This window comes from Lactuca sativa, chromosome 4, assembly GCF_002870075.4.
Source record: "Lactuca sativa cultivar Salinas chromosome 4, Lsat_Salinas_v11, whole genome shotgun sequence".
In the NCBI taxonomy this organism is placed as follows: domain Eukaryota; kingdom Viridiplantae; phylum Streptophyta; class Magnoliopsida; order Asterales; family Asteraceae; genus Lactuca; species Lactuca sativa.
Genome location: NC_056626.2, coordinates 128,905,343 through 129,049,521, shown reverse-complemented (window position 1 = coordinate 129,049,521; position 144,179 = coordinate 128,905,343). Strand labels below are relative to the sequence as shown.

Below are 144,179 nucleotides of genomic sequence, written 5' to 3'. Positions count from 1 at the left end.
AGTTTGAAGAACAACTCGGCGAGCTCCAGGAAATCTTCATAGGACTCGTCGAGTTGTTCATCCAATTCGCCGAGTTCCCCTTTGGGACTTGCCGAGTCCCTCGACCCATTTCCCGAGTAGGCCAGATCTGAGACATGCAACACTTCAAAACCACAGATCTATGGTCCTAGGGCATGTTTACCATGTAAAGTTGCAAACTTTACGTGCATGCATGGCCCTATGAGCACAAACATGCAATTCAAAGCTCTTTAAGAGGTCCTACACTCAATAGGGACCTCAATCACCTCAACCACAGAGAATTTATGCTACTAGGATGTCCAAAAGGTCCAAATCCTAAGTCCTTGCAGAACATTAACCATAAACACATAGAGATTTAGGTTCTTAGGGCTTAAAACCACTTTTTAGGGACAAAAAAGGGGATTTAATGAACTAAAGATCAAGGTAGGAACTTTTCTACCTGAATAGAAGCCCTTCACAGAGTAGATTTTGGATGTTCTTCCCTTCTTGCACTCTTCAACCTTCTCCTTCTTCTCCCAAGCTCCAAACCACCTTCACAAAGCTAAAAATCACCCATAAGGACACAAAGGGGCTAGGGTTTCATTCTACAGATCTCTGGGTGTGCTAGGGGAAATGGAGGCTGGGTTAGATCGTTTAAATAGGGTGCAAACACCCGGGTTAGGGTTTTAGTCCAGACAGTGTCTACTTGCCGAGTCCCACGAGCCTACTCGCCGAGTAGACAGAGTAGATCCCGCGTCTAGTCCCGTTTCTACTCGGCGAGTTAGTCCTTCAACTCACCGAGTCCAAGGTTAAAATTCAATATATAAGGAGATTTAATAACCAAGAATACATACCAGGAACCAGGTGCTACAAATCTCCCCCACTTATTTTAGACTTTGTCCTCGAAGTCTGTTGCTTGCTCCAAAAATAGCTCGGGGTAATGCTCCATCATCTCTTCCACCGGCTCCCAAGTCCACTCTGATCCCTTCCGGTGCTGCCATTGCACCTTCACGAGTTCCACTCGCTTGTTCCTCAAATCCTTCGACTTCCGGTCGATGATTGCTACTGTTCTCTCTACATAATTCAGGACGCCATCGACTTGAATGTCCTCTAACGGAACCACTGCGGAGTCGTCTACCAGGCACTTCCGCAGCTGAGAAAAATGGAAAGTGTTGTGTATCTAACTGAGCTCGGCTGGCAAATCCAGCCTATACGCCACCTTGCCCACCCGAGCTACAACCCTGAATGGCCCAATATACCTCGGGCCCAACTTGCCTCGCTTCCTGAATCGAATGACGCCCTTCCAAGGCGACAACTTCACGAGAACCATATCCCCAACCTGGAACTCCAGGTCGGATCGCCGCTTGTCGGCGTAACTTTTCTGCCGACTCTGCGCGGTCTGAAGCCTGCTCCGAACCTGGCGAATCCTCTCGGTAGTCTTGAGCACCAGTTCGGTGCTCCCCATGACCCTCTGACCAACCTCTCCCCAGCATATCGTGGTCCTACACCTCCGTCCGTACAACATCTCGAATAGAGGGCGGTTGATACTCGCGTGGTAACTGTTGTTGTACGAGAACTCAAGCAAGGGAAGATAAGTATCCCAGCTACCACCGAAGTCTAGCACGCACGCCCGCAACATATCCTCCAGAGTTTGGATGGTCCGCTCGCTCTGACCATCTGTCTGCGGGTGAAAGGCGGTGCTAAAATGCGAACGAGTGCCCAACTCGTCATGAAACCTCTTCCAAAACCTGGAAGTAAACGCACATCCTTGTCCGAGATAACCGATACCGGTACCCCGTGCCTCGCCACAATCTCCCTAATATAGATGTCGGCCAATTTCTCGGCCGATATGCTCTCCTGAATCTAAATAAAATGAGCATTCTTGGTCAATCGATCCACGATGACCCAAATCGAATCTACTCCATGCGCGGTCCTGGGAAGCTTCGTGATAAAATCCATCGTGATATCTTCCCATTTCCACAACGGGATGTCCAACGGCTGCATCTTTCCATGCAGTCTCTGATGTTCGGCCTTGACCTTCCTGCAGGTCAAGCACCGTTTGACGTACCAAGCCGCGTCCCGCTTCATTCAGGGCCACCAATAATCTAGACGAAGATCCCTATACATCTTCGTCGCCCCTGGATGAATAGAGAATCGGGATTTATGCGCCTCCTCCATCAAGATCTGGCGCACGCCTCCGTGATACGGCACACACACCCTACGGTGTAGTGTCAATAGTCCTAGGCTATCATAATCGAAGGAGGAGACCTGACCCACCACACGCTCGCTCCTCCGATGCTCCTCCTTGATAGCCTCCTGTTGAGCCTCCGGAATTTGCTCCAATAGGGGAGTCACTACGGTCATCCTCATGCAGATATCCCTGATCGGCGCCGCCTTGCGGCTGAGCGCATCGGCCACCACGTTGGCCTTCCCCGGGTGGTAGAGGATCTCGCAATCATAATCCTTCACCACGTCCAACCACCGACGCTGCCTCATGTTCAAATTCGGCTGATCCATGAGGTACCTCAAACTCTTGTGGTCCGTGTAGATGGTACATCGAACCCCGTAGAGGTAATGCCGCCAACTCTTGAGGGCAAAAACCACCACTCCCAACTCCAAATCATGCGTCGGGTAGTTCGCCTCGTGAGCTGGAGCTGCCTCGAAGCGTAGGCAATGACATGCCCCCTCTGCATTAGTACCGCGCCCAACCCTGAAATGGACACGTCACAGTAAACCACAAAATCCTCTACGACCTCTGGCAAGGCTAAGATTGGCGCCTCGCATAATCTCTGTCTCAGTGTCTCAAACGCAGCCTGCTGCTCGGGCCCCCACCGAAAGACTACAGCTTTCTTCGTCATCCGCGTTAGGGGTACGACTATCTTGGAGAAATCCTGAATGAATCTCCGATAGTAGCCTGCTAATCCCAGGAAGCTCCGAATCTCGGATGGAGACTTAGGAACCTCCCATCTCATCACGGCCTCGACCTTGGCCGGGTCGACTAGAATCCCGTTCTGGTTGACAAAGTGTCTGAGAAATTGCACCTCGCGCAACCAAAACTCGCACTTGGAGAACTTGGCATACAAGCTCTCCCTCCTCAGGGTCTCCAAAACCTCTCTCAGATGCTCCTCATGCTCCTCCCGTGTCTTGGAATAAACCAAGATGTCGTCAATGAAAACTATCACAGACCGATCCAGGATTGGTCTGCATACGTGGTTCATAAGGTCCATGAACGCGGCAGGAGCATTGGTGAGCCCAAACGGCATCACCACGAACTCATAATGGCCATAGCCCGTCCAAAACGCGGTCTTCTGCGCATCCTCCTCTCTGACCCTCATCTGATGATAACCCGAATGCAAATCGATCTTAGAAAACCAAGACGCTCCCTGAAGCTGGTCAAAGAGATCATCAATCCTCGGGAGTGGGTAACGATTCTTCACCGTTACCTTGTTTAGCTCCCGGTAATCTATACATATTCGATGCGACCCGTCCTTCTTTCTCACGAACAGGATCGGGGCTCCCCAGGGCGAACTGCTCGGTCGAATGAATCCCTTGTCTAACAGCTCATGCAGCTGTGTAGACAACTCCTGCATCTCAGGAGGAGCCAACCGATACGGTGCCTTGGCTATCGGAGCCGCACCAGGAACGAGGTCAATCCTGAACTCCACCTGTCACTCCGGCGGTATCCCAGGAAGCTTCTCTGGAAAAACATCTGCGAAATCTCGCACCACCGGAACCTCGCTCACCGTCGCCTTACCCGCCTCCCGGGTATCCATCACGTACGCGACATAACCGGTGCATCCCTGCTGAAGGTATCGTCTACCCTCGCTGCTGAACAGAATGTGGGTCCACACTATGGCCTCTCGCCATGAATCACTAACTCTCCCTGATCTGGGGTCCTGACTCGTACTAGCTGCTGCGCGCAATCTATCACCGCCCCATTAGGGCTCAACCAATCCATGCCTATAATCACCTTGTTCCCACGCAACAGAATGGGAACCAAGTCTACCAGGTAGCACTCCTCAAACAAACGCAATACGCAATCCCAAAACACAATCGATGCTCGCACTGATCGATCATCAGCAATTTCTACCTCTAAAGGGCAATCTAACACGCCCGAAGACTCAGGAAACTTCTTGCTAAGTGCAAGGGAAACAAATGATTGGGAGGAACCCGAGTCGAACAACACCTGAATTGGGATGCCGTTCACATGGAACGATCCTAATGCATACATATACACACAGAGCACAAATCAATATCATAACATCATAAAAATAAAATAGAGGGAAAGAATCATACCTGTCACCACATCGGGTACGGCGCATGCCTCCTCGGTAGTCAGCTGAAATGCCTGACTCCTCACCACTGGAGCCTCTGCCTTGCCCTACCGGCCATCAGTAATCCGCAGGGTCGCTGGTGCTGGCGCCTTCACTGATGTTGTAGCTGTCAATTGGGGACAATTGGCCTTCTTGTCGCCTCTCTGGTTGCAGTGGAAACACAACAACTCCGATGTCTGTAACACAGGTGCAGGGGCAGTACAATCCCTGCTAAAATGCCCCGTCTTGCCGCACTTATAGCAGCCTGACGATCCCAGTCTACATGCCCCCTCATGAGGCCTGCCGCATTTCCTGCAACGGCCCGGTCCTGACTGGCCTTTCAGCCTACCATCTGATCCCTTGGGCTTCTTCCCCGAAGCCCCTCCCGTCTGTCCCTCCTCTGACTTCTGTTTTCGGATATGCTCCAAATCTATCTCCCTCTCCCTCGCCCTGGCAATCATAGAGTCCAAGGTGGGGCAAGCTGAAAAACTAACGTGCTCCCGAATGTCAGCTCGGAGCATGTCATGATAGCGGATCCTCCTCATGTCCTCATCACCCGCGTACTGGGGCACTAACAGTGCCCTCTCCCGGAACTTGGCGGTGATCTCCGCCACAGTCTCCGTCGTCTGTCTCATATCCAAAACCTCCCTGGCCAGCTGCTGAAGCTCGACAGCCGGCGCAAACTCCACCCTGAATTTGGTCACAAAGTCCGACCAGGTCATAGCCTCGACCGCTGAGGCTCCCAACGAGTCACCCACTGACTCCCACCAATCTCGTGCTCGGTCTCGTAAACAACCTGCTGCATACCTCACCTTCGACCCCTCGGGGCAGAAGCTAGTCAACTGTGCAGACTCGATGTCTGCAATCCATCGCCTGGCAGCAATGGGGTCTTTCACCCCATGGAAATCCGGCACACCACTGCCCCTGAAGTCCTTGAAGGACAGCGTGCGAGATCCCGACTGGCCAGATGCCATGTCGCTCCTGAACGCCCTGAGGCGATCCTCCATCAGCTCAACTATCCCTTCCTTGATTGACCCGAAAATGATGGGGGTTGACTCAAGGATACCCTGGTGATCTCTGACACGATGAACCCACGTAGTCCCTCATCTACCAGCTCGGAACCCGATCCCGAACCTGACCCCTCTCCTGAACCGCCATCTATCGGCCTCGATCGAAGTACCACCATTCTGCAATATATAATTAACAATTATTAGTGATACTGCTACTTCTCGAGGGATCACAACTACTACAAGTTCCCCGGTCTTATCTCAGCCTTCCTTAGTTCGGGTACGGATCCTCTGCTTTCAGTAGTACGGGCCCATACTACCTTCCACATCTATCCGTACCTTCTTCAAGTACTGCCTTGACTCCACCGGACCCTTTTCACTATTGTTGTTCATTGCTATACTCATCTTAGGCTTGCCTTAGGGAAATCTCTGACTCTACTCTACCCAGTCCTCAGCTGCTGCAGGCCTCCTTGTAATGCCAATTAGCCATCACCTGAATACCATCACTTGTGATGAGGCTCAGATAATCCTTCGAGTAACAGACTCGTCCCTACCACGGTTGGACTCAAACAAGAGCTGCGAAATAGGATCAAATCCAGCACTCTAAGATTATTCAACCCTGATCACATGTGACGTGACGTATTCACCTAATGGCTAACTCCCATTATTCAGAGTCCCACAAAGCACGAAGGAAGCAGCATTCAGACAAGGGTAACAATCCCAATCAACTCTATCTGCTTACAGGAACTGTACTAGCATACAATGCTAAGTTCATACTATCAGGCATAACCTAATCAGGCTATCCTACTTGCTATATACTCAATACTAGCATGCAATTCTCATACAGCTGAAACATATAAAGCAGGCACATAAGGCATCACTCCTAGATCCTTAGTCATATTCTAGCATGTTGTTCTACAAAAGATAGTAAACATAACATAAACTTGTATGGGTACTTTGGGGAATACTTACTTGAGCTCGGCCGGTCGCGCACATCACACACTTCGTTCTTTCTCAAAACTCTTTTCTCAATTTTTAGAAAACATTTTATTTTTGGAAAATCTTTTAATCCCTCGATTTGAGTTCAGACACCCCCGAAGGTGTGTCCGAATCCCTCAAACCAGGGCTCTGATACCAACTTGCAACGACCCAACTTTCACGTCCAAAAATTTCATTTTTAAAACATTACTTAGAAAACATTAATAATTTAAAACATTGTTTAATTAAACCATTTCACATCGAAAAACAAATTTGAAATCCACAACATTTAAACAACCAAAATATCAGAGTATCAATCCCAGAATAAACTCATAACTGTGGAAACAAGAGTGTGTGTGATATGCCGCTACCGCGCCGGCTCCTTCCCCCTAGCTGAAGAGGTACCTGAAACAACAACTGAAAAACGTAAGCACAAAGCTTAGTGAGTTCCCCCATCGTACCACATACCATACAAACACATATCATACATACTGCCAGGCTATTATGGGGTGCCTGACTACCCGGTACGACCATTCTGTCATGCCGACTTGCCATGCGACCATTCTGGGGTGCCGTCTACTCGTGTCAAGCTATTCTAGGATGCTGACTACTCGTCGGTCTTGACAACCGATCCTCAGGGACTATTTCACCCCTACTGCTACTTACACATATATCATAACATACCAAATTTATCAGACATATCGGGGGTGTCTAAACTACCCTTTGGTCCTAACAATCGAACTCTACTTCTATCACGTATAGCACATCATGCTAGCATATAACATATAGTGTAGTAGCAAACCTAGATGATATCACAAAGACATTCATCTAACGTACAACTCCTACTGATGGGCCGGCATTGTGGCCGTAGACGCACCGCTACTGGAAGGTAACTCACCTCAAAGTAGCTGCTGATCTGATCGGGAACTGACTGTCTACTGCTACTGTTGCTGCTGCTCCGGACGTCCTCCGGCTATAATTCCCACAAAACGATCAGTCAAACACTGCTAGATGTACTTAGGGTAAAATGAACCTTTTACCCTTGACCAAGTCGAAATCCAAGTCAAAGTCAACTTCCAGTTGACTGGACTCGCCGAGTCCGCGAGCAACTCGCCGAGTCCTTCCCTTACTAACCCGGTCCTACTCGCCAAGTCCCTCGCCCCACTCACTGAGTCACCCTTGACTCACCACTCGGGACTATGGGGCCGACTCGAGTCTCGACTCGCCGAGTCCGCGAGCAACTCGCCGAGTTCCTCGAGCGGACCCCCTAATCGCTTCCAAATCCACACCAGAACACCCCATACGAGGGTTTGGCGTTTTGAGACTACGTTACACGGTTAATTCCGCGTGCAGGTACGAAGGGTTGAACCTTCAACGCTAAAACCCCTCTTGCTCTGTGAAAGTTCATATGACTCGCCGAGTTTGAAGAACAACTCGGTGAGCTCCAGGCAATCTTCATAGGACTCGTCGAGTTGTTCATCCAACTCGCAGAGTCTAGGACCATCTTCATAGAACTCACTGAGTTCCCCTTTGGGACTCGCCGAGTCCCTCGACCCATTTCCCAAGTACGCCAGATCTGAGACATGCAACGCTTCAAAACCACAGATCTATGGTCCTAGGGCATGTTTACCACGTAAAGTTGCAAACTTTACGTGCATGCATGGCCCTATGAGCTCAAACATGCAATTCCAAGCTCTTTAAGAGGTCCTACACTCAATAGGGACCTCAATCACCTCAACCACAGAGACTTTATGCTACTAGGATGTCCAAAAGGTCCAAATCCTAAGTCCTTGCAGAACATTAACCATAAACACATAGAGATTTAGGTTCTTAGGGCTTAAAACCACTTTTTAGGGACAAAAAAGGGGATTTAATGAACTAAAGATCAAGGTAGGAACTTTTCTACCTGAATAGAAGCCCTTCACAGAGTATATTCCAGATGTTCTTCCCTTCTTGCACTCTTCAACCTTCTCCTTCTTCTCCCAAGCTCCAAACCACCTTCACAAAGCTAAAAATCACCCATAAGGACACAAAGGGGCTAGGGTTTCATTCTACAGATCTCTGGGTGTGCTAGGGGAAATGGAGACTGGGTTAGATCGTTTAAATAGGGTGCAAACACCCGGGTTAGGGTTTTAGTCCAGACAGTGTCTACTTGCCGAGTCCCACGAGCGTACTCTCCGAGTAGACAGAGTAGATCCCGCGTCTAGTCCCGCTTCTACCCGGCGAGTTAGTTCTTCAACTCGCCGAGTCCAAGGTTAAAATGCTACATATAAGGAGAGTTAATAAACAAGAATACATACCAGGAACTAGATGCTACATGTTTTGAAAAATTTCGGTGTTACAATCATATTTTAATGTACAATAATTTGTAAATCATCAAAACTTAATTAGACAAACATGTATTCTCCCGCAAATATTAAAGCAATAAAAGTGGAGGTGTAGAAACTCACTCTTGAAGCTTTAGTTCCAATCGTCTGAATTCAGTTTCTTTTGAGAAACTCATCTTGAGAAACCGCAAATCCATGTTTCTTGAACCTTGAAATACTTTCGGGACTGATTCATAACGAATTTAAGCTATTAGGGGCTATTTGGTAATTTAATTAACCAAGCTATGATTAATTTGGTTAAAGTAAATAAAGGGAGGGACTGAAGTGGTTGAAATGAAATCAATGTTTGAAAATTAGAGTGATATTGTTAAGAACCTTGCATGGAGGGGCTGTTTTGTTTTAATTAAACCAAACTTTTGGGGAAAAGGGCTCATTTTGGTGGGACATACCAAGGGAGGGACTGATAGGGTCATCCTAAGCAAGTGGAGAGGTAAATCTGTCAAAGACTCGTTAAAAGAGAAAATGGATCGGGCTCTTTGGTTTCCCGTATACAAGCCATTTACACCCCGCTCCCGGGTTCAACTTAAAGAGAGAAAAGAAAGGAAATTTGAGGAAATGAGAGGAAAGCAAGAGAGAATGATGCTCCCGAGTTTCATTAAAGGAAGGAAGTGGATGGAAATGGAAGGAAAACTTTCCCTCCTACCTTTCCTCCCGATTTGGGAGGATTTGAAAAGAAAGAACAAAATGTTTAAATTTTCTTCTATTTCTCTCCAACTCGGGAGCACAAATGACAATTTCTTTTTCCTTTCTTTTCTTTTCTTTTCTCTCCTTACTTTCTTTTCTCTTCTCTTCTTTTCTTTGCTATAACTCGGGAGCGGGGTGTTAGGGCTTTTGTGCCTTCGCTTTTCATCGATCGAACCAGATGAACGAGTCTACGAAGCAGCGAGAGCGCAAAAGCAGGCTAAGGGGGTATCAATGGTGCTTGATCGAGAGGGGAAGGAAGGGTATTGAAGGTGGATCGATGGCAAGAAGGACCACCTCTGGTGCTAGACTCGACCAAAGAAGGGAGGATGACGGAAGCAATGAAGCTTCCATCGACTGTCGCTATTAGGGGCGATACTCCGACGGTTCTAACGGTGGTTGCTCCGTTGTTTGATCACTCGATTGCGAGAAGGAAGCCCTCTCCAGGGTCGACGAGACCGAAGCGATGAAGACGTGAAGAGCAACGAAGTTTCGCTCGTTCCCTCCGGCTGTGAGGTGCGAAGGAGGAAGGGAGGCAGCGAGGCTGCTGTGGCCTCGGTGGTTGCAACGATGGAGTGAGACGCGAGGCAAGCTGATTCAATGGGGCAATCAATCGATGATAGCATCTCCGATTCTTTGCTTGATCGAAGAAGGAAAGACGAAGGCAGTCGGGCATTTAGGTGGTGATTCTTTAACAGGAAATGATCAAATGAACGGAATAACAGGTATGGATTTTGTATGTTTTGACAGAAATCAATAGGTTTAATCCAATGGTTTTAGGTGTGTGTTTGTTTGATGTTTAACAGAATTCAAAGGAGGAACAAAATGGATGTTTGGGTTTGATTTTTCACAGGATTTGTGAAACAACCCAAAAATACGGCCCAAAAATTTTTGTTTTTAATATAATCAAAACTGCAATCAAAGCATCATGTAATAAAACCACACGTGCTGTATTCCAAAACATAGTAAAATACTGTGCGGAAAAACTGTATCATGCTACATCAGATCAACATCTAAATCAATCCCAGGCTAAAGCTGAGGCGGTGGTGTGTGCGATGCCGTCATCCAGAGCTCTTCCCTTTGCTTGCGGAAGTACCTGAAACCAAAACTGAAACTGTAAGCACGAAGCTTAGTGAGCTCCCCCAAACTACCATATACCATACAATAACACATAAACACATATTGGGCCTTGCCCACTGCATCGGGCCGAAGCCCGGAAACTGCATCGGACCGAAGTCCGGAACTGACTGGGACCTTGTCCCCTGCATCGGACCGAAGTCCGGAACTAACTGCATCGGACCGAAGTCCGGAACTGGCTGCATCGGACTGAAGTCCGGAACTGACTACATCGGACCGAAGTCCGGAACTGGCTGGGACCGTGTCCCCTGCATCGGACCGAGGTCCGGGACTGACTGCACATAGGATAGCATATCATAACCATTTATATTGCATACTGCATCGGGCCGGGGCCCGGAACACAAACACATACACATAGCATATAAAACGTGTCTGAACCACGAAGGCATCAAACATACGAACTACTACATCGGGCCGAGGTCCGGAAACTACTATTAACTGGACGGGCCGGCATTGTGGCCTTAGACCCGTTCCTACAGAAAGGAGACTCACCTCGAAAGCTAGCGGATGAGTGTGTGGCTCGGAAAGCTAACGGCTGCTGCTCCTGAATCTCCTCGGCTACAAATCCATAAACACACTCAATCAATCACTAGCACTATACTCAGGGTAAAATGACCCTTTTACCCTTGGTCAAAGTTGACTTACTCAGGGCTGACTCGCCGAGTCGGGATGCCCGACTCGCCGAGTCCTAGATTCCCCGTTCAACTCTTACATGCTGTTACTCGTCGAGTGTGGCATCGACTCGACGGGTACCCTCTGGATCCAAGAACTCAGATGATCTTCATCCGACTCGCCGAGTCAGATGAACAGACTCGACGAGTTGTTCTTAATCCTTAAGGAGATTGCCTTGGACTCGCCGAGTTGTATGAACAACTCGCCGAGTCCCTCCATTACTGAGTCTACTCTTAACTCGCTGAGTCCACTCCCTAACTCACCTAGTCCACTCGACACTGAAGAAACTGGAGAACTCGGGACCCGCGACGTGACTCGTCGAGTCGTTCTTCCGACTCGCCGAGTCGCCGCCATGCAACATATTTTTACTCGATTTCTCTTGAATCCAACACATGCAAAAGATAGATCTAGGTCCATTAAGCTGTTTTACCACGTAAAGTTTCCAACTTTACGTGCACAACTACATGAATGAGGGAAATAAGGCTAAAATATGCACAATAAGGGTAGATCCATGGCTAATAAGCAATGTAACCCCAAAAAGACAGTGGATCTGGACTCTTTAACACCCCAACACTCAGATCCATAGGTGTTTCGGCTTAATAATACAATCAAGCAAGCATAGAGTTTGGAACAAGCATCAAATAGCCCTTAAAAGAGCTCTAAGGGAAGTTTAAGCATGAAACCAGAAGGGGACTCCGAAAATACCTGAATAAGTTCACCCTTGACCTTGGATCTTGGCACTAGAACTCGTTTCCTTGCTTCCTTCTTCTTCTTCTTCTTCACTCCTTCACCAAAATGGAATAAAATCACTATAAGCTCACAAGAGGAAGGTTTAGGGTTTCTCACAGTGCTAACAGGGGAAAGTGACGAGATGGAGGCTATAATGGGGTTTAAATAGTGAGCAAACCCGGGGAGTTAGGGTTTCACCCAGACGGATGGACTCGCCGAGTCCAGGATATGGACTCGTCGAGTCGCCGGCTCCCGCGTGCCCAAGATGCGCGACCCGACTCGGCGAGTCAGGCTAGAACTCGCCGAGTCCCTCTTGAAAACTTAGCCCAAAACAAATTAATTAACATACCGGAAACGGGTCGTTACAATTTGATTAGGGCTGTTGCTGTTTTGACAAGAGAAACAGGAAAACAGATGAGAAAGGGGTGTTTTGGCTGGTATGATCGACGGGAACAAGTGTAGAGTTGCAGTCGATTGAAGAAGAACAATGGAAGATGGAGTGAATACGAAGGAAAACGTATGAGCGTAGAAATGTATAAAAATCTGATTTTGTATAGAATTTAAGAGATTGAAAATGATTTTGTTGTACAAATCATATTCTAAATGATATTAGGATAGGAGTAAATTTTTTAAATTATTCCGATTATTTCTGCTTGTTTTCTCGGGCGTTGTGATTCCAAAAACGTAGTCGGAATTCAATTCCAATATACCAAAATCTGTGAATTAATACTTAAAGTTTCGAGATTAATAGGCTCAGATTTGATAGATTTTATCTGATTTTGATCGAGCTTAAAATATTATAAAAATATAATAAAATAATAGGTCTGAATTTAAAAGTGTATTAAAAAATAGTTTATGAGATTCATAGTTATCCCAAAAAAGTAGTATAGTTTGATTCAAAAATTGTACAGTTTGATTCAAAAAGATCATATAAATACTTATTTTATTTATTTATTAATTTTTTGTAATTTTAAAGAGGCGTAACTTTTTTCAAACGACATCCGTTTTATATGTTCTTTATATGTACTAAATCAGAAGAACATAATCTATTTAAATATCTTATCCACAACTCTCAAATGTATCTGATGCAAAAAAATTTATTTTTAATGCAACAAATAGATTTAATTTTTGTTGGTTTTTTATTCAATGTTCAACGATGAATGGTTTAAGCAGATTGGGATGTTCTAAAGGAAATTATAAATATAATATATTTAATATACATATTAAACATAAAACTACACACAATTGGTCAATAATACATAACGGTTCATGGTGGTTTGACCGCCGAACTCTAACAAATTTTTACTAATTGTTATATTATCCTCCCGTTGAAAGGAATTTCATCCCGAAATTTGACATATAGATAAAATATTATAAAACAATTGGTGGCTTTTCTAATAGGTAGCTTTACTATAAGTCTATACCCAACAAAGAATAGGGGATTAAGATCAAATCAAGTATTTTATGATTATCGTATTATATATATATATATATATATATATATATATATATATATATATATATATATATATATATATATATATATATATATATATATATATATATATATATATATTGTGTTTGCATTTTCATAAACATGAAATTTTAGCACTATTTCTTAATACACTTTATTGAAATATATGACAAGCATGTCATTGGACAGACGCTCTTTGAGATTTGGCGTATGAAAAGCGTCGTGCATGTCGTTTAGTTTTCAAGACAACTTGATATAAATATTAGGACCATTTTTTGTCTAAGAATCTCGAAGGTCCTTTGACCTGCAGGTTTGATCTGCCTTATTTTCTAAGCCGAAATTATTCCTCTAAAATATAAGACTTTTAAAGCTATACAGTCTCCGACTTGGAAGTCAAAGAACTTATGTTTTTCGTTCACATAACTCTCTTATCATTTGTGTACAGTCTGTAATCGTTCTTAGGTTCACATAATCTTTCTATGATCTCTTGTGTGATCCATGCATCAAAATGTGGTGTATCCTTGCATGCTCTTTTGTTCAGTTTCGCATCTTCAATCATTGTTCGACTTATCAACGATCGACACTATCATCCGTACAAAGCCTCAAGTGGTAAGGTCTTTTATGCCGGTGGGATAACTATTATTGTGGGAAATTTTAATTAACCATAGTGGGTACCTTATGAAATATTCAGGTTTATCATACTGTTTGAAAACATATAACTCAAGTAGGGATGGTGTAACGACGTAAATTTTCAAACCAAAATTTTCCATTTTCCAAACACAATAAAACAAATATCACATTTCACCAAAAACCTTAAGCATCAAATATCAGTATATTTTTTAAAATTATTTTTCGCAAATCCAGGATCAAAATAAATATAACTCCAGCTCAGATGTGTGTGTACAATCAATCCGGCGCCTTCCCGCGATCCTCGGAAGTACCTGAAACACATAACACATAACACAATAAGCACGAATCTTACTGAGTTCCCCAGAATACCATGCACAAATAATTAGCCACTCGAGGCTATAGCTCTGCCACACCCTCCGGTCTATGTGTCTCAGTGGGACCCTCCAGTCCCATAGCTCGTTGGACCCTCCGGTCCAGTCTACGTGAGGACCCTCCGGTCTCATAGCTCGTTGGACCCTCCGGTCCGGTCTAAGTATCACAATATATAATATATAGCATGTATTACACAGAAGATCCATAACTTAAGCAAGCACATATGACCCTTTAGTCACACATAATTACCACCGTAGGTAAAGTATAGTGAGAAAACTCACCTCGTAGCTAGCAAGTAATAAACACGAACTCGGAAATCTCGAACTAGCCTCCGCCTAACACATTAGATAATCATCTCTTATCAATACCCCACAAGCTCTCTTATTCTCTTTCTAACCCTTTGGAATGGGTAAAAGACTATTTTACCTCTTCAAGGTCTCAAATGCTCATAATTGACCCATCCTTAAAGTCAACAGAGGTTGATACGAGTCAACAGTCAGAGTTGACCTGTTTTGCCGAGTGCACTCATGTGACTCGCCTAGTCCACTTGTATCCTCAGAGGTCTTGCTAGGGTTTCACTCACCTTTTCGAGTTGACCCCCAACTGGACGAGTTATCACTAGATCAAGAATGCTGGGACAAACCCGATCCGACTCGTCGAGTCATCACATAGACTTGACGAGTTTACCCAGAGGTCTAGCCTCCTAATGTCCAAAAGTCACGTAAAGTTTCGATCTTGATGGCCATGCATGGCATATATTGCTCTATATGCCATCACCACTCCATTAATGCTTCTAAAACGCAAAACTCTTCGGTTGATCAACCATTGCACTGAACTTGTGGACTCTCTGGACCTCACAAGGTCCATATCTGAAGTCTAGACTTGAAAAGGGGCTTGATGCATCCATAGCCCCATCAAGAAGGTGTTACAAGCCCTAAATCTCAAGAGCATGAGATCTAACCATCCTAAAAAGAAAGGTAAAGTTGTTTACCTTGATCTGAGGCCTGAGATGAAGAAGAAGCGGATCTACTGGCCCTCCCTTCTTGCTCTTTGATGAACCTTCCTTCCTCTTCAAGGAAATGAGCCAAAATGATCACAAGATTAGCTATCCTCACCCCTAAAGCTCACAATGGCGTTAGTGTTTCTCTCAAGGGTGCAAGGGTACTGGTGAGACGAAATGGAGGCTATAAGTGTCCTTAAATAGGCAACATGCTCAAGAATTTAGGGTTTACTTCGAAAGCTCTGACTCGGCGAGTCGGCTCACAGACTCGTCAAGTCAGCTCATTAATCCACATCACCAATCGCGACTCAACTCGACGAGTTGAGGCACCAACTCATCGAGTTACTCAGCAGACCTCATAAATAAATAAATAAAATAATATACCTGGGAATCCGGATGTTACAATTCTCCCCCACTAGAATCAGACTTTGCGTTCGAAGTCATGCTCCGCAAATAGCTCTGGATGCTACTCCTGCATCTCTGACTCCGACTCCCAAGTCAAATCGGACCCTCTCCGATGCTGCCACTGAACCTGAACCAGGGGCACTTCCTTGTTTCTTAGAACCTTCACCTTTCAATTCAATATCGCTATCGGCCCCTCAATATAATTCAGGCTTGCATCTACCTGAAAGTCCTCCAATGGTACCACTGCCGTCTCATCGGCTACACACTTCCTCAACTGGGACATGTGGAAAGTGTTATGGATTTGACTCAACTCCGCAAGTAGTTCCAAATGGTATGCTACTCTACCCACTCAAGCGGTCACTCTGAAAGGACCGATGTATCGGGGTCCCAGCTTACCCTGCTTCCTGAATCGGATCACCCCTTTCCATGGGGATACCTTCAGGAGCACAAAATCTCCAACCTGAAATTCTAGCTCGGATCGTCGTCTGTCCACATAACTCTTATAGCGACTTTGTGCCGTCAGTAACCTCTATCTGACTTGCTGAATCTACTAGGTCGTTTTCAACACTATCTCCGTGCCACCCATCACTCTTTGTCCCACTTATCCCTAACAAACGGGGGTCCGACACCTTCTCCCATACAAAAGCTCGAATGATAGTTGTTGTTGTAGGAAACTCATCCAGTGGTATGTAGGTGTCCCAACTTCCTCCAAAGTCCATGACACATGCACGTAACATATCCTCAATCGTCAGAATCGTCCGCTCGCTCTGCCCATTTGTTTGTGGGTGATACGCAGTACTGAAATGCAAGCGCGTGCCCAACTCCTCATGAAACTTCTTCCAAAACCTAGAAGTAAAATGTACGTCTCGATCTGACACTATCGAGACTGGCACTCCATGTCGTGCGACCACTTCTCTCACATAGATCTCGGTCAATCTCTTCGCATAAGAGGTCTTACTAATAGCAAGGAAGTGAGCACTATTCGTCAGTCGGTCCACAATCACCCAAATTGTGTCAACTCCTCGCGCAGTCCTCGACAACTTGGTGATAAATTCCATCGAGATTTGTTCCCACTTCCACTGGGGGATCTCAAGAGCTTGCGATGGACCATGTGGACACTGATTATCTGCCTTGATCCGGAGTCAGGTCAAGCACCTCTCAACTACCCAAGCAACGTCCATCTTCATACAGGGCCACCAATAGTCTCTCTTCAGGTCTAAATACATCTTAGTGGCCCCGGGATGGATCAAGAACCTCGATTTATGCGCCTCCTCCATCAGTATACGCCGAGCTCCACCCATATAGGGTACCCAAATCTGCCCTTGGAAAGTCATAAGTCCTCGGCTATCCGTCACAAACTCGTACACCTGCCCAATCACCCGCTCCCTCTTGCCACTACTAGAAAAACAGCATTTTACGACGCTCATTGCGCGTCGTAAAAGGCTCACACGACGTGCAAATGTGCGTCAAGGAAGACCCTGTCATAAAGAGAGACGACGTGTAATTACGATGCTCATTTACGATGCGCAATTACGACACGCAATGCGTATCAAGGAAAGTCCTGTCATAAAGGAAGACGACACGCATTCGCGTGCCGTAACCTTACAACGCGCATGTTAATGACACGCAATGTCGATCAAGAAAGCCCTTGTCAAGAAAGGCCATGTCATAAATGAAGATGACATGCATTTTTGCGTATCGTAAATTTAAATGTTTAAAAAAATAAATTTATATATTTATTAATTTTTGAATTAAATTTGCATTTAATTTCTCATAATTGAAATAAAATACCATATACAAAAAAAAACAATCCATTGCATAATATAAAATAAAATTTCATACTCAAAAAATAAAATAAATTGCACAAATTATAATGTCATACAAAGAACCATTCAAATGTTAAACAAAAATAATACATTGCTAACATGGGTTATACATTCCTATAAAAATAACAAATAATCATACGACTCTGTTTCTTACTGGAAAGGAATGCCAAACATGATTACAAGTCTCCTTTAATCTTGATTACTCACCTGCTTATGTAGAATGTTGTTGTTGAGAAGGTTACCTAGCAACAGAGAAAAACACAACACCTCTCCCACAATCACAACATCATTTATAGAAAAAGGGTTGTCAATTACTTTCATTAAGACTTTCATTCAATCACAAAAATATTAAATAAAAGGGTGAGAAAAATAACTTACTTTTGATAAGTTGACCTCCCTTAGAGCAAACACAGCTAAGGCATTGAACAAGACCCTAGGGCCTTCTTATAATGTAAACACAATGCTCGTCTGCAAAATTGAGGCGATAAAATAAAATTTGAATATTGTTTGGTTAGTTTATATATGATTTGATAATTTGATTTAAAATACAATAAAATAAATTATCTTTTTTATTACCTTATGGGGCTTGTCAATTCCTGGGATTATAGCTTCTCTTGCTAGTATTAGAAAACGAGTTATGTTATCTAAATCATCCTGAACATTCAATATAACAATTGTAAGACAAAAGGAGAAATGTATATTTAAAAATACTATGAGATATGATTTTTTTAATGTTATCAATCCATAAATTAAGCGCAACAAATAGTTACCTATCTTTTTTAAAACCTTTTACGGGGGTATAATGACCGAAATGCCGGTGTATTTATATACATGTTTACAAATATAACTTTAATAACTAGGTGACACCTGGATTGTTTGTGCTAGAATATCAAACCCAATTTCAGCAGCTCGAGAACTTGCAACTGCTCCAGTGTCTCGTATGGATTCCGAGGCTACAATCTATTAAAAAAAACTCTTAACAAATTTTAAACAAAGAAAAAAACACAATATTAAAAGTTTAAACGCAAGAATTAGCAACTAGTTTCAATTAACTATCCATAGTTTCAGATTATAGTAATCAAAATATAATAATAAAGAAAAAAGTTGAGAAGAACTTACAGCTTCTACCATCAAACAATGAGTCAACACTACCTTCAATTACTTGATATGTTCCAGCAATAATGTCCATAATAAGTGTAGCCATTTGGGACATGAGGACCATAGGGTAAACTCCCAATTCCATCAGTTCTCTGGCTCTTTTCTCAGTTTCAGCTGTGTTTGATGACATTGCTAACTCCAGAAGTTCAAATAAATTCTCATCAGAGACAACTCCTACCTACAATCAACTCCAAAAGAATCAGTAAAAAGTTTGAATAAAAAGTTACAAGGATCAAGAAACCAATAGATTAGATACTTACAAGTTCATTTCCAGCCTCTGAAGCATCTTCATATTTTTCATTACTTTGATTTACATCATCACCATGTGCATTTTCTTCCATCACTATATCAACAGTATGTAGCCCTAGCCCATGCTCCTGTTTATGCTCTGGAGACTCAGTTTCATCATCCATCTTCTCAATATCCATCTCCTTCTCTATCTCGGCTTCAGGTGAAGTGATGATGATCCAATCAAAAGTAGTGGTTGCTACCATAAAACCACAAGAAAAAGAAAGAATTAAAACCTAGTTAACATACTTGAAGGTTGAAGCTGCAAGAAATTTAGAGGAGATGCAAGGCGAACTAACTGCTCTGTTTGATTTTGAAGACTGAGTCTACGGGTTTCATCGACTCCTTTGTGGATAAATGTTGTCTGAAGGGTGCCACGTGGTATTGTAACAGCTTCCCATTTATCTTGAAATGAATATTTTCCCTTCTGTAAGAAATTTAGAGCCCTAACCACCTGTACATGTATAAAGCACATGTATCAATGCATAAGCATGTGAAAAAGACTAAAAAATTGAAGTGGATATAAGGATAAAGGATTATATAGTATAGTTACTTGTTCTAAAGGTAAGAAGAATGCTAAAGCACTTGAAGATTTGCTTCCAGCATTTAAGGCAACAGCTCGTCCTTGCCAATCAACGACTGGGGACCCACTTGAACCACCTTTGGTTCCTGAAGCTGATTGGCGTAACCAAAGAAATTTAAAAAAAAAGAATAAAAATTAATAACAAACCTAAAACATTGATCACGAGTAGCAATGACAACACTTGGAAGGTTTTCATCAACTAAAGCCAAAGGTCCATGTTTCATTTCAACAACATTTGTTATAACTTTAATCAAAATATTTGATAAATTCAGGAACTTGTTTCGTTGGATGGAATAGAATGAAAACTAGATAATAATATAATAATAAACTTGTTGGAATAGTGTCTAAGGCTGCAACTATATTAGGCAAGTATTTGACCCGATTGTGCATGGTCCTTTTGGGTTGCCTTCACCATAGCAACTTGATAGGATGATTTATTATGAGAGAATAAATATTATCAATATATTATGAGAATAATATAAGGAATAATAATATTGTTATTTGATTAATATAAGCCATAGATTAATTAGTATTAATTTGGTGAGTTAAAGAGATTAATTAAATAAGAGGGTATAAAGTGTCAATTGTTTGATAGTTACACTTTGGGCTGTAAATCCTTCTTGGATAGAGGCTGGACGAATTCTAGGGCTTGTGATAGCCTCAAATTCGTCCAAGGCTTATCTATGGAAAGGATTTGGATTGCTTTAAGGAAAGATTATCCAACTAGGGTTTAAGGGTGAAACCCTAGGAGCCTACAAGTATAAATAGACCCTTAGGGCATGTGAAATTGGCATCTCTTCTAAAGAAAAGAAACTCTGGCCGAATATTCCCTCTCCTCTCTCTCTCTCAAATCACCCTCCTTGCTAGTTGGTGTTTGTAAGCCATTAGAGGAGTGACAATTGTGACTCTAGAGCTCCAAGACAACAAGATCAAACAAGAGATTCAAAGGTAAACTTCTAGATCTGATTTTGTATTGTTCTTATACCTAATTAGTCATTAGAAGTCTTGGATTCAAAGCATGTTTAATTAGAGAAACCTAGATCCAAACATTAGGGTTTGCATGTGCACATAGGAATGTTCATATGGCCAAAACCCATCAGTGGTATCAGAGCCTAGATTGGTTTTTATTAAATTGTTGCTTGATTGTTTAAATCTTGCTTGAAAAATTCGTTTTTTATGTTTCTGAGTCATGGACTCGGCATGTCCCATTGTGGACTCGGCGAGTTGGCCTGACTCGGCAAGTCCCTTGGTGCACTCGGCGAGTCCGAGTGTCAGGAAGGGCCAGATTCGGGTTTTTTTTTTTTATATTTATCTTATGGAAACTTACCTTTATCATATTAGATCAAACCTAATTCGATTTTTTGATATATATGACTTTAATCTTGATCTAATTAAATATTTTTATCAACTAATAAAATATTTAATTTCCTTATGTGATAATTAATTAATTATTTTGATTAAATTGGTAATTATCTTGCAAGAAATCATTAAATAAATCAAATATGGATAATTAGGGAATTAATTGTTAATTAAGATTATTTGTTATTTGATCCTCCATGTTTTAAATGTTTAAAACTTGCCCTCAAGTTTTGAAATTTATGTTTTATGATTAAAAGTTTTAATTTAGAAAAATTTAAATTTCAAACCCTAGAATTTTACAAGTTTAAAATACAACCCTATACTAATAAAATATTACAAAATTAATATATATATATATATATATATATATATATATATATATATATATATATATGTATGTATGTATAACTAAAATGCTAGTCTTACCGTTAGTAGGCCTCATTCATGAAGCCGATCTATAAGGTTGGTATAAGGTTGCAGCCTATAAAATGGCGCTTAATGGGTGTACACTCACACCCACTGCTTGCTTGATCGGTGGAGGGTCGTTAGCCGAACGGGTAGGATAGGGCAACCTCATCCTCTCATTAAAAGTATAATATGAAATACAAAGTAACTACATGTTTTTAAAATTTCCCAATCTTAGTTACTTTAGGAAAAGTGAATTGATGCAATCCCATGAAATTACACTTTGCACTCTTGCTAAGAAGTTAGTGGAGCGTGTGTGGTTTACCGGCACACTAATTGGTTCTAAGAAATTGTGGCAAATGGTGATTCATTGTTTATCATAGTTCGATGGAGCGTGTGTGGTTTACTGGCACATCGAATATGTGATCGTTAAAATGAAGGCACCATGTGAATTTGCATGGTAATTCACACCCACTTTGTGATCCTCGGTATCTCAGTCACAAATAAGAGGGGCATATCGAGATTTAAACATGCCATTGAAATGTTTCAATGAATCTCATCTAAACTTAGGAATTCTCAAATTCATTTAGAACTTAAAGTTAGGTTTTCATGGTGGAGAATTAGTGAATCGTCATTCACTTACCTTCAAATTGTTTACATGTTAGATTACGGCATCCCTTTTCTAATATGTAAATATTGTTGTTGGATCCTAGCCCAAATTTTTAATATTGGGTGATAATTAGGGATTCATATTCTAATCTATCATTGTCCTTTCTATTTGTAGATGTCGAACGCAAACAACACTGCTGCTAGTTCTTTCACATTGATGAGCCTTTGTCAAAAGGTCACTTTCGATGGGACGAACTTTAGCGAATGGATAAGATACATTCGCACTATTGCTCGCTATGAGGATAAGGAGTATGTCCTCGATGAGAAGCTCGAGAAAATCAACCCTGAAATCGCTATTCCATCTGAAATGACCGCTTTTGAAACCCATGAGCGTGATACAACGAAGGTACATTACATCATGATAGCCACTATGAACTCCGAATTCCAAAAGTCCTATAAGGACATGCACCCGTACGAGATGCATCAAGACTTATTGGAGAGATACCACCAAAACGCGAGACAAGAGCATTATGAGATTTTCACTAACATGATTTCCGCTAAGATGGGTCATGGAGAGTCTCTTACCGTGCACCTGCAAAAGATGCAAAGGTATGTCGACCGTCTTCGCAAGTTGAATGTTGACTTTGGGGAAGACTTGGCGATCGACATAGTGCTTCACTCTTTGCCTCCAAGCTACAATCAATTTAGGATGACCTACCACATGAACAAAGAGGAGGTCACCCTAAGCAAACTCCAAGGTCTCTTGAGGGTCGTTGAGAGCAACTTCAAGGACAAGTCTGTTGCACCAACTCCCAATCCACCCGCTGCTCATGTCTTGGCTATTGGACAACGAAAGGGAAAGAAGAGGAAGGCTTCGTCTAAGAACTATCACAAGGTTAAAGCCCGAGATGGTGCCTCTTCTAGTGGGACCAAATTTGATCCTGCTAAGCCATGCCCTAACCCAAAGGAGGCAGAGTGCCACCACTGCCACAAGATAGGACATTGGAAGAGAAGCTGCCCAGAGTACCTGCAAGCCATCAAGGAAGGAAAGATCAAGCCGTCTTTCGCAAGTATATACAAAATTAAATCTAACGATTCATCTCATGCTATTTCTTGGGTTCTTGATACCGGTTGTGGTTACCATATTTGTTCTAATGTGCAGGGACTAAGAAGAAATAGGGATGTGGAGGCTGGAAGAATAAATCTAATCATGGGGAACAGAAGATCCTCGCCTGTGACCAAGATTGGAGTGTATTCTTTAGTGCTTAGGAATGGTTTAAGTTTAGATTTGAACAATTGTTGCTATTCGACAGAAATGGCTAGAAACATCATTTCATTTCATGCTTTATATAGACACGGTTTTAGATTCTCTTTTAATAATGAGAATGGTTCTATTTTGGATTATCTAAATGGTGTCTTTTATTTTGAAGCTATACCATGATTGTTGATAACTTAGGAAATGATGTTTTAAACATAGATTCTTCCAATAGTATGGATAGAGCATCCTTGTGGCATTGTCGTCTTGGACATGTCAACAAGAAGCGCATAGCCCAACTCCAAAAGGATGGAGTGTTGGAGTCATTCGACCTTAGGGAAGATGACACGTGCGAGTCTTGTTTACTTGGAAAGATGACTAAGTCACCCTTCACAAGTACGTGTGAAAGGGGTGAGGGTTTATTGGACCTAATACATACCGATGTATGTGGACCGTTTAGATCAACAATGAAGGATGGGAACCGCTTCTACGTGACTTTTATCGATGACTATAGTAGATATGGGTATATCTATTTAATCAAGCAAAAGTCAGAAACTTTTGAAAAGTTCAAAGAATTCAAGAATGAAGTGGAGAATCAGTTGGGCAGGAAAATCAAGATGCTTTGATCCGATCGAGGAGGAGAGTACCTAAGTCTTGAATTCCACGATTATCTCAAGGAGTGTGGAATAGTTTCACAATTGACGCCACCTAGGACACCACAATTGAATGGTGTGGCAGAAAGGCATAATCGAACCTTGTTAGACATGGTTAGCTCTATGATGATTTGTGCTTCACTATCAATCTCTTTTTGGGGGTATGCCTTAGAGACTGCCACCTATATCCTTAACCGAGTCCCTACTAAGAAGGTTGCCAAAACACCTCACGAGATGTGGACAGGGAAAGCTCCCTCGTTAGCACATATCATGGTTTGGGGTTGCGAGGCTTTCGTAAGACGAGATACTCACGACAAGCTCGAACCTCGTAGTGAGCGATGTATTTTCATCGGCTACCCGCAGAAATCCTTTGTATATCTCTTCTATAGACCGAAGGACAATGTTGTCTTTGTTGCGAGGAGAGGAGTTTTCCGAGAGCGAGAAATCACAGGCCAAAGAGACAGTGGGAGGCAAATCGAGCTTGAAGAGATTCAAGAGTCGATAGATGAAGGAACTTCTACCGTTGGCACTCAACCCGAGGAGGAAACTCCAGTTGAACCAATTGACGAGACCTTACCTCTTAGACGTTCTGAAAGAGTTAGAGTTCAACCCCAATTTTATGGTTTTCATATTACTACCGAAGGGGACACGTATATTAGTGATGGTAGACTAATAAACCTTGATGAACCTAATAGCTATAAGGAAGCCATGGCAAGCCCGGAGTCTACGAAATGGAAAGAGGCAATGGATAGCGAGATCTAATCCATGTATGATAACCAAGTTTGGAATTTGGTTGATAATGTGCCCGGACGTAAGACCGTTGGGTGCAAATGGATCTTCAAGAAGAAGACCGACGTGGATGGAAACGTACACACATATAAAGCACGATTGGTTGCGAAGGGCTTTACTCAAACTCCCGGAGTTGACTATGATGAGACCTTCTCACCAGTTGCGAAGATAAAATCTATTAGAGTGATGCTAGCGATTGCCGCATTTCATGATTATGAGATTTGGCAAATGGATGTCAAGACCGCTTTCCTTAACGGGAAGTTGGATGAGGATGTTTACATGGCTCAGCCAGAGGGTTTTGTGGATCCAAAGCATCCGAATAGAGTGTGTAAGCTTGAGAAGTCCATTTATGGACTTAAGCAAGCATCTCGCAGATGGAATCTTTGCTTCGATGAGAAAGTCAAAGAGTTTGGATTTGTACGAAGCGAAGATGAATCATGTGTATATGTCAAAGCCAGTGGGAGCATAGTTAGCTTTCTCGTTTTGTATGTCAATGACATACTACTCATAGGAAACGACATCCCGACTCTGCAGGAAGTTAAGTCCTGGCTCGGGAAGTGCTTCGCTATGAAGGACCTCGGAGAGGCTTTTTACATTTTGGGAATAAGGATAGTAAGAGAGAGAAGTAAGAGACTAATAGGACTTAGTCAGAACACTTACTTAGAGAAGGTACTAAAATGTTTTAGTATGGAAAACTCAAGAAGGGAGAATTACCGATACAAAGTAATGCCAAGTTGAGTAAGACTCAAAGTTCGAGTACCGAAGCTGAAATAGCAGAAATGAGCCGAGTATCATACGCTTCCGCATTTGGCTCAATCATGTACACTATGACTTGTACTCGCCCTGATGTAGCATTTGCTTTGAGCATGGTTAGCAGATATCAAGGGATCCCTGGCAAAGCCCATTGGATTGCGGTGAAGAATATCCTTAATTACCTTCGGAGGACGAAGGAATGGTTCTTAGTCCTCGGAGGGAGTGATGACTTGAAGGTGCGAGGGTATAGTGACGCCAGCTTTCAGACCGACAAGGACAACTACCGTTCGTAGTCGGGCTGGGTCTTTACCCTGAATGGAGGAGCAGTGACTTGGAAAAGTTCCAAACAGGAAACTGTAGCTGATTCAACGTGCGAATCAGAGTACATTGCAGCGAGCGAAGCGTTAAAGGAGGCAATATGGTTGAAGAACTTCATTGGTAATCTTGGAGTTGTACCCGCCATAAAGGAGCCCATGGAGATTTTCTGTGATAATGCAGGAGCGGTTGCCTTGACCAAGGAACCGAGAGATCATGGTAGATCTCGACACATCGACATAAAATATCACTTTATTAGACATCGCGTAGAAGAAGGACAACTCGTAGTGAAGAGGATATCATCAGAAGATAACCCAGCAGATCCGCTTACGAAGGGACTGAGTAGGGTTAAGCACTTGCAGCATGCTAGGAGTATTGGGCTGAAGGATGATATTAGCATAGATCAGATAGTAGTAGAAACGTGTAATAGATAAATGTAATTAACATTTGATGATTAAATAAAAGGAGTATTATTTATGAGTAATGTTACTGTCTTATGTTATTTGTTTAACTATTGTTTCATTTTGCATGTTTTGACTTCCAGAATAATTGAGTTTATTAAGAATAATCGAATTATTCAAATTGTCCACAATCGTTCATATGTTGGAAGTAGATATGAATGAAGATTGTCGTGAATTGGTGCGTAGATTGTCTAAATGGTATTAGACATGGCAAAAGATTGATGCGACGTTCATGAGTGCTTATGAACTGGTTTTGAGCATTGGAACAAACCTGTGCTTGCTGGAATCACCTTATGGAATATGATATAAAAGGGTGATCGCAAGACGATAATATCATATAGTCTTAAAACCTAGATATATGGTTTGTTGTTTGTTAATTGATTGTACATTGATAATGCGAAAACGCATTGGTAACTCGATGTTATAAAACGCATTGTTGTGTATAGTTGATTAATGAACAAGTAAATGCATATAAGTCGAAGTTTATCTGTAACTTTTATCCTAAGAGGGTAAAAGCGATATCTCGGCCACTCAATGATTTGATTTGACTTATGTGCCAGGCCCGGTCAGAACTGAATTGATGTGTTCGATTAAGTTCCATGTCAAATAAATCGGAGATCGAGAAACCTAAATGCTGGACTAATTATTCCATAGAATTGTCAGCATGATATCTAACAGAGGACTGTATGATCCCTTATCTAAAGGACAAGATTGATTAAATCAGAGTTTGGCAGCGTCTTTGAGAGCTACGATTGCGAATCGGATTGTACTTGTGCATATAGTTACTAGACTTATCCAAGTGGGAGACTGTTGGAATAGTGTCTAAGGCTACAACTATATTAGGCAAGTATTTGACCTGATTGTGCATGGTCCTTTTGGGTTGCCTTCACCATAGCAACTTGATAGGATGATTTATTATGAGAGAATAAATATTATTAATATATTATGAGAATAATATAAGGAATAATAATATTGTTATTTGATTAATATAAGTCATAGATTAATTAGTATTAATTTGGTGACTTAAAGAGATTAATTAAATAAGAGGGTATAAAGTGTCAAATGTTTGATAGTTACACTTTGGGCTGTAAATCCTTCTTGGATAGAGGATGGACGAATTCTAGGGTTTGGGATAGCCTCAAATTCATCCAATGCTTATCTATGGAAAGGATTTGGATTGCTTTAAGGAAAGATTATCCAACTAGGGTTTAAGGGTGAAACCCTAGGAGCCTACAAGTATAAATAGACCCTTAGGGCATGTGAAATCGGCATCTCTTCTAAAGAAAAGAAACCCTGGCCGAATCTTCCCTCTCCTCTCTCTCTCTCTCTCAAATCATCCTCCTTGCTAGTTGGTGTTTGTAAGCCATTAGAGGAGTGACAATTGTGACTCTAGAGCTCCAAGACAACAAGATCAAACAAGAGATTCAAAGGTAAACTTCTAGATCTGATTTTTGTATTGTTCTTATACCTAATTAGTCATTAGAAGTCTTGGATTCAAAGCATGTTTAATTAGAGAAACCTAGATCCAAGCATTAGGGTTTGCATGTGCACATAGGAATGTTCATATGGCCAAAACCCATGAATTACTTAAAGTAATTTATATGAGTTAAATCGACATAACTCACTAATTTGAAAGTAGAACCCATAAATCATATGATTTGTTAATATAACATGTGAGCTATTATAACCATGCTAAGACTCAGACGGCCTCATAACACGACGTTCTTCAGGCGTCGCACGTTAATTGACACTTGTCACCTCAGACCTACCGGTCTAGCTGTTGCAAGTAGCTCAGGTGCGTGCTTGTCAGACCCAATATAGATCTATACACAACTATCATGCTCTCCCTACAAGAGACTCTGTGTAACACCCGAAATCATAAAGGTCAAGAAAGGAAAGGAAAAATCCTAAGTTGAAGAGGGTTGACTCGTCGAGTCCAGGGAGGAACTCGGAGAGTCGGAGCAGGATCCGGGTGTAAAGCAAGTGACCGACTCAGCGAGTCAGGTCTGGGTTTGGAAACCCTAATTTCGGGACTTGGTACCCTATTTAAGCATCTTATTCTCTTCCCTAGGGCTCAGTTGCGGACCTATAGTCCAGAACCAGAAACCCTAAGCCTCCATTGTTGCTCATTCAAGCTTTCTTGCCATTTTGGGTGATTTGAAGGAAGAAGGAAGAAGGCACACATTGGGGATTCAAGAATTGGCAGTAGATTCAGAGTTTGTGAGGTCTTCTAGAGCATTTGAAGGTAATGAGTCATGACCTTCCCTCTTTTGCATATAGATCAACCTTTATCATGGGATTTGGGGCTTTTAGGACAAGTTCATGAACCATTTCGAGTTAGAAGCCCAGATCTGAAGTTGCTACTTCAGATCTATGTGTATCCTGGCCTAGAGAATTATAAAGCATCAGTCTATGGGTTGATTGTTGAGCCCCTTTGTCTTAAACCCTAGTTTATGGTGAATGGTGCCTAGATCTCCTTCTCTACACGTAAAGTTTGCAACTTTACGTGGGGAATAGGCTTGAGAAGGGTAGATTTGCAGTATGGAGTCCATGCATGACTCAAAAGTCCTCTGCATGTATGAAGATCTGAATAGACTCGGCGAGTCCTTCGAGTGGACTCGGCGAGTAGCTTGAAGATGAGGAGGAACTCGACGAGTGGGATGAACAGCTCGTCGAGTCGGATGAAGTTAGGCATGAACTCGGCGAGTTGGATGAACAACTCGACGAGTTGGTTGAAGATTGCCTTGTGCTCGGCGAGTCTGTTCTTAGACTCGGTGAGTCAGGTCGCGTAGTCCCAACCCTTCGAGTTGAAACTCGAATCAGTGAGTCGGGTGGAGACTCAGCGAGTTGGACAGGTCAGGACTCGGGAATAGTTGAGTCGGCGAGTCATGGACTGACTCGGCGAGTCGGGTCGCGAATAGAAGGACCCTGAGCATATGAACTCGGCGAGTTATTAGGTGGACTCGGCGAGTAGGGTTGACCTGGAAGGTTGACTTTGACCAGGATTTTGTCCTTGACTAGAGTTGACCTAGTTGACCTAGTTGACCTTTGGAGGTCAGTTGGACTAAGCGTTATCTTGGTATTGGTAGCTCGAGGAGCTAGTGGAGCAGCAGTTCGGAGTCAGAGGTCAAGTAGCAGTCAAAGGATTATCAGCAGAGCTCAGCAGTTCAGGTGAGTTTCCTTCTGGTAGAAATGGGTCTAAGGCCAAAATGCCAGCCCGTTTAGCTAGTAGTAGTTTCCAGATTTGATCTGATGCAGTAGTTAGCATGTTTGATGCCTTCGTGGCTCAGACAGGAGTTATGTGATATGTGATTCAGGCTACGGCCCGATGTAGTATATGTGTGTTCATGCTAGTGGATATGTTTATGCTATGTTTAGTCAGCTTCAGACTTCGGCCCGATGTAGGGGACAAGGTCCCAGTCAACTTTGGACTTCGGTCCGATGTAGGGGACAAGGTCCCAGTCAGCTTCGGACTTCAGTCCGATGTAGGGGACAAGGTCCCAGTCAGCTTCGGACTTTGGTCTGATGTAGGGGACAAGGTCCCAGTCAGCTTCGGACTTCGGTCCGATGTAGGGGGCAAGGCCCCAGTTAGTCCGGACTTCGGTCTGATGCAGTGGGCAAGGCCTAGTATGTGCTTTATATGTTATTGTGTGGTATGTGGTAGATTGGGGGAGCTCACTAAACTTTGTGCTTACGGTTTTCAGTTTTGGTTTCAGGTACTCGGTTTTCAAAAGAGGAGCTCGGGAAGATTGCAGTGCACACACCATAGTCAGTTAGCCTGGGATGTTTGACTCTGATAATGAGATTATGTTTTGAATTAATACTCTAAAAATTATGTTATGACTTATGATACAGTTTTGTAAATACGGTTTTAGTAATGTTTTAAAAGAATTTTTTAGTCGTGATTTTTGGGTCGTTACACTCTGGTTACAATTTACAGGACTTTTGGCTTTGTTACCATGAAGGTAACATGAAAGGAATGACTCGCAAATTTATTCATTAACAGATTTACGTGAACTGAACTGAAAACCTTTGGTAAATAAGTTTGAAATGTAAATGATACATAAACCATATCTATTATAGTTTATCTAAAACGTTTGTAACGTAAAAGAACTCTTTTAGGAAAATACATTAGTGCTATGAATCCATAAACTATGCTTATTATAGCTTATTATATGTGTTCTAAATGAATGAAGAATCTTATCATGAATGACCAAATTTCAGTTTATGATGATAAACTAACAAGAAAACACATTCAATATTTAGAACTTATTGTTATACACTTTACTCAGCATAATACAAAGTGTTATGAAAGTTATAAGTTGTTAACTGGTTTTTAACCTTTCTGCACTGTTTTAGAAAAATCATAGAAAAATCATACGAAGTCGAAAACTGAATCCGTAAATTCTGAGAGTTAAAATGTGTCTAGTTTATTCATAATTTTTATTATGATTTTTTGAAGTCTTTAACCTGTGTTAAAATGTTCGTATTCACAGATTGGTCCGAATTCGTTTATGAAATGATAGGCAGTTTTGTAAAAATCACTATAAATCATAGAAAAATCGTATGGAGATGTGCAAGTAGTCATTTTAAAGGTATGAACCTGAAATATTTTCATATTAAACAGTTTTGAAATATATTAAGTTTACGATAGTCAAAATAGTCCGTGAATAAGACTCAACTTTTCTGAGGAAAGCTGTTGTTTGAGTTTAGTTGTGTTCTTGGTGTTTTAACTTGTATTCCCCCCCCCCCCCCCTAAAATTTGAAGAAAACATGAAAATTTAGGGGTATAAACTCACCATGAGTGATTTCAGTAGATGGATGATGAAGTAAAGAAGTGTTCGACTCAAGAACACTTAGATGATGCTTGAAGACTTCGAAGATCTAACAACAAATATGATGATATTTGTGTAAGGAACTCATGATTTGAGTGAAGAAGTGTAATAATCATATGAAAGATGATGATACTTACCAAATGAAGAAGAAAAGTCTTGGAAAAAGCCTTGGAAAAATCGGAATTGAAAGAGAAAAGTTGAGAGAAAAGTGTTTGCTCTTTGGGTGGAAATGAGAGAATTAAGTGAGAATGAGGAGAGAGGGTGAGTTTTCCAGCTCTTAGAACGTGAGTATGGCTGGGAAATGAGTGGAAAGGACTATGAAGTGACTAGGGATGGTGTGGAGAGGTGTGGGTTGGTCATGGAGTCGGTATGGGTGGTTGCTTGTGTCATAAACTAAAGAGAAGTCAACACTCCACCTCTTGTACTTCACTCACTCTTCTTGGATAAGATTTATCCTCAAAAACATGATTAATTAATAAATATGGGGCCTTATATGTTAAAATAAAGTTTTGGGTGAAAATCACGCGTTAAAATAATTAAAAACGAGCCTAAAATGCAAAACTAGTCGAAAACCGGGAAGAAATGGCCTACCTGCGAGACCTTTCGGTTATGGGCCGAGGTTCGGTCCTAATGCTGTTGGGACCGGAGGCGAAATGGAGCGAAAGGACTAGAAGAGAAATGGAGCGAAAGGGTAAGAAGCGAAGGTCTGTGCGAGGTTCGGGTCCTTGAGGACCTTCGGGTTTGGTGCTCAAGCGAGGTTCGGTCCGAAGGGACCTTCGGGTTCGGTTCAGAAGATTCGGTCCTCAGCAGTTCGGTTTCAGTCCTTCCTTGTTTGGCCCGAGAGGCTTCGCCCCCTTAAGGAAGGTTTCGGTTCTTTAAGGCTATTTTTCAAGAATTCTTCCCGTTTTGCACCGTTTTTCACCAAGTTAAGTGTCGGGATGGCCAAAATGATTATAAAAAGTTAAAGGGACTTTTGAGAGATATTTGGGAGAGATTTTTTAATAGAGATAGTGATAAAGTGAAAACGATTGAGAAAGGTTTTGTTTGTAACATTTTTGAGTGTCCGGCTTCGCAACGCAAGGTTCGTAAACCCCATTAAGCCATGTTTAAGGGTCCTACACACTCCCGATGAGTATGCAACATTGTTTTATCGGTTTGGTTCATTACTTACCACAGTTTTAGGTTAAGGAAATCTAGATACTCGAACTTTTCAATTGATGATTTCTCATTAGAATAACGAGTTGTACAGTAATTACCTAACGTAAACCCTAGTATACAAGGGTTAGTTGAGTTGACCGGTTTGACTTGTTGACTTTATTTGACTTTGACTTGACCAGAATTTGATGGTTGTCACATTCCCAAAACGAAATATGATAAAATAAGATTTACCAAAGCATTTCTTAAAGAAATTTATTTTCATTATATAACAAAACTTGGGATGTCATGTTCCGATACAGACCAAAAGCATAAACGACACATTATGAGCCTTACAACAGTTATTTACAACTACTGGCCTATAATCCAAAATATCTTGATAAGTCATCCAACTTACGCTCTGGCGCCACTACCTGTGATACAAGGAAAACTGAGTGGGTCATGCTTGGGAGCCTGGTGAGCATGTAGGGATTTCAACCCACAATAAATAATTATATTAATTTCATCAACCAACAATAACCCAATTACCCATTCCCGTTATCCTCACTTTATGTCCCTAAAACAACTATCACAAGGGACCTAGCCTAAGGATTTTCATCGGGGCGACAACACATGCTTCGGAGGTTCCTCAACAATATATGTTAAACAAGGCAACCATGTGGGGGATGGATTACAACAAATGAACACTCAAGTTCATTTAACACCTACAGGTGGCAAGCCTACCAGCGTTCCACTAGACTGTCTAGAGAAGTATGTGGTCGTCATCTAAACTCCGCTAGATGACTGAATCAACAACAACATCGAGACCTCTCATCATTTTATCACAAGTCAACTATATACCCATGTTTTACCCAACATTTTAGTAGATAACAATATACTTATACATTCATATACAACTTAAAACCTGTATAAAATATTCATTCAATACTCACTACAAATACATAGATAATACATGTACACATAGCACGTATTCTATAGAAGAAACTTTTTTTTGGAAAGGGAACTTCCCTAACGAGGGTTTCCGGGCCAGCTTACGCGCACCGACTAATCCCCCGCTGCAAACATGAGACTTTGCCTCATGCCCTGGAGTCACTGCAGGCGAACCTCCATGGCCACAAGGGCTGAGTAGTGCTAGGATTTGAACATGGGTCAATAGGTTATCCACCATATCTTCCACATGCCTTACCAAGTCACCACAACCCAAGTGGTTTAGAAGATACTTCATAGCTCTGTGTTAGAAGAAAGGGATTATACACTCTCTCAAAACGTATACTTAATACATTCAAACAAAACTTGTATTAAAAACGTTTTTATGAAAGAGACTATGCACTCACTTGATAAGACGATTGTCGAACAACACTACGGCTCTTTAAGTAGTAATTCTTCGATGAATGCGGGATATCTTCACACACCGGGCTTCTTGCGGGCAGAGCTTCGGCTCGAAAACTATTTTCTTCTCGGGATCTTTGGAGCGTTGGGACTTGCTTTGGGTGTCGGGACAATATAGGGGCTTCGGGGGTATAACTTGCATGTAGAAGGAAAGTTTAGGGGTGAGGGAAATGAAAATTAGCAACAAAATCCGACAGCCCTCGAGTTCTATTTAAAGGGGTTTGAACCCTCGATTTACGTTGGGCGTACATCCTCGTATGCTGGGCGTACTGGCTCGTCGACATGTACGCGGGCGTAAACCTAGTACGTTGGGCATACGAAGTGGATCAGATTGGATACATTAAGGCTTCGGATCCAAGGCAATCAAGTGATGGAGTAGGGCGACGTGGCCCAACTCAGCCCATGAACACGGGTATGCTGGGCGTACTCCGATTTATCAAACTTCAAAAATACATAACTTCGGCATACGAGCTCCATTTTTGACGTTCTTTATATCCACACGTAGGTGAGACTATGCTCTACAACTCTTATTTAGACTCCATCGGCTAATTTTGAATTTATTTTTATTATATTATTTTTAGTAGGCCGGGACAGGAAAACTCCGTTATAAATTCGTAACTTCTTCATCTGACGTCCGTTTTCGTCTGTCTTTTTACCGTTGGACTACTATTGACGAGATTTTCGATTCTCGTTTAGATTGTTTCGGCTAGAAATCACTTGATTTCATATTTGAGATTTGGGCTGCATACCACTAAGTCAAAACTTAGAAAAATCATAACTTCCTCATATGAAGTCAGATTTAGACGTCCTTTTTATGTATGCTCTCGGTTTAACGTATTCTATGACTTTCGGTTAGATTGCTAAGGCTAAAAATCGCTATATCGTAAATTCACTATTTACGTCACACTATGTCGTACCAGTTCTATCGCGAAACTTCGACAGGTCATAACTTCTTTGTTATAACTCGAATTTCGACATTCTTTATATTTTCGGAATCCTTGTCACGACGAATACAACTTCCTTCATAGATATTGGGCTTATCTAATATTTTATTATTACACTCATATTTATCCTTAATTCATTTAAATCACAACAATTAATCATAAAATACATAATACTCAAATAATACATTTTCATTATTTCAAAATGGGTTACAAAGGTTAACCTAGAATACTACATCAACATTAATGTCAAGCCTAGAAACACGGGCGTTATAGTATCCAAGACCGGAGTCATCACTGTCATCCACTTACACACATCTCGAATCGGGGCACTCTCTGATCTACGACTCAGGGCGTCAGCTACCACGTTAGCCTTGCCCGGATGGTACAGGATCTCACAGTCATAGTCTTTCACCACATCCAACCATCTTCTCTATCACATATTCATGTTGGGATGATCCATAAGATACTTCAGGCTCTTGTGGTCTGTGTATATGGTACACTGAACCCCATACAAAGAGCGGCGCCAGATATTGAGGGCGAACACCACCGCCCCCAGCTCTAGATCATGGGTTGGATATTTCATCTCTTGAGGCTTCAACTGTCTCGATGTGTTTGCTATCACGTGCCCTCTCTGCATTAGCACCGCACCCAACCCGTATATAGATGCATCACAAAAAACCACAAAGTACTCCATTCCCTCGGGAAGAGCTAACATCGGGGCTTTGCACAACCTCTGGCGAAGAGTCTCAAATGAGGTCTGCTGCTTGGGACCCCAAGTAAAAGTAACGACCTTCCGGGTCAACTTGGTGAGGGGAACGACAATTTTGGAGAAATCTTAGATAAATCTCCGATAGTAGCCGTCTAATCCTAGAAAGCTCCTGATCTCGGTGGAGGATCTCGGCACCTCCTATCTCATAACCACCTCAATCTAGGCCGGATCAACCAAAATCCCATTCTGATTAATGAGGTATCCTAGGAATTGGACCTCTCGTAACCAGAAATCACACTTGGAGAATTTGGCATAAAGCCTTTCCGATCTCAATACTCTAAGAAGCTCTCTCAAATACTCCCCATGCTACTCTCTAGATCTCGAATACACCAAAATATTATCGATGAACATGATCACCGAACGATCCAGCATAGGCATGCACAACCGGTTCATGAGATCCATGAACGTCGCCGGTGCGTTGGTGAGTCCAAAAGGCATAACCACGAACTCGAAATACCTATAACGAGTCCTAAAGGCCGTCTTCTGGATATCCTCCTCACGAACTCTCATATGATGATATCTAGACCTCAAATCGATCTTGGAAAACCAAGACGCACCCTACAACTGATCGAACAAATCGTCAATACTGGATAACAGTTCTTGACCATCAACTTGTTCAACTCCCAGTAATCAATGCACATCCGGTGTGAACCATCCTTTTTCTTGACAAAAAGGATGGGTGCTCCCCACGGTGAGCTACTCGGTCGGATAAAGCCCTTCCCCAACAGCTCCTAGAGCTTTGAGGATAACTCCTGCATCTCAAGCGACGCAAGGTGATAAGGTGCCTAGGCGATAGGCGCCGCTCTCGGAACCAAATCAATCCGGAACTCCACTTGCCTCTCGGGAGGCACACCTGGTAACTCCTCGAGAAAAACATACGAGAACTCACTCACTATCGGAACCTCAACGATGGAACTTTGTCTCTCAGCAGCAACTCATGTATCCATCACATATGCTACAAAACCCCTGCAACCCTGCTGTAGACTCTGCCTCGCTCTGGCAGCCGAGTAGAATGTTGACCCATATCGGGTACCCTCGCCATACACTGTAAGGACTTCCCCAATAGTGTCTCGTATGGTCACCAAATGATGCTCACAGTCGACCACCGCACCAAATCGACTCAATCAATCCATGCCCACAATGACACAGACATCACCCATCGTGATCGGGACCAGATCTATCGGGAACTCAACACCAAAAATCTCGAGCACGCATCCCCAAATCACATCAGTCGCAAACACCGCATGCTCATCGTGTGACATCCCCAATTTCATGGCCAGAAAAGACCGATTTGTTTATGCTTTGTTTTATAAAATTAGAGTAATCCTTTGATTAAAAGAGTTGCGGAATTTGTTCCCAAAACAAAATATGATAAAATTTATCAAAGCATTTCTTAAAGAAATGTATTTTCATTATATAAGAAAATCTCGGGATGTCATGTTCCGATACAGACCAAAAGCATAAACAAAACTTACATTTATCTATACTAGTGATTTACATCTCCTTTACTCGCTTAGTGTATTTAGCATCGTATCGATACTTATGATATAAATATATTAAGTGGGTAAGGTTGGGAAAACCTGGTGAGCATATAGGGTTTTCAACCCACAATAAAATATTATATTATTTTTAATCGTCAAACAATCAACCCAGTTACCCACCCCCATTATCTCCTTTAATTTCTTAAAGATTTACCCTAAGAATAAACTATTCCTCGTCATTTATTCCTAAGGATTATCCTAAGGAATCGGCACGAAATCCATCGGTGTCAGGGTTTTCTCAACGGACACTAAATCCATAGTTACCAAGGTTTATCTCGTTTATTGACAGTATCGTTTTCGAGACTCCTCTTGTAATACAGGTCAATGGGTTTTTAGAGTACACCGGTGCACATCTAGTCCACAACACCTACAAGTTGCGAGCCTGCTAGTGTTCCACTAGACTGTCTAGAATAATATGTGGTTATCATCCCTGCTCTGCTGAATGACAGGGCCATCGTTTGGGTAAAGGTTTCACTCATTTTTCACCTGTCACCCTCATCTCATGATCTATATCATCTTTCATCTCATCCTCAAACTCATCTTTCCTCACACACCAACTATTTCATCTATCCATGTTCTACCCAACATATTTGTAGACATAAATTACATATATAGTTTAAACCATTTAAAAAGCTATATAAAACATTCATTCAACGTCCATCTCAAGTAAATAAACAATACACACACACACACATATATATATACATATATATATATATATATATAGACACACACATGCACACACATAGCACGTATTTTATAACAAATACTTCATATCTATGTGTAAGGTGAAAGTAACTACACACTCACCTGATAAGAAGATTATCGGACAGCGCTTCGTCTCTTAAAATAATAATCTTCGATGAAACCGGAATATTTTTTGAAAGACCGGGCTTCATGCGGGAAAAGTTTCGGCTCGACAACTCTATTTCTCGGGATCTTCCGGGCTTCGGGACTTGCTTCGAGTGTCGAGATTGATAACGGGGCTCCGGGGGTAATTCTCGCAGAGAAAAAGGAAGAATAAGGGTGAAAGAGAAGAAATTGAGCAACCTTCCCCGACTGGTCTTGCATCCTATTTATAGGGTGAGGTTGGCCTCCGAACGCAGCACGTTCCATGAACGTTGGGCGTTCCTCCGAACGCAACGCGTAGGAGCAGGGGTTTGGTTCTTATCCAATAAGGCCTCTGAGTCAGCAGAGATGTGGCCAATCCGAGGCCGAGCAATACGAACGCGGGCAGTTCCCTTTCAGATAAGCTTCAAATTTTTATTTATTTTTATTTAAAAACTTCAATATCTTTTGCATACGAGCTCCGTTTTTGACGTTCCTTATATCCACGCGTAGGTGAGACTATGCTCTACATCTTTTATTTAGAGTCCATCGGCTAATTTTGACTTTATTTTTATTATATTATTTTTAGTAGGACAGGACAGGAAAACTCCGTTATAAATTCATAACTTCTTCATCTGACGTCTGTTTTTGTCTGTTTTTTCATCGTTGCACTACTATCGACGAGATCTTCGATTCTCGTTTAGATTGTTTCTGCTAAAAATCACTCGATCTCATATTCAAACTTTGGGCTGCATATTACTAAGCTGAAACTTAGAAAAATCATAACTTCCTCATATGAAATCAGATTTAGACGTTCTTTTTATGCACGCTCCCGGTTTAATGTATTCTACGAATTTCGTTTAGATCACTAAGGCTAAAAATCTTTCTATCATAAATTCACTATTTACGTCACGCAGTGTCATACTGGATCTGTCGCGAAACTTCGACAGATCATAACTTCTTCGTTATAACTCGGATTGCGGCATTCTTTATATATCTGGAATCCTCGTCATGACCACTACAACTTGATTAAGATTATTTATTATAAATAATCTTCTATCAAAAAGTCATTTTTGATGTTTATCGTCTCTAGATTGACTAGCATGGATCTACGGGCATTACACATCGGCTATGGAAACTCTCAGAGGTCGACTCAACGCCTCTCGTCGGATACTAATGTGACGACTAAACGCTAACGATACGGAGGACTAACTCACACCCAAGTCAAATAACACCAAAGCAGATACAGAACTCACAAGAAAAGTACCAAAGCATATCACAATGTAAGCACAATATAAATTGAATTAAAATAAGTAAAAGAACACATACCGGCCACGACATCAGGTGCTGCACGGACCTCCTACTTTGTCAGTTGAAAGGCTCTCACGTGAACCCTCGGTACCTTTGCTTTCACTAGCCGGCTCTCTATAGCTCGTATAGCAGCAGGGGCAGATCTATGTGTTGATCGATGTAGCAGTTATGGGTGCTCGGCCTTCTGATGGCCGGTCTGGTTGCAGTGAAAACAGACTGCAAACCCCTTGGGGCAATCCCTCGTGATATGCCCATCCTTGCTACACTTGTAGCAAACACCAGCTCGACACACCCCTTCATGACTCTTTCCGCACTTTCCACAAGTGTGGCCCTTCTGGCCTCTAGATCTTGAATCAGCGGGCTTTGCCCACTTGGCTGCCAGCTGAGACTGTGTCGGTCGCCGATCCCTCCCCTGAGACTCCGCCTCTTCTTTGGCCTGAGTCTCCAGCTCAATCTCCCTCTTTCGAGCATTTTCCTGAAGCTCAGCAAATGTCCGATAGGTCGAGTTTGCCATGAACTCTCGAATATCCCTTCTCAGAATGCTCAAATACCAACTCATATGTGTCTGCTCGGTAGACACGTGCTCAGGGCAGAACATCGCCCTCTCATGGAATATCCTCGTAATCATCGTCACTGACTCTATCCTTTGCTTGAGGGACAAAAACTCCTGGGCCAACCGTTCTCTCTCCACCGGGGGAACATACTAATCTTGAAACATCGCAGTAAACCCCTCCCATGACACTGCAGTGAGCTCTGCAGAAGTGTAGCTGGTTGTCACAAACTTCCACCAGTCCTTCGCCCCCAAGCGAAGTTGGTTCAGCGCGAAACATACCCTCAAAAGTTCCGGACAAGAACAAGTGTAGAAACACCCCTTAATGTCAGATATCCATCTCATCGTGGTAATCAGATCCTGAGTCCCATCAAACTCTGGTGGCTTCGTGTTACTAAGCTCCCGATACAGCAACAAGTTAGCCCCCTGTGGCCTTGCAATAGCGACAGCTGCGGTGGCTGCAGTATTAGCCGCCTCGGTAACCACAGCATAATGCTCATCGAACGTCTCAATCAAGGTGGTCTTAATAGACCCTAACATCTCCGGGATGGCCTCTCGGATAGCTACGGCCACCTCCTCCTGAATAATCCTGCAAATCTCATCATTTCTAACTCCATTGCTCTTAGGGTTGTGGTGCGTACCCACCATGATATATCTGAAACACAACACAAAATAATCAGAGACTTGCTCGAGTATACTCACACTCGATCACTCCCCTACTTGTTCCTAAGCAACCCAAGGATTCTTACTTGGACTGCTCACTAACCCGGTGTTTCCAGTAGTACGGGCCTAATACTACCATCCACAACGCATCTGTAATCACCCCAAGTCCTCCTCCAAGGATTCCAGATCACAAGTACTCTATATCTCTCCGAACGCAGACTACTCACATAAGCTCATTTCTGCTACATACTCGAACTCAAAGCAAATCACAAGTAGTAGTAACTCCTAGGCTAAGGCATCACAAATCAGGCCACTCTAGTCCTAAAATATGAAGTACCTAGCCTACTCTCTAGCATGCATAACATATCTCATAACACGGAAAGTAAGGGTATTTTGGGAAAATCACCATTCAGGCGTTGGCTGATTGTACACACTCCTCTTTCTTATTTTTCTTTTAGAAACTCTTACTCGTTTTAGAAAAATCGTCTTTTTTAAATTTTCTCAAATCCTCAGTTTGAGTCCAGACATACCCGAAGGTGTATCCGAATCCCTCAAACCAAGGCTCTGACACCAACTTGTAACGACGTAAATTTTCAAACCAAAATTTTCCAATTTCCAAACACAATAAAACACATATCACATTTCACTAAAAACCTCAAGTATCAAATATCAGTACATTTTTCAAAATCATTTGTCAAAAATCCAAGATCCAAAATAAATATAACTCTAGCTCAGATGTGTGTGTACAATCAATCTGGCGCCTTCCCGCGATCCTCGAAAGTACCTGAAACACATAACACATAACAAAGTAACCACGAAGCTTAGTGAGTTCCCCAAAATACCATGCATAAATAATTAGCCACTCGAGGCTATAGCTCTGCCAGACCCTCCGGTCTATGTGTCTCAGTGGGACCCTCTAGTCCCATAGCTCGTTGGACCCTCCGGTCCAGTCTAAGTGAGGACCCTCTGACCTCATATCTCGTTGGACCCTCTGGTCCGGTCTAAGTATCACAATATGTAATATATATCACGTATTACACAGAAGATTCATAACTCAAGCAAGCACATATGACCCTCTAGTCACACATAATTACCTCCCTAGGTAAAGTATAGTGAGAAGACTCACCTCGTAGCTATCAAGTAATAGACACGTACTCGGAAATCTCAAACTAGCCTCCGCCTAACACATTAAATAAGCATCTCTAATCAATACACCACAAGTTCTCTTATTCTCTTTCTAACCCTTTGGAATGGGTAAAAGACTATTTTACCCCTTCAAGATCTCAAATGCTCATAATTGACCCAACCTCAAAGTCAACAGAAGTCGATACGAGTCAACAGTCAGAGTTGACCTGACTCGTCGAGTGCACTCACGTGACTCGGCGAGTCCACTTGTATCCTCAGAGGTCTTGCTAGGGTTTCACTCACCTCATCAAGTTGACCCCCAACTGGACGAGTTATCACTAGGTCAAGAACGCTGGGACAAACCTGATCTGACTCGTCAAGTCATTTCATAGACTCAGTGAGTTTACCCAATCGGGTTCCATATTTGGGCACCTGAGATCAGATCCGTAACTCCAACCTCTAGATCTAGCCCCCTAATGTCCAAAAGTCACGTAAAGTTTCGATCTTGATGGCCATGCATGGCATATATTGCTCTATATGTCATCACCACTCCATTAATGCTTCTAAAATGCAAAACTCTTCAGTTGATCAACTATTACACTAAACTTGTGGACTCTCTGGACCTTACAAGGTCGAGATCTGAAGTCTAGACTCGAAAAGGGGCTTCATGCATCCATAGCCCCATCAAGAAGGTGTTACAAGCCCTAAATCTCAAGAGCATGAAATCTAACCATCCTACAAGAAAGGTAAAAGTTGTTTACCTTGATCTGAGGCCTGAGATGAAGAAGAAGCAAATCTACTAGCCCTCCCTTCTTGCTCCTTGATGAACCTTCCTTCCTCTTCAAGGAAATGAGCTAAAATGATCACAAGATTAGCTATCCTCACCACTCAAGCTCACTATGGACGTTAGGGTTTCTTTCAAGGTTCAAGGGTACTGGTGAGATGAAATGGAGGCTATAAGTGTCCTTAAATAGGCGATTTGGGGTTTCCTTCGGCAGCGCTGACTCAGCGAGTCAGCTCACAGACTCTCCGAGTCAGCTCATTAATCCACATCACCAATTGGGAATCTACTTGATGAGTTGAGGCACCAACTCGTCGAGTTACTCAGCAAACCTCACAAATAAATAAATAAAATAATCTACTTAGGAATCCGGATGTTACAATTCTCCCCCACTAGAATTAGACTTCGCCCTCGAATTTATGATCCGAAAATAGCTCTGGATGCTACTCCCGCATCTCTGACTCCGGCTCCCAAGTCAAATCGGACCCTCTCCGATGCTGCCACTGAACCTGAACCAGGGGCACTTCCTTGTTTCTTAGAACCTTCACCTTTCGATCCAATATCGCTATCGGCCTCTCAGTATAATTTAAGCTTGCATCTACCTGAATGTCCTCCAGTGGTACCACTATCGTCTTATCGGCTACACACTTCCTTAACTGGGACACGTGTAAAGTGTTATGGATCTGACTCAACTCCGCAGGTAGCTCCAACTGGTATGCTACTCTACCCACTCTGGCGGCACTCTGAAAGGATTGATGTATCGGGGTCCCAGCTTCGGATCACCCTTTTCCATGGGGATACCTTCAGGAGCACAAAATCTCAGACCTGAAATTTTAGCTCGAATCGTCTCCTGTCTACATAACTCTTCTGGTGACTTTGTGCCGTCAGTTACCTCTGTATGACCTGTTGAATTTGATCGGTCATTTTCAGCACTATCTTCGTGCCACCCATCACTCTCTGTCCCACTTCTACCTAGCAAATGGGGGTCCGACACCTTCTCCCATACAGAAGCTCAAAGGTAGGCGTACCAATACTCGAATGATAGTTGTTGTTGTAGGAAAACTCAGCCAGTGGTATGTAGGTGTCCCAACTTCCTCCGAAGTCCATGACACATGCACGCAACATGTCCTCAAGTGTCTGAATCGTTCGCTCGCTCTGCCAATCTGTCTATGGGTGATACACAGTATTGAAATGTAAGTGCGTGCCCAACTCCTCATGAAACTTCTTCCAAAACCTGGAAGTAAAACGCACGTCTCGATCCGACACTATCGATACTGGTACTCCATGCCTCGCTACAACTTCTCACACATAGATCTCGGCCAATCTCTCCACAGAAGAGCTCTCATTAATAGCAAGGAAGTGAGCACTCTTCGTCAATCGGTCCACAATCACCCAAATTGCGTCAACTCCTCGTGCAGTCCTCAGCAACTTGGTGATAAAGTCCATCGAGATCTGTTCCCACTTCCACTGGGGAATCTCAAGAGGCTGCAATGGACCATGTGGACGCCGGTGCTCTGCCTTGACCCGACGGCAGGTCAAGCACCTCTCAACTAACCAAGCAACATCCCTCTTCATACAGGGCCACCAATAGTCTCTCTTAAGGTCTAAATACATCTAAGTGGCCCCAGGATGGATCGAGAACCTCGATTTATACGCCTCCTCCATCGGTATACACCGAGCTCCACCCGTAGAGGGCACCCAAATCCGCCCTCGGAAAGTCATAAGTCATCGGCTATCCGTCACAAACTCGGACACCTGCCCAATCACCCATTCCCTCTTGTGGTTCTCTGGTTTCACAGCCTCCTCTTGGGCCTCTCAAATAGTATCCAAGCCCGGAGTCCTCACTGTCATCCTCATATACACATCTCAAATCAAGGCACTCTCTGCTCTACGGCTCAGGGCCTCGGCTACTACGTTAGCCTTGCCCAGATGATACAGAATCTCACAGTCATAGTCTTTCACCACATCCAACCATCTTCTTTGTCTCATATTCAGGTTAGGCAGATCCATGAGATACTTCATGATCTTGTGGTCTATGTAGATGGTACACCGAACCCAATACAAAAAGTGGCGCCAGATCTTGAAAGCGAACACCACCACCCCCAACTGCTTTAAGTGTGGCGAAGAGGGACACTTCAAGTAAGATTTCCCTAAGAGAGAAGGGGATACCAAGCCAAATATGCTGCCAAAGCCAAAGGCAAGAGCATTTCAGATGATCCTTGACGAAGCAGACGACAACGCGAGGAATCAAGGATGAGAACTTCATATAAGAAGATCGAGTTATGCAATAGCCATAATATCGTATGATTTAGCCTGTTAGAGGCATAGTCTAGGGTGAACTTGAACACCTATGTAATCATTTCAAGGAATAATATAAAACCTTCATTTTGATATTTGATGTGTTAAGTTGTTATGTGATTTTCTTGTATGGTGACTTGGAAAACTGCGGGACAATACTTGGGACAAGGTATGAGTAGGTGTGAATGGTAGTAGAGGCCTATACTACTGGAAGCACAGGACTCACGCTTGGATCAGGAAAAGTCACAAGGTTACCAAGAAACTACTAATCGATTTCGTTTTATTCAAGTAGGTCGTTACCATCGTTTCGGTAATGATTAAGGAGATTATTGTTATTCCGACCCTAGTGGTCATATCGAATTGAGTCCGACTAAGACAAGTATGTTACATGGTTCAAAGAACCAATTCTAATGTAGCACCTAACTCAAGTCGAAAGAATTAATCAAAACGAACAGTAGAGGTATCGCAATAGTTTCTTGTAGCTAGGAATGCTACCTTTTAAAATTTGATTATATCACATTAGAACATGAAGGAAGGAAAAGTCTGTTTTGGAATTTAACTCTAAAACACCTGAGTCTAAACGTGCATCACATGATGGTAGGCCATAATTTCGGGTCTAACCTAAGATAGAGAGCAGGTGCACGATCGAGTACTGCTAACAGTCAATAAGTCTAAGAGATAGACTTGAAGGAATATAGAAGTTAAAATTATTACCTAGGATGAAGAGATGACGTATGGAGTCACTATACGAGCCCTGTTTCGTTGATGATTCTGGGACGTAATCATCCTAAGGGGGAGATGATTGTAACGTCCGTAGATCCGGGCTAGTCAATTTAGAGGCAATAGGGGTCGAAAACGACTTTTCTACAAAATATTATTTACAATAATAATCTTAACCAAGTTGTATAATATATCACAAGTTTTCCATACATATAAAGAACGCCGAAATCCGTGTTATAACAAAGAAGTTATGATCCGTCGAAGTTTCGCGACGGAACCGACACGGCACCGGGAAGCGTAAACAGTGAATTTACGATAGAGCGAGATTTATCCTTAGCGATCTAAACAAAAGTCGTAGTATACGTTAAACCGAGAGCATCCATAAAAAGAACGCCCAAATCTGACTTCGTATGAGGAAGTTATGATTTTTTGAAGTTTCGGCTTAGCAGTGTACAGCTCGAAATTCGAATATTAGATCGAGCGGTTTTTAGCCGACACAAACTAAACGAAAATCGAAGATTTATTTAACAGTAGCGTAACGATAAAAAGATAGACGAAAACGGACGTCGGATGAAGAAGTTATGAATTTTTAACGGACCAATCGTGTCCCGGCCTGTTAAACAATATAACTTTTAAAATAAATCAAAATTAGCCAACAGAGTCTAAACGAAAGTTGTAGAGTACGTTTTGCCCTTCACGTGGATATAAAGAATGTCAAAAATGGAGCTCATACGCGTACGCAAGCCTTCCCTCGGTCCTCGCTACGCCCAGCATCCAAGCTCGGAGCGCGCCGCATACGCAAGCCTTCCCTCGGTCCAGCTTAAGCCACATCGCACCATCCGGAGCTTGCCACCTGCTGACCTTATCCGAAGTTATGCCCCGCGTAACCTGCTGAACGACCCGTGTAGTGCGAAGCCTCGCACCTATAAAAGGGGTGCGAGGGCAACCGGTTTTTCACACCAAATTTCACTATCTCTCTACAATCTTTCTCTCTCTAACCCATTTTAACCCACCAAAACCCTAGGAAACCCCCCTAACACCCAAAGGAAGCCCCAAGGCTCCCGGCATCCCGAGAAAAAGGGTCTTTCGGTTTCGAAACGCTGCTCCGAGCAAAACCCGGTTTTCTTTAAAATCCATTGTAAGTAAGCTACGCTTACGCAATTTTTAATATAGCTTTTAAATAATTCTAGTAATGTTATTAGGTCCTTAAAATCATTATTTGGGCTATTATTATGAGTTATATAAGTATCGTTTAACGCTTATATAATAGTAATAATATTCAGACTATTAATTTGTCGCGGTTATCGTTAGACTAAACCCTAGTGGTATTGATACTAGGTTTTATCGAAGGAAAATTGTTTTGAGAGTATCAAAGCGTTGTCCGAGTGTTGAGTCACCACCTTTCAGGTGAGTGCATAGTCCCTTTCATGAACATGATTTTAATACAAGTACTTATTGAAGTATAAATTATATGTTTATGTGCGAGTTAATTGATGTTGCCTGAAATACGTGTTAAAGAACATACCTGATTATATATGATAATTTAGGATAAAGAGTAGACCTAAATTAATTATGAGGAATATTGGGTAGTATTTTCTTACAAGTGAGTTATACTCAGTAAATAGAACTTTAGCACATGTCATTTATCCGGGATCATGTATTAGACACAGTCATTGTCCCTACTCCGATAGTATGGATTGGACATAGTCAACTGTCATTAATTCGGGGGTATGGATTAAGACATAGTCAGTTGTCCTTAGTCCGGGAGTATGGATTAAGACATAGACATTTGTCCCTAATCCGAGAGTATGGATTAGGCATAATCATTCATCATTAATCCGAGAGTATAGGTTAGTCATTCGTCCCTAGTCCGAGAGTATGAATTAGGCATAATCATTCGTCATTAATCCGAGAGTATGGGTTAGTCATTCATCCCTAGTCCGAGAGAATGGATTAGGCATAATCATTCTTCATTAATCCGAGAGTATGGATTAGTCATTCGTCCCTATTCCGAGAGTATGGATTAGGCATTACCATTCGCCATTAATCTGAGAGTATGGATTAGGTAAAGCCTTTCATTTCTGATCCGGGAGTATGGATTAGGTAAAATGGTTAATCTTAGGATTGAGAGTAATGATAGTCTCGTTGTGAGGGTCGACGGGGTTGGATAAGAGTTTCTTATACATATAAAGTGAAATTGTATATTTTGTGAGTTCTAAATTATATATATGATATAACATTATGGGATTGAAATCCCTATGTACTCACCAGGTTTCCCAACCTCACCCACTCAGTTTATTTATATCACAGGTGTTGATATGAAGTCACATTACAGTGAGAGATTTAAAAGAGATGTAGATCACTAGTGTAAATGAATGTAAGTTCTGTTTATGCTTATGTTTCTGTATTGACGATGACATCCCAAATGTTTTAAATGTGAATAAAAATATGTTTCTTTACAAATGCTTTGATAATGCGATTATCATGTTTTTCTGGGAACAAATTCCGCAACATTTTTATTAAAAGAGGTACTCTGATTTTGATAAAGCATAAACAAAATCGGCCTTTTCTGGCTGTAAAAATGGGGATGTCACAGTTGGTATCAGAGCATTATTTTAAGCGAACTAGGAATATGGATTTATTTGTAGACTTAAACTTAGAATTCTAAGCAATGATTGTGAGGAGTGTCTTAGGTAATACACCTGAATAGACACAAGCACTAGCTTATTTAGGGAAAATGACTAACATGCTTTTATGTGCTAAATGCTTGTGCATGATATGCTGTTATTTGTTCGGATCTATGGTCTATTGCCAACCGGATCTAGAAACCTTATGTGTTTAGGAATCTAAGCGTTTAACTATGATATTAGAACTAGCATATAAACATTTCGGAGTGATAAGGATGATCTAAACTTCAATCCTAAATAAAGATCTAGATTCACCTTATTCGGTGTATAGATCAAGATGGCAAGGACCCATAGCGGAAACGTGAATGAAAATGGGAACCGAGATCAGCCCCCAGTGATACAGCAAATACCAGTCGTATTAGAAGTAGCATCCAAGCCAATCACGATGGCCGGAGTGCAAACATTGATCCAGATGATGTTGGATCGTCAAATGGAGGAAACAAGGCACTTACTTCAACAAACTCGAGAGGAACTTACGATGCCTATTGAACAGCCCGAGTTGAATGACGGGCAGTCTGAGGAAGGGAACGACAGCAGGACCGTTGGTCAAGCTGGTCCACCGATGATTAGGAGGAATAATTAAGATGACGAAGTCGAGAGGAATGGATGCAAGTACAAAGATTTTCTAACTTGCAAGCCATCGACTTTCACTGGGAAGGAAGATCCGATCGGAGTCATGGATTGGATCTCAGAAATGGAATTAGCCTTCATGACATGTGGTTGCAAAGGCAAGCTACAAACCACTTTTGCCAGTACGTCAATTCAGAAGAGGCATTGTTCGCTGGTGGAACACCCTGGGGAAGACTTTAAGCCCCAATGAGCCACTGCAACTATCATGGGCAGAGTTTTTGGTGCAATTCAAACGTAAGTAATGCTCAGCCCAAAACCTGCTCGAGCTAGAGAACCAATTCCTAACTTTGAAGAAAGAAAGCATGTCCATCGAGTAATACACCAACAACTTCACGTACAAAATGGAGTTTGCTTTGCGCCTTGTCCCAGAAAAGTTGACAAGTACGCAAAGGGACTTCCCTGGGAGTATACGGTGCCAGTACGTCAAGCACCTACTCTGGAGGTAGCTATCTGGGCTGCCAAGTCTGTTGAAGATATGATCAAGGGAAGATCCGCCAGCAAGATGGAGGCTGGCGAGAAGAGAAAGTTTGAAGCATCTTCAAGGTCCAACGAGAAGGGAAAATTAGCGAAGTCTGGTTCAAAGAAGTTCGAAGAAGGAACGCAATGGTGTGAAAAGTGCAGAAAGAAGCACATCGGGAAATGCTCTAAAGAGATGACCTGCTTTAAATGCGGGGAGACCGGTCATTATGCCAGGGAATGCACAACCAAGAGAGAAGTCTACTTTAAGTGTGGCGAAGAGGGACACTTCAAGTAAGACTTCCCAAAGAGAGAAGGGGCTACCAAGCCAAATGTGCCGCCAAAGCCAAAGGCAAGAGCATTTTAGATGATCCTTGACGAAGCAGATGACAACAGGAGGAATCAAGGATGAGAACTTCATATCCGAAGATCGAGTTATGCAGTAGCCATAATATCGTATGATTTAGCCTGTTAGAGGTATAGTCTAGGGTGAACTTGAACACCTATGTAATCATTTCAAGGAATAATATAAAACCTTCGTTTTGATATCTGATGTGTTAAGTTGTTATGTGATTTTCTTGTATGGTGACTTGGAAAACTGCGGGATAATACTTGGGACGAGTATGAGTAGGTGTGAATGGTAGTAGAGGCCTATACTACTGGAAGCACAGGACTCACGCTTGGATCAGGGAAAGTCACAAGATTACCAACAAACTAGTAATCGATTTCGTTTTATTCAAGTAGGTCGTTACCATCGTTTTGGTAATGATTAAGGAGATTATTGTTATTCCGACCCTAGTGGTCATATCTAATTGAGTCTGACTAAGACGAGTATGTTACATAGTTTAGAGAACCAAGTATGATGTAGCACCTGACTCAAGCCGGAAGAATTAATCAAAACGAACAGTAGAGGTATCGCGATAGTTTCTTGTAGCTAGGGATGCTACCTTTTAAAATTTGATTATATCACATTAGAACATGAAGGAAGGCATAGTCTGTTCTGGAATTTAACTCTAAAAGACCTGATTCTAAACGTGCATCACATAATGGTAGGCCATAATTTTGAGTCTAACCTAAGATAGAGAGCAGGTGCATGATCGAGTACTGCTAACAGTCAATAAGTCTAAGAGATAGACTTGAAGGAATACAGAAGTTATAATTATTACCTAGGATGAAGATATGACGTATGGAGTCACTATACGAGCCCTATTTCGTTGATGATTCCGGGACGTAATCATCCTAAGGGGGAGATGATTGTAACGTCCGTAGATCCGGGCTAGTCAATTTAGAGGCAATAGGGGTCGAAAACAACTTTTTTACAAAAGATTATTTAGAATAAATAATCTTAACCAATTTGTAGAATATGTCACAAGGTTTCCATACATATAAAGAACGCCGAAAACCGTGTTATAACGACGAAGTTATGACCTGTCGAAGTTTCGCGACGGAACCGGCACGGCACCAGGAAGTGTAAACAGTGAATTTACGATAGAGCGAGATTTAGCCTTAGTGGTCTAAACGAAAGGTTTAGAATACATTAAACTGAGAGCATCCATAAAAAGAACTCCCAAATCTAACTTGGTATGAGGAAGTTATGATTTTTCGAAGTTTCGGCTTAGCAGTGTACAACCCGAAATTCGAATATTAGATCGAGCGGTTTTTAGCCGACACAACCTAAACGACAATCGAAGATTTCGTTAATAATAGCGTAACGATAAAAAGACAGACGAAAACGGACGTCGGATGAAGAAGTTATGAATTTTTAACGGACCAATCGTGTCCCGGCCTGTTAAACAATATAACTTTTAAAATAAATCAAAATTAGCCAACGGAGTCTAAACGAAAGCTGTAGAGTACGTTCCTGCCTTCACGTGGATTTAAAGAATGTCGAAAACGGAGCTCGTACGCAAAAGTTACGAATTTTTAATGTTTAGACTCGAATTTACGAAATTTGTTGCTCAACTGATGACGTGGCAAGATCCTAGCCGTTGCTTGCTGATCACGCCTCGCTTCGGATGAAGGACACGTCGCCCTTCGCTACGCCCACCATCGAAGCTCAGAGCGCGCCGCGTACGCAAGCCTTCCCTCAGTCCAGCTTAAGCCACGTCGCACCATCCGGAGGTTGCCACCTGCTGACCTTATCCGAAGTTCTGCCCCGCATAACCTGCTGAACGCCCCGTGTAGTGCGAAGCCTCGCACCTATAAAAGGGGTGCAAGGGCAGCCGGTTTTTCACACCAAAATTTCACTCTCTCTTTACAATATTTCTCTCTCTAACCCATTTTAACCCACCAAAACCCTAGGAAACCCCCTAACACCCGAAGGAAGTCCCGAGAAAAAGGGTCTTTCGGTTTCGAAACGTTGCTCCGAGCAAAACCCAGTTTTCTTTAAAATCTGTTGTAAGTAAGCTACGGTTACGCAATTTTTAATATAGCTTTCAAATAATTATAGTAATGTTATTAGGTCTTTAAATCATTATTTGGGCTATTATTTTGAGTTATATAAGTATCGTTTAACGCTTATATAATAGTAATAATAGTCAAACTATTAACTTGTCGCGGTTATCGTTAGACTTTAGTGGTATAAACAAAATCGGTCTTTTTTGGCCGTAAAAATGGGGATGTCACACTCTCTTTGGCGATCTTCATCTTCTTTACCCTCTTGCACTCAAGTTTTTATGAAAGTTCTTCAAACTTTTTCTCAAAATGGTGAAGTCAGGCATTTCAAAGAAGCAATCCAAGGCTTCTGGTTCCACAACCTACTGGTTCAGACTCCGCTACTCGAAACCAATCACCATCCATTGTATCAAGTAATTTCAGAGCTATCTTCGAAGATCACTCATCCTACAATGAGTCCATTCTTCTTATGATCAATTTCATTAAAAATCATCCTTTGGGTGGACCCTTTGACTCTTTCACCGATGTATTACCAATTTCGACCCTATTCAAGTTTTCTTTCTCTGCCTTTCGCCCCCTCAACAACCTGCAAGAAGTTGGTATGAACTTAGATGATCATTCTTTGGTCATCTTGACCAAAGACAAATTTCTGAATGCAATAAATATATTGGTCAATCCCTCTACAAAGTTCTTTACTCCCAGTGTGACGGACATCATCACCTCACTCTACCAGATGGGTTACCAGAAAAAGCTCAAGGGTGTAGGCGAGTTCAAGAAAAATCAACTCCTTGCGGTCTGCCAGTTTTTTTGCCACTTTGTCATCCGCAGTCTCTCAGGAAGGACCGAAGGCACATATAACATGGGCCTCAAACTACTTGAATTAGTGTGGAGCATTTTCACTATCCACGATGTCAACTACGGTCAAATCATATGGGATGACTTCCTTTAGTACATTCCCAAGGAGAATCCGAAATCAAACCCAACAGAGCTCACTTTTGAAAGATTTTGGTCCCTATGCATTTCAGACCTTCACCGCGACACAAAGATCAGCATGGGCGGCGACATCAACTTTTTCGTCACTCGTGATCTCAAAAGTTATCCTCATTCTTAGGATCAATCTATTTTTGGACCTCTAAGACGCTTACCAGTGTTGGAATTGAGACTCAAGAAGTCACCAATCACATTGAGGCTACAAAAGGAATCGACCCATACCTTTATACCCCCGCCTCTTCCTAGTCAGTCTATATTAGCCTCAATAGACCCTCATGGCCAGTAAGCACCGCAGCCCCAACTGCTAACCCTCAATCTTCGAGACTCAAGAAGATTTCTTCTAGAAAAATCTCCCTTAGAAAATATGAGAAAGGTGCAACATCCAAGACTGCAGAACCCTCCACAAAACGCAAACTTAGACATGTTGTATCCTCCGATGAAGATTTTGATGAAGATCAAACCCCTGCAGTCAATGTTGAAGATGAGTTTGATGATGACTCGGTCCCAATTCTTGTTCTTAAGAAACGTAGATCAAACCCTAGTCCTAGCAAAATGCGCAACTGGACCGATACCTTAGCCTCTCAAAAGGCTCCAGTAGTCCTTGGGGTCCCCGCAGGCCCATTTGCAACTACCCTCCTTAGCCGCTCGGGCACAACAAGTGTGCCTGTTTCACCTGTTCGTGGAGACTCACCCCCCCAACTAAATCCCAAGAGGATTTAATTGGTTCTCGACCTAAGGTCTCCAGGGCTTCCCGACTTCATTTCTTTCAAGAACAGGAGTTGCACTCCATACTAGACCTTGTAATCCAATCACTTGATACACCTTCCCAACAGTAGGGCAATTCTTCAACCCATGCCAAAACTGAGTCGAGGCCCAACTTGACTACGGGTCAAGGAGACCGAGGAAGCTCAGGAAATCCTACTCCACTTACCTTACAAGCAGGTGGTTTAGGCACGGTGAGCACCAATGTCCAAGGATCCGTGAGCCCGAGGGACACCTCGATGCGACATCAAGGAATTAACAAATATGACTCTGATGACTCTGGAGTCATTATAAATCATCAACTGAATCCGAAGTCAAAAAGTATGCAGCTTTTGTAGGGCATTTCAAGCAAGGAAGGATCAGCAAACTAAACAACTTCAACGAAAGGAGAAAGAAATACAAGTTGTCTCTAAGTACTGGGCAGACACAATCAATAACGCCAACATAGTAGCCAACATTCTCAAAATCCAAGATTGGAGGACTGCAATGGCTGACACCATACGTAATGCTCAGTCCCTTCCTGATGGATCAGGTTCCTCCAAGCTTCCTCCAACAAAAATAGTTCAAGAATCACAAGAGGACGGAAACGCAATCGAAGTCAGTTCGGGACCTACTTTTGGCTTCGATGACATTAACATGAATGAAGTCAATCAACCCGAGCCATCAGACGACATGATGATGATCTTCGACGAAGAAGATGAATCAAGTGGATCCCAACACTCTACTTCAAAGCCTAAAGAAAAGAAAAGGAAAAAGAAACCTACAGTCTCTATAAAGGAATTTCTAAGTCTCTAAGACAAGGTTGATCAGATTCTGGTTGCAGTGAAGTCTAGCCAATCGCAACCAGAAGATGCACCTAGTTCGCAATCTCTCATTAAAAGAATCGTGTGTCTTGAAGAAAGAGAGAGACTCGTTGCTGAGAGGATCTTTCTAAAGGTCGAAATGGGTATTCGAGCCATCGACACAAACCGCAATGCTGATCACCAACAATTCCTTGTCGCAGCGGAGCGACGAATCATTAAAGTATCTGCAATCAAGACTGAACTTCTATCCACCATTGCGGATCAATCTACTCAGTCAAAGAAGCTTGTCAAGGAAACTCACAATGCTTATGAATCCACCATCTCCATATTGCAATCAACCATCAACAGTCTTCGCCGCTCTTTTTCTTCAAATTTTCATGGCCAGGAGATTTTACAACTTACCAAGGAGATCCACAAACTGCTCTTCAACCCCACAATCCCCAACAATCAACAGCTTGCTGATGCACTCAAGGCCCAATTTAATGATGTTTGTGCAAAAATAGACGATCTTAAACAATGGCTTGAGGAAGTACTAGGTGTTCCTTCCTCAAGAAGGGGAAGTGAAGACTGTGATTTGGATTGCATCTCTCATCATCATTCACATTAACAACAACACTTCCAAACTCCCATCCAATTTGGTCCCATTCATCAGCACAGGTCCCGTAACAAACAGGGGCAAGATGGGCATATGAATAGGGCCCTTTTTTTTGTAGGGGCCCAATTTTTTTTAGTGTTTATTTAGTGTTTATATTGAGAATTAGGCCCAAATACTCTCTTATTGATCAGTCGTAGAAGGCAGAAGAAGGTATAAGCGACCATTCAAGCGGAGGTGATTAATCGATTACAAAAACTCACTCAATAATACGACGATCGATTGCTGTCCTACTAATCAGGTAATCGATTTCAACCTAACATTAATCTTCTTTCTTTTTAATTTTACATTAGTGACGATGAACAGAATGCCACCACGTCTTTCTCTTTGGTCCTTATTTTGATTGAAGAAAAATAAAAATATAAAGAAAATTAATGGCTTAAATCCTGCCAGTGGAAGGTTTTCTGCGTTCAGTATTCCAATAAATTTTAAAATAGAAAAAACATTGGATTTGGGTATGTCGTAATGCTTTTTGGTAGTGTTCTATTGGTGGAATTCACGACAAGATTTCTTTTGATAAGTTCATTGAGTTTTAGTGTTATTCCCATATATGATAATTGTATTGCTGTACAAATTAATAGAAATATGAAAATTATGTTTTAAAATTTAAGTGGTTCAAACTTGCTGAACAACACATGCTACTTAAATGTTGAATACTTTAATGAGTTTTCTGCTTCATGAGGGCGTAATCTTTATGCACTACAAGTGTTTGATGTTTTGCCGCACATAATTGTTTCTATAGGCATAAAATGAATAAATACAATGATATAATAGAATACATAAAATTAACAAAGAAACAGTATATATACCTAGTTTAATTGTCATAACAAATCCTAATCTAACATTTTGTGTATGGATTTGGTAATCAAACTGGAATTATGGCTTGTTGGGTTTAATTCTAACTTTAGTCGGAAGTGGCTATTTGAGTCAAATATTTAGTCTTTTAGTTTTTTTTATTTAATGGTTGAATAAAAAATATTTGACAAAATCATGTAAACATTAGTGTACTTAGTTATAGGAGTGTCTTATTTTCTAGGGGCAGTGGCTAGGTTTTACATTGATTTTGTTTATTCACGTTGGATGTTTTGTAGACTATTTAAAGCCTTTTGTTCTTTGGTTAATAGAAGCAAACTTTTGAAAACAAAGAAACAAGCTTTATCTGTTTGCTCTTTTCTTTTATGTCTTGTACAACAGCAACACTACATACCAATTTTTTTTCTTATTTGTTCACAGTTTGAAGGAGCGCTAAACCAAAATGGCTACTCTAATAAAAAAAACATACTATGCCTTGAAGTTGATTAAAGAAAGACCACTAGTCATTGCCTATTATTTGAGCAAATTTGTCATTTCTTCCATATATATTTGCTAGGTTAGTTGCCAATTTTCAAACCATGTCTTTCTCTTATGGTAGATGTATGGTATGTATGGACCTACCTACTTGGAGAACATTTTTGGGAATTCTATAACTAAATTTTAAATGGATATAAAATGCAAGAAGAGCTTCACGAGTCTTCGGTTAGCTGTTTTGATATGTAATTACTTATTAAAATACTATGATTTTGCTATGTTTATTTCTGTAAAGTTTATTATCGTTCGAAAAAAAAACTTTAGTTTATATAATTAAATCGTTGAATGTTAGGCTAAAGGGCCTTTTTTTTACCAGCTCGTCCTGGGAATTTGAATCCTCAGGACCGGCCCTCCATCAATAACCAATCATTCAGCAAAAAGTCCCTTCTCCACAACCTTCCCCGCAACCATCTCCTAAAAAGAAGACTCTCGTGCCTTCTCCTCAACACAGTCAAATTCACTCCCCTCATCAGTCTCCACCGCAACAAGAAAAAGTCCAAGATGTTCAACATACCTCTTCCCTACATCCGATGACTCCCCCTCACCTCAGAAATCTAGCCCCAAAAATGTCATCTGAAAACTCCTATCACTCTCCCAAAACGAAGCAAAGGAAAGTTGACTAGAAAGCAGCTAGGTTTGCAGAATTGATATGGAGGGAACACGGATTCGACATCACTATGGATGAATCACTCATCAATTCATGGATTAATCCCACCAGAAGATTACTTGATGATGACTACAAACCCTATCTCACATATGTGGAACCCCCATCTGACGGTTATAAAGGACATTACCATCTCTCCTAACGCCCAATTCTTCACCTTCTTTGAATCGTTTGACTGCAATCTCCCCGATGATCAGAGGTTGCCACTAGAATTTGAAAGACTTAACAGATTCCATGCCAAGCATGGATCTGCAATTGAAAATATTTGGTCAAACGACAAGCCTACCGCAGTAAAAAATTTCAAGCCCAGGAAATTCGTGAAAGCATACTTCATTCAGTACACTCTTACGAGAAGAAATTTAGACTATGTCCCCACCCAAGTTGATTTCCCTTGCATCAACCCGGAAGAAATTTTCCTGATTGCTAAGGTATTTCAAAACAAGTGTGACAAGAATCCTAAAATGAAGATTGCGTACGAAACGGCCTGTACGCTTCTAAAAGAAACAGTTTGTGACTTTGCCAACATTGATGTGGAAATCCTCCCTGTTCTTGCTCAGAAGCTCAACCTCTCTCCTCTTGAACCAGCTCTGGTGCTGACCGAAGGCTTTCAAGAAAGATCACTTGGAGCAACTAACTTCCTGGATCTTGGAGTCATTTTTAAACGTAAAAATGATGAAACTAAGTATTTCATCCCAATGACTGCCATGAACCGTTTGAACCGGAAGCAACTAGAGATTACTCAAACTGCAATCAACAAGTCGAAGCACACAACTGTTGAAGTTAAGTTTGAAATCTCCAGGAGAATTTTTTGGCTCAGAGAAGTCAGGAAGTTCTGGTGGATTCTCATCAAATTCCTGAAGCTCGACAAGTGAAAGGAAAGTTGAAGAGGTCACTTAGGGGGAAATTGTTGAAGCATCAAAGTGACCCTCTTAAACTTAACAAATCCGAATCCATCTCCTGATCCGCAGTCAAGATCACAACTGCAATCCAGAACCACATCCGCAGTCGATGTCATCAGTCTTTTTTCTTAGTTTTAGTTTATCTGTTATCTTATGTCATTACATTTCTTTATCCAGTGTGCCTTGCATGGCCACCTTAGACAGATTTAACTTTGTAGTCTTCGAGACTCTATAAATAGAGCTCTTTCTTTCTGAATGAATACACCTCTCTCGGTTATATCTATCTTAAATATCATATTCTCTCTTACTTTCTCATCTTAAAGGATCCTCATAAACTAAAACTGATATATGAAGATTTTAATGTCTCTTCAGAGCAAGTCAGTCTTGACTTAATCACTAAGTCTGATCTCACTTACTAAATTGGTTTGATTGCAATCCTTGTTAAGAATCAACTTAAGTTTCTTCTTGATATAATACTTGTTTTCATTTACATTTCCTTATATTTCTGCACCTAATTATCTAACTATTTAATTCTAACTTATTATTGTTGAGCTTTATGATCCACTGAGTTAAACTTAATTCCGCATTATTACTTGTTCTAACGTTTGTTCAAGTGTGTTACTCAATTTTTCCTCTAAACAAAGTATATCTGACCTCAGCCTCCTCAGGGCAGAAACTCATCGTAAACGTGTTAGGCATATCCACTAACCACCCCTACTAGTAATGAGGTCCTTCTCCCTATAGTATGCAGGAGCTCTGTACGAACGAAACTCAAGGAAAGAAAAAGTGTGAGCTCCAACGATGGCCATACCCTCAACATGGATCGTGCACAAGCACTCATCCAAGATCTCCAAAATCCCTTCCTTGACTGAACTAAAGATCACAGGCGTCTGCACCAAAACACCACGGGTAATCTCCGACGATATGAACTCTCGCATCTGCTCACTAATCGGATCGGTACCTACACCTGAGCCAAAACCAAAACCAAACCCTCCTTACTGGGTGCTCATCACCAAACTGAAATACAACCTTCAAATGATCTGAACATACCCAAGAATCTTCTTCCCATAAGCTTCCTAGATTCTCCAAGACTCTCCCTGATTCGAGTATGGATCATGTGCTTTCAGTAGTACGGGCCCAATACTACCTTCCACACCTATCCATACTTTCCTCTAGAATCATCCTGAATCCTCTAAGTCACCTTCTCAATCTGATGCACCCAAATACTTACTAAACATCGCAAGAAAACCCACCCAAACAATCCCTAGGCTTTTCTAGGTTCCCGACCTCACCCTGCCATCAGTTGCTAAAGAACTATCTATAATGCCAATTACCCACCTCATGAATACATTAATATTCACTTTGTAGCTAACTCCCATTACCTAAGAGTTCCACAAAGCACAAAGCAAGCAGCATTCGAGCAGTAACACTCCAATCCATAGAACGATCATTGAACATTCAGCCCACACCACAACTCATATTAGAGATTTCTACTATTACTGTTGGTTGCCTTATGCATGCAAATTATATAAAAAACAAGATCAAATAGACTGTTGAGTAAAAGACTCTACCTTAGAACTACAACCAGACAAGGAACAGGAAATAAGGCCAAATCAATTATTCTAGGACTATAAGATCCTAACCGTATATAATTTTTAAAACATACACTTAGCAATTACTGATTCCAATAGATATCACCATTCCAGCATAGCATCCAATACTCCCAAGGCTATAAGGCATCGAATATCAGGCCAATCTATCATTGTCTAATCAGCACCACCATGTGAGTCTACCAAATCATACAATAAACATAAAAATGTATATCTCCTAGCATTCTATTATGCAAAAACTGAGCATATTATTAGCCCTAACTAGCATGTGATTCACAGATTCATAAATCAAATCATATCAGATAAAATATATGGGTATTTTGGGAGAAGCTTACTTGAGCTCGGTTGATTGCATGCATCACACCCTTTTCTTATCTTAGGAATTTCCTTTCTAAAAAATACACTTTTTTGAAAACTTCACCAAACCCTCAGTTTGAGTTCAGACACACCCGACAGTATGTCCGAATCCCTCAAACCAAGGCTCTGATACCAACTTGTAACGTCCCGAAAATCATGGCTTAAAATTTTTTGTTTTTAGATTAATAAATCGTTAGTAAAGCTTATTTCCATAAAACTAGGGTAACCACTATTTAGCAACACATCATCAAATCATAGTAATTCACATAATATGGAAACATGTGGATTCCGAGCTCTCCCATTTGAAAACCAAAATACATGAAACATAAACTGAAAACCGTAAGCACAAAGCTTAGTGAGTTCCCCAAAATACCATACAACATACAACCACAGATTAACATGCAACATACATATAGTTACCATGGGCTCCCCCCATGGTCTTTATTTGGAATGTCATGGGCTCCCCCCGTGGTCTTTACCTAGAATGACATGGGCTCCCCCATGGTCTAATATCCAAGTGCCACGGGCTATCCCTGGGGTCTTCCGTGAAAGTATCACAGAAACAACTAGCATACCACATAACTCGCAATAGGCCAGCATTGGTGCCTTTGACCCATGGATATAGTGAGAAGACTCACCTCACAGTCTGAAAGAATAACTACACCGATCACTGCTCTAAAAGTTATATCTACCAGTCACCTATACAATTAACAGGAACCCAAATCTCAACTATAAATCAAACTAACCAAAATTTCCTTAGGTTAAACTTGGTCAACCCTGGTCAAAGTTAAAGTCAACGGTCAAGGTCCAAAAGTCAACATTTCTTCGCAGCGGAGTACGCCCTCCATACCAAGAGAGTACACCCAATGTACTTTGATGTTGACCAAAAGCGGGGTGCTGCCCGCATACGCGCAACATATAACCAGGTATGCCCAACATATGCAGCCCAGTCCCAAAACCCCATTAAGAGCTTATTTCATTAGTTCATACATCCAAAACTCGGATCCAACATCAAAATAATGTCCTAAGTCATAAAGTTTCACCCTTTATGACTTTGCATAGCTATAAAGTGCTTAATGTCCAAAACCTTAAGTTCTTAACCCAATAAGACATCATAACTTTTGCATAGAAGGAATAGAAGGGCCAAGACCACAATTTTATGGTTCATGATAGCTTTATAATGGATAAAGTTTCCAACTTTATCCATTAGAGTGGTCCCAACAAACAAGATCTAGTCTTTAAGTCTCAAAGAGACCCAAAAGTTCATCTTTTTCAACTTAATCCATTAAGTACAAGTCTTCATCCAACCTTCAGATCTAAATCCAAAAGATATTTAGATGCATAAAGTTTCCAACTTTATCTATAACAAGGTGACAAACTTTCAAGATCTAAACTTTATGCACTAAAATAACCAAAAGCTCATAACCTCAAAAACTTGCTAGATCTAAGAAATGCATTATCAAGATTCAAACTTTATACCTCTAGAAGATAGATCAAGGTGAACAAAGTCCATATCCACAAGCTCCAATGCAACCAACACTTCTCCAAGAAGTTCCTTCTTCTCCAAGGTGCACCATGCATACTCAAAAACACCTTATTTTAGCTCACAAGGCTCAACTAGGGTTAAGGTTTCATGGAAGGGGTGTTGGAGGGTGGAGGTTGAGATTGGAGTGGGTTTGAGGGAGTTAAGGAGCTTAAATAGGGATCAAACCATGAAAATAGGGTTTGGGCACTAGCGCATATGCCTAGTGTACTAGGGATGTCCTAGTACGCCCAGCGTACTCAGCTTCACCCAAAACTGACCAAACTTCAAACGGGCATAACGTCTTCGTTCTAACTACAATTTTGACGTTCTTTATATCCACGGAAATGTATTGAAGAGCTCTACAGTATTATCTAACTATTTTGGACTAAAAACTTCTCAAAAAAAAATCCATATTTCATGCAAGAACCCAGTATATGAATTTTCCCGTTTTACCCTTTGACTCCAAAACACAATTCAAAGGTTTAGATCTCATAACCATCATTAGCTCCTTCTAAAAGGTCTAAACATCGCCTCCTTAAGGCCCAAAGCCTTTACACAACCGACTTCCGGCCCACGGCCCTGAATCACAGAATAATCTCGAACATGATGTTACAATATTATTTTCAAAGCATAAAAGAAAAAAAAATAATCTAAACATAATGGATGTCACAGTTAGTATGTAAGAGATCGATGTAAATGCTACGCTAATGTTGAGTTCCATATTAGTAAAGACAAATATTGTATGCAATCAGAATTCATGCTTTTATTGAATGGTGAAGTATTAATTTGGAAGGGTACCAAGTTATGCACCATTGTTGATTTGAGAATAAACATAGAGTATAATGCAACCAATCAAAATGCAAAGGGAACTATGTGACTATTAGAGATTCATTAGTGACATCATTTTTTAAATTCAATCATTGATGGTCATTTTGAAGGTCCTTATGATTGAAAGGGTGAACTTACCTCAAGTATGGATCCCAAAGTCACGCTAGCTCACATGGCGTATACTCAGTAAGTAGCATCACATCTGATAGTTGTTCAAATGTGAAGGCATCATAGTCAATAAAATCATATTAAAAAGAAAAACTTGTTGATGCATTTAGTAAGTCAACAAGTCTGACAGTGAGTCTTGATCATTAAGCATTGATTTTACAAATGATTTGACTAGAGCCCACTTCAAATAGTTTGTTTTAAATTTGATAATTTAAGCAGTATAAAGTCTCAATCTGATTTGGAGACTATAAAGTAAAGATCTTCATATATGATGAAGGCCAGTCATTTCAATTAGTCTATCACTGTGTTCTGCTTTTGCATGTTTTGAACCGATTTCCTGAATAGTAATTTATTCAAAACTCCACAGTTGGTCATACTCTTAGAAATGAGTATACGAATTAATACTTTCACGAGATTGGTGGATTTTCGATAGAGGTTGGACATACAATGGAGATTGCACTAATACATATGTGTACTTGAAATGGAGATTTATGTAACATCCCGGAAATTCAAAAGTAAAGTGGAAGGGCTAAAGGTGTAAATAAGAAGGTCGACTCGGCGAATTGATGGATAGACTCGGCGAGTCGAGTCACGTTCGGGTCGCATGTTAAGTGACCAACTTGGCGAGTCACATAGGTGGACTCGGCGAGTTGGTGCTGTGTGGAGAAAATCCTAATTTCGGGGGTCGAGCCCTATATAAAGAACATGATATCCTCTCCCTAGCCTCTTTACCTTCCCCTTGAGTTCCAGAAGCCCTAGATTTGTGTGAGCTTTCCTTGTGAGAGATTGGAGCCTTTGTGGAGGGAATCTTGGGGAGAAATCGAAGAGCAAGAAGGTTGGAGCAAGGGGCTTTGCAGAGATTTAACTTATTCATCAGTTGGAGCTTTCATTTGAGGTAATAATCTGTTGTTTGAGCTTTTGTGCATCTAGATCTATCATTTGTGGGGTTTTTAGGGCATAAATGAGGTCCATATCAAGTTTGGTGTAAGATCTGAGGTTGCTACCTCAGATCTAGGTTGTTAATAATCCAGAAAGCCAAAAAGTCTATGCTCGAGAGTTGTTGGTGAGGTTCTTTTGTCCCAAACCCTAGCCCTAGAGTATATTATGCTTAGATCTCTTTGGATTCACGTAAAGTTTTCCACTTTACGTGGTGGATGGCTTGTAGAAGAGTAGATCTATGGATTTGAGACCCTGCATAGCTTGGAAAGCCTCTGTATGGGTTAAGAGCTAGTGGTACTCGGCGAGTCACACGGGTGTACTCGGCGAGTTGTATGAAGATAGGTAGAAACTCGACGAGTTGGAAGAACAACTCGGCGAGTTGGTTGAAGATAGCCTTGGAATCGGCGAGTCTGTTCTTGGACTCGGCGAGTCTGGTCGTGAGGTCCTAACCTTTCCTGGTTGAGCTGTGATTCAGTGAATCAAGGGACGACTCGGTGAGTTGAGCAGGAAGTGACTCAGAGTTCGTGGGACTTGGTGAGTCTTAGGGCGACTCGGCGAGTTGGGTCGCGATATAGGAGTTTTCAGAGTTGAGGGACTCGACGAGTCAGCGGGCTGACTCTGCGAGTAGGGTCAGTCAGGAAGTTTGACTTTGACTGAGGACTTTGACTTTGACCAAGAGTTGACTTCCAGGGATAATTTAGTAATTATTGGTATTTATTGAGTTCGGTCTTTTGATACTGTCAGTGGTGGAGTTTGTGTCAAAGGTTGGAGCCACGTGATCTTATCTTTTCAGTCAGTAGTTGCGAGGTGAGTTATCCTCACTATATCAACAGGGTCTAAGGCACCAAGGCCGGCCCTTTATCGGATTGTAATCCGGGTATCGTTGTTATGATTGTTGCTTTGCTATGTTTGCATCTTGGTAGTTAGGATGGTATATGATAAAGACCTAGTCAAGGTCGGTATCCTGGTATATACGATGGTATATGTTAGAGACCTGGTTAAGGTCGGTATCCTGGTAAATAGGATGATGCTATGCTAGTGACCGGTTACGTCGGTATCCTGTTTAGAGTATGTCATGTTATGTGATCTGCTAGATCGGTTTGATTGGATGTGAATTGTTCTATGATTGTATGTTTTTGTGCACATGGTTGTTGGATTGGGGTTGGGTTGAGGCGGGTCCTACTTTGTGCTGTAGGCCAACATACCCAAGGCGGACCGGTTATCCCGAAGGCCCAGCGAGCGGTCTGGATAGGCTGTAGGCCCCATGAGGGCGGACCAGACGTGCCGAGGCTCGGAGAGTGGACCAGGTGGGTTGAAAGCCCGGTGCGGGCAGACCAACCACACTGCAGACTCGATGGATATGGCTAGACTCGGAGGGTGGACCAGGTGGACTGAAGGCCCGGTAGGGCGGACCAGTCACACAGTAGACCCAAAGTGCATGAATGTTCTGTTCGGTTATGATATGTTATGCGTGGTATATGTGGTTGGTATTTTGAGGGTATCTCACTAAGCTTTTGGGCTTACAGTTGTGGTTAATGTTTTTCAAGTACTTCAGGAGACCGTGGCAACACGAAGGCGTGATCGTACCGCTCCTCATGTTTATGTTTTACGATATGGTTCTGGGAAGACTCTAATAATAATTGTATTGAAAACCTTTTTGTAATGACTTAACGAAAATGGGTTGTTTTTGAAAAGTTTAAATTGGCTTGAATTTTTAGAGTGTTACAACTTGGTATCAGAGCCTTGGTTTGATTGAATTGGAGGAACATTCGTGTGAATCCAGTCTCAAATCAAGGAGAGTTTTCAAAAGAGAATTTAAAATGGTTTTCAAAATGAGTAAAAGAGGACGCGGAGGTACGATCAACCGGACCCAGTAAGTAGCCCCAAAATACCATGCAAGTTATTTGTGTTTCGAGATATGATAAGAACAGCATGCTAGTACTAGGCTAGGGATCTTTAGGAATTGCATGATAGAGTTGCCTGATTTATGATGCCTGCTATCCTAGGGTTTCTTTCTGTATGAGATTTCCAGTGTTCCTCTAGGAGTAAGGGTTGAGTGCTTGTTTTGTCTGTTCTTCACTAGGGTGTTGTGGTGATACTTGGTATAAATATGGGTAGGTGTGGAAGATAGTATGGACCCGTACTACTGAAAGCACAAGACCCATACGCATATCAAGGAAGTCACAACCCCTAAGGCGGTGTTGAGAGTCGGTTTCCGGGTTAGTGGGAGCTATCTGACGTTTGCGGTGTTTTTTAGTATGGTGGTTACGAGGCATGCTGGGAGCGGATCCGGATCACGATCGGGAGCAGGAGAGGGTGGTCAGGGTGGGTCAGCACCACCCGCGGTTATCGGTCAGATGAGCACAGACAAGTTGGATGCTAGGATTCGTGAGATCCTGCATGATGAGGTTGTTGCGATGTTCCGAGCTGAGTTGTCGGAACTGTTCGGGTCGATCAAGACCGCTATGGTTGAGTATTTTGATGAGCGTTATGCAGCTCTTACAGAGACGGCTACCGCGGCAACTACAACGGCTGTAGCAGCGGCAGGGGGAGGAGCCGATAGAGGTTTTCAGTATCGGGACTTCGATAATACGAAGCCCCCTACCTTCGATGGAGTTCAGGACCCGATTGTTGCTATGAGATGGTTGTCAGATGTGGAGGGGTGTTTCTTCACATGCTCATGCCCTACTGATCAGAGGGTGAGTTGTGCTCTGAACCTTTTGAGTCTTGGGGCGAAGTATTGGTGGAGATTGACCACGGGATCGTATTCTGATGTGCAGCGAGCTGCGGTTTCTTGGGATCAGTTCAGAGAGATGTTCAGTACTCGCTATGTTCCGCTAGTTAAGAGGGAGAGATTAGTTCAGGAGTTCCTGGAGCTGAAGCAGGATTCGGAGTCGGTGACGGAGATCACCAGGATGTTCACTGATAGGGCGATGTTTTGCCTGGAGTTTGCTTCGGAGCAAGCTTAGATGTCCCGATATCTGAGTATGCTCAAGAGGGATATCAGGCAGTTTGTGTCTACGCAAAGGTGTGAGAACTTGTTGGAGTTGCAGGAGGCCACTCGGCGGCGTGAGGTGGAGATTGAGCTACAGATGAGGGAGCAGAGGCAGGCTCCGGTCCAGTCGCAGTCGGCGCTGAAACGGTCTAAGACCATTAATTTCAGTTTGAGCAGTCAGAGCAGCCGCACTTGTGAGAAGTGCGGGAAGGGTCACGCCGGAGCTTGTAGGTCCGGTGGCGCGTGCCGCAAATGTGGGAGAGAGGGGCACTACGCGAGGGATTGTCGCCAGTCAGCCCCAGCCCAGGATATGAGGATTTGCTATCAGTGTCATCAAGTTGGTCACATGATGGCCAACTGTCCACAGCTGGTTGGGAGGTCGGTGCAGGCTCCAACACCAGCCACGTTGAGGATTACGGGTGGAGGTCAGGGTGGAGCAGAGCCCCCGAGGGCTCAGGGTCGTGCTTTTCAGCTTACAGTAGAGGAGGTCAGGGCAGTGCCGGATGTAGCTGCGGGTATGTTTCCTTTTTGATATTCTGTTATCTTGTGATTATTATGGAGTATTGTATATCTTCTAGTCTCGTTGTGTGATTTTTGGTATTGTATTTGTTGTTCCTTAAGGGTTTTGGGTATTGGGAGTTTCGTTGGTTATCATCCATGGGGATTATTAGTGGGAAATCAGGCTTCTGGTCTGAATGTCGGGTAGCATCTGTGGTCTGAATAATGGTTAGCTGAAGGTCGGACTTCTTTCAAGTCCGAAATGATCAATGTTGGTATGGGATTTTGTGAAGGTTGTTCGTCCTAGTGGGAATCAATTCGCGTGTAAGGAAATGTGTTGTGTAGGGAGGTAAAGGGAGGTCGGTCATGGCGACCAGTGGTTGTTAGTCAGTGCTCTAAGTGGGGAGAATTGGAAAATTCTCCGGAAGATCGACAAGCATGAGAGGTTGATTAGCTGTTTGGGTTTCAACAGCGGTTCTGTCAGCCAAGAGCATAGGCTGGTATGAGCAAGTGACAGGCAAGCGGGGCGGGATGCAGACCAAGGGTTTTGTAAAAAGGGCGATTGATTGTGGAAGGCCTAGGATCAGGCCAGGATTGAGTATATAGGATGGAGTTAGAGTTCGGAACCCCTAGAGGGCTAGAACAGTATGCATGGGAGAGTTTTCCAGGAGGGATAATTCGGGATGATGAATGCTAGTTGAGCGATCCAGATAGACTGAAGGCCGGTGGGCATACCAGTCAGGCCGAAGGCTCGGGGACGGTCTAGACAGGCTGAAGGCCCTGGAGGGCAGTCCAGACATGCTGAAGGTTCTGAGATTGGTCCAGATTGGCTGAAGGCCTGGAAAGGCGGTCCAGTCATGCTGAAGACTCTGCATGTGTTGATAGATCTGTACAAGGAGATGGAATGAGTATGTTGTGATGTGATAGCATCAGAAGGTCTGGCCCCGGGTATCAATCATGATTAGTGGAAGGTAGTGCATGGACTCGAGAGTCCTTGCGAGCAGATTTAGAGCATGTGGGGTGCATGGGACAGCGGTTATGCTATAAGGGAATGGTGTAGTGTTGGGCGAGCACTGTGGCACTTGTCGTAGTGACAAGGCGGCCAAGTAGATTTCCTTGGATAAGGAAAGGGAAAGGTATGTAGCTCTGAGCGGGAGTGTAAGTTCACGGAAGTGAAAGCAGTAGCGCGGAGGTATGATTGAGCAGTGTGTTTGCGCCGGTGGTATGGAATCACATCCGGGTTGGACGTCTGCGGAGGTCTCAGAAGGAGTTCCGAGGGTGTAGAGACAAAGAGGCTTAGAAGGGATTCAAGGATGGAGCCTTGGATTCCCAGTTTGGTGTGAACAAGAAATTATGCACGTAGTGGTAATTCATCCTGGGGGATGTTTAGAGGTGTCGTCAGTGTGTCGGGTTTTCCTAACCCGAGGATGCTAGAGCTAGTTCAGCATGTGTATGTGATTGCAGAGGAGAACTCCTGGGAGTTGCTCTGAAGCTGAAGGATGTGTCATTCTGTCTGTGACATCCCCAAAATCTCGGCCAGAAAAGACCGTTTTCATTTATGCTTTTTAAATATTTTCAGAGTAAATCCTTTTAATTTTAAAAGAGATGCGGAATTTGTTCCCAAAAACAAAACATGATAAAATACATATTTATCAAAACATTTCATAAAGAAATATGATTTCATTTCATAATCAAAAGTCGGGATGTCATGTTCCGATACAGATCATAAAGCATAAACGATAACATTACAAGTCATTCATCAAAAATATATATATATCTATATATATATATATATATATATATATATATATATATATATATATATATATACAAACTTGTAAACAAAAACAACTTGATGATTCGCCCATCTTAAACTCTTGCGCCACTTCCTGTAATAGAAATAAACTGAGTGGGTCCGGCTTGGGAGCCAGGTGACCATATAGGGTTTTCAACCCACAATAATTATATTTAATTTCAACAATCCATAAACCCGATTACCCATTCCCGTTATCCTCAATTTACGTCCCTAAAATAACATCTATTATAAGGAACCTAATTCAGGATTTTCATCGGGACGGAAATTACTGCAGAGGGGCTTCCTCAACAATACGTGTTCTAAAGGCAACCATGTGGGGGATAGAGTACACCGGTGAACACGTCGTTCACAACACCTAGAGGTAATGAGCCTGCTAGTGTTCCACAGGACAGTCTAGAATAGTCCGTGGTCATCATCCGTACTCTGCTGAATGACTAGAATAACACCAATAACACCGAGACCTATCATCTATTTATTACACACCAATTATCTACCCATGTTCTACCCAACATATTAGTAGATAAAAATATACATTTATATACATAGTTTAAAAACCTGTATAGCATGCTTTAATCAACACATATTCCACATAACAGATGAGGCATACACACATAACACGTATTTCATAGAGAATAAATCAGATCTATGAGATAGAAGAGAGTGAATATACATTCACACGTATAACAACAAAATATATACACATAACACGTATTTTATATAGAATACTTCATAATATTGCGTTGGAATGAAAATGACTACACACTCACTTGATCAGAAGTTGATCGGGCAGCACTACGGCTTGCAGAAGTAGTGTCTCTCCGTAAATCTGGAAGATCTTCACAAAAACCGGGCTCCTCGCAGGCAGAGCTTCGGCTCAGGAATAACGCTCTTCGGGATCCTCGGGGCTTCGGATCTTGCTTCGGGGCTTGGGAATATTATCGGGGCTTGGGGGTATAAACGGCACGCAAATCGAGGCAAAAGATGAGAGAAAATGGAAGGGTTTGTAAAAGAAAATCGGCTGTCTTCGCATCCCCTTTTATAGGGCTGAGCCTCGGGGTTACGATGGGCATAACTTCGGCGTTACGCGGGGCGTACTGCCTCGGAAGCCGTCATCCCTTGCGTCATCGGCCCTCTATGTCATCGCTTACGACTCCGGAGCACTCGAGTGGTACGCTGGGCGTACTTCGGATGAGTCTGCTGACTCCTCTTCGGATAATATCGAGATTTAGAATTAAATTTAAATATTAAATATTTAATAAACTTTGAAAATTCATATCTCCCTCATACGAACTCCGTTTTCGACGTTCTTTATATCACGCGTAGGTGAGACTACGCTCTACAACTTTCGTTTAGACTCCGTCGGCTATTTTTGACTTTATTTTTATTATTTATTTTTAGTAGGCCGGGACAGAAAAACTTCGTTATAAATTCATCACTTCTTCGTCCGACGTCCGTTCTCGCCTAACTTTTCATCGTTTCTCTACTAACAACGAGATCTTCGATTCTCGTTTAGATCGTTTCGGCTAAAAAACCGCTCAATCTCAAATCGAGTATTCGGGTTGCATACTGCCCAGTTGAAACTTCAGAAAATCATAACTTCTCATACGAAGTCAGATTTGGGCGTTCTATATATGTTCGGAAACCTCGTTTCAACTACTACAACATTATCCAATGATATCAAGTTTATTTTATACTTAAATTTTGACGCTTATTTTATTCTTAATTAATGACATCACATAATTAAGCAATTAAGCACAAAACAAATAATACTCAAATAATACGTTCTTATTATTTCAAATTGGGGTTACAAAGGCTAACCTAGACTATTACATTGCTAAAAATGGCAAGCCCAGAAACATGGGTGTTACAATTCTCCTCACCTTAGAATGATTCCGTCCCCGGAATCACACATCAACAAACAAATGCGGATAACGACTCATCATGTCACTCTCCGTCTCCCAGGTGAGATTTGGCCCATTCGTGTGTTTCCATCGGACAAGCACTAACTCAACCATCTTACATCGCAACTTCATAGTCTTTCGGTCAACGATTGCCTCCGGCTCCTCAATCAACCTTTTGTTCTCATCGATTCTTAACTCCGAAAGTGGAATTAGGTCGGGAACTTCTCCCGTGAACTTCCTCAAATAACACACATGAAAAGTGTTATGAATTCCATTTAGTTCTTCTGGTAGTTCGAGCTTGTAAGCTTGGTTCCCAATTCTCTGAAGAACTTTAAACGGTCCAATAAACCTTGGACTTAATTTTCCTCTTTTACCAAATCTTATAAGTCCCTTCCATGGCGAGACTTTAAGCAAAACCGAATCTCCAACTTCGAAAGTCATCGGTCTTCGCTTTTTGTCAGCATAGCTCTTTTGACGATCCTGAGTGGCTAACATTCTTTCCCTAATTATTTTCAACTTTTCAGCAGTTTGATGTACTATCTCCGGTCCCATAAACTGCTTTTCCCCAGCCTCAAGCCAACAAGACGGCGTACGACACTTATGTCCATACAATGCTTGATAAGGTGCCATCTTAATGCTCGAGTGGAAACTATTATTGTAGGAAAATTCTACCAAAGGTAAATGTTCATCCCAGTTACCTAGAAATTCCAAGGTACATGCTCTCAGCATATCTTCAAGTGTTTGTATCGTCCGTTCGCTCTGACCATCAGTTTGCAGATGGTAAGCTGTACTTAAACACAACTTGGTACCCAATTCCTCTTGTATACTTTTCCAAAATTGTGAGGTGAAACGGCTATCACGATCTGAAACAATTGTTAACGGAACACCGTGAAGCCTCACAATTTCCTTCTCGTAAGAATTCGTAAGCTTTTCCATAGGCCATTTTTCATTGGCTGCTATGAAATGCGCACTCTTAGTGAATCGATCAACGACCACCCAAATCATGTCGTGACCATTCTTTGTTCTGGGCAGTTTAGTGACAAAATCCATAGCAATGTCTTCCCACTTACCCCATAGGCACAGGCAATGGTTCTAAACTCCCGTATGGTTTCTGATGTTGTGCCTTGACTCTTGCACAGGTCACACACACCGCCACATACTTCGCAATGTCGAGCTTCATCATCAGCCACCAATAATAGGGTTTCAGGTCCCTATACATTTTAGTGCTACCGGGATGAATCGAGTACATGGTTTTGTGAGCTTCTTCCATCAGAAGATCTCTGACCCCTCCTGTCTTAGGTATCCAAATCCGATCTTGGAACACCTTCAGTCCATGACTGTTTACACCGAACACCAACGTTTTGCCCAAACGTTCCTCCTTTCGGTCATTCTTCTCAGAAGCTTCGCCTTGAGCTTTCTTTATACTTTCCAAAATAGTTGAGACAACTTCAATTCTCAACGCTCTTGGCCTTTTCCTTTCAAGATTGACTTTTCGACTGAGAGCATCAGCAACAACATTAGCCTTACCGGGGTGGTAAAGTATCTCACAGTCGTAGTCTTTAAGTAATTCTAGCCAGCGTCGTTGCCTCATATTCAATTCCTTCTGACTAAAGAGATATTGGAGACTCTTATGATCAGTGAAAAGTTTGCACTTTGTGCCATAGAGGTAATGCCTCCATATTTTCAGAGCAAAAACTACCGCTGCCAACTCCAAATCATGAGTCGGGTAGTTCTTTTCATGCTCTTTCAGCTGTCTAGACGCATACGCGATCACCTTATCTCTTTGGGTCAAAACACAACCCAATCCAACACTAGACGGATCGCTATAAACAGCGAAGTCTTCAACTCCATCGGGTAGAGAAAGTATCGGTGCCTCGCATAGTTTCTTCTTTAGCTTCTCGAATGCTTCTTTATGCTTATCATTCCAAGCATAAGTAGCTCCTTTGTGGGTCAAAGATGTCAACGGACTAGCAATCGAAGAAAAGCCTTGGATAAACCTTCGGTAATATCCGGCTAATCCTAAAAAGCTTCGGATCTCTGTGGGACTTTTTGGTTGTTCCCACTTCATTACAGCTTCGATCTTCGCTGTATCAACCATTATCCCTTCTTGGTTGACCACGTGACCCAAGAATTGGACTTCACGAATCCAAAAATCACATTTGGAGAACTTCGCCTACAGCTTCTCCTTCTTCAAGACTTCCAACACTTCTCGCAAGTGTCTGCCATGCTCTTCTTGGCTTTTCGAATAAACCAGAATGTCATCTATGAACACTATCACAGATTTATCAAGGAATGGATTACAAACCCTGTTCATTAAATCCATGAATGTTGTTGGAGTATTGGTTAGTCCAAACGACATAACTAAGAACTCATAGTGTCCATAACGTGTTCTGAATGCAGTCTTCTCAATATCCTGCTCCCTTACTTTCAGCTGATGATATCCTGACCTTAGGTCGATCTTTGAAAAATAACTTGAACCTTGTAGTTGATCGAATAGGTCATCAATCCTCGGAAACAGATATCTATTCTTTATTGTTGCCTTATTCAGCTCTCGGTAATCAATACACATCCTCATGCTTCCATCTTTCTTCTTTACGAATAACATCGGAGCTCCCCAGGGTGATGAACTAGGTCTAATGAAACCTTTGTCCAATAACTCCTGAAGTTGCATCATCAGCTCCTTCATCTCCGTCGTTGCTAATCGATAAGGTGCTTTTGCAATTGGCGTTGTTCCGGGAAACAAGTCGATACAAAATTCTACTTGTCGATCAGGCGGTAATCCAGGAAGATCTTCGGGAAATACTTCCGGATAATCACACACAACAGGAATATTTTGCATCACCTTCTTTTCCTTTTTAGCATCGATCACGAATGCTAAGTATGATGTACACCCCTTGGTCAAACACTTTCTGGCTTTCATTAGGAAAATGATTCTAGAATTTACTCTGCGTTTATCTCCGTACACCATAAACGATTCCTTTCCAGGCGGGTTCACTTTCACTATTTTCTTCATGCATAAAATTCCAGCATCATTGGCGCTAAACCAATCCATTCCCAATATGATGTCGAAACCATTAAGTTCGATAGGCAATAATTCCTCGTGGAACTTATTCCCATTCAGATCAATTAAGATATTTTTCATACAATGGCTAACAGGTACAAACTTGCCACTAGCAACTTTGACTAATAGAGCATCATCTAGTCTAACAACAGGCAAGGCTAGTTTTCTACCAAATTCATGCGATATAAAGGAGTAGTTGGTTCCAGAATCAAATAAAATTTGGGCAGGCAATTTGTTAACGAGAAAGGTACCTGAAGCGACATCAGCTTCATCTTTAGCAGCTTCCAGTGTCATCTGGAATGCTCTCGCCTTTGGCTTTGGCGGAATGTTGGCTTTTGCTGCCTCCTTCTTCTTCGGACAATCCCTTGAGATGTGCCCCTCCTCACCACAACCATAACAAACATTCTTGGTGAGGGTGCAGTCGTTGGCATAATGCCCTGGCTTTCCACATTTGAAGCATGTGGTTTCCCCGCCACACTTCCCATGATGCTTCTTCTTGCACTTTTCGCACCATTTCACCTCTACCTTCCCTCCACTTCCTCTCGAACCAAATTTCGAGAATTTACTTTTCTTGCTAGACCCTGAAAATCCATTGATTTTCCATTTCTCACCAACCTCTGACCTTTCTAGACCTTTTTCCCTGATCTGGGTCTCAACATTTCTAGCAGCCCAAATGGCGGCTTTCAATGTGGTTGCTTGCTTAACCATTGGACCATAGTCTGCCGGTAGTCCAAGGGAAAACTTGTTAACCTTAGAGAGTTCTGTAGGCACCAAATATGGGATAAACTTCATCTTTTCTGTGAAGCTTGCAGCGTATTCCGTAACGCTCAATTTCCCTTTCTTCAAATTCTGAAACTCATTACTAATTTCCAGAAGGTCCTGCTCGGAGCAGTATTGCAGTTTTAGTTGTTCCACGAAGTCTTCCCAAGACATTTTCCTTGCTTCTCCCTTAGGCATAAAGTCGGATAACAGCTTCCACCAACTCAATACCCCAGATTTTAGCAGAGGGATCACAAGAGCGGTCTTCTGCCTGTTGTTGCATTCGCAACTTTCAAACATAGTCTCCATTTCGGAGATCCAGTCCATAACTTGCACCGGCGTCGGGCTTCCGGATAGACATGGTGGTTTGGATGCCATGAAATCCTTATACTTGCACTCACGACCATCATTTCCTCCATACTGGTTATTGCGTCTAACCACTGGTGGGTTGGGTTGACCAATGATCCCACTAAAGTTTTCTCCTTCAGATTGCCCCCCATTCTCCTCGGTCTCTTCTACTTGAATTGACTGTTCTTCATGATTCTGTTGAAGCAAACGTCTTGTTTCTTCCATCTGACGATCCAACATCATTTGAATCATCATTTGTACACCAGCCATTGTTATCGACTCAGGTGCAGCAGCTACAACAGGTACTTGTTGGATTACAGGCGGTTGATTCCTGTTTTCATCATCATTTCCAACTCCGCTTCTTGTTCTCACCATTTTTTATCTATACACCGAATAAGGTGAAATTTAGATCTTCATTCACGATAGATATTCAAATCCTCCTTATTACTCCAAAAGATTACATGCTAGTGCTAATATCGTAAACATACGCTTAGAATCCTAAACACATAAATCTTCAGATCCGGTTGGCAACAAACCGTAGATCCGAACAATTAATATCATATATGGCAACATATAACATTTAGCACATAAAAGCATTTTAGGTAACTTTCCTAAAATAAACTAGTGCTTATGTCTAAAATTTATCAGACACACATCTCACAATCTCCACTTAGCATCTTAAGTTTAAGTCTAGAAATCCTACAAATTCCTAGTTCGCTTAAATTAATGTTCTGATACCAACTGTGACATCCCCAAAATCTCGGCCAGAAAAGACCGTTTTCATTTATGCTTTTTAAACATTTTCAGAGTAAATCCTTTTAATTTTAAAAGAGATGCGGAATTTGTTCCCAAAAACAAAACATGATAAAATAGATATTTATCAAAACATTTCATAAAGAAATATGATTTCATTTCATAATCAAAAGTCGGGATGTCATGTTCCGATACAGATCATAAAGCATAAACGATAACATTACAAGTCATTCATCAAATATATATATATATATATATATATATATATATATATATATATATATATATATATATATATACAGACTTGTAAACAAAAACAACTTGATGATTCGCCCATCTTAAGCACTTGTGCCACTTCCTGTAATACAAATAAACTGAGTGGGTCAGGCTTGGGAAAGCCTGGTGAGCATATAGGGTTTTCAACCCACAATAATTATATTTAATTTCAACAATCCACAATAAACCCGATTACCCATTCCCGTTATCCTCAATTTACGTCCCTAAAATAACATCTATTATAAGGAACCTAATTTAGGATTTTCATCGGGACGGACATTACTGCAGAGGGGCTTCCTCAACAATACATGTCCTAAAGGCAACCATGTGAGGGATAGAGTACACCGGTGAACACGTCGTTCACAACACCTAGAGGTAATGAGCCTGCTAGTGTTCCACAAGACAGTCTAGAATAGTCTGTGGTCGTCATCCATACTCTGCTGAATGACTAGAATAACACCAATAACACCGAGGTCTCTCATCTATTTATTACACACCAATTATCTATCCATGTTCTACCCAACATATTAGTAGATAAAAATATACATTTTTATACATAGTTTAAAAACCTGTATAGCATGCTTTAATCAACACATAGTCCACATAACAGATGAGGCATACACACATAACACGTATTTCATAGAGAATAAATCAGATCTAGGAGATAGAAGAGAGTGAATATACATTCACACATATAACAGCAAAATATATACACATAACACGTATTTTATATAGAATACTTCATAATATTGCGTTGGAATGAAAATGACTACACACTCACTTGATCAGAAGATGATCGGGCAGCACTACGGCTTGCAGAAGTAGTGTCTCTCCGTAAATCTGGAAGATCTTCACAAAAATCGGGCTCCTCGCAGGCAGAGCTTCGGCTCGGGAATAACGCTTTTCGGGATCCTCGGGGCTTCGGATCTTGCTTCGGGGCTCGGGAATATGACTGGGGCTTCGGGGTATAAACGGCAAATCGAGGCAAAAGATGAGAGAAAATGGAAGGGTTTGTAAAAAAAATTGGTTGTCTTCGCATCCCCTTTTATAGGGCTGAGCCTCGGGGTTACGATGGGTGTAACTTCGGGGTTACGCGGGGCGTACTGCCTCGGAAGCCGTCATCCCTTGTGTCATCGGCCCTCTATGTCATCGCTTACGACTCCGGAGAACTCGAGTGGTACGCTGGGCGTACTTCGGATGAGTCTGCTGACTCCTCTTCGGATAATATCGAGATTTAGAATTAAATTTAAATATTAAATATTTAATAAACTTTGAAAATTCATATCTCCCTCATACGAACTCCGTTTTCGACGTTCTTTATATCACGCGTAGGTGAGACTACGCTCTACAACTTTCGTTTAGACTCCGTCGACTAGTTTTGACTTTATTTTTATTATTTATTGACAAAATTGCAAAAATGGTCCCTGTGGTTTGCATTTTTTCAGGAAAAAAGTCCAAACCACGAGTTTTTTGGTTTTGTGGTCCTTTTGGACTGGTTTGTTTGTGAGAATGGTCCCTATACTTAACACCCGTTAAAAAAATCCGTTAACCCCCTCATGTGCCTTGCACGTGAGGGTATTTTTGTCTTTTTACTTACAGTGTCAACACTTCCTTCTACCTTTTATCCCTCATTTACAATCCCAAACACCCGTCAACTCCCCACCTCCCTCCTTCTTCCTTCTGCTCCATTAAACCTGCAAAAAAAAAAGTCGTTATCGAAAGAACCTAATCGAAGCAAAAGGAGACAAGGTCATACTTTAAAGTCGAAATGGTGTACGTAATGTGGCAGATCAGACCAAAAAATGAAGTTGTCGACGTATCATCCTTATATGGTAAGTTGCTCTGTTTTCTTAAACATTCCTATTTTTCATTTTACCCTTGATTTATACTAAAATCCGCCAAATTTTGACTTTGTTATCATGTACAATTTTGACTTGTAGCGGGTGCACCCACATGGTTTAGTATTAAGCTTCATCATGGTGGGAAGTTTACTAAGTTACCTGACATAAAGTATACTGGAGGTGAAGTGCGTTATGTTGATTATGTGGACATAGATGAGTTTTCTGTACATGAACTTGATGCCATAATGCTTGACCTAGGTTACCCAGACCCACGGATGATTGAATTGAGTGTTGAATCCCCAGTGATATACTACCATTTCAGGATACCCAATGGTGACTTTCAATTTGGTCTTAGAGCTTTAGGGAATGATCAGGATGTTATCAATCTTTCTAAATTTATTCAAAATAACAAGTTGATTGAAGTGTACACAGAACATGGGAAGACAAATCTACTCACATACTTCATGTCTCCAAATGCAAAGGGTAAAGTTGTCATTGAGGAATTACCAGAAAATGATGATCAAGGGGCTAAATATGAGGCTGAAGTTCATGTAGAATCTCCATTGAGAAATATGAACCATGTCAATGATGAACCAATTGGTGAGTACATGTCTTTGATTCTTTTTGGGAGTAAAACTGATGCATTCTCTCCAGAGTATAGAAGGGGTAGAGTTGGGAATTCAAAAAGAGAGGAAGGTTCTTGTAGCAAGAGGCTTAATTTAGAGGATATTGATGATTTAAAAGAGAAGGAAAACACTAATGAGGGTGTTAAGGAGGTTCATGAGGCTGCAACTGTTGTTGAAGGATGCTACAATCCATTTACTTCAAATATTGCTAATGTAGGGGATGAGATGATTGGGGTTCATGATAATGACCATATTGATGGATGCTACAACACCCCACCCATTAATGATGATGAACAATATAATGAACTTTTTGACAACCTTATGGAAAATTTAAATGGAAGTGATGAGTATGTTGAAGAGTATGAAGGGGATGTTGAATCTGAAGAGAGTGATGAAGAGTATGAAAAGGATGAAGGTGATGATCATGATGGGAAACAATCAGAAAATGAAGATAAAGTGGATGACATAATGGATGAGGAGAACAATATAGAAGATGTTGATGTGGACATGGCAGACTTCTTTCTAAATGTTGAAAGTGATGTTGAAGGAGCATGTATTAATGATGGTCATGAACCTGAAGATATGGAAGTGATCAACAATGAGGAGTTCGAATCATTGGATGAAGGATCAGACCAAGACAGAGAAAGAAGAGCTCTCATAAGAAATTTGGGAAAAGAAAAAAGGTGCAGCCTTGGGTCAGTACATATACAGTCATTCTCAGTGGGGCAAAAGTTTAAAAGTAAAAAAGAATTAAAGGATTTAATTGATGTGCACGCACTAGAAACAAGAAGGAATCTATTCTTTAAAAAAAATGACAGTCAAAGGCTTAGGGCACAGTGCAGAGGAGTTGTACCTGTCATCAATAAAGGTCAAGTGGGGACTAAACCTACCACTTCAAAAAGCAAGGGCAAAGAAGTAAAGACACAAAAAGAAACATGTGGTTGGTATATACATGCATCTAGGTCAAACCCCGAATCTGATTGGTTTATAAGGACCTTAAACCAAACTCATACATGCTTACAAACAAGAAAACTCAGAGCTTGTACTGCTTCTTTAATCTGCAAGAAAATCATAGATCAAGTTGAGGCAGATCCGAAGATTCCTTTGAGAGCCATACAAGATCACTTTCAAAAGACCTACCAGGTGGGTATTTCAATGGATAAGGTGTTTAGGGCAAAAGATATGGCAAGAAAGCATGTAACTGGGGACTACACAAAACAGTTTGAGTTGTTGAGGGACTATGCTCTTGAACTTCAAGCTACAAACCCAGAGACAACAGTCAAAATAGATGTGTGTCCTAATGGCAACCCTGCATCCCCAACAAGGCAGTTTAGAAGGATTTATGTATGCTTGGGTCCACTGAAAAAAGGTTTCAAAGCATGTCTTAGAGACTTAGTAGGTTTGGATGGTGCCTTCATGAAAGGCCCATTCCCTGGTCAGGTTCTTACAGCAGTTGGTCTAGATTCCAACAATGGAATTTATCCCTTAGCCTATGCAATTGTTGAGTCTGAAAACACAGCTAGCTGGAAGTGGTTTTTAGAAAACCTTGGGGATGACTTGGAGCTTGGGAGCAACTCAAACTATACTTTCATAAGTGACAGGCAAAAGGTAAATTAAAACTCATCAATTGATCATTTAGATTGTGTTTTTTTTACCAAGAAATTAATTCTAATTATTGTATGTTGAGTCATGTAGGGATTACAAATTGCAGTTGATCAATTGTTTCCCAATGCTGAGCATAGGTATTGTATTAGACATATTCATGACAATATGAGAAAGAAGTGGGGGCAAACTGAGTACAGGGACCATTTATGGAGGTGTGCATCAGCAACCACCATTCCTGAGTTTGAACATTTGATGAAAGAGTTTAGTGAGTATGATAAGGAGGCATGTCAATGGTTGAAGCAAATTCCTCCTGTACATTGGGCAAGGAGTCATTTCTCAGGTAATTGTATATGTTTGCATATGGTAAAGATTATGTGTTTCAGTTATTTATCAGCATTAATTGTATGTTATTGTAATGTGCAGGAAGAGCTGTTTCTGATGTGTTGATTTCAAACATGTGTGAAGTGTTTAATGGGAAGATAGAGAAAGGCAGGGACAAACCTGTAATTTCATGTTTAGAGTTCATTAGGGAGTATCTAATGAAGAGGATATGCAATGTCATGAAGGCAATGAAGAAGGCTAAAGGTCCACTAACACCTACAGCAACAGACATCCTAGATGCAAGGAAAAAAGGTGCTTCACAATATATTGCTAGGTGGAATGGGGCAAACAAGTATCAAGTCACTGCAGCATTGCAAGATCAACATGTGGTGGATGTTAGGAACCAAACCTGTACTTGCAGAAAGTGGGAATTAATGGGAATACCTTGCAGGCATGCAATTGCAACTCTGAATGAAATGAGCAAAGACCCTGAGGCTGAGCTTGACATTTACAAGTGGGTACACAAGGTGTATTGGCTAGAGACATGGCAAAAAGCTTATTCATTTAAGGTGGAACCAATTAAAGGGAGACCCATGTGGCCTAAAAGTAATTGTCCAACAAAGCTAATCCCTCCTCCACATCACACTCAGGTGGGAAGGCCTAAGAAAAAAAGAAGACAAAGTGAGGGTGAAAGGTTAAGCAAAAGGCAGAAGGCAAGTGAAGGTGATGGAGTCAATGAGATGCAAGGAGAAAATTCCCAAGGGCCAAGAAATGATGGAGTGCAGAAGCTATCAAGGAAGCATATTAGTGTTACTTGTAGCAAATGCAAGAATAAAGGACACAACTCTAGGACCTGTAAAGGGCAAGGAGGGAATCAATCTAAGAAGTGATTATGGTTATTTGTTGTGGTGCAATGACTATTTAGTTTCTTGTTGTTAAAAACTGTTTGTTTTTGAAAACTTTAGTTATGGTTTGATGATGTGGTTATGTATGGTGCACAGACACTTGTATGCTTAACTTGGTAATGGTTTTTGGTTCCACTCATGTGGTTAATGGAATGTTCATTTTGGTAAATTTATGACATGTATTTTGGTAATGTACTTTTGTTACATTTTGGTTCTATTTATGTGCTTATATCTGACAACTGATACACATTTTGAACACAACTGATACACATTTTGGAATTCATTACAAACATGATGAAGTCAAATTACAACAAAATTATACCATTTTTACCCTGCATCACTTGATCAACAAAAATCCCCACATTTGCCTAACCCTATATATCCCTTACATAGACCAAGTACTAAAGATAACAATCACAAACATAAACCAACTTGCACATAAATACATCTTCAGCTTGAAACCTTCATCCTTCAATGCATCACACCTTGCCTCCAACATGTTGTTCCTGCTCAAAAGTCCATTGCACTGTTCCTGTAACATGTTGATACTTCTTACCAGCCCATTACATCTTTCCTCCAATGTATTTATGTTTCTTAGAAGACCAGGTATGATGGTTTTACTCCTAGCACACATAGGTGGGTCAACCCACCCGATAAACCCACAAACAGAATCCTTAGTAGGGCAAGCATAAAACCTCCTGCCGGGATTCAGTGGTGTCCAAGACGTTTTCACCAAAGCAAGCTTTCCACAAAAACAAACCACCATTGTTCGATTGCAAGTCAAGAAAGGAGAAATGGAAGAGAATAGTCGTTGGGGAAGAACAGTTAAGAACGTTGGGGAAGAAGCTGGGAAAAGAAAACGATATATAAAGGATGTTTTATTTTTCCATATGCAAAAATGGTCCCTATAAGTAAAAGGACAAAAATACCCTCACGTGCAAGGCACATGAGGGGGTTAACGGATTTTTTTTAACGGGTGTTAAGTATAGGGACCATTCTCACAAACAAACCAGTCCAAAAGGACCACAAAACCAAAAAACTCGTGGTTTGGACTTTTTTCCTGAAAAATTGCAAACCACAGGGACCATTTTTGCAATTTTGTCTTATTTATTTTTAGTAGGCCGGGACAGAAAAACTTCGTTATAAATTCATAACTTCTTCGTCCGACGTTCGTTCTCGCCTAACTTTTCATCGTTTCGCTACTAACAACGAGATCTTCGATTCTCGTTTAGATCGTTTCGGCTAAAAAACCGCTCGATCTCAAATCGAGTATTCGGGTTGCATACTGCCCAGTTGAAACTTCAGAAAATCATAACTTCCTCATACGAAGTCAGATTTGGGCGTTCTATATATGTTCGGAAACCTCGTTTCAACTACTACAACATTATCCAATGATATCAAGTTTATTTTACACTTAAATTTTGACGCTTATTTTATTCTTAACTAATCACATCACTTAATTAAGCAATTAAGCACAAAACACATAATACTCAAATAATACGTTCTTATTATTTCAAATTGGGGTTACAAAGGTTAACCTAGACTATTACATTGCTAGAAATGGCAAGTCCGGAAACACGGGCGTTACACTGTCAGCATGGAAGGGATAGAGTTGGACTAAAAAAGGGAGTAGGTTATGTCTTAGCAGTTAATTCGGTGAAGGATATTTCTGACGAGGAAAATGATAGCAGTGCGGTACCGGGTCGGGATCCCGGTGGTTCAAGGTTACATCTAGCTCGTAAGAGTCAAGTGATTTTTGTGATCTGGAACGAGAAAATTACCATGAAGTGGTACTCGGTTGATAAGTGTGGTTATCAGAGGATGAAGCCGGTGGCCAGCTTGTGGCGGTGGTCAGGACACCGCAGGGGAAGAGTTAGGTTTTGGGTTTCGGTGGTAGTGTTTTGAGGAACCTGGTTTGGTTAATGCTAGGTGGTGTATTGCGAGAGTAGTTTCTGGAGTTGTGTTGCCACAGGCATCGAGGACGAAGCCTAATTTAAGTGGGGGAGAATTATAACATCCCGGAAATTCATAAGTAAAGTGGAAGGGCTAAAGGTGAAAATAAGAAGGTCGACTTGGCGAGTCGATGGATAGACTCGGCGAGTCGAGTCGCGTTCGGGTCACATGTTAAGTGACCAACTCGGCGAGTCACATGGGTGGACTCGGCTAGTTGGTGCTGTGTGGAGAAAACCCTAATTTCGGGGGTCGAGCCCTATATAAAGAACATGATATCCTCTCTCCAGCCTCTTTACCTTCCCCTTGAGTTCCAGAAGCCCTAGATTCGTGTGAGCTTTCCTTGTGAGAGATTAGAGCCTTTGTGGATGGAATCTTGGGGAGAAATCGAAGAGCAACAAGGTTGGAGCAAGGGGCTTTGCAGAGATTTAGCTTATTCATCAGTTGGAGCTTTCATTTGAGGTAATAATCTGTTGTTTGAGCTTTTGTGCATCTAGATCTATCATTTATGGGGTTTTGGGGGCATAAATGAGGTATATCTCAAGTTTGGTGTAAGATCTGAGGTTGCTACCTCAGATCTAGGTTGTTAATAATCCAGAAAGCCATAAAGTCTATGCTCAAGAGTTGTTGGTGAGGTTCTTTTGTCCCAAACCCTAGCCCTAGAGTATATTATTCTTAGATCTCTTTGGATTCACGTAAAGTTTGCCACTTTACGTGATGGATTGCCACTTTAGAAGAGTAGATCTATGGATTTGAGACCCTGCATAGCTTGGAAAGCCTCTGTATGGGTTAAGAGCTAGTGGTACTCGGCGAGTCACATGGGTGGACTCGGCGAGTTGTATGAAGATAGGTTGAAACTCGACGAGTGGAAGAACAACTCGGCGAGTTGGTTGAAGATAGCCTTGGACTCGGCGAGTCTGTTCTTGGACTCGGTGAGTCTGTTCGTGAGGTCCTAACCTTTCCTGGTTGAGCTGTGATTCGGTGAATCAAGGGACGACTCGGTGAGTTGAGCAGGAAGTGACTCAGAGTTCGTGGGACTCGGCGAATCTTGGGGCGACTCGGCGAGTTGGGTCGCGATATGGGAGTTTTCAGAGTTGAGGGACTAGACGAGTCAGTGAGCTGACTTGGTGAGTAGGGTCAGTCAGGAAGTTTGACTTTGACTGAGGACTTTGACTTTGACCAAGAGTTGACTTCCAAGGATAATTTGGTAATTATTGGTATTTATTGAGTTCGGTCTTTTGATATTGTCAGTGGTGGAGTTCATGTCAGAGGTTGGAGCCATGTGATCTTATCTTTTCAGTCAGCAGTTGCGAGGTGAGTTATCCTCACTATATCAACAGGGTCTAAGGCACCAAGGCCGGCCCTTTATCGGATTGTAATCCAGGTATCGTTGTTATGATTGTTGCTTTGCTATGTTTGCATCCTGGTAGTTAGGATGGTATATGATAGAGACCTGGTTAAGGTCGGTATCCTGGTATATAGGATGGTATATGTTGGAGACCTGGTTAAGGTCGGTATCCTGGTATATAGGATGATGCTATGCTAGTGACCGGTTAGGTCGGTATCCTGTTTAGAGTATGTCATGTTATGTGATATGCTAGATCGGTTTGATTGGATATGAATTGTTATATGATTGTATGTTTATGTGCACATGGTTGTTGGATTGGGGTTGGGTTGAGGCGGGTCCGGCTTTGTGTTGTAGGCCAACATACCTAGGGCGGACCGGTTATCCCGAAGGCCCAGCGAGCGGTCCGGATAGGCTGTAAGCCCCGCGAGGGCGGACCAGACGTGCCGAGGCTTGGAGAGTGGACCAGGCCGACTGAAGGTCCGGTGCGGGCGGACCAGTCATACTGTAGACTCAGAGAGTGGACCAGGTGGGTTGAAGGCCCGATGCGGGCGGAACAACCACGCTGTAGACTCGATGGATGTGGCTAGACTCGAAGAGTGGACCAGGTGGATTAAAGGCCCGGTAGGGCGGACCAGTCACACAGTAAACCCAAAGTGCATGGTTGTTCTGTTCGGTTATGATATGTTATGTGTGGTATATGTGGTTGGTATTTTGGGGGTATCTCACTAAGCTTTCGGGCTTATAGTTGTGGTTAATGTTTTTCAGGTACTTCAGGAGACCGTGGCAAGGTGAAGGCGTGATCATACTGCTCCTCATGTTTATGTTTTACGATATGGTTCTGGGAAGACTCTAATAATAATTGTATTGAAAATCTTTTTGTAACGACTTAACGAAAATGGGTTGTTTTTGAAAAGTTTAAATTGGCTTGAATTTTTAGAGTGTTACAATTTAAGTATTGGAACAACCCGTACTCAGAGAAATTACTTCATGGATTCTCTCGTAGGTTATTCTGAGATGATAATATATTTTATTCTTTAAACAAAGAGACATTGAGTTCTTTGCATAGAAGTTGGTTGTGCATTGGTCTTGGTCTAATGATGTCTGTAATCGGTGGTTATAATGAGTAAGTCCATGCATGATTTGACAAGCAGACAAAAACTATGTAGTCAAAGTTTATATGTTTGTTCTGCCTAAACAAGAGAAATGATGTCCTTGGGCCACTCAATGATTTCGTATTGATGTCTTATTGGCCTGGCCAATTTTGGACTAAATTGATGTTGGAAAGGCACGCTTTGTTGGTTATTCAAAGATTATTCGACCAATACTATTTGATGAATTTTCCAAGTAAGAGACTGTTGGAAATAGGTGTCCATTGTTATAACTAATTGGTGCAACTTTGGGAATAATAACAAAGTCCCTTTAGGGTTACCCTCAAGAGCTAAAATAGCTAGAAAAGGATTTAACAGAGTGAGATAAATAGTTTATTAATTTATCATAGCTTGATAAATTAATTAAAATCTTGTTTAAATTAATAAGATTAATCAGGAATTATTTAAAGGTATATGGACTAAATATTAATTGTTCAATAGTTCAACAACTAAAATATTCTAGAACCCCTTATGGGATGGATGGTTTTAAGAAGGGTTAGAAATAAATAGGCTACTATTAGCTCGAGTAAGCCGCTATGGTGAAATCGGTAGACACGCTACTCTTAGGAAGCAGTGCTAGAACATCTCGGTTCGAGTCCGAGTGGCGGCATGACATATTCTAAAAGATATCCAATAGATCCTATAATAAAAATAAATTAAATTCCCGATTTCTAATTCTTAATTAATATTAATTTAGGGGATTCCCTCCCTTTTTTCTCATTTTTATGATATTTTCAACTTTAGAGCATATATTCACTCATATTTTCTTTCCGATCGTTTCAATTATAATTATAATTCATTTGATAATCTTATTGGGCAATGAAATCATAAAACCATATGATTCGTCAAAAAAGGGGATGATAGTTACTTTTTTATGTCTAACAGGATTATTAATCACTCGTTGGATTTATTCGGGCCATTTCCCAGTAAGTGATTTATATGAATCATTAATTTTTCTTTCTTCTAGAAATTTTTCATAGGTACTGATAAGGCATGGATTTGAGTTAGGATTTAGTCTAATTATTTAGTTAATTCAAATCTACTTTCTCTGCAAGTTTGTTCAGCTATAAATAAACCCTTTGAACCTTCATAATTTTCATTTCTTTCTCTTAGAATTCTCATGATTCAAGTTTTGTTATCTCTTCTCTCATATCTCTTTGATTTCTAGTGTTTAGACTTTTGGGTGTGATACTTTAAAGGCATTATACTTTGGGTGCTAGCCCTGCCAAAGAGCATCACAGAATTCAAGATCTACAAATGTTCTAGAAGAAAATCTAATTTTGCTTAAAGGTTAGTAATTTTATCCTTCTTGTAGCATTAATATTTTAGTTTTGAAAGTAGGTTGTTATAATAGTAAAACTTAGATCTAAGGTGCATGTACAGTTAGGGTTATTATTAATTGATTTCGTTCTCTAATCTTAGTGTATACATACATATAAAACCAAACACATCTTGGGACTGCCATCGTGCCTATTGTCTTTCTTAATGAATGACTAAAAACTCCAAAAGAATATAAACCAAGTCAAAGGGCACGTGGTCAAACCAGAATAAACGTTGAAGTCTCTCCTAAAAATTGGTTCATGAAAGAATCAAGGAGCGTCCGAGTTTTTAGGATAGCGTGTTATATCTACATTGTATAGAAAGACTAGTTGTTTATCACTCACTTATGTATTCATTTTCACTCTCACTTTCTTTCTGAACATACTTGAGCATAAGAACACTTACTAGACGATTAACTAGCACATGTAACTTGATTTCTACTTAAGTTAAGTTCTGAGGTAGTGTGAGTATGTGACATTGTCACCTCCCGATGTTTTATGTCAGAAATCCTAAAAAAAATTAAGTGTTTTCATCGTACATCTATTTGTCTTTGCGTTTATTTCAATTTATTATTTGATTGTTTTATTCATTTAAGCATTCAAATAAGTTATTTTTTTATATTTGCATCAACATACTTTTCCCAATCTTATTTACAGCAACACATATATTGGGCACACAATATTCATCTTGAATCACAGTATCAAGGTATATACGTTTTGAGCATCTTTAAACACTTTCAAACATTTCTTCATTGTTAAACAACTAAAACACTAACTTTTTCCAATCACATATCTTGGATTTTAAACATTTTATTATTCGAAATCTTCACACCATGGAGTCATAATTAATCACTGATCCAAAGTTCTTGGGCCAAGTCAAGTTCTAAAGCATTTTCAGAATCTTAAATGTTCAATAAAATTTATTTCATAAAAATATTACAACATGCTTACTAATTTGATTACAAAATTAATTTATCAATTGTTGACCAAAATAAATACAAACGAGTTATGGTGAAACTGACAAAATTAATATACATTACCATACTTCTTATGAGATATTTGGCAGAATATTTGCAACCGAGTCCATTTAAAAAACAAGTTATCTATTAGAAATTGATTTAGCCAATAACTAATTAGTGATTTTACATTCATATAATAAAGCCGATGGGAAACGTATGAAATATGTGTAAGAGGGTAGTTTTTCTATGTTTGGTTTAGCCCGTAAATGTAAAAGAGTGTGTCGATTTTAAGTTGTCATACTTGATTTAAAATATTTGTACTTAATGGATTTTCAGCTAATAAAAAACCTCTCGTTGGTTAATAAAATGAGCCGTATGCCTGTATTTGATCTATTTTAAGGCGTATTAGATTTCAGGCTAATAAATTAGCCATACCTAGTAAAATTAGTCATGATTGATAGAAAATTAGCCATCGTATTCACTTTTTCATCCCCGTATTATATATTAGCTTTTTCCTTTTGTTTTTTGAACGATTAAGAATATATTAGCCTTTTCCTAGTAGTATACAAATTAAAGGGTTAGTGGGATGTCAAGTCCACCAAGCAAATTACACCATTTGTAGTATAATGGTAAAAAGGGGTATCGATCCTCGAGGAAATGGTTGTATTCAATCACCAATGCAATCCAAAAGAACTATTGTAAATAAACTAACTAACTACAATTAAACTAAAAGGAAGGGGGGGGGGGGGTGATTGATTACTTGAAAACTAAAAGACTTGAATAACTAAAAACTTGCAATTAAGCAAGATAGTGAGATGCTCAAATATTGGAGAGAGTTGATTAACTAAGGCAATTCAACACAATGAACATTTGTGTGTTTATCATTAGGATTCAACATGAAGCTTATCATTCATCCCAAATTGGTTATAGCAATCATGAAAGATGATATGCCAAGATTCCTCTTAGGTAGTATGGAGGTTAGGGAAGCCCACAACACACCTTCTTAATCAATATCAAGGGTTTAATTAAAGCAATTGAACCCAAGAAGTTGATTAGCCTTAAGAAAGAAGGAATCCCCAATTCCAAGAGGATGTCAATGCTTACACATCCATAAAGGAGCTATGATTCATAAACTATAGATGATTTTTACCATCATAAAGCTCTTGTTCTATGTCAATTCAATGATTCAATACAAAACCAAAGAAATAAACTAACATTAGCTCATTCAAGTGCCAAGCTCATTCAAGTGAAAAGCTTCCTCAAATCCTCGGTTTGAGTTCAGTTACCCCCTAAGGTGCACCCGAATCCCTCAAACCAAGGCTCTGATACCAATTGTAACAACTCAAATTTTTCAAACAAATTTTTCATTTTTAAAACATAGTTGTTTCCATTTAAAGCAAGGCATAAATAGTTTAATTAATCTGTCAATACAATTATTCAAAATCCCAAGATCATAAAGACAATCTTCAGTGTGTATCGATCACGCCGGCGCCTTCCCACGGTCCTCGCTAGTACCTGAAATACATGCACCACAACTGTAAGCATAAATGCTTAGTGAGTTCCCCAATATACACTTACGCACATACGCCTTTCCAGGCCCTGACCTTCCGGTCCTCAATACAACGCCTTCCGGCCCATAATATAATTGCCTTCCGGCCCATAACATATTGCCTTCCGGCCCACATATCATACATAGCACATATAACAATTAACTTACCACATATAGCATACATATCACATAACATATCCGACCTTCCGGTCACACAGTCAAACCCTTCCGGGTACAGTATAGTGAGAAGACTCACCTCGTATATGCTGAAAGCTAGCAACTCCTGAAATGACTCGTGCACAACCGACGAGCTACAACCTCCCTATAACATTACATAACTCATTAATACTTATATCTCCTAAGTGTGACTATCCCTAAGAAGTCAGACTTAGGTCAACTCTGGTCAACGGTCAACGGTCAGCTCGACCGGACTCGGCGAGTACCTTGGCGACTCGGCGAGTCTAGTCGTCCTCCAACTTTCCGAGATTCCTTATCTACTCGTCGAGTACCCTCCTCGACCCGACGAGTTACTCCTGGAAGAATCGCGGGGCCACCCCGACTCCACTCGCCGAGTCTGAAGAACAACTCGGCGAGTCCCAGTAAATCTTCAAGCTACTCGTCGAGTCTGAAGAACAACTCGGCGAGTCCATGCCATGCAGACGAGCAACTGCTTCCTGAATTACGTATGGTCCCAAGATATACAACCATGGGACTCTCTGGACTTCTAAACATCTCATTTCTGTGGGTATAACGTCTGGGTAATAACATAATAACCCATCTAATCACTAAATGGGTTTTCATAAACCCTAGGTTCATAAACACATTAACTAACAGAAGGGAATCCGAAACCTTACCTGGTATATGCCCTCTCTGTGTCTCCAAACCACAGAACTCGAATCCCTTGCTGTTCCTTTAGCCCAAAACCCTTCTCCTCCTTGCCCAACAATTTCTTCAAGCCCTAATATTCTCCAACCTTGCTCTAGATGTCCACAGCCGTTTAGGGTTCCTCTCAGTCGACTAAAAACGGACAATGACGGCCTATGAGAGTATTATATACGATTCAAACTGAACGGTTAGGGTTTCTGCTGAACAGCGTCGACTCGCCGAGTCCATACCTGGACTCGTCGAGTCCAGTCGCGATCCCGCGACCAAGTCTGCGATCCTACTCGGCGAGTCTAGGCTCCAACTCGCCGAGTCCCCTCTTAAACCACCCAAAAACATAATTTAATAATACCTGAGATTTCGGGCTGTTACAACTCTCCCCCACTAGGATTAGACTTCGCCCTCGAAGTCTCATTCTGAAAATAGTTCCGGATGCTGCTCCCGCATCTCACGTTCCGGCTCCCAAGTCATTTCCGATCCCTTACGGTGTTGCCATTGAACCAACACCAGAGGGACCTCCTTGTTCCTCAGAACCTTGATCTTCCGATCCCTGATAGCCACTGGTCTCTCCGCGTAATTCAGGCTCGCATCCACCTGAATATCCTCCAATGGAACCACTGCCGACTCATCGGCTATGCACTTCCTCAGCTGCGACACATGAAAAGTGTCATGGATCTGACCCAACTCCGCTGGCAACTCCAACCGGTAGGCTACCCGACCTATTCTTGCAATCACACGAAATGGCCCAATATACCGGGGCCCCAACTTGCCTCTCTTCCTGAATCGAATCACTCCTTTCCAAGGAGAGACCTTCAGGAGAACGAAGTCGCCGACTTGAAACTCAAGCTCGGATCGGCGCCTGTCTGCATAACTCTTTTGTCGGCTCTGGGCGGTCAATAACCTTTGTCTCACTCGCTGGATCTGCTCTGTCGTCTGGAGCACGACCTCCGTGCTGCCCATCACTCTCTGTCCCACCTCTCCCCAGCAAATGGGGGTCCGACACCTCCTACCATACAACAGCTCGAAGGGTGGCATACCAATGCTCGAATGATGGCTGTTGTTGTAGGAGAACTCTGCCAATGGTAAATACGCATCCCAACTACCCCCGAAGTCTAACACACACGCTCGGAGCATGTCCTCCAGTGTCTGAATCGTCCGCTCGCTCTGACCATCTGTCTGGGGATGGTATGCGGTACTAAAATGCAATTTAGTACCCAGCTCCTCATGGAATTTCTTCCAGAACCTGGAAGTGAAGCGCACATCGCGGTCTGACACAATCGAGATCGGCACCCCGTGCCGAGATACCACCTCTCTCACGTATATCTCCGCTAACTTTTCCGCTGACGAACTCTCATTGATGGCAAGGAAGTGTGCACTCTTCGTCAACCTATCCACAATCACCCAAATTGCGTCAACTCCCCTAGTAGTCCTCGGCAATTTGGTGATAAAATCCATAGTGATTTGTTCCCACTTCCACTCGGGGATCTCCAACGGCTGTAACTTGCCATGCGGTCTCTGGTGTTCGGCCTTAACCCTACGGCAGGTCAAGCACCTCTCAATGAACCATGCTACGTCCCTCTTCATACAGGGCCACCAATATTCCTTCCTTAAATCCAAATACATCTTTGTAGCACCGGGATGGATCGAGAATTTCGATCTATGAGCCTCTTCCATCAACGTAATACGTGTACCGCCCACGAACGGTACCCAAATCCGACCCTGAAACGTCATAAGGCCTCGACTATCCTTGACAAACTCTGAGATTAACCCCACAACCCGCTCTTTCTTCTGCATTTCTGGTCGCACAGCCTCTGCCTGGGCCCCACGAATAGCGTCCAATACTGGAGTCATCACAGTCAGTCTCAAGCATACATCTCGCAATGGAGTGCTCTCCGCCCTGCGGCTCAATGCATCGGCTACCACATTAGCCTTGCCTGGGTGGTACAGGATCTCATAATCATAATCCTTGACCACATCCAACCATCTCCTCTGACGCATATTTAGGTTGGGTTGATCCATCAAATACTTCAAACTCTTATGGTCCGTGTATATCGTACATCGAACCCCATACAAGTAGTGACGCCAAATTTTGAGAGCGAACACTACTGCCCCCAACTCCAAATCATGCGTGGGATATCTCGCCTCATGAGGCTTCAGCTGCCTCGACGCATAAGCTATCACATGACCCCTCTGCATCAACACTGCGCCCAGTCCCGAAATCGACGCGTCGCAATATACCACAAAGTCTTCCATCCCTTCTGGGAGGGCTAATACCGGGGCTTCGCACAATCTCTGGCGAAGTGTCTCAAAGGAGGTCTGCTGCTCGGGCCCCCATGAGAATGCAACACCCTTCCGGGTCAATCTGGTGAGTGGCAATGCGATCTTGGAGAAATCCTTGATAAATCTCCGATAATACCCTGCCAACCCAAGGAAACTTCTGATCTCAGAGGGTGACTTCGGCACCTCCCAACTCATCACTGCCTCAACCTTGGCCGGATCGACCAATATCCCTTTCTGATTAACCACATGTCCTAGAAACTGGACCTCCCGCAACCAGAAGTCACATTTGGAGAACTTTGCATAAAGCTTCTCCGACCTCAATACCTCCAGGACCTCCCTCAAATGCTCCTCATGCTGCTCACTAGTTCTCGAATATACCAGAATGTCGTCAATAAATACAATCACCGACCGATCCAACATCGGCCTGCATATCCTGTTCATGAGATCCATGAACACAGCCGGGGCGTTGGTGAGTCCAAAAGGCATCACCACAAACTCATAATGCCCATATCGCGTCCTAAACGCGGTCTTCTGGACGTCCTCATTCCGTACTCTCACCTGATGGTATCCCGACCTCAGATCGATCTTGGAAAACCAAGATGCTCCCTGCAACTGATCGAATAAATCATCGATCCTCGGCAACGGGTAACGGTTCTTGACCGTTAGCTTGTTCAACTCCCGGTAATCAATGCACATCCGGTGTGAACCATCCTTCTTCTTGACGAACAGAATAGGTGCTCCCCAAGGCGAGCTGCTCGGCCGAATGAACCCCTTTCCCAGCAACTCCTGGAGTTGCGAGGACAACTCTTGCATCTCTGGAGGTGCAAGACGATAGGGCACTTTAGCAATAGGCGCGGCCCCCGGAACCAGATCGATACCAAACTCTACTTGCCTCACAGGAGGTACTCCCGGCAGTTCCTCGGGAAAAACATCTGAAAACTCACGCACCACAGGGACCTCCTTAACTGACTTCGGTCTCTCGGAAACCTCCCGCGTATCCATCACATATGCCACAAAACCCTTACAGCCCTGCTGTAGACACTGCCTCGCCCTAGCGGCCGAACAAAAAGCTGATCCTGAACGGGTACCCTCACCGTACACCGAAAGAACTCCCCCACTATGGTCTCGTATGGTCACCAACTGACGCTCGCAGTCGATGACAGCGCCGAATCGGCTCAACCAGTCCATGCCCACGATAACACAGACATCCCCCATCGCAATAGGAATCAGGTCAATCGGGAATTCAACCCCGAAAATCTCTAGTACACATCCCCGAAGAACCTCCGTAGCACGAATCACTTTCTCGTCAGCTATAGAAACTCTCAAAGGTCGACTCAACGACTCACGACTAACGCCGATCTGCTGACTAAAGGCTAAGGACACAAAGGACCTACTCGCACCCGAGTCAAATAACACTAAGGCAGGCACAGAGTTCACAAGGAAAGTACCTACGCGCATAATAACATAAGCATAACATATCGACATTAAAATAATTACACGAATTACAACATACCTGCCACAACATCGGGCGCAGCGCGGACCTCCTCCGCAGTCAGCTGAAAGGCTCTCCCACGAGCCCTCGGGGCCTCGACCTTCACCGGTCGAGTCTCAGTAGTCCTGGCAACAGGTGCAGATCCCTGACGAAGCTGCGGACACTCGGCCTTCCGATGGCCGGTCTGGTTGCAATGGAAGCAAACCATAAACCCCTTGGGGCACTCCCTAGCAATGTGCCCCTCCTTGCCGCACTTGTAGCAGGCACCGGCTCGACACGCCCCATCGTGACCCTTGCCGCACTTTACGCAAGTGCGGTTCTTCGAACCTCCCGTCCTCGAATTGGCGGACATGATCCGCTTGGCTGCCGGCTGAGACTGAGCCGGCCGCCGGTCTGCCTGCTGAGACTCGGCCTCCTCCTTGGCCTGAGTCTCTAACTCGATCTCACGCTTCCTGGCATTCGCCTGAAGCTCAGTAAAAGTATGGTAAGTGGAGTTTGACACAAACTCCCGGATCTCCCTCCTCAGAACACCCAAGTACCGGCTTATCCGAGCCTGCTCTGTGGCCACCAGCTCGGGGCAAAACATCGCCCTCTCATGGAACTTCCGCGTGACCGCCGCCACCGAATCAGTACCCTGCTTGAGGGTTAAGAACTCCTGAACCAATCGTTCCCGCTCCACCGGGGGAACGTATTCATCCCTGAACATGGTAGTGAACCCCTCCCATGTCACTGCCGCAGTCTCTGCCAAAGTGAAGTTCGCCGTCACGAACTTCCACCAGTCCTTTGCTCCCAGACGGAGCTGGTTCAAAGCGAACCGTACCCTCAGGTGCTCCGGGCATGAACAAGTGTAGAAGCACCCCTCTATATCTGCGATCCACCTCATCGCAGCAATCGGATCCTGCGTCCCATCGAACTCTGGTGGCTTCGTGTTGCTGAACTCTCGGAACAGCAATGAATCGCCCCCCTGTGGCCTAGCAGCGGCCACAACTGCGGTAGCTGCAGCGGTTGCAGCCTCAGTCAATGCGGCGTACCGCTCGTCGAACGTCTCCATCAGGGTGGTCTTGATAGACCCAAACATCTCCGGGATCTCAGCCCGGATCGCCGCCGCCACCTCCTCGTGGATCATCTGACGAATATCCTCGTCACTCACACCGCTCGTACTTGCTCCGTGACGCGGTCTAACCATGATATCTCTGAAATACAACATAAAACTATCAGAGATTCTACCGAGTATAATCGTACTCGACACGCAACCCTACTCAGTCCCAGATATCCAGGGATTCTTACTTGGGCCTCCCACTGACCCGGTGTCCTCGGTAGTACGGGCCCAATACTACCGACCACACCGCATCAATGTTCATCCCAAGTCCTCCTCCCCAAACTCCGGATAGTGAGTACTCTACTTCTGATACGCTCTATCTACCCGCATACTAGCAAAGCATCTCATATAGGCAACTTCCCTAGACTAAGGCATCACAAATCAGGCCACTCTAGTCCTATCATGAATACCTAGTCTTCTAGCATGCATAACAATTCATATCATATAATATTGTAAGGTATTTTGGGGATCTTTACCGTTCGGGCGCTGACTGATCGTACACACTGCTTCTTTCTTGCTTACCACAAAACCATTTACAAAAGTTTATGCCTTTATTTGAAAAGCTTCCTCAAATCCTCGGTTTGAGTTCAGTTACCCCCTAAGGTGCACCCGAATCCCTCAAACCAAGGCTCTGATACCAATTGTAACAACTCAAATTTTTCAAACAAATTTTTCATTTTTAAAACATAGTTGTTTCCATTTAAAGCAAGGCATAAATAGTTTAATTAATCTGTCAATACAATTATTCAAAATCCCAAGATCATAAAGACAATCTTCAGTGTGTATCGATCACGCCGGCGCCTTCCCACGGTCCTCGCTAGTACCTGAAATACATGCACCACAACTGTAAGCATAAATGCTTAGTGAGTTCCCCAATATACACTTACGCACATACGCCTTTCCAGGCCCTGACCTTCCGGTCCTCAATACAACGCCTTCCGGCCCATAATATAATTGCCTTCCGGCCCATAACATATTGCCTTCCGGCCCACATATCATACATAGCACATATAACAATTAACTTACCACATATAGCATACATATCACATAACATATCCGACCTTCCGGTCACACAGTCAAACCCTTCCGGGTACAGTATAGTGAGAAGACTCACCTCGTATATGCTGAAAGCTAGCAACTCCTGAAATGACTCGTGCACAACCGACGAGCTACAACCTCCCTATAACATTACATAACTCATTAATACTTATATCTCCTAAGTGTGACTATCCCTAAGAAGTCAGACTTAGGTCAACTCTGGTCAACGGTCAACGGTCAGCTCGACCGGACTCGGCGAGTACCTTGGCGACTCGGCGAGTCTAGTCGTCCTCCAACTTTCCGAGATTCCTTATCTACTCGTCGAGTACCCTCCTCGACCCGACGAGTTACTCCTGGAAGAATCGCGGGGCCACCCCGACTCCACTCGCCGAGTCTGAAGAACAACTCGGCGAGTCCCAGTAAATCTTCAAGCTACTCGTCGAGTCTGAAGAACAACTCGGCGAGTCCATGCCATGCAGACGAGCAACTGCTTCCTGAATTACGTATGGTCCCAAGATATACAACCATGGGACTCTCTGGACTTCTAAACATCTCATTTCTGTGGGTATAACGTCTGGGTAATAACATAATAACCCATCTAATCACTAAATGGGTTTTCATAAACCCTAGGTTCATAAACACATTAACTAACAGAAGGGAATCCGAAACCTTACCTGGTATATGCCCTCTCTGTGTCTCCAAACCACAGAACTCGAATCCCTTGCTGTTCCTTTAGCCCAAAACCCTTCTCCTCCTTGCCCAACAATTTCTTCAAGCCCTAATATTCTCCAACCTTGCTCTAGATGTCCACAGCCGTTTAGGGTTCCTCTCAGTCGACTAAAAACGGACAATGACGGCCTATGAGAGTATTATATACGATTCAAACTGAACGGTTAGGGTTTCTGCTGAACAGCGTCGACTCGCCGAGTCCATACCTGGACTCGTCGAGTCCAGTCGCGATCCCGCGACCAAGTCTGCGATCCTACTCGGCGAGTCTAGGCTCCAACTCGCCGAGTCCCCTCTTAAACCACCCAAAAACATAATTTAATAATACCTGAGATTTCGGGCTGTTACAATGTGGTTGATAGATCTGATCCCCCCAGGTTATGGTGTGTCAAATGACCAAAATGCCCAAACTAGGCAGTCTCGCGGGTACCCGTGCAACGAAAATTCCACCTGCACAAGTGTTTGCTATAATGCTATTGGCTCCTCATTCCTCCACTTCACCCTTCCACTACCAAAGATTCCTTTGGTCCCCTCCATATCCATGTGATTTAAATCAACCAATCATCATTTAGCTTCAAATATGGATGCTCCAAGCTCAAAATAAAAGTCCAATATCCATCTTGACAAGCCCACTTCATCCAAGCCTTTAGCATTTTAAGCCCAAATCTTCTTTGGTGGATCCGCCAAGCCCAATAATGCATCATAAAGCCCACTAAGCCCAACTCCAGTCAAAGCGCAACCGCAATGAGCTCCAAAACCCTGTAAAATTCCTCATGCAAAATAAAAGTCCCCGAAACGATCCATAATAAAGAAAATAAATAAAATACAATGCAATACTAATTAAAAATAGCTAAAAATCTAAAATAAACTAGTAAAAATAAGGAAATAAAATAAGCTATCAAGGGTGTTGCTAAATTGACATCTCTTAGACACCCTATGAATACTTTTATTAAAAGTCAATCAATAATAAACTATTTATAATTTACTTTTTCAAAAAACAGTACAAATTTAACCAATAAAAAAACCTTAAAATTTTAATAGTATGTCTAAATGAAAAAATAAAGTGTCTTTTTAGCCAACCCCCAAATTAAATGGTTTTTCTATAGTGTGCTAATAAATAAACACCCCCATAAACATCCTTCTTAAAAGTCAAACTTTTATTAGCCATTGAATACCTATTGTTAGCTTTGTATTCCGTGAATCGAAACAAATTATTGATTATATTTTTTAAGCTAAACGTTAATTACAAATTTATTTTTTTCTTTATTATCATATTTTTGTTGCTATTATATATTTCAGCTCTTTTTTGTTGATTATTTTTTTTCTATTTTTATTAGTTTTTATAAATATTTTTTTCTAATTTTGTTTATTAAATAAACTTCAAAACGTAAACATATTCGTGTAAATGAAAATTTTGTGAAATGTGATAAAATTTATAAAAACAAAGATTTTAGATAACAGTTTTTTAATATTATAATATTAGTTTTTTAGCAACAGTATTAATTTTTATTAATAATTCATTTGATGAAAGTGCAGCGCAACTTTTTTTACTTATGATAAATACGTATTATAATCTAAATAAATGCTAAACTAAACCACTAGTTTATTAATTAGACCGAAATAAAAATATTGAGAATTTTTTATAAGAAACTTAGGTGTATAATAATGATAAATTGATGGTATTTTATATTTTGTATTTTTTTTATTAGGGATCCCTTCTTATTATTCATATGGTTACCTTTGAAAAAATAATTTTTATGAACAAAATATTTAGATGTTAAAAAAAATTAGTAAATAGAGGAAACAATTTATATAAAAACACATACTCCTATATTTAAATAATTCTAAAAGATAAAGTAGAAATATTAAAAAGTGTTTTTTTAATCATTACTTAATTATTAATATAATAATGAGTTCTAAAAAGGGGTGTATTTTTAGTAAAGACTGTTTTTTTAGTAAATTAGACCATCCGTTATACCTACCACATACCACATATGTAGTGGGTGTCACATCAGCACCACATTTCACTATCATTAACATGAGATACCTACCACTAACACACCACTCCACATCAGCACCACATTCCGAGTCAAAACTTTTTAAAAATTCTATATGTATTCTGAGATCCATGTGTATGTGTTTTGTGATTTTAGAGAATAGAACGGGGTGTAAATTTTGATATAATAGAAGTGTTATTTATAATTAGTAAATTGTGTTTGAAAAAAAAACGGCCAAAATAGCGGTTCAACGGCCAAAAAATCAAACATCAATCAGCTTTCTCGTTTGAATCCGTCGTCGGGAACACGAAGAACCACGACCACGTCCGACCACGGAACGTCGGGGTGGTGTGCACGATCCGTGCTCGTTGCCACATAGACCACGAGTGCCTTGGTGGTATGTATACCACAAGGCCTTAGGGTGTTAATTTAGCGATTCCTTCTGTGTAATGATTACTGATAAATTTTAAAAAAAATGGAATACCAAACCCTATGGACCCATCTCACATCAATAACTTGGCTCCTACATAGCATAGTTTTAGATAAGACTCAAGAAATTAATATTTTGCTACATCGTAATTAAGTAATTATCATATAATCCTGACAACTTAAGATTCTCTATTGTTAAAAAGCTATCATATCTGTCTATCACATTCTAACTTTTGTTTTTTTTTACACGTTTTATATCAGATTATCAATCTATCACCTTCTAACTATTGTTATTTTTTACACGCCTTATATATATGTGGTTGGAATAGGTCCTAAAAACTTATCTTGACAAAAAGTGTCATGTAGGTGGCCACATCACACATACACAAATTGAATGCAAGCTTTCATAAATATCATTGCAAAATCAATTTATATCAATATATCAATTTATGTGGTAATAATGGATTTGAACCTTTTGTCTAGATTGGTGGTAGATTTGGTCCTTTTTATCTATCGTGGTTACAGATTTGGTCCCTATCAAATTTAACTATTTAAGACTATCTTTCCCTTTTAATTTATCATTCATATTTTGTTGTCATTTTTAAACAATTTTTAAATTTTGATAAAGGAATTATCCCCATCCCGGTCACCCTACCCTTACCCCTACTTCATCTTCTTCATATTTTCCCCACCCACATGTAATAAACATGTTCACCACCAAGATAAAACAACACCAAAAACCATCACCATTTTCCGTTGTAATTATAGCAACAAAGCAAACCTAAAAATATATTTTCGTGGATGAATTCAAACACAGACAAAAACTCAGAGATGAAATTAAATATAGAAATCAGACATAAAAATATGTTTCTCGTTTCCATTGTCAAACCCAAGAACAAATTCTTATCACTAAATCAAAGACAAAAATAGAACAAAACGGATTTTTTGAACTAGTCCATATCTTCCCTGTAACAATGAATAACTTGCAAAACATTGCGTTGTTCATAACTCATATTACCTAAATCTCTAAAGCCCATGAATGATTGAAACCAGGCTTAAATCTTCTTCAAGCATCGAGTATGTTGAGAAAATTGGATTACGATTCTTAGGAAGAAGAAGGGTTGAGACAGTGATAAAAGGGGTGGGGTTTGTGTGTGGCCCCTTTTTTATATTTAATAATAATAAAATAATTGAAGAAAAAAATGAAAAGTCATTTTAGTTTTGGAGGACTAAATCCACAACTAATTAACAAAGAGACAGAATTTACAATTTTGAAACAATACGGACGCAACATAAAATAACAAACGATAAGGACCATGTTTGCAGTTTTTTCTTTTACTTTCATGTTACATATTATACCCTCTTAAGTTCAATTATTTATTTTATATCCTAGCCATTTTCTTTTATTTGTTTAACTAGTTTATAACCCGTGGGAACCACGGTTATAAAATTAATCAAACTTTTATAATAAAAACTTAAAATTATTAATCAGTTATTTTAAATAAATTATTAATTTAAAAGATATTTTTATTAGTTATATGAAATTATAACCGTTGATTCAAATAAATATGTAAAATTGATTTTTAATATATATTAGATATTTTTTATTTGTGAATTAATGAAAACAATAATATAAATTTTAAAATTTAAATTTAAAATAGAGAATAAATACATTGACAAATAGCATCACATTAATGAGAAGGTCTAATAAATTTAAAATAGAGAACTAATAGATTGACAAGTGGCAACACATTAATTAAGAGTCTAATATGGTGACACATGACAAAAACACTACTCTTTTATTAGTATAGGGAAATATATCAAAAAATATAGAGAAAAAAAAAAGTTACATCATTAAAAAGATTTAGTTGATACGATTCAACATAGAATAATATTGAATATCATTAATATTAAATTTATATTGAAATTTAAAATAATTTTTAGAAAAAATTTTAAAATCCTTTTTCTTTTTTGGGTTTTCCTATCCCAAACCATGAATTGTTCGTTGGTTGTAATTTATTTAATACTTCATCTTTAACCTTCTTTTGACATGGTTATAAATAAATAAAATTTGTTATTATGTATCATTATTAATATAAAAATATAAATATAAATAAACTCATAGAAGAGACGAAGACAGCCACTGAGCCACACCACTTCATTTTCTCAAAACGTTGAGTTTCACCAAAAACGAAACAATGGCTCCTTTAATGTATGCTTCCACTTTGATAATGCTAGTGTTCTTTCTCATCAAACTCTACTACTTTACTCGACCTTCAACCAAGAGAAACCTACCACCTTCACCACCAAAACTACCGGTGATCGGTAACCTCCATCAGATCAGCCCACTCCTCCATCGCTCCCTCCATTCGTTATCCCAACTCCACGGTGGTCCACTCATGCTCATCCACATGGGCTGCATCCCAACCCTGGTGGTATCATCAGCCAAAGCAGCCTCGGAGATAATGAAAACCCAAGATCTCATATTTGCCAACAGACCCGACGTGAAAATGTGGCGGAAACTGCTCTGCGACCTGAAAGAAGTCTCGGTAGCACCTTATGGCGAGTACTGGAGGCAAGTCAAGAGCATAATGGTTCTCCATTTTTTGAGCAACAAAAGGGTGGAATCTAGTAGTGAAGTGAGGGATGAAGAGATCGCCTTTGTTGTTAATAAAATCAAGAAATCTGGTAACCAGGTGGTGGATTTGAGTGATATGTTTGTGACGCTCACGAATGATGTCGTGTGTAGGTTGACGTTTGGAAGGAAGTATAGCGAGGGAGAAAGCGGGAGAAAGTTTAAGAATATGCTGAGGGAGTTTTTCGAGATATTGGGAGGTCTTAATTTGGAGGATTTTATTCCTCAACTTGCATGGGTGGATCGATTGAGAGGACTGAATGATAAAGTCGAGAGGGTGGCGAGAGAGGTGGATGAGTTCTTGGACGGTGTGGTGGAGGACCGGCTGAAGAAAGGGTCGGCAGCTGGTGGTGGTGGTGGTGGTGAAGACTTCGTTGATATACTACTTAAGATTCAGAAGGATGATAACATAGGCGTTACTATCGACAGACTAGCAATTAAAGCACTCCTATTGGTAACTCTCTTTCCTCTATCTTGACTTTAATATTTTGATCGATGATATTTGTTCTTTATAAAAAAAAAGATTAAGTATATCCAGTTGACGTGGATCGCCCTCCGTTCAATAAGCAATCGGAGATGGGTCGATTTAAAAGTAAAACATTCATCTAAAAACATACGTGCCCTAAAATTAGTAGTAGATCCAGAAATTTTGTCTATAAGGTATAAATGATTAATTAAATGGTTAAAATAACCGTTCGTTAAAATCGTTACTTTTTCAATTCAATTCAAAGAACAAATCCACGTGGTAAAACAAAAAGATTCATCATACAAAGCTGGTCCTTATATACGACTTAAATAATTTATTTAAGATGGATATAGACGTATAGTTGTTGTATATTTTATAGTTCGTGCATCTCATGGATTTCGTCTTTATCAAGATGTCTCCATGTAGCATGATTCACGGTTTCAGGACTAGTATATATATTTAAATATATATATCCAGTACTGGCCAATACTTAAATCGGTTAGTAATCATATTCATTCAAAAAATAATAAAATATAAGCATTAAATATACAGAATGACTAAGTTACATTTTAATTCATGGTAACAAATTAAGCTTTGATATATCTTATCTAGGATGCATATACCGCTGGAACAGATACAACAGCAACAGTATTAGAATGGACATTTACAGAACTTCTAAAACATCCAAAGATTCTCAAGAAACTTCGGGATGAAGTAAGGATGGTTCTTAAAGGCAAGTCAAAGATAAACCATGATGATATCGACAACATGAAGTACTTAAAAGCCGTGTTTAAAGAAACTCTTCGGCTTCATCCTCCAATCCCAACCTTAATTCCTCGTGTTGCGAGCCAAGATGCGAAAGTCATGGGCTACGATGTCATGAAAGGAACTAGGGTAATCATTAATGCATGGGCCATTGCAAGAGACCCTAAAGTGTGGGATGAACCCGATGAGTTTAAACCTGAGAGATTTTTGGATTGTGCAATTGATTACAAAGGTCTTGACTTTGATTTGATTCCATTTGGTGCTGGAAGGAGGGGGTGTCCTGGGATTGCATTTGCAATGGCGACAAATGAGAATGTGTTGGCCAATCTTTTGCTCAAGTTTGACTGGGAGTTACCCAACGGGAAGGAAGAGGATCTAGATATGACTGAACGACCTGGCCTTACTATTCGTAAGAAGACTCCTCTTTTGGCTGTAGCAACACCTTTCACTTCATGACTTATATATGTCTAGTGTTGCTATGCATTTCTGTTTTAGGTCGAGTAGCTACGGGTTAACTATGTTTATGTATGCGGTCTTGCAGAATGTATGTTTGTATTTACTTATATATCTTCGCTGCATAAGGTAACACAACGATGATTGTATCTAATAATTGTTTATCAGACGATTGTGAGACAGTTTGAATGGTTAATGGTAAAAGTGATAAGCAAAATTAGTCAAATTGCAGCGGCATAATGGTATATGTAATTGGATATCTAGTCTACCAAATAAGGTGACATTAAAACTATGTGAACCATTTATGGACGATTGAGGTGCATAGGTGTTTGCATTGCATGAACTAATGCACCAAAGTTTACGATCGAGGGCATACTAAAATATAATTTTTTTTTGTAAAATAATCATTTTAAAAGGAAGGCGAATGTGATTTCGCCAGTAAAAAAATCACGTAGTTTGACTCATTTGCACCCCTACTTTCAACCCTTTTGCAACATCCGTGTTATAACAACTTTTTTCTCCTCTTTTAGTTTCACATTTTCTATCTACGACATATGAAAAATTATATTTTTCAATCTCTTCTAAACCATTCAAAATTTTACTTTAAAATTAATACAAACTAGTTAAAATCAACAAAATTGATTCACAAAATATTTAAAAGATATAAAATTATTTTGATACAAATCTTTATGCATGTAGTACAACTAAAGATGGTAGAGATGGAAGTGAGATTAAGTGTTCACAGCTTATATAATGCCCCATGTTACCTAAATTGGTGGTACCCCTCCTATATGTCGGTACCTCGATAGGAGGGGATAGTGTTGTCTACATTACAACCACCAACCTCACACCAAAATATTCATGACTATGTTGAGTTTAATCCAGCTAGACATTTCATCACATTCAACTTTTCCATTAAACTACAAATCATAGATTTTTTTGATCGAACTTAAGATATAGCATAAATCCATCCAATGTCGGCATAAATTTATCTAAAATTAAAACATGACACCAAATAAACAAAACTTGAATATTAGTCGATGAATCTAGCAATTCAAAGCTTGTCATGGAAAAAATTTCATGTCATTTCGGATTTATGTCATGTGAAATATTAAACGGGTTGAAAATTTTTGAACCCAACCTTAGTAGTTTATTTTTCATGTTGTGTCATGTCAATTTGTTTACTTAAACAGCTAAAATATTTTACTCAAACTCGTTTATTTCGTGTTGAATTTTTGTCGGTTGGCAGGTTTATAGTTTGGACATTATGAATGTGTATTCTTGGGTCAGCTTGAAAGAGTTTCACATAAACCGTACCCACTTAATTTGTGTGAAGTATTGTTGCAATCAGTTTACCTAAACCCATTTATTTCTTGTAGGTTAGCGTGTCATGTTAGTTTTTGCCAGCTCTACATGGAAGAACCCAATGAATTTCGTCGCACTGGCCAATTCACGACCCAAATATCACTAGTACACAAGTCATTCAATAGTGCGAGTGGTTTCTATTTTTTTAATGCGGTCATTTCTAAAAACCGCATTATTAAATATCTACAAAATCAAAAAATAAGAGAACCATACCATAAAATAGCTTTGTTAGTGCGGTTTCCTAAAATGGCACCATTAAAGCATTTTCTAATGCGGTTTTCCAAAACCGTACCAAAAAATCACATGGAAACCGCACCAAAAATAATACGCACTAAAAAACATTGAACCGCACCAAAAAATAATTTGCACTAAAAAATATTGAACTACGCCATTAATCTTTCCTCTAAGAATTTCACTCGAATTTTTCGTTTCCCGTTAGATCTCTCCAAATTTCGTTCAAAATTTTCATTCAATCTTCCCTCTTCTATATAACGTTGGAAATGCAACATCTTCTTATAATTATAGATTTGTCGATCTCATGCTTGAAAACGCATGTGAGTTATGTCCATTATTTATCTTCTTTTCATTAATGGCATTTGTAACTTTATTTTTCTCTTGTTAATTGTAAATGGATGTCTGATTTTAAGTTTTAATGATGTTTTCTTGTTCTGAATCTCTGCAAATGCCTCTTCTTCCGTGATATATCTCCAAAAAGGAATCCAAAGACTTATGATGTTTGCTTTAGTAACTTCCAATCAATGGGTATGGAGCTAGTTTTTTCAGAGTGAGTTTTAAGATGTTGTCGAAAAAGAAATTGAAAACAACGTCGATGAAAAGTGATTTCCCAAGAACAAATTTTTAATTGGTAGAGAAAAAGAAATTGCAAAGATTGGAACCGTCCCTTTTGGAGAAACTAAAATCAAAGAAGGGACAACTAGAACCTCTAATGGACCTACATACTCTAAAGGGAAGTTTATGGAATCATAGGAAGAAAGTTCAAAAACTAGATTAAGATATTATGATTGAACCATTAATCGAATAACACTCACCGAACATACCTAAATACAAGAAAATGAAGCTTCATAAAGAGTTTTGTGTGCATCATTGATGAACCTGTTAATTGGTTTTAGATAGCTATTTTTTTAGGCGGTTTTGGCTATTTATTGGTGCGATTTTGGCTTTTTTTTAACGGTTTTGGCTATTTTTTGTGCTATTTTTTGTGCGGTTTTGGCTATTTTTTAATGCGGTTTTGGAACCGCATCATTAAATAAGGGTATTTTCTGATGCAATATTTTTTTGTGCGGTTCAATACTCGCATCAATTAATCATTTTAACCAAATCAACAAATATTTTTTGTACTAGTATATGAAAATAAATGAATTTATTATTATGTCAAATGTAACCGACAAACTTCCATTTATATTTCAAATGTACCATATATCATTATCTTTTATGCATTTAAGAATATCCTCATGTGTAAAAAAAATAACAAAGGAAGTACCAAAGTTGAATAAGGACAACCTTTGTTCACATGGTTAAGAATAAGAAAAATAATTCTAAGAAATAAGGAAAGGGCAAGAAACATTCGTAAATATAACCATCAAAAACATCAAAACGTTTGGTATGACAGTGATGTCTAGAGTGGGTGACTTTAAGGGTGATTTTTGGTGTAAGTTAAACAATAACCGTAACTAGTAAACATTCTCGTGCTTCACAACGGAGTTGATGTTTTTTTATATATTTTTTATGTTTTTACATGTTGATAGTTTAGAATAGCAACATAATTCTGTTAATTTATTTACTATGGCATTCTTCCCTTCGAGCTTCATGATACACATGAAAATTGTAACACCTGGATTCTTGTATGTATTTTAAACCAAATTATTCATTTTTGCAAAGGGATTCGACGAGTTGGAGGCCCCAAACTCGTCGAGTAGAAACGGATTTTTGGACGTGGGACTTGAAGTCTACTCGACTAGTTGAGAAGCCTCAACTCGACGAGTAGGGCTGCCATAGTGAAACCCTAATTTTCAGGGTTTGCACCCTACTTAAGCACCTTAACCTCCAAAGGGTGGCCTCATTTGCAGCCTCTATCACCCCAAACCCTAGCTACGAAACCCTAATATGTTTTTGAGTGTTTTGAGCCATTCTTGGTACTTTCTTGAGGTTTTGAAGAAAAGGAGACTTAAGGAAAGAGCAAGGAAGTGAAGGAGAATAGTAGATCCAGAAGTAGAGCTTCATTTCTGGTCCACCTGAGGTATAAAGCTCGTACCTTGCTTATTGAGTGCTTAGATCTAGTTTTAGGGTTTTTTTTCTCCATGTTTTGGTTCAATAATGGTGGCCTTTGGGATTTGGATATCCCCTGTGGAAAGAACCTTCAGATCTAGATCCATTGAGGGATTTCATGGCATAAAGGTGCCAACTTTATGGCCATGGGAGTCCCATGTAACTTGTGAATCACCTTTTAGGGCCTTTTAAGCTAGATAACACATGCATGGACGTAAAGTTAGTAACTTTATGTGATATATCGACCCTAGGGGACTAGATCTATGGTTTGGAAGCATTGAACCCGACTGGAAATGACTGAATGAATTTAGAATATGGGGGACTCGACGAGTTGTTCATACAACTCGGCGAGTTAGGTCGTGGTTCCCCTAACCTTTTCTATTATTGGTCAAACTCGTCGAGTCTAGGAGATGACTCATCAAGTTGGACATGTTTCTGGGTTTGAAGATTGAAGTACTCGACGAGTTCACAGAAGAACTCGACGAGTTGTGAGCGAAATGTCCTGACTCTGTATGAAGGGGAACTCGATGAGTTCATGAAAGAACTCGATGAGTGGGATCAAGATTTCCAGAGTTTTATGGATCTTGGAACTCGACGAGTTGAAGGACCAACTCGGCGAGTTGAGTCAACTAGGATGTTGACTTTGCCTTTGACCATTGACCAGAGCTGACCCTTAAAGGGGTTATAAGCATAAAAGGGTAATTAAAGGAGATTGTTATGTGTAGGAGCTTGAGAAGAGTTGATCCCAGAGCCGATGACAGTTCAGCTACTTCACGACATTGAGGTGAGTTACCTTCCAATAGAAGTGGGTCGAAGGCACCAACGACGGCCCACTAGTAAGAGTTATAGTAGAGATGATTGTCTTTGTGATAATTATCTGGTATGTCACTATCTGTTATGCTTTATGTGCTAGTATGTTATGATATTATGTGATCGTGGTAGGAGGGGTATGATAGACCCCAGTACTGGTCGATAGGGCCGAAGGGGTATGCCAGCACCCTGATAAGCTAGGCAGTATATGATTTATGTGTTTGTGAGCTAGTATGATATATGGTAGAAATAAGGGGTGAAATAGTCCCCACTATCGGTCAAAAGGACCGAAGGGGTAGAGCAACACCCTGATATGCTAGGCAAGGTACCGGTTGAAAGGACAGAAGGGGTAGTCTTGATGGGTTTTAGCCATAAGAACTTTCCTATGTGCGCATGCAAAACCCTAATGCTCGGATCTAGGCTTTCTAATTAAACATGCTTTGAATCCAAGACTTCTAATAACTATTTAGGCTAAATAACAACATTGAAACAGATCTAGAATCATACCTTTGAATTCCTTGTTGACCTTGTTGTCTTGGAGCTTCTAAAGTCACAAATGTCACTCCTCTAATGGCTTACAAACACCAATAGCAAGGAAGATGATTTAGGAGAGAGGAGAGGTGAGGAATTTCGACCAGAGGTTCCTTACTTTAGGTTAAGTGTCGAATTCCCTATGCTATGGGGTCTATTTATACTTGTAGACTCCTTAAGGATTACAGATAAGTCCCTATCAGATAATCTTCTCTTAAGGCTTTCCAAATCCATTCCTAAGATAATCATATGGACGATTTTAGCTATCCTAAATCTCTTAGAATTCGTCCATACCATATCCAAATGGATTTACAGTCCAAAGTTTAACTATCAAACAATTGACAGTTTATACCCCTTTATTAATTAATCTCTTTAAGTCACCAAATTAATTCTAATTAATTCTATGACTTATATTAATCAAATAACAATATATTATTCATTATATTATTCCCATAATATATTAATAATATTTACTCTCTCTTATTAAATCATCCTATCAAGTTGCTATGGTGAAGGCAACCCAAAAGGACTATGCACAACCGGATCAAATACTTGACTAATATAGTTACAGCCTTAGACACTATTCCAACAGTCTCCCACTTGGATAAGTCTAGTAACTATACAAGTACAATTCGGTTTGCAATCGTAGCTCTCAAAGACGCTGTCAAACTCTGATCTAATCAATCTTGTCCTTTAGATAAGGGAACGTACAGTCCTCTGTTAGATATCATGCTGACAATCCTATGGAATGGTTAGTCAAGCATTTAGGTTTCTCGATCTCTAATTTATTTGACATAGAACTTAATCGAACACATCAATTCAGTTCTGACCGGGCCCGACACATAAGTCAAATCAAATCATCGAGCGGCCGAGATATCGCTTTTACCTTCTTAGATAAAAGTTACAGATAAACTTCGACTTATATGCATTTACTTATTTATTAACCAACTATCCACAACAATACGTTTTATAACACCGAGTTACTGATGCGTTTTCGTATTATCAATGTACAACCAATTAACCAATAACAAACCATATATCTAGGCTTTAAGACTATATGATATTATCGTCTTGCGATCACCTTTTATATCGTATTCCATAAGGTGATTCCAGCAAGTGCGGGTTTGTTCCAATGCTCAAAACTAGTTCATAAGCACTCATGAACGTTGCAGCAATCCTTTACTATGTCTAACACCATTTAGACATTCTACACACCAATTCATGACAATCTTCATTCATATCTACTCCCAACATATGAACGATTGTGGACAATTTGAACAATTCTATTATTCCTAATAATTCCAATCATTCTGGAAGTCAAAACATGCAAAGTGAAACAATAGCTAAACAATTAACATAAGATAGTAACATTACTCATAAATAAAACTCCTTTATTTAATCATCAAATGTTAATTACATTTATCTATTACACATTTCTAATACTATCTAATCTATGCTAATATCATCCTTCAGCCCAATGCTCTTAGCATGCTGTAAGTGCTTAACTCTATTCAGTCCCTTCGTAAGCGGATCTGCTGGGTTATCTTCTGATGATATCCTCTTCACTACGAGTTGTCCTTCTTCTACACGATGTCTAATGAAGTGATACTTTCTGTCGATATGTCTTGATCTACCATGATCCCTCGGTTCCTTGGTCAAGGCAACCGCGCCTTCGTTATCACAGAAAATCTCCATTGGCTCATTTATGGCAGGTACAACTCCAAGATCACCGATGAAGTTCTTTAGCCATATTGCCTCCTTCGCTCGCTGCAATGTACTCTGATTCGCACGTTGAATCAACTACGGTTTCCTGCTTGGAACTCTTCCATGTCACTGCTCCTCCATTTAGGGTAAAGACCCAGCCCGACTGCGAACGGTAATTGTCCCTGTCGGTCTGAAAACTGGCGTCACTATACCCTTGCACCTTCAAGTCATCACTCCCTCCGAGGACTAAGAACCATTCCTTCGTCCTCCGAAGGTACTTAAAGATATTCTTCACCGCAATCCAATGGGCTCTGCCAGGGATCCCTTGATATCTGCTAACCATGCTCAAAGCAAAGGCTACATCAGGGCGAGTACAAGTCATAGCGTACATGATTGAGCCAACTGCGGAAGCGTATGATACTCGGCTCATTTCTGCTATTTCAGCTTCGGTACTCGAACTTTGAGTCTTACTCAACTTGGCATTACTTTGTATCGGTAATTCTCCCTTCTTCGAGTTTTCCATACTAAAACATTTTAGTACCTTCTCTAAGTAAGTGTTCTGACTAAGTCCTATTAGTCTCTTACTTCTCTCTCTTACTATCCTTATTCCTAAAATGTAAAAAGCCTCTCCAAGGTCCTTCATAGCGAAGCACTTCCCGAGCCAGGACTTAACTTCCTGCAGAGTCGGGATGTCGTTTCCTATGAGTAGTATGTCATCGACATACAAAACGAGAAAGCTAACTATGCTCCCACTGGCTTTGACATATACACATGATTCATCTTCGCTTCGTACAAATCCAAACTCTTTGACTTTCTCATCGAAGCAAAGATTCCATCTGCGAGATGCTTGCTTAAGTCCATAAATGGACTTCTCAAGCTTACACACTCTATTCGGATGCTTCGGATCCACAAACCCCTCGGGCTGAGCCATGTAAACATCCTCAGCCAACTTCCCGTTAAGGAAAGCGGTCTTGACATCCATTTGCCAAATCTCATAATCATGAAATGCGGCAATAGCTAGCATCACTCTAATAGATTTAATCTTCGCAACTGGTGAGAAGGTCTCATCATAGTCAACTCCAGGAGTTTGAGTAAAGCCCTTCGCAACCAATCGCGCTTTATATGTGTGCACGTTTCCATCCACGTCGGTCTTCTTCTTGAAGATCCATTTGCACCCAACGGTCTTACGTCTGGGCACATAATCAACCAAATTCCAAACTTGGTTATCATACATGGATTGGATCTCGCTATCCATTGCCTCTTTCCATTTCGCAGACTCCGGGCCTGCCATGGCTTCCTTATAGCTATTAGGTTCATCAAGATTTATTAGTGTACCATCACTAATATACGTGTCCCCTTCGGTAGTAATATGAAAACCATAAAACTGGGGTAGAACTCTAACTCTATCGGAACGTCTAAGAGGTAAGGATTCGTCAATCGGTTCAACCGGAGTTTCCTCCTCGGGTTGAGTGCCAGCGGTAGAGGTTCCTTCATCTATCGACTCTTGAATCTCTTCAAGCTCGATTTGCCTCCCACTGTCTCCTTGGCTTATGAGTTCTCGCTCTCGGAAAACTCCTCTCCTCGCAACGAAGACCACATTGTCCTTCGGTCTATAGAAGAGATATCCAAAGGATGTCTGCGGGTAGCCGATGAAAATACATCGCTCACTTCGAGGTTCAAGCTTGTCGTGAGTATCTCGTCTTACGAAAGCCTCGCAACCCCAAACCTTGATATGTGCCAACGAGGGAGCTTTCCCTGTCCACATCTCGTGAGGTGTTTTGGCAACCTTCTTGGTAGGGACTCGGTTAAGGATATGGGCGGCAGTCTCTAAGGCATACCCCCAAAAAGAGATAGGTAGTGAAGCACGACTCATCATAGAGCGAACCATATCCAATAAGGTTCGATTATGCCTTTCTGCCACACCATTCAACTGCGGTGTCCTAGGAGGCGTCAATTGCGAAACTATTCCACACTCCTTGAGATAATCGTGGAATTCAAGACTTAGGTACTCTCCTCCTCGATCGGATCGAAGCATCTTGATTTTCCTGCCCAATTGATTCTCCACTTCATTCTTGAACTCTTTGAACTTTTCAAAGGTTTCTGACTTTTGCTTGATTAAGTAGATATACCCATATCTACTATAGTCATCGGTAAAATTCACGTAGAAGCGGTTCCCATCCTTCGTGGTTGATCTAAACGGTCCACATACATCGGTATGTATTAGGTCCAATAGACCTTCACCCCTTTCACATGTACTCGTGAAGGATGATTTAGTCATCTTCCCAAGTAAACAAGACTCGCATGTGTCATCTTCCCTAAGGTCGAATGATTCCAACACTCCATCCTTTTGGAGTTGGGCTATGCGTTTCTTGTTGACATGTCCAAGACGACAATGCCACAAGGATGCTTTATCCATACTAGTGGAAGAATCAATATTCAAAACATCATTTCCTAAGTTATCAACAATCATAACAGTTTCATATATTCCATTACATGGTGTAGCTTTAAATTAAAAGACACCATTTAGATAAGCCAAAATAGAACCATTCTCATTATTAAAAGAAAATCTAAATCCTTGTCTATATAAACCATGAAATGAAATGATGTTTCTTGCCATTTCTGGTGAATAGCAACAATTGTTCAAATCTAAAACCAAACTATTCCTAAGCACTAAAGAATACACTCCAATCTTGGTTACAGGCGACGATCTTCTGTTCCCCATGATTAGATTGATCCTTCCTTGCTCCACATCCCTACTTCTTCTTAGTCCCTGCACATTAGAACAAATGTGATAACCACAACCGGTATCAAGGACCCAAGAAATAACATGATTAGAATCGTTAGATTTAATTGCATACATACCTGCGAAAGATGGCTTGATCTTTCCTTCTTTGATTGCTTGCAGGTACTCTGGGCAGCTTCTCTTCCAATGTCCTATCTTGTGGCAGTGGTGGCACTCTGCCTCCTTCGGGTTAGGACAGGGCTTAGTGGGATCAACTTTGGTCCCACTAGAAGAGGCACCATCTCGGGCCTTCACCTTGCGATGGTTCTTCGATGAAGCTTTCCTCTTCTTTCCCTTTCCTTGACCAATAGCCAAGACAGGAGCAGCGGGCGGATTGGGAGTAGGTGCAACAGACTTGTCCTTGAAGTTGCTCTCAGCGACTCTCAAGAGACCTTGGAGTTTGCTTAGGGTGACCTCCTCTTTGTTCATGTGGTAGGTCATCCTGAACTGGTTGTACATCGGAGGCAAAGAGTGAAGCACCATGTCGATCGCTAAGTCTTCCCCGAAGTCAACATTTAACTTGCGAAGGCGGTCGACATACCTTTGCATCTTTTACAAGTGCACGGTAAGAGATTCTCCATGACCCATCTTCGCGGAAATCATGTTAGTGAAAATCTCATACCGCTCTTGTCTCGCGTTTTGGTGGTACCTCTCCAATAAGTCTTGGTGCATCTCGTACGGGTACATGTTCTCGTAGGACTTTTGGAATTCGGAGTTCATGGTAGCAATCATGATGCAATGTACCTTCGTTGCATCTCGCTCATGAGTTTCAAAGGCGGTGATTTCGGCTGGAGTAGCGATTTCGGTGTTGATTTTCTCGAGCTTGTCATCAAGGACATACTCCTTGTCCTCATAGCGAGCAATGGTGCGAATGTATCTTATCCATTCGCTAAAGTTCGTTCCATCGAAAGTGACCTTTTGGCAAAGGCTCATCAACATGAAAGAACTAGCAGCAGCGTTGTTTGCGTTCGACATCTATAATTAGAAAAGGACAAAGATAGATTAGAATATGAATCCCTAATTATCACCCAATAAGAAAAATTAGGGCTAGGATCCAACAATGACATTTACATATTAGAAAAGGGATGCCGTAATCTAACATGCAAATAAATTGAAGGTAAGTGAATGACGATTCACTAATTCTCCATCACAAAAACCTAAACTATTAGCCCTAAGTGTTTTTGAGAATTCCTAGGTTCGGATGAGATTCATTGAAACTATTCAATGGCACGTTTAAATCTCGATATGCCCCTCTCGTTTGTGACTGGGATACCGAGGATCACAAAGCGGGTGTGAATAACCATGCAAATTCACATGGTGCCTTCATTGTAACGATCACCTATTCGATGTGCCGGTAAACCACACACGCTCCTTCGAACTATGATATACAATGAATCACCCTTTGCCACCTTCGCTTAGAACCAATTAGTGTGCCGGTAAACCACACACGCTCCACTAACTTCTTAGCAAGGTGCAAAGTGTAATTTCATGGGATTGCATCAATTCACTTTTCCTAAAGTAACTAAGATTGGGAAATTTTAAAATATGTGTAGTTACTTTATATTTCTTATTATACTTTTAATGAGAGGATGAGGTTGCCCTATCCTACCCGTTCGGCTAACGACCCTCCACCAATCAAGCAAGCGGTGGGTGTGAGTGTACACCCATTAAGCGCTATTTTATAGGCCGCAACCTTATACACACCTTATAGATCGGCTTCGTGAATGAGGCCTACTAACGGTAAGACTAACATTTAGTTATACATACATATATATATATATATATATATATATATATATATATATATATATATATATATATATATATTATTCTAGTAATATCATATTAGTATAGGGTTGTATTTTAAACCTTTTAAAATCTAGGGTTTGAAATTTAAGTTGTCTAAATTAAAACTTTTAATCATAAATATAAATTTCAAAACTTGAGGGCAAGTTTTAAACATTTAAAACATGGAGGATCAAATAACAAATAATTCCAATTAACAATTAATATCCTAATTATCTATATTTGATTTATTCAAGATTTCTTTTAAGATAATTACCAAAATAATCAAAATAATTAATTAATTATCATATAAGGAAATTAAATATTTTATTATATGATAAATATCTTTAATTAGATCAAGATTGCAGTTATATTTATCAGAAAAACGAATTAACATTGATCTAATTAGTTTATGGAAAGTTTAGATAAGATAATTACAAAGAAATCTCGAATCTGGCCATTCCTGACGCCTGGACTCGTCGAGTGCACAAGGGGACTCGCCGAGTCAGGCCTACTCGCCGAGTCCACCTTGGAACTCACCGAGTCCATGACTCAGAAACCTAAAAATCGAATTTTGCAGGTTTGTTTCAGTTAATCAAGCAACCATTTAAAGAAAACCAAGCTAGGCTCTGATACCACTGATGGGTTTTAGCCATAAGAACTTTCCTATGTGCGCATGCAAAACCCTAATGCTCGGATCTAGGCTTTCTAATTAAACATGCTTTGAATCCAAGACTTCTAATACCTATTTAGGCTAAATAACAACATTGAAACAGATCTAGAATCATACCTTTGAATTCCTTGTTGACCTTGTTGTCTTGGAGCTTCTAGAGTCACAAATGTCACTCCTCTAATGGCTTACAAACACCAATAGCAAGGAAGATCATTTAGGAGAGAGGAGAGGTGAGGAATTTCGACCAGAGGTTCCTTACTTTAGGTTAAGTGTCGAATTCCCTATGCTATGGGGTCTATTTATACTTGTAGACTCCTTAAGGATTACAGATAAGTCCCTATCAGATAATCTTCTCTTAAGGCTATCCAAATCCATTCCTAAGATAATCATATGGACGATTTTAGCTATCCTAAATCTCTTAGAATTCATCCATACCATATCCAAATGGATTTACAGTCCAAAGTTTAACTATCAAACAATTGACAGTTTATACCCCTTTATTAATTAATCTCTTTAAGTCACCAAATTAATTCTAATTAATTCTATGACTTATATTAATCAAATAACAATATAGTATTCATTATATTATTCCCATAATATATTAATAATATTTACTCTCTCTTATTAAATCATCCTATCAAGTTGCTATGGTGAAGGCAACCCAAAAGGACTATGCACAACCGGATCAAATACTTAACTAATATAGTTACAGCCTTAGACACTATTCCAACAAGTCTATCACCCTGATATGCTAGGCTAGGTACCGTTCGACAGGACCGAATGGGGTAGACCATCACCATGATATGCTAGGCAGTTACCGGTTGAAAGAGACCGAAAAGGTAGTTCAATACCCGGATATATTAGACAGTATGTATGTTGTATGGTATATGGTATGATGGAGGAACTCACTAAGCTTTGTGTACGGTTTTCAGTTTTGTTTCAGGTATTTCTTCTTCAAAGGGAAAGGAGTCGGAATGGTAGCAGCGCATCACACACACACACACAATTTTCCGCATATGAGATTCTTGGGATTGTACTCTGACATTATTACTATCTTATGACATGCTTTTGAGACATATGATCTATGGTTTTTATGAAATAAGATAACTTGATGTTGTTTTCTATAATTTGATTTATGAATTGTTAAATCAAAAATGAAATTTTTGGTCTTGAATTTTGGGATGTTACAAAAATCTTGCCAAAATGCAATTCTTTAGAGATCTTCCCAGTCAATCATGAAGTTCTTTATGTAATTTTTTAGTTAAAAAAGTATGTTAGTAGAGTGATTAAATATAAATGAAAAATTACACATACCTTGAAGGAATACAGAGTAATAAGTGATAACTAACATTTCAATATGGAAATATGCTTTTGCCATTAGATATTGGTAAGTTATATCCTAGCCAACGAAATTTCCACATGAGTGTTGTGTAGCTCGTTGACATGTTCCCAAAGCTACTTACGGTGAGAATAATCTACATTATCAAAAATAGTAATAGATGAATTCATTACCACCCATTTATTTTCACATAAATGAAATAGATAATTTATTTTATTGGGGGACATATGATGCATAAGGATATCTCTATGTAAGCATTGCCATAGAATCGATCACACAATTCCAACATTGCAATGGAACGGTATGCAGAATTCTAACTAATAGAAAGAAGAGTGTACAATTGGTCTTGAAGACTAAGAGACTGAATACTTGATTATTTCAGAGAGTTTAATTTCACCCAATTTAGTAGAGTTGTCCCAGTAATAACATGACACATTCCATGCTTTCGACCTCAGTTCTTTTAAACTTCTTTCTATATATGTCTCATGTCTTTCTACAAATGGTCTCAAAATTGGCATGCCCTTGTCTAGTAAATTGCAAATTTCAAGCCAATGTTAAAATAATACGATACTTGTTACATGTTAAAATGGACCAAATGTATTACTTCTTATGTATTTCCACATGTTACATGTGATATTTCACCCATCGTAATAATTAATATGAACTCCATGAAGATCCCTTTCACTGTATTTCACCAAAAAAGGCTAAATGCAAGAAATGAGTATGTACTTTCTTTATTGACCACAAACTTTTAACTTTTTCCAGTTAATACACACTGATTCATATTCCTAAATACACGCATTTATTAAAAATGACATAATTTATTATATATATATATATATATATATATATATATATATATATATATATATATATATATATATATATATATATATATATATATATATATATATATATATCAAAATAATCCTTTGATTCTCACCTCTTTTTAAGAATATGTCAGAACAAAGTGGTGCAACGACCACTCCTAAACATAATCTATCAACAACCATTCAAAGCTATTTTGCTTCATTAAAACGAAGAGTTAAATAAAATATAATTCTAGGATGCTATTATGGGTAAAATAGTTATATATTTGAAATAATTTAAGTCATAAATTTCTAAAATGCTTATATAACATTTTGTTCTGGTTTTGAAACATAATTTCTCTAGAGGTTATTTTGGAAAAACTTTTAAGAAGTAAAGGTCAATTTCTAATGAAGAACTTCAAAGCATTGAGAAATATAAATAAATCACCTCACTCAAAATTAACCTCAGAAACATGAAAATGCAATGTTATAATTAATGACATTTGACACACGAATGAAAATACTCTTCAACTATATAAAGAGACCTCTACCCCAGCACACGTCAACCTAATGGGTGTCGTCATTCTTTCTCCCTCTTTATCTGAAAAGCATAATCCATCAATTTAAAAGTAAACGATAAGAAATTGAACCAATTTCACTGTAGTGGGGTGCAAGGAACAATTTACAAAATAATAATAATAATAATAATAATAATAATAATAATAATAATAATAATAATAGAGGCTTCGACAATGTGGTAGAATATGGAAATATTGAAAAGTGGAATCGATTGGGAATCTTATATTGGATGTCTAAGTATCCAGGTAAGCACAAACGAAACCTAACCGGTGGAGGAAATGTTGCCCTCATAATATCGAATGAAAATCAGAGTCGTACTAGGTCTCATTTGAAATCAAAAGGTGAGAAATTGGAGGGTTTTATGAAATTGAATTGGAAGAGCCGACCAACAACCATATATCGAAGATTTTGTGTGGTAGCGGTGACATATGATAGGGATGACATGTTTTTAGATAGAAACAGCGAGGGAGATTGTCAAGATGATGAAGTAGAAAGACATTGTGGAATGGAGATGGATTAGGGATATTACTGATCAAAGCATTAAGAGGCGGTGGGGATCAGTGATTGGAGGGGAAGGAAGGCCAACCAATTTGAAGTCGAGACGATGAACAGTAACAGGCTGAGCCGCTATAATTAGAACAACAAATGTAGGAGCCATTAAACAAATCACACATGTATATTTTTATATTTAACCTATTCGACAAGTTATTTAACTTATAAAATTCATCCTTAAAGTTTGGTTAAAATTAAGTATTTAATCCTCCAAATTATCTAATTCATCTTTCATTGTTTAACACTCAACCTTTATTTCTTAACTTCCTCCATTTTTTCTATTTTACATTTTTCTATTTATTAACTTATTAAAAACGAATTTAATAAATATAAAAACAAAAAGTGGGCCCTCTTTTTTCACCACCCCTATCATTTTCCTTCGTCAGATCTCAAACGACCCCACCCCTTTTAAACTCTTCATCTCTATCTCTCTTCTCCCATGTTTATTTGCAGAACCCAAGTCGCATGTGACCTCACCTACGTTGATCTCGTTGCCAATTGAACACTTTAGGGCTCCACCGGAGACCGTCTTCAGTAAGTTATTCACCATCGGGGATCGAGATTCTTCGGTGATCTCAACCATTTACGTTGTTGCTACCGGAAAAGTCAATCTGCCATCGGACCCAAATACAAACTTCGATTTTGGGTTTTGTCTTGCTAATTACTCCGGTTTGATTCATAGGTGTTAACACCACCACCACCGCCATGTACATTCTTCTTTCTCACCTATCTTTGCTGCCATCTATTGGAGTTAACACTTCCTCTCCTCCATTCAACCTCAACCGCCGGAAACCCCTAGCACCAATGAACCACCGAAATATTGTACACCACTGCACCGCTAGCAACCGATAACCCACTATTGAACGACTTGAATTTCATCATTGTTTTTGTTGCCCTAAACCAAAAAAAAAGTAACTTGAAAATGGTTCTGAAATTTTGGAAAATGTGGTAGTTGTTCAAATGCACTTCATCATCCCATAAATCGATTATATTTTACGGAGTGGCAGCGGGAAAGGGGTGAGGGAAGCTTCCCCCACTCTTGAACACCACTCCGTGGGTGAGGGAAAGAACCGCGGGAAAAAAGGTGGGGGGAGGGGTGCCGCACTCTCTCTCTCTCTCTCTCTCTCTCTTCATGCTATTGGACAGTTTTGTTTTTTTTTCTTTTTTCTTTTTATCTTTTTTAATATTTATAAATTTATATACCTACTATAAAAATATAAAAAATATATCAAAATTCATGGTTTTTAATTCTCTACAAAATGAGTATAATATATGTATGAAATATATTTAAAAAGAATGAGAGAAGGGCTTCCCACCCATTCCTTGGCTTTTAGGTGAGGGAAAGGAAAATGAGGGAAAAAAGGGTATGGCCCACCAAAAGTGAGGGAAGCTTCCCTCTCATACCCTCCGGTCTTATCAGTTTGTTTTATGGCATTTGGTTATAGTATTAATTTTGGGTTATTTTTTTGTTTCTAGTAATAGTTTTTCAATTTTGATTTCATTTAGATTGGTTTTGGATTAATTTAGCTCTAGTATATATGACTGGAATAAAAAGGATGTATGGTTCCTTTATGGTTGTTGTTGGGGAAAATGACTCTTGAGGGTAATTAACTTTTGTGTTTGTACTCATTTGGTCCCTTTCCTTTTTTTGTATTCAATATACCATCGAACTTGTTGTTTGAGTTCACCATAACCCTTTTGACCGACGTTTAACCTTTGATAGCCGGTCAAAGGGTTATGGTGAACACAAACAACAAGTTCGATGGTATATTGAGTACAAAAAAAGGGACCAAATGAGAACAAACTCAACAGTTGGTTAGTTGGTTACCCTCGTAAGTCATTTTCCCCGAAAAGTTAAATGAAGTTAAAGTTGCAAAAATATCAAAGAATGCAACCTTCTTTGGCTATAACGTATATGAAGAGCGTTTCAAAGGGGTAACTTTGTTAAAACATGGTCTATGTTATGCTTACTGTGGTTAGCTGTCAACACCTCTCTGCAAAAGGATATGACTATGTATGAGAGGTATATTTATCAGCATAAACGTTTACCTCAAGGTATATTATGGTGATGTGTCTACAAAAGCAACATGATATTGTACATATTGATGTTGTATCTTATCCCATGAATTCGATTTTAAAGCTAAATAAACTCAAAAATCACAGCACTTGTGATTCCACACGTTTGTAGACTTATCTAGAATTCATGATACGATAAATCATTTGATTGGAAATGTAAATGTAGTCATGAAATGCGCCTGCTTAGTCAAGATTCTCCTAATGAATATTCAAGTGCATTACTAAGTTGTACATGTATGAATAATGTTCTTTCGTGGGTTATGTTTTGAAGAGAAGCTAGAATGAATCTCATAAAGTCATTAATATCAGTAGGAGATGACGTGATATTTGTTGTAAATGAGTAAAGGGAAAATGAATCAAGAGGGTAACCAACTGTTGCATTTGTTTTCATTTGGTCTCTTTTCTTTTTTTTGTATTCAATATATCATCGAACTTGTTGTTTGTGTTCACCATAACCCCTTTGACCGGCTATCACAGGTCAAAAGCCGATCAAAAAGGTTATGGTGAACACAAACAACAAGTTTGATGGTATATTGAACACAAAAAAAAGTACCAAATGCATACAAACGTAAAAGTTAATTACCCTTAAAAGTCATTTTCCCTTGTTGCACGAAGAGGGTTATGTACTATTTTTGGAGATTGAGTTTTAAAATGGAACATGGTTGTTATGAGATTTTTGCGTTTGATCGAGTTTATTTCAAAAATAAGAAAAAAGAAAAAGAATAAAGGAAATGAAAGTAGAAAGGGCAACAAAGTCGAATGGAATTTAATGAAAATTTTAATCAATTTAGTTAGACAGACAATTTGCTCATAGTCATTTTCTATTCTTGAAATTTGGTCAATATGGTTAGGAAATTAAATTGCATAAGTTTTGAACTTTCAGTTTTTTTATTTTGCAAATTATAAGTTTATAATTATTTAGTGGGAAATCTACAGAAAAAATCTCAAATTTTTGAAAAAAGTTTCAAAAAAATCCTAATTTTTTTTTTTCAATAAAAAAGTCTCATTATTTTAAGAAAATCACGTAATTTGTCATTTTTTGTTCAAATATAAAAAAGACTTTTTCGTTAATTTGAGCAAAATGTTAAATAATCAGGATTTTACTATTAAAAAAAACTTTCAGGACATTTTCTATATAGGTTTTGAGATTTGAAAACCGTAGCGACCGGAGATCTTCACAAGACCAGCATCATGCACGTCCTTGCCTTATTCGCTACCTCCGATGGAATCACATTGGGAAATCTCAAATGAATCGGTGGATCTGAAACTTTCGTATAACGCATCATCTACTTCGCTTGCTTCGAAGGTACCTTCTTATAGATATGTCGAAAAAAAATGAACTTCTTATCCCGACAGTAATTGCCGCTTTCGACTATTGTTCGTCGGTGGCTTCCGGCCGCCGGTGTTATAAACTTGACTTTGTTCTCCCCTCGTTGGACTTTTTTCCTACTCCATGTCTATTTTCAGTCGTATAATACTTTTGTTCACATTTTTTTGTTTTCTGTTTATGTCGAAGTGTGTCCATAATGTATTTAAGGCGTCCAAACTTAAAAAAGAAAAGTACATGACATATATTAAATGTATATGACTCGAATAAAAAGGATGTATGGTTCCTTTATGGTTGTTGTTGCACGAAGAGGGTTATGTATTGTTTTTGGAGATTGAGTTTTAAACTAGAACATGGTTATTATGAGATTTTTTCCTTTGATCGAGTTTATTTCAAAAATAAGAAAAAAGAAAAAGAATAAAGGAAATGAAAGTAAAAAGGGCAACAAAGTCAAATGGAATTTAAAGAAAATTTTGATCAATTAGTTTTTTTTAATAACAAATACAAATATATACTAAATTACTTCTAAATTATTTCACTTATGTCCACAGTAGAACTTTAACCCTTAACCTCAATATGGAAGGATAACACCCGATACCGGTGGGCTATATGCCTTTTGGTTAGGAAACTAAAATGCATAAGTTTTGCACTTTTAGACATTTGATTTTGCAAATTATAAGTTTATAATTATTTAGTGGGAAATCTATAGAAAAGTCATAAAAATTTTGGGAAAAAGTTTCCAAAAAAGTTCTAAAAACATTTTTGAACATAAAAGTCTCATTATTTAGACACATCAGATAAAAAACGAGTCGAGGCCGAGCCCGAACTGAGCTTGTATAATTCTTTATGAGCTCGAGTCAAGCTCAATACAAGGAAGCTCGAATCGAGCCGAGCTCGAGCTCAAGCCTTATATAACTAAAATGAGCCCGAGCCGAACTCGGGCTCGGCTTGGCTCGTTTGCACCCTAGTTTTAGTTATTGATTATAGGCGTATTACCACTTTTTTTTTCTTATTTTAATAAATGAAACAAATAATTTAAATAGTTTAAAAAATCATAAACCGTATAAAAGTTAATTTATATTTTTTTAGTCATTAAAAACATAACAAAAATATATAATAGAGACTAAATGGATTCAAAATATACCAAACCACATGGACCATTTGTGTAATTTACCCTGGAAACATGTAAATTAAAATATACATATTGTGTATTGTGATGTTTTGTCATTCATTAATTGGTTTGATCATGGTTGTCCTATATATATATATATATATATATATATATATATATATATATATATATATATATATATATATATATATATATATATATATATATATATATATATATATATATATATATATATATATATATATATATATATTAGACGAATCTCCACGCGTTGCACGAGAATAGAATTATATAGTTAAAATAATAACTTTTACCAAATTATTATTTAATATATATCTCCTTTGAAACAAAATGTTAGTAGTACAGCAAATATATAGTTAACAAATTATTTTATTAAACATTATAGTTTAATTTTGAAGTCATTGTGATATATACAATTATTTGATAATTTTATAAACCGTTTAAAATTGTTTAAATTATATATCAAATGAGTGATAATATAACGGATAACAAAATGTATGAACTGTGACATCCCCATTTTTCATGGCAGAAAAGACCGATTTTGTTTATGCTTTGTAAAAATTAGAGTACTTTTTTTCATAAAAATGTTGCGGAATTTGTTCCCAGAAAAACACGATAAATACGTTATCAAAACATTTTCGAAGAAACGTATTTTATTCATTTTAAAACGTTTGGGATGTCATCGTCAATACAGAAACATAAGCATAAACAGAACTTACATTTATTTACACTATTGATCTACATCTCTTTAATCTCTCAGTGTAATGTGACTTCATATCAACACCTGTGATATAAATAAACTGAGTGGGTCAAGTTGGGAAACCTGGTGAATACATGGGGTTTTCAACCCACAATAATATAATTATTATGTTTAAACAATCAAACAATCAACCCAATTAACCATCCTCATTATCTTCTTTACTCTTAAGGATCTATCCTAAGAGTCATCTATCCTGCATTCGTTTATTCCGAAGTCCCTTGCTTCCAGGGTTATAGGACTGGCACTAAATCCATAGCTGTCAATGCTCGTTCGTAAAGCACTAATTCCATAACTGCTATAGTTTATTCATCGGGTACTAAATCCATAGCTACCAGTGTTTATCTAATAGGTACTAAGTCCATAGCTACCAATTCCTATCAAGTACTAAGTCCATAGCTACCAGTGTTTGTCCAATAGGCACTAAGTCCATAATTGTTGATGTTTATTAGGCACTAAGTCTATAGCTACCAATGTTTACTCACATCATCTTTTATCTCTCATCATTCATCTACCCATGTCATACCCAACATATTCGTATATATAAAATACGTATACAGTTTAAATCATTTAAAACATGTATAAAACGTTCATCCAGCATAGATAGCAAGTATTCAGATAATATGCACACGAAACATGTAGTTTATATAAAATATTTCATATCTATGTGTAAGATAAACGTAACTACGCACTCACTTGAAAGGTGGTGACTCAGCACTCGGACAGCGCTTCGATACTCTCAAAACAATTTTCCTTCGATAAAACCTAGTATCAATACCACTAGGGTTTAGTCTAACGATAACCGCGACAAATTAATAGTCTAACTATTATTACTATTATATAAGTGTTAAACGATACTTATATAACTCATAATAATAGCACAAATAATTATTTTAAGAACCTAATAACATTACTATAATTATTTGAAAGCTATATTAAAAATTGCGTAAGCGTAGCTCACTTACAGCGGATTTTAAAGAAAATCGGGCTTTGCTCGGAGCAGCGTTTCAGAAACTGAAAGACCCTTTTTCTCGGGACTCCGGGAGCCTCAGGGCTTCCTTAGGGTGCTAGGGGTTTTATCTCGGGTTTAGGAGTGGTTTGGAGTCTAAGAGAGAGAAAGATTTTAAAGAGAGAATGAGAAATGGTGTGAAAAATCCGGAGACCCTCGCCCTCTTTTATAGCCAGCGAGGCCTCGGACGACGCTGGGTGTAAGCCTTGTCTATGAGGCACGTAATCCTCGGATAAGAATGCCAGCTGAAGCCAACTGTCTCGTATCATCGGATGGATCAGACCGGAGCTACGCGATCAGACCGGAGCTACGCAGGGCATAACTTCTTCGGACGCGGGGCGTATGCAAGGGCAATGTGGCGTGATCCGAAGCGACTCATGAACCAACATCGGACGGCCCAGATGTTGCCACGTCATCAGGTTCTTCTCAGACTTCGCAATTTCGACTACAAACTTTAAAAATTCGTATCTTTCGCATACGGGCTCCGTTTTTTACGTTCGTTATATCCACGCGAAGGCGGGAACGTAATCTACAACTTTCGTTTATACTCCATCGGCTAATTTTGACTTTATTTTCAAAAGTTACATTATTAACAGGCCGGGACAGGATTGGTCTGTTAAATTCTCATAACTTCTTCATCCGACATCCGTTTTCGCCCATCTTTTTCTCGTTACGCTACTCTTAATGAGATCTTCGATTCTCATTTAGGTCGTGTCGGCTAAAAACTGCTCGATCTATTATTCGAATTTCGGGTTCTACACTGCTAATCCGTCGAAAAATTATAACTTCCTCATACGAAGTCAGATTTGGCCGTTCTTTTTATGGACGCTCTCGGTTTAACGTATTCTACAACTTTTGTTTAGATCGCTAAGGCTAAATCTCGCTCTATCCTATATTCACTATTTACGTTTCACGGTATCGTGCCAGTTCCGTCGCGAAACTTCGACGGGTCATAACTTCTTTGTTATAACTCGGATTTCGGCGGTCTTTATATGTACGGAAACAGTGTAACATATACTAAAACTTGGTTAAGATTATTTATTCTAAATAATATTTTTCCAAAAATTCATTTTCGACGCTTATTGCCTCTAATTTGACTAGCCCGGATCTACGGACGTTACAATTATCTCTCCCTTAGGATGATTATGTCTCGGAATCATTAACGAAACAGGGCTCGTATAATGACTCCATACATCATCTCTTCATCCTAGGTAATAATTATAACTTCTATATTCCTTCAAGTCTATCTCTTAGACTTATTGACTGTAAGTAGTACTCGATCGTGCACCTGCTTTCTATCTCAGGTTAGACTCCAAATTATGAGCTACCATCATGTGATAAACGTTTAGACTCAGTTCTCTTATAGTTATATTCCAAAACAGGCTATACCTTCCTTCATGTTCTAATGTGATATAATCACATTTTAAAAGGTAGCATTTCTAGCTACAAGAAACTTTTCGTGATACCTCTACTGATCGCTTTTTATTCCAATCTTCCGTCTTAAGTCAGATGCTACATTGAACTTGATTTTCGAAACCACATAGCATACTCAGCATAGTCGGACTCAATTCGATATGACCACTAGGGTCGGAATATCAACAATCTTCTTAGTCATTACTGAAACAATGGTAACGACATATTTGAATTAAGCGGTATCAATTACTAGCTTGTTGGTAACCTTGTGACTTTACCTGATCCAAGCGTGAGTCCTGTGCTTCTGGTAGTATATGCATCTACTACCTTTCACACCTACTCATACTCGTCCCAAGTATTATCTCACAGTTTTCCAAGTCACTATGCAAGAAAATCACATAACAGTTTAACACATCAGATAACAAAACGAAGGCTTTATTATTTCTCGAAACTATTACATAAGTGTTCAAGTTTACCCTAGACTATGTCTCTAATAGGCTACATCATACGATACTATGGCTACTGCGTAACTTGATCTTCGGATATGAAGTCCTCATCCTTGATTCCTCGCATGGTTTTCTGCTTCGTTGAGGATCATGTGAAATGCCCTTGGCCTTGGTGGCGTGTTTGACCTTGCTGCTTCGTTTTTCTTTGGGCAATTTCTAGACAGGTGCCCCATGCCTCCACATCCGTAGCATACCTTATCATTATGTGTACAATCCTTGGAATAGTGACCAATCCTTCCACACTTGTAACAAGTCACTTCTTCGTTGCACTTCCCACAATGCTTCTTCTTGCATTTATCACACCATCTCGCTTCACCTCCTTCTCCTCCTCCAAGATTTGAGAATTTTCTCTCCTTGTTGGACCTTAAAGATCCTTCAAACTTCTGCTTCTCTCCTTCCTTATCTCTTTCTAGACCTTTTTCTCTTATCTGGGTGTTTACGTTCTTACCTGCTCTAACGGCTGTTTTCAAAGTAGTTGTCATTTTGACCATTGGGCCAAAGTCAATGGGTAGTCAGTTAGCAAACCTACCAATCTTCGAGAGTTCAGTAGGAAACAAGTAGGGAAATAGCTTCATCATGTTGGTGAATGCGGTGGCATACTCATCAACACTCATCTTCCCTTTCTTCAGGTTCTGAAACTCATTGTTTAGGTCTATCAAATCTATCTCTGAGCAGTATTGCATTTTCAGCTGTTCCAAGAACTCTTCCCATGACATCCTTAAGGTTTCTCCTCGTGGCATCGTATCTGCCAATAGCTTCCACCAGCTCAAGACTCCATTTTTCAGTTGTCTTACAACGAAGACGGTATATCTTCTACTACGATAGGTATTTTCTGAATCACCGGGGGTTGATTCCTATTCCCATTTGCATTCCCAACTCCACTGCGGGTTCTTGCCATTTTGATATATACACCGAATAAGGTGAATCTAGATCTTAATTTAGGATTGACGTTTTAAATCGTCCTTATCACTATGAAACATTTATATGCTAGTTCTAATATCGTAGTTAAACGCTTAGAATCCTAAACACATAAGGTTTCTAGATCCGATCGGCAATAGACCATAGATCCGAACAAATAACAGCATTTCAGGCACAAACATTTAGCACATAAAAGCATTTTAGACACAATTCCTAAAATAAGCTATAGTGCTCACACCTCACAATCATCGCTTAGCATTCTAAGTTTAAGTCTAGAAATAAATCCATAATCCTAGTTCGTTTAAAATAATGCTCTGATACCAACTTTGACATCCCCATTTTTCACGGCAGAAAAGACCGATTTTGTTTATGCTTTGTAAAAACCAAAGTACTTCTTTTCATAAAAATGTTGCGGAATTTGTTCCCAGAAAAACACGATAAATACGTTATCAAAACATTTTCGAAGAAACGTATTTTATTCATTTTACAACGTTTGGGATGTCATCGTCAATACAGAAACATAAACATAAAAGGAACTTACATTTATTTACACTAGTGATCTACATCTCTTTAATCTCTCAGTGTAATGTGACTTCATATCAACACCTGTGATATAAATAAACTGAGTGGGTCAAGTTGGGAAACCTGGTGAGTACATAGGGTTTTCAACCCACAATAATATAATTATTATGTTTAAACAATCAAACAATCAACCCAATTACCCATCCCCATTATCTTCTTTACTCTTAAGGATCTATCCTAAGAGTCATCTATCCTGCATTCGTTTATTCCGAAGTCCCTTGCTTCCAGGGTTATATAACTGGCACTAAATCCATAGCTGCCAATGATCGTTCGTAAAGCACTAATACCATAGCTGCTATAGTTTATTCATCGGGTACTAAATCCATAGCTACCAGTGTTTATCTAATAGGTACTAACTCCATAGCTAACAATTCCTATCAGGTACTAAGTCCATAACTACCAGTGTTTGTCCAATAGGCACTAAGTTCATAGCTGTCGATGTTTATTAGGCACTAAGTCTATAGCTTCCAATGTTTACTCACATCATCTTTTATCTCTCATCATTCATATACCCATCTCATACAAAACATATTCGTATATATAAAATACGTATACAGTTTAAATCATTTAAAATATGTATAAAACGTTCATCCAGCATAGATAGCAAGTATTCAGATAATATGCACACATAACACGTAGTGTATATAAAATACTTCATATCTATGTGTGAGGGCTTTTCTCGGAGCAGCGTTTCCGAAACCGAAAGACCCTTTTTCTCGGGACTCCGGGTGCCTCAGGGCTTCCTTAGGGTGCTAGGGGTTTTATCTAAGGTTTAGGAGTGGTTTGGAGCCTTAGAGAGAGAATGAGAAATGGTGTGAAAAATCTGGATACCCTGGCCCCCTTTTATAGCCTGCGAGGCCTCGGACTACGTGGGGCGTAATCCTTGGCTACGCGGCGCGTAATCCTCGGATAAGAATGCCAGCTGAAGCCAGCTGTCTCGCACCATCGGATGGATCAGACCGGAGCTATGCGGAGCATAACTTCTTTGGACTCGGGGCATATGTGAGGGATATGTGGCGTGATCCGAAGCGACTCCAGAACCAACATCGGACGGCCCAGATGCTGCCACGTCATCAGGTTCTTATCAGACTTCGCAATTTCGACTACAAATTTTAAAAATTCGTATCTTTCGCATACGAGCTCCGTTGTTGACGTTCTTTATATCCACGCGAAGGCGGGAACGTAATCTACAACTTTCGTTTAGACTCCGTCGGCTAATTGTGACTTTATTTTTAAAAGTTACATTATTAACAGACCGGGACAGGATTGGTCCGTTAAATTCTCATAACTTCTTCATCCAACATCCGTTTTTGCCCATCTTTTTCTCATTACGCTAATCTTAATGAGATCTTCGATTCTTATTTAGGTCGTGTCGGCTAAAAAACCGCTCGATCTTTTATTCGAATTTCGTGCTGTACACTGCTAATCCGAAACTTTGAAAAATCATAACTTCCTCATACGAAGTTAGATTTGGGCGTTCTTTTTATGGACGCTCTTGGTTTAACGTATTCTACAACTTTCGTTTAGATTTCTAAGGCTAAATCTCGCTCTATTGTATATTCACAATTTACGTTTCCCGATATCGTGTCGGTTCCGTCGCGAAACTTCGACGGGTCATAACTTCTTCGTTATAACTCGGATTTCGGCGGTCTTTATATGTACGGAAACCTTGTAACATATACTAAAACTTGGTTAAGATTATGTATTCTAAATAATATTTTGCCAAAAAGTCATTTTCGACACTTATTGCCACTAATTTGACTAGCCCGGATCTACGGGCGTTACACGAACAAAAATATGAATTGCAACTTTTTGTAACATAAAAATATAAAAACATGTATTATAACATTTGTATTAAAAAAGATATATATATATATATATATATATATATATATATATATATATATATATTCGTAAATGTCATATGTAATTCTTGTCGTGGTAATTTGGATAAATTACTTTCATATGAAGAACATATCAAGATAAGTCTATCATAATTACATATCAAATGTTTAAAATTATGTTATCTTTTAAATATTGTCTTTTAAATATGTTGTGTAGGATAACCCAACAAAAAAATAGTAGAAAATAAACATAATCAAAATACAAAAACTACAATCAAATAAATAAGAGCATTGGGTGGTTGAATATATAAATAAAGATGTTACATAAACATACATTTAAATCAAAAGAAAACACTAACAATCGTCAACTTTGCTCAAACAAAAAAACCTGTATCCATTTTATGAATCTTCTTTCTTCATTTAACACCATTCAACCATAGAAACTTGATGAGAATTCTTCACTAACCGGCAATCAAAATACTTTTCTTGAAAAAGAAGAATCATAAAGATATTCCAAGCAAAACATTGATGTATGCAGAGTCACATTCAAGATTGAGTAATACACACAAATCACATACAAAGATTAAATGAGAAATTGAATATAAATAAAGAATAGAAAAGTTTCATTTGTTTTGGTTGAAAGAAAAAATCATATTACAATTACCATCGATGTGACATAACTCATTTCTTCAAATCATCATATTTGGACCGTTAATGCTTCAACTATATGAAAACTTTTGAATCACAATATCTTCAAATCCTTCTTACATGTAAGAATTTATATAATACAAAAGACACAAAAGATTGGCCTTTAATAGTAAACTTTTCACTAAATGCTAATTAAACATAATATAAGTTATAAAACTTTTGAGTTTTAAATCATAATTAAGAAAACTTTTGAGTTGCATTAGTTAAAAAATGTGGTTTCAAATGAATGTGGTTTGAGAAAATTAAAAAAAAAGGGTTTCAAATGCATGAGATTCAAGAAAAAATGCTAGCTTTATAAGTATGTATGATATATATGTTGGATTAGTGTCTAAGCCCGTAACCATATTTGTCAAGTACTTGACCCGATTGTGCATGGTCCTTTTGGGTTGCCTTCACCAAAGCAACTTGACTGGAGAAATAATAGAGAAAGAGGTTATTATGATTTATTAATATGTTATAAGAATAATATATTAAAGGATAAATCATATTTGTTTAATTAATATTGGTCAATAGTTAATTAAGAATTAATTTAGTGATCAAGTGTAATTAATTAAACTAGAGGGGCTGAATTGTAATTATGTGATAGTTACAAAATATGGTAATGATTATCCTTGATATGGGTTGAACGAATTCAAGGAGATAAGGATCCTTGAAATCGTCCAAAGGATAAGGATAAGGGTTTTCAAGGCTTATCTTATTGTTACTTGGTGGGCAAGCAACTAGATAAGGATAAGGACCGAAACCCTAATCCCTACACCTATATAAAGACCCCTTGGCTAATGAAATTCGTTCATGCCTTGTCTAGGTTCCTAGGGACGAATTTCATACCTCTTCTCTCTCTCTCTCTCTCTCTCTCTCTCTTGCCTCTCCATTTGCTCTTGGTGTTTGTGAGCCATTAGAGGTACTACACTTGTGGTACTTGCTTTCAAGACTTAAGGTTTGAAGATTTGAGTTGTTATTGCAATATAACAACAAGAGGTACATATTTCATCTTTCCTTGTGGATTTCGAAATTCCTAGAAGTCTTTTAGGGTTCTTCAAGTGTTCATAATGTTGTGTATCTAATAGTGAAAACATAGATCCAATTCTAGGGTTGCATGCACACATATGATTGTTTGTACTAAACCCATCAGTGGTATCAGAGCCTTTGGTTAACTTGTTTTCAATTAGTCTTATACAATTGTATGAACTTGACATACTAGGGTTTATAGCCAATAAACACTTGGAGGCTTGAAATTTCGAGATTAGGGTTTCTATACCCTAATTTGCGAAAATTTGAAAGGGTTTTCAAATCCTTTCCTTAAGCCTCAAGATTTCGAAACTTAGGGTTTGAAAAACCCCATGATTTTCGAAATTAGCCTCCTCCCCAAGATAAGATCCTAAATTTTAGGGATTTGGATTATCCCATATCTTGTAATTATCCTTTAATGGTTATATATGGTAATTAAAGATTTTGAATTATCCTATCCCATGATTTTCGAAATTTAAAGGGATTAAAAGGATTAGGATAAATTAATTGTTTAATTTGTAATTATCCTTTATGATTTAGATAATCTCTTATGATTTAATAATTTAAATTAATAGTTTAATTCAAGATAATTATTTAATCAAGAGTTTTAATATTTAAAATTTTAATTTAAATAGTCTTAAATTCAAAAATTTTAAAGTGAGATTAAAACCTAATTGGTTTGAAAAGTTTCAAAACTTGCCCTCAAGTTTTGGAATTTAAATTGTTTGATTAAAAGTTTAATTTTGAAAAATGTTAAATTCTAAAACCCTAATTTTGAAAAGTTCAAATTACATCCTTATGGTTTATTAAATTAATTAAGTGTATAATTAAAAGAGAGTTAATAAATCCATAATGATATGGTTTGTATTTTAAAAGTGTAATTTATAAAATTTAAACCACCTAGTATTTTAAAAGTGTAAAATACACCCTTATACTATGTATAACATTAAAAATCTAATATTATATATGTATAACTAAAATGCTAGTCTTACCGTTAGTAGGCGTCATTCACGAAGCCAATCTATAAGGGGGGGTATAAGGTTATGGCCTATAAAATGGCCATTTAATGGGTATCCACTCTTACCCACCGCTTCCTTGATTGGTGGAGGGACGTTAGCCGAACGGGTAGGATAGGGCAATCCTTTCTTCATTAATAAGTATAATGAATCTATGTAAAGTAACTAAACACTTTTACAAATTCCCAATCCTAGTTACTTTAGGCAAAAGTGAAATTGATGCAATCCCATGAAATTACACTTTGTACCCTTGCTAAGACGTTAGTGGAGCGCGTGTGGTTAACCGGCACACTAATTGGGTTATAAACAAAGGTGGCAAAGGGTGACTCAATGTTTGTCATAGTTCGATGGAGCATGTGTGGTTTACCGGCACATCGAATAGGTGACTGTAACAATGAGGGGACCATGTAGATTTGCATGGTTATTCACACCCACTTTGTGATCCTCGGCATCCCAGTCACAAACGAGAGGGGCATATCGAGATTTAAACATGCCATTGAAAAGTTCAATGAATCTCAAAGGAAATCTAGGAATTCTTAATACATTTAAAACTTAAGCCTTTATGTTTTTCATGGTGAAGAATTAGTGAATCGTTATTCACCTACCTCCGAATTATTTGCATATTGGATTACGGCATCCCTCTTCTAATGTGTAGATAATGTTGTTGGATCCTAACCTTAATGTCTCATTTCGGTGTTACATTAAGGATTCAATCAACTAACTTGAAATTTCTCCCGTTATGTAAATGTCTGATTCAAACCGTGGTCTTCCCGAATCCCAAGGAAAAGGTGTTCCTGTTGAAAGTGAAAGCTTGTTCCAAAGTGAAGATTCAATCACTTCTTCCTCCTCCTCCCGTTGTTCTCCCTGACCCACAAGAACGAAGATTTGAAAGGTTCAAGATCACCGAAACCCTATTGGCAATGGAACATGAAGATGGTAAACCTGTGTGTGCTCACGTCCTAAGGATGAAATCATACACTGATAGGTTGATTATGTTGGGTGCGTCTTTTCCCAATAAGTTGGCTATGGACTAGGTTCTTCAGTCACTCCCTAAATCATATGATAAGTTCATAAGAGAGTATTATATGATGGATCTTGACATGACCCTCATTGACTTAACTTACATGCTTATTGCTGCTGAATCAGAAATGATTTGGCAAAGCAATGGAGCATATTTGTCTAATAATTCAACCAACCATGCTTCCGTGGACACTCTAGTAGAACCCACGTGTTTCTGCTGCCAAGAGAAGGGGAAATGGATACGAAGCTGCCCAAAGGACCTGAAGAGTCTAAGAGATGGGAGAGTCATAAAGTATGACTCTACTTCAGGTATAAAATCCACTATCTAACTCCATTAAATTCCTATTCTTTATACAAAATGTGATAAGATTACATTTGCATGTTTTGCAAGATTAGAGAAAAAAGAGGAAGTTTGATGGAAAAGCAAGATGAGTCTGATCACGAAGAAATGGATTACGATCGCATGGATTCGAATATCAGATTTTGAGCTTAGGAAGTTATGATAGAATTGTTAGGAGTACTTGATTACACAGTTTTTCAGTTGAATTTTGCATTGTAAGGACATGTTTTCCGCTGCTTTTATGAATAAAATAAATTTTGGTTTTATCTTATTTGTTTATCCTTACAATGGCATATATGAAAAATTGATGTTTGTGTACTTCTATTATTAGCAAAATAGATTTGATTCTTAATTATGTTATTTATGGAAGTGTCTAGAGTTTACCAAATAGGGAGAGTTTCTCATCGCCCAAGTTTCAAGTGGATAGGAACTTGGAATCATATAACAAGTATTATATGATGAATGGAAACTTTCACATTTGGGAAATTTGGACAAATTCCTTGACAAAGTGTCAATTTAAGGACTAAGAGATCGAGTACACTAGGTCGTACGTTGATCAAGTCTACCACAAGAGTAACAAAGATATTCGTCATGATTTACTAAGGTTTATTAAATATGATTATACTTATAAGATTAAGTGTAATTCCGAGTTGATTGAAAGAGTTTAAATCAATAGTAGAATGAATAAAAAGAATCAAGTAGGCAGAAAGATAAAAGTTTCTCTATTCTAAGAAGAAGGGAGAGTACCTTTATTATGTTTTATCATAGGTCTTAATGATTAAGAACCATATCTCAATTAATCCTCTAAGTGAGTCTTAATACAATTTGTATGTCTAAAAAGAGGAATCGAGAATTGTGGAAATGGTTAAATCAAGAAGTCAATCATACTTCGTTCCAACATCAAGTCTTAGAGTTATACTCCAAGATTGTGAATTGAGTGACAAGTCTTAAGAAGGTTTATAACATTCATCAAATGTGGAATTTGGGAAAAGTTTTTCTTATTCTTTCACATTTGAAATTGGTAAGTTGTGATGTCTTGGATAAGACAAAGACCAACTAGGACCAATCATATGAAGTGTTTTGTCTTGATGAAAGCTACACTAACTCTTGAATATTTGTTTCACAAGAAATGGTTCTTGACAAGAGAATCTTATATGTCAAGGAGTCAGTGGGAGTCTTAATGGTCTTTAATGGTTTCAAGAACAAATCAAGAATAGACCTTATCATTCATCACTAGCGCACGAATTGAGGTTTGCAACCTATTGTGTTGACACTATTTTGTTTTCTGTGCCATTCCAATTGAGTTTTCTGTATATGTGAGTTCTACGAGTTCTCAATGGATTGTATAGGGGCAAGAGACCTTGATTAATGGAAAGTACATTGAAATGAAGGGGTGGGCTTCTCAATAACTTGGAAGTAATGGTGGGACCCTTGATGGCAAGAAATTAATAAGAACAAGTTATATCCATAAGAGTTTGGATTTGTCACTAGCATTATCTTGTGATTATGGTTATGATGAATTCACATGGATGGGAACATATACACCACAAAATCTAAGTGTCATAAGGTTTCTCTCCTTCATGAAAATGATTGTGAGGAAACACTTTCACTAAGAGAGATTTTGAAGATAGCATTATGTAATTTGGGTTTCTCAAATTCAACTATGATTACGGCATTCCTCTTCATAGTTCGAATTGTGGGAAATGACAAATGGGTCTGAACATTTTAGACTTATTGATATGAGTCCTAGAATCGTTTAGACATATACGTATGAGCTGTCCAAGGAAAAGTGTATGAGGTTGAGAAGATTAGATAAAGTCTTATCGAAGCATCTAGTATTAGAAATATGAACTTAAGAAATTGTTTTCTAGAAGTTCAGCTGATTTCTGAATACATGTTGAAGCTAGTGGGAGCATAACTGTTATGCTGGTAAAGAAATAATCATCATGTAAGTGGGAGCATGATTATTATGGTAAGTATTTCAAGTTAGCAATATTAATTATAGAAAACAAGAGTTATACTTTTCAAAGTTGTAAGAGTTGAAAACTTATTTTTTCTATAATTAAGGGAGAGAATATTGTACTTCGTTCAAAATCTAAAGCTTAGATTGAGAAATTTTAATAATCGTTCAAAATCTAAAGCTTAGATTGAGAAATTTTAATAAATTTAGTCAAAGGATACATAGTGTGTTCTTAAATTTCGATTATGATTACGGTATCCCTCTTCATAGTTCGAATTGTAAGAACGTCACACATAAAATGTTATGGCAGAAGATTGATAGAGTATCGTATCTTTATGTAAGACATTATGCATCGTGTCCCATACGCTTCGGGTAAAGGATCGATTGCAAGTGCTATAATATTTGACCATTCTAAAATTTTTCCAAATGTCTAGCGCATTAAGAGGGAAAAAGGACAAGAATTGGTTTTGACTAAGATAATTAAACAACTATCAAAGGACAATCCAAAGTTCGTTGAGGATTGGTCGCTTGTGAGTAGTTGGAAGTATGGCATTGAATGGACCATATCGACATTATTATGAATAGATAAGATTCTATTAAGAATGAGTTGTCATATGGTAAATATGGAAATGTTTCCATAATTGGGAGTTGGAAATTAAGAATTTATGTCTAGATTAGAAAATTTTATGCAAATGGATGTTCAAAGGAATGTACTTTGAGTGAGAGACATCACATCTATAGAATTGTTCTGTAACAATTTTTGATAGAGTACCTTGTGAGTTCCTTGGCCGAGTCTTTGTGATTTTTGTGCCGTGACTTCACAAGAGGATCATTGCATAAAATATTAAAATTTGACATATTCTAAAAGGTAGCAAGAATTTGGTATTCTTACACTAATTATAAGGATTGGGGATTGTGAAATGAGTTGCATTTGAAAAGTTTCAATTGACTTATTTCACAAAGTATGGACAATAGGAAACCAAAGTGTGCATGCTTGGAGCATGGGACAATTGTGGTTATGATTCGAGTTATAAAGTTGATTATCTGAAACATTAAACAATGGATAATGAGTAATCAATATGGTGATTAAATAAAGGTGTTTTATTTATACTCACAAGTTTGGGGTCATATAAGATTAAGTATTATCATTGTGTTTCTCTTTGCATGTTTTGACTTCCAGAATAATTGAGTTTATTAAGAATAATCGAATTATTCAAACGGTCCGCAGTCATTCATATGTTGGAAGTAGGTATGAATGAAGACTGTCATGAATTGGTTTGTAGATTGTCTAAAGTGCATTAGACATAGCAAAGGTTTGCTGCAACATTCATGAGTGCTTATGAATATGATTTTGAGCATTGGATTAAACCCACGCTCACTTGGATCTCTTCATGGATTTAATCACGAGCGATTGGTGAGACGATAGTATCTTGTATTCTTGAAACCGAGATGTGTGAGTTATATCTTGCGAATCGATTACACATTGATAATATGTAAACGCACCAGTAACTTGGTGTTATAAAACTTATTGTTGTGTGTGATTTGGTGAGTGAGTGTAAGCAAACATTGAATCGAAGTTTATCCGTTCCTTTTACCCAAAGTGGGATATAAGCGATATCTGTGGGCCCTTCGATGATTTAGTGATGAAAAACGTAAATGCTTGGCCGGGCTAGTGCTAATTTGATTTGTTCAATTAGTTAGTCGCCGTAAATCGGAAATCGGGAAACAACACATAGACTGAGAGAATGATTTCAATCCATGTCTCACGTATATATGATATCTAGAATGCAGGAATATATGATCCCTTATCTAAAGGACAGGTTACTGATAAGATCAGAGTTCGACAACGTCTTTGAGAGCTACGATTGCTAATCGGGTAGTACTTACTATTATAGTTACTAGACTTATCCAAGTGGGAGACTGTTGGATTAGTGTCTAAGCCCGTAACCATATTTGTCAAGTACTTGACCCGATTGTGCATGGTCCTTTTGGGTTGCCTTCACCAAAGCAAATTGACTGGAGAAATAATAGAGAAAGAGGTTATTATGATTTATTAATATGTTATAAGAATAATATATTAACGGAGAAATCATATTTGTTTAATTAATATTGGTCAATAATTAATTAAGAATTAATTTAGTGATCAAGTGTAATTAATTAAACTAGAGGGGCTGAATTGTAATTATGTGATAGTTACAAAATATGGTAATGATTATCCTTGATATGGGTTGAACGAATTCAAGGAGATAAGGATCCTTGAAATCTTCCAAAGGATAAGGATAAGGGTTTTCAAGGCTTATCTTATTGTTACTTGGTGGGCAAGCAACTAGATAAGGATAAGGACTGAAACCCTAATCCCTACACCTATATAAAGACCCCTTGTCTAATGAAATTCGTCCATGCCTTGTCTAGGGTTCCTATGGAAGAATTTCATACATCTTCTCTCTCTCTCTCTCTCTTGCCTCTCCATTTGCTATTGGTGTTTGTGAGCCATTAGAGGTACTACACTTGTGGTACTTGCTTTCAAGACTTAAGGTTTGAAGATTTGAGTTGTTATTGCAATATAACAACAAGAGGTATGTATTTCATCTTTCCTTGTGGATTTCGAAATTCCTAGAAGTCTTTTAGGGTTCTTCAAGTGTTCATAATGTTGTGTATCTAATAGTGAAAACATAGATCCAATTCTAGGGTTGCATGCACACATAGGATTGTTTGTACTAAACCCATCAATATATATATATATATATATATATATATATATATATATATATATATATATATAAACGAATAAGTTTATTATTCTATTGACAAGTGTCACAATATTAGAAATCTTCATTAATATTGTGTCACATATCATGGTACATGTCAACCTGTTAAATCTTCATTTTGAATTTAAAATTTAAAATTTCTCATTCTAATTACATTAAATTAATAATTGATACTTTATTTCAAATTTCAAATTTTAAATTTCATACTTTAATTACATTAAATTAATAACATTAGAATAAAAAATTAAATCAAATTAAACGATTATAATTTTATATAACAAAAATAATATCTTTTAATTAATATTTTATTTAAAACTATTTATTTGAAATAATTGATTAATAATTTTGAGTTTTTACTATTAAAGTTTAATTAGTTTTATATCCGTGGTTCTCATTCTAATTTGTATTTTTTTTGAGAATTTTTTTTTTTCAATTTTTTTAAGATGTCCTCACGAGTCATCACTTTAAAATGAGACCTCATAGAAATCGGACCATATATATATATATATATATATATATATATATATATATATATATATATATATATATATATATATATATATATATATATATATATATATATATATATATATATATATATATATATATATATATATATATATATATAGGTTTAGGTTTTATGGAAAACAAAAAACCCTAAAAAAATCATAAAAATGCATAAAAAAATATTTAGAGATCACAAATCTTTTTTTTTTACTTTATATTCTTTAAAACTGCACATTTTTGTATAAATTTACTGAAAAAAAAATTTGAAAAAAGCCGTAAAAATAAAAAAATAAAAAAAATAAAAAATAAAAAACCTATTTTTAAAATTTTTTTCAGCGAATTTATAAAAAAAAGTTGTGATTTTTAAGAATATAATGTCAAAAAAAAAATATTTGAGATCTCTAAGTATTTTTTATGCATTTTTATGATTTTTATGGTTTTTTTGTTTTCCATATAATCCTTCCCTATATATATATATATATATATATATATATATATATATATATATATATATATATATATATATAGGGTTATATATATATATATATATATATATATATATATATATATATATATAGGGTTAGGATTAAATATGAAACACAGATATGGTGTGAATGTGTGACCAATTTATGTCCACTAGATTAAAAGAATAAGTGGTTAAGATCAGCAATGGCATGATGGTAATTAAATAGAAAAAAATTAATTGTTTTCTTTATTGAAAGCATCAAAATGGTGAACTGGACATTTTGGTTTTAATTAAATTAAAGAAAGACAAATTTTAAAGATACTTTTTGACTGGTTTTTTATCACATATTTGTTTCAATTTTCATTTGGTTTTTAATCAATTTGAATTGAAAAGAACATTCTTGAAGAATGTAGCGTTTTATTTTAAACCTTAACATGATTTTTTTGGGTGATAAGGATTAATTGTTTGCTTAAATTAACAAAGAATCAAATATTCTTGTAGAATTACAAGAATAATATATTTCAGTTGTAGAGGGTATTTTTGAAGAATATAGATTATTTGTTTTTCAACAAATAAGCAACATTCTTGAAATAAATAACATTTTATAAATAAAAGAATAAAACAAGAATTACAAGTGCATAAATGATATTTCTTAAAGAATAAGACATAAATTAGAAATGCATAACTTAAATTTTTGAAGAGTTATTTAGCATTCTTTAAAGAATAAAAGACATTTTAAATAATAATACATGAAAACAAAATTACAAATACATGAAACGTCATTGTTCTGTACATGTTCTGTTTGCAGCTTCATTTCTCTACATTTCATTCTTCAAGAAGGTTTTATTCTAAAAGAATATGTGAATGAGGACATTTCAATACTTTTTGTACTTCTTTGGTTGGATGAATATCAATGGGTGCGACCAGTTTTTCGTACTTCTTGCTCTTATAATCTTCAAATACATCCTAAGTTTTTAACCAACCAAACCCAATTTAAATATTAAAAGATATTAAGAAAATGAAGCTCATCGTTTTCAAATATATGCATATATTTACGAACATGAATGTTAAAAGTGTGATACAGTTATCAAATATATGCACTTGCAAAATAAAAATCTACACACATGCATTTCTATGCATATGCACATACGCATTTATGCAAACAAAAACACTTCACAGTTAATTTGAGCTAAATGTGCACATATGCATTTATACAAACAAAAAAAACACTTCACAACAAATTGGAGATAAATATAATTGGCCAGTTCATAGTATATAACATAGTCTCTGTTAATCAAACCATTTCTACATATCATTAAAGTATGTCTCAAATCATAAGCTAAAATCTAAAACACTAACAATTTGATACTAAATTAAATTTAACAATTGTTCTCCAAACTTGATGCACATATTTAATCTTTATCAAAATTCCCTTTTCTCACCATCATTCTTTCCATGAAAAATAAAATGTCATTGAACCAAACACTTAAGCATTGAAAAGTTCCGGAAAGATATATAAATACATATATCGTGTTCTTAAATTGATTGATACAGTTTCATATGAAATACCAAAATTATCAATAATCAGTCATAAATGTAACCCAAAAAAACCTAATATAATGGAAATATAAACAAAGAAATATATACCTTATTTGGAGGATCCAACATTGAAATCAATTAAATGGCTGCCATTAAAATCACTCAAAGATCAAGATTTGAAATCACCGACGATCAATGTACTCTCAAGTTTCAGGGATAGAAGCGATGTTGATCATGCTTATCAGTCCCTATGGCGTTCATGAGTGGAAAAGGTAGTGGTGTATGCGACGGAAGCAATTTAAGAGAAAAGGCGGAGCCGATGGCCACACACCTTGGGTGTTTATTCTGGTTTCTTCCGAGATCAGGTTGAAGATGGTGAAGGATTGCTTTAAAGGGGAAAAATAAATGAAACCCCGTTTAACGGAAAAATCCATAAATATATGATTTCAAGTACATACTGAAGAGAAATAATCTCTAGATCGTTTAGATCTTTCACATGTATAATGATAAAGAACAAACAATTCAATCACAATACGAATAAGAACACAGTATGGAATCAATATGAAGCTTATGATTCAAATATAGACACGCCTCAACAGAGCTCGATAAAGAACTTCCACTGTAGAGGCGAGCCAGGGTTTACAATACTCTGATAGGAAAGATAATAAAAGCATTACCAACTAAGGATGCATGCATGCACCTTAAATACTAAAACCCTAGAATAAAAACTATCACGGTTGGACAAGCCCAAACCGGATACTAAAACTGGGCTAAGGACTGAGCCCATGACGCAACACTATAAGCCTAACAATCTCCCCCTTTGCGTCAAATGGGGCGAGACCTTCACTTCGGTTGATTAGCTGAAGTTCGCTTCACCACTTTAAATAAGCAGGGAATTATAGCAAGAAGAACATGGCGAAAGTGGATATACCATCTTATCATATCAGTGAAGTACTTCTTGTCGCTTTCACTTTTCTGCTTGCATTTGTGAATAATCCCTAGAACATACTCCAAGCACGAAGTAGTAAAGAGCTGTTTATCCGTTAAGGCGAACAAACACTTCTTGCCATCTTGTTTGGTGAACATCACATAATTTAAGATCGGATCAATCTTTCCCATCTTCATCTTGTTGACATCATGTGACATCCCCAATTTCACGGCCAGAAAAGACCGATTTGTTTATGCTTTGTTTTTAAAATCAGAGTAATCGTTTAAAGAAAACTGTTGCGGAATTTGTTCCCAAAAACAAAAATATGATAACCATTTATCCAAACATTTCTCAAAGAGAATGTATTTTCATTAAATAATAAAAACCTTGGGATGTCATGTTCGATACAGACCAAAAGCATAAACAATATAAAATAGACCTTACAATAGTTATTTATAACTACTGATCTATAATCCAAAATCTCTCGTCAAGTCCGCCAACTTATACCCTTGTGCCATTACCTGTAATGAAAAGAAAACTGAGTGGGTCAAGCTTGGGAGCCTGGTGAGCATATAGGGTTTTCAACCCACAATAATATAATTATTATATTTAATCAGCAAACAATCAACCCAATTACTCATCCCCATTATCTTCTTAAGGTTTTACCCTAAGAACCAACTATCCTTCATTCATTTATTCGTAAGGAATTGGCACGAATTCCATTGCTGCCAAACTTTATTTATCAAGTACTAAATCCATAGTTATCAGGCGCTAACTCCATAGTCACCAAGGTTCACTTAACAAGCGCTAACTCCATAGTCGCCAAGGTTTACTCAACAAGCGCTAACTCCATAGTCGCCAAGGTTTACTCAACAAGCGCTAACTCCATAGTCGCCAAGGTTCATCAAATAGGCACGAAGTCACATCGTCGCCAAAGTTTATACAATAGGCGCTAACTCCATAGTCACCAACTATCCCATCTACCCAAGTTCTACCCAACATTTTCGTAGATATAAATACTTACACAGTTTAAATCATTTAACACTTGTATAAAACATCAACTCCACGCCCATCTCAAATAGACAAATAATGCATAAACACATAGCACGTATTTCATAGCAAATACTTCATATTTATGTGTTATAAGAAAGTAACTACACCCTCACACATATAAACAACAATATACTTAATACACTCAAACCATACTTGTATTATTATCGTGTTTATGAAAGGTAGTATACACTCACTTGATCAGAAGATGATCAGACAGCACTACGGCTTGCAGAAGCAGTATATCTCCACAGATCTGGAAGATCTTCACAAAAATTGAACTTGTTGCGGGCAGAGCTTCGGCTCGGGAATCACGCTCTTCGGGATTCTCGGGGCTTCGGATCTTGCTTCGGGACTCGGGATTGAGACCGGGGCTTTGGGACACTTCGGGCACGCAAAACGATGCAAAACGGGAGAGAGAAGAGAGAAAAAGAGCAAATAAGCCGGCTGCCCTTGCATCCTATTTATAGGAGGCTGGAGCTTTAGAGTACGCGGGGCGTACAGGCGTACGCGGGGCGTACGCGTCCGAAACGTCACTACATGCGTCATCCGAAGAACTCGAGTGCGAAGGTCGTCATGCTTCGCTGTACGCGGGGCGTACTTCGGATGAGTCCGATGACTCGTCTTCGGATAATACCGGGGTTTAAAATTAAATTTAAATATTAAATATTTAATAAACTTCGTAAATTCATATCTTCTTCCTACGAACTCCGTTTTCGACGTTCTTTATATCCACGCGTAGGTGAGACTACGCTCTACGACTTTCGTTTAGACTCTGTCGGCTAATTTTGAATTTTATTTTTATTATTTATTTTTAATAGGTCGGGACAGAAAATTTCGTTATAAATTCATAACTTCTTCGTTTGACGTCCGTTCTTGCCTAACTTTTCGTCGTTTCGCTACTAACAACGAGATCTTCGATTCTCGTTTAGATTGCTAAGGCTAAATATCACTCTAACGTAAATTCACTTTT

General features: G+C 39.5%; 1 protein-coding gene across 1 annotated transcript; it reads left to right on the top strand.

Moving 5' to 3' along the window:
- The first annotated feature begins 100,894 nt into the window (after positions 1-100,894).
- LOC111907012 (cytochrome P450 736A117) lies at positions 100,895-103,322 on the top strand. The gene is made up of 2 exons (XM_023902803.3): positions 100,895-101,866; positions 102,491-103,322. The coding sequence occupies exons 1-2, from the start codon at positions 100,976-100,978 to the stop codon at positions 103,097-103,099; spliced, it is 1,500 nt and encodes a 499-aa protein (XP_023758571.1). The 5' UTR covers positions 100,895-100,975; the 3' UTR covers positions 103,100-103,322.
- Positions 103,323-144,179: the final 40,857 nt, after the last annotated feature.

Bases quoted from the DNA above. Each gene is read 5' to 3' on its own strand.
- LOC111907012 (XM_023902803.3), top strand. From the start codon at position 100,976: ATGGCTCCTTTAATGTATGCTTCCACTTTGATAATGCTAGTGTTCTTT. The intron at 101,867-102,490 runs GTAACTCTCTTT...TATCTTATCTAG, and splicing joins CAATTAAAGCACTCCTATTG to GATGCATATACCGCTGGAAC.